The sequence below is a fragment of the Saccostrea cucullata genome, unplaced genomic scaffold (assembly GCF_032062105.1).
Source record: "Saccostrea cucullata isolate Sc308-1 unplaced genomic scaffold, CSIRO_AGI_Scuc_v1 ctg78, whole genome shotgun sequence".
NCBI classification, from domain to species: Eukaryota; Metazoa; Mollusca; class Bivalvia; order Ostreida; family Ostreidae; genus Saccostrea; species Saccostrea cuccullata.
The window spans coordinates 122787-266965 of record NW_026940638.1 but is presented as its reverse complement, the minus strand read 5'-3'; the positions used below and the strand labels follow the sequence as shown (position 1 = coordinate 266965).

The window sequence follows — 144179 nt, the reverse complement described above, 5'->3', positions numbered from 1 at the left end:
GGGAGTCAAATTTCAAGTGATTCAAAAATTCCAATCTCCTAAAACCTTGTATCCATTATTTTTAATTTTAACTTAGAAAATTTCAGCCTTCTAAACCCTTGTATCCATTTCTTATAGTTTTATAACCTGCTGTACCCATGTGTACCCTTTGTACCCACTGTACCCTGAGCATCGGCTCCATTATTTTAAATTTTAACTTAGAAAATTTCAGCCTTCTAAACCCTTGTATCCATTTCTTATAGTGTTGTAATTAACCTGCTGTACCCTTGTGTACCCTTTGTACCCACTGTACCCTGAGCATCGGCTCCATTATTTTAAATTTTAACTTAGAAAATTTCAGCCTTCTAAACCCTTGTATCCATTTCTTATAGTTTTGTAACCTGCTGTACCCATGTGTACCCTTTGTACCCAGTGAGTACCCTGAGCATCTGCTACATTATTTTTAATTTTAACTTAGAAAATTTCAGCCTTCTAAACCCTTGTATCCATTTCTTATAGTGTTGTAACCTGCTGTACCCATGTGTACCCTTTGTACCCACTGTACCCTGAGCATCGGCTCCACTATTTTTAATTTTTACTTAAAAAATTTCAGCCTTCTAAACCCTTGTGTCCATTTCTTATAGTGTTGTAACCTGCTGTACCCATGTGTACCCTTTGTACCCACTGTACCCTGAGCATCGGCTCCATTATTTTTAATTTTAACTTAGAAAATTTCAGCCTTCTAAACCCTTGTGTCCATTTCTTATAGTTTTGTAACCTGCTGTACCCATGTGTACCCTTTGTACCCACTGTACCCTTAGCATCGACTCCATTAATTTTAATTTTAACTTAGAAAAGTTCAGCCTTCTAAACCCTTGTATCAATTTCTTATAGTGTTGTAATTAACCTGCTGTACCCATGTGTACCCTTTGTACCCACTGTACCCTGAGCATCGGCTCCATTATTTTTAATTTTAACTTAGAAAATTTCAGCCTTCTAAACCCTTGTGTCCATTTCTTATAGTTTTGTAACCTGCTGTACCCATGTGTACCCTTTGTACCCACTGTACCCTTAGCATCGACTCCATTAATTTTAATTTTAACTTAGAAAATTTCAGCCTTCTAAACCCTTGTATCAATTTCTTATAGTGTTGTAACCTGCTGTACCCATGTGTACCCTTTGTACCCACTGTACCCTGAGCATCAGCTCCATTATTTTCAAATAATTTAGAAAATTTCAGCCTTCTAAACCCTTGTATCCATTTCTTATAGTGTTGTAACCTGCTGTACCCATGTGTACCCTTTGTACCCACTGGTACCCTGAGCATCGGCTCCATTATTTTTAATTTGACTTATATAGATGTTACAGTCTTCCTACCACTGGGAAGCATCTACTTTCGTTTTCAGTAGGAATAAATAGTGTACCCTTTTTGTAACCTTTTCTTCATACATTTAATAAGGGTGTACCCTAGGGTACAAAAGTATCACCTAAAAACGCAGTACCAATTTCTTGCCATATCTACATTAGGTACAGTAAACCATAGGGGCTTGTCTTCGGGATTGTTAAATGTAAAATAAATTTTAAAAATTTTGAATCTTCTTTAAATACATTTAAAAGTTGTTAAAATAAAGATCCTGACACTTTCAGGCAAGAAAAACCATGTTTAAAAAAGACGTATCACACCTATATACTAAACTCTATAAGGGACGCAAGCTCCCATCTTGGAAAAAATACCCCCGCCCACTTCAGCGCCTATTTCTGGACTCTAAACCATTAATTTATTTTGGTATCATGGCTCTGTCCCCTACAGTGATGATTTTCCTAAATGTTGATGCGATTGTCAGTCGTTTAATCAACAGTCAACGGATACAATTTCTTCGATTTGAGCTCATTTCGCTAAATCGACCCAAAAAGAACGGAAGTTGACATGGTTGCATGGTAACAACGCAAGGGCGATAATCGTTGTATAGCATATAGCGCGCTTTTAAATTATGTAACAAATTACTTATATATTAAATGAGTCTTTCCAATGACAATTTAGCCTGTGAAACTAAACTTCAGCCCGTATTTATCATTTTTCACTGTCTTTTTCTTGTCGGTAAACATTTTTCTCCACGAAGCTGGAAATCCTTGGATGTTACCATTCGCTTTCGATTACCCTCTGAGTTTTCCCTATACAATCATTATCTGCCCTTGCAATTTTGTCAACTTCCGTTCTCTTTGGGTCGATTCAACGAGATGAGCTCAAATCGAAGAAATTGTATCCGTTTACTGTTGATTAAACACGTGTTCACGATGGACAATCGCATCAACATTTAGGAAAATCATCACTGTAGGGGACAGAGCCATTAATAGCTACGTAGGTATTTAAAGCTACCCAAAGTAGCTATTTTTACCTACTTTTTGTATTATCTACATTTTGTGGCCAAAGGACTGAACGGCGCAACATGGTAAATACCATATTTTTTTATACAGTCACACTAATGATGAATACGACAAAATTTTGACCAAATAACGATTACTTCCTGAATGGGCAATTTTACATTACTTTCTATGCAAAATTGATAATATACGAAGTAATCATTTTTTGGCCAAATTTTTGTCAACTCCATCATCAGTGTGACTGTATCAATAAATTCAGTGCTCACCATGTTGCGCCGTTCCTGCGTTTGACCACAAATTGCAAGTGAAGCAGAAAGTAGGTAAAAATAGCTACTTTGGGTAGGTTTAAATACCTACGTAGCTTTTAATAGCTACGTAGGTAGAAATAGTCTTTGGACTGGACCTGAACAGGTCCAAGTATGTTACAATCAGTTCATTTATCAAGGTATTACCTATCGTAGCTTTATTTACCTACCTCGGGGAGCTTTATTAAGCTATTTCAATGGAGTTTTCACTATTTTTGTTTTCATTTATTAAAGACAAAATATCTGAAGTAAATATACAAGGGATGTTTAAAAAAGAAAACCAAAGAAATAGCTTATACATTGCTGTGCACTTATATTAAGCACTTTTATTAAGCAAAAGATGTATTCCTAGTGTTTGAGTAACTAGCTATGAGGCATGGATAAATATTGTTAAAGAGACATTTTATTTGCCTCTGCTGGGGATTGAACTTGGGGGCTCTGGCTTGCCAGTCTAGTGCTCTTCCTACTGAGCTAAAGGGTTAACCTACTAGTCCAAGCTAGTAGGAAGCTGTGTATCTTACAATACTACATTGTCCCCCTAAAGAGAATGAGATTACTTCATCTTTTGAAGTGCCTACAACCGTGGGGCAAAGTCCTAGGGGCAGTCACTCTCACCTGCCAGAGAACACCTGGGTCCCTACATGGGCGCCAAATGTAACAATTTTCATTCACATTTGCAAAATATTAAAAAAAAAATCCACAATTCCTATTTTGTATGTGAATTGTTTCTACCAGTGTTTTTATTTTTATAGTCAACATAAGTCATGGACCAGGATTTGTATGATGAGTTTGGGAATTATATTGGTCCAGAACTAGACAGTGATGATGATGATGAAGAGGATTCTGATGATGAAAGAGAAGAACAAGTCGACAGGGAATATGGAGATGTAAGTGGAGATCCTTGTCATCAATCTGTTACCTCCGAGTTGGAATTATTAAACTTGAAATATTTACATTCTGTGTATTTCTCTTATGAAATTCATTAGAAATCCACCACATTCAAATTTCTGTAACACATGCGAAACCTTGTCACCGCGCGTTAGAATACACAGTAGGAACTATATGCATTTTCTATAATCTAGGAACACCAAAATGTACAATATGTTGACTCAATTTAAGCAAAAATTATCATCCTGTTAAATTAACGTAAAATTACTACAAATGTGCGTTTAAAATTAATTTGTCACTTTTTCCCCTCGCAATGTTTGTTTGCGTTTTTTAACTTTACAACGTCATCTGACGTCACAAACAGCTCTTACGTCTATTAACCACTTCAGTTTTGAAAGGCGCTAAATTCGCATTAAAGATTAACGAAATAAGTAATTATGAAGCAGGAAAATTAGAGAATGTAAATATAAGCATTGAATTCATATTTTTGGCTTTCTTCGGTCCTATAACACACCTGGCCGTGCCGACAAATTTATCATACCATGCTAACGCGCGGTATTCAATTTGTCGGCACGGCCAGGTGTGTTATAGGACCGAAGACAGCCAAAAATATGAATTCAATGCTTAAAAAAAATCCATTTTATTCCCAAAACATGTTTCTTTAATTAATGAATAAACAAAAAACGATGAACAGCAGACATAAAATGCCTATGACAGTTCTCTCCGTAGAAACAAAGTATGTACAGTAAAGTATCTAGAACTTTTCATTTAAAATTAGATATATAGTTAAAAAGTTGTAAATCTGGTCATTGTCAAGATTTTATGGATTAAAATGTTGATGAGTTGGTAATGAATAATTTGACTGATGTTTTCAGGATGATGATGAAATGGAACAAGATGATGATCAGAACGAGATGCAGGTGGTTCTTCACGAGGACAAGAAGTATTACCCCACGGCGGAGGAGGTTTACGGACCAGAAGTCGAGGTCAGTGGTACAAATGTTCAGGGAAATTACTGAGTTATTCACACATTTTACATAATTCAAATAATTCAACGAGTTTTATCATCCTGCAAACAATTTTTTTTGTGTCATACTTAGATTTTACATTTAATCTTTTTTTTATACCAATGTTAGACTTTTATAAAACTTTTTACTGAATGTTTTTACAGACCATCGTTCAAGAGGAAGATACCCAACCTCTGACAGGTAAAAATAAAAAAAATTAGTTTTAAAATGATGACAAAGATTGATTTCTAAGCTACAGTGGTAGCATATCTACATCTCATGCTAACTACTAGTTTCTCCACAGAATGGAATCCACTCTCATTCTTTAAAAATATCTAGTCGTCAGCAAGTATAGGAAATAAAACCATGTCTGATTCTGACTCTTGCATACCTTTGCAGAACCAATCATTGCTCCAGTGAAAAAGAAGAAATTTGCCATGACAGAACAGGATTTACCTGCAACTACCTACAACATGGAGTAAGTTCTCACATTGTGATGACTGTTGTGTTCTAGGCACTTTATTTCATAAGCTCTCAGATAAGTCACAATCACCGTACTGACTGTTGTTATAAAGTGTCCTGGGCATCGTTATTCATGGAATAAATCAGTGTTTTGAAATGTTTAATGTATCTCATTCTACAGATAGATTTTATAGTGTTTTTTAACAGTGTTTTACTGCAAATGTTTTATGCATCTTATTATACCCCACGCATTAGTTGCGTGAGGTATAATGTTTTTGACCCGTCCGTCAGTCAGTCAGTCATAGTGTCAGTCAGTCAGTCAGTCCTTTTTTTTTGTCAGCGCAACTCCTCATAAACCGCTGCACAGAATTTCGTCAAACTTTGCAGGTATTTAGGACACAATGTGTAGATGTGCATATTACCAGGAAATTCCGATTCCATTATTTTTTCCGAGAATTTCCGCACTTTTTAACTTAGGCATTTGGCCATACCTTGAATATAGAGATGAACAGTTTGTCAGCGCAACTTCTCATAAACTGCTGCACAGAATTTCATCAAACTTTGCAGGTATTTAGGACACAATGTGTAGATGTGCATATTACCAGGAAATTCTTGATTCCAATATTTTTTCCAGGAATTTCCGCACTTTTTAACTTAGGCATTTGGCCATACCTTGAATTTAGAGATGAACAGTTTGTCAGCGCAACTCCTCATAAACCGCTGCACAGAATTTCGTCAAACTTTGCAGGTATTTAGGACACAATGTGTAGATGTGCATATTACCAGGAAATTCCGATTCCGTTATTTTTTCTGGGAATTTCCGCACTTTTTAACTTAGGCATTTGGCCATACCTTGAATATACAGATGAACAGTTTGTCAGCGCAACTCCTCATAAACCACTGCACAGAATTTCGTCAGATTTGCAGATATTTAGGACACAATATGTAGATGTGCATATTACCAGAAAATTCCGATTCCTTTATTTTTTCTTAGAATTTCCACACTTTTCAACTTAGATTTTTGGCCATACCTTAAATATAGAGATGAACATTTTGTCAGCGCAACTCCTCATAAGCCGCTGCACAGATTTTCGTCAAACTTTTGAGATATTTAGGGAACAGTGTGTAGATGTGCATAATACGAGGAAATTCCGATTTCTTTATTTTTCTGGGAATTTTGGCACTTTTCAAATTAGATTTTTGGCCATACCTTGAATATACAGATGAACATTTTGTCAGCGCGACCCCTCATAAACCGCTGTACAGAATTTCGTCAGACTTTGCAAATATTTAGGTTACAGTGTGTAGATGTGCATATTACCAGGAAATTCTGATTCCTTTATTTTTCTGGGAATTTTGGCACTTTTCAGATTAGATTTTTGGCCATACCTTGAATATACAGATGAACATTTTGTCAGCGCGACCCCTCATAAACCGCTGCACAGAATTTTGTCAGACTTTGCAGATATTTAGGACACAGTGTGTAGATGTTACCAGGAAATTCCGATTCCTTTATTTTTCTGGGAATTTCGGCACTTTACAACTTAGATTTTTGGGGATATCTTGAATATAGTGGTGAACAGGTTGTGCGCAACTCCTCATAAACCACTGCACAGAATTTCATCAAACTTTGCAGGTATTTAGGACACAATTTGTAGATGTACATATAAGTGGGAAATTCTGATTCCTTTATTTTCTTCTGGGATTTTCAGCACTTTGAGATTTAGGGGAGCTTGGGGTATGTGAGCTTGCTCACCTTTTCTTTCATTCTACTTGTTATTGATGTAATTATTTTGTTTTCAGGTTTTTGGCAGATTTGATGGACACCCCAGAACTGATAAGGAATGTTACACTGTGTGGACATCTTCACCATGGCAAAGTTAGTATGGTCTGGTGATCCACGATTAGCTTAAAATCAGAATTCCTAATCATTACATAGTCACTGTTTAAAGGGAGAGACAGAGAGTAAATATATTAATTTTTTAGTAAATTAGAGTCAAAGTTAGTAAGCCAGTCATTTTTTCCCCAAAATTTTCATCAGATCATCTCTATTGCTGACCACAAAAGAAACTTGCTCACTTTTGTGACATTACACTTTTTTCGTATAGTTAAAACTGACTAATTTGACATGTCCTGGAAAAAAAATTTTTTTGGTCGGCTTTGGCAGGGTATTGAATAAGTGTTAAAAAAAGGAAGTTAACCATATGGGAATGAAAATAGAGGTAGAAATTGAGATTGCACAGATATGGGATTATAGAGTTTTCACTTACTTTTAAATGACTCAAAAAGTAAAAAAAAAATATTATCCTTAAACAGTTTTCTTTATAAGAGTGGTAATATTATTAATTTGTGTATATAAGTACCATTGAGAATTGATCGTATGTAACATACTACTTACAGACCTCGTTTGTGGACTGTCTGATTGAGCAAACACATCCAGAGATCTACAGTAAAGACGACAAAGATGTAAGTATTCTGTAGTCTCCTTAATCTGTTAACATTTCCAGAGAAGACATACTGAAAATGGTTTTTTCTGTAAAAAAAAAAAAATTGTTCAAATGTGAGTTTTCTAACCTTTTTTCATGTTTCAGATACGCTACACAGACACTCTCTTCACAGAGCAAGAGGTAAAAAAAAGTTACAAGACAAAACAGAGGTCTCGCTTAATTTAACTTTCACATGAATTTGGAACTTCTTCAAAATATTAATCAGATATTTTTAATCGCTGATATCATTAAAAAATATTGTTTAATGCGATTATAATACTTTTAGTCTTGATTAGTAGACACATGTATTCATGCTTTACAGAGAGGGGTCAGTATAAAGGCTTCCCCAGTTACTGTAGTCCTCCCTGATTCACGAAATAAATCATTCCTGATGAATCTCTTTGATACTCCTGGTGAGCAAAAATCCTTACATCTTTAAAAGTGTTAAATTTTAATAAGTTAAGTATGTTGTCTTACTTTCCTTTTGCAATTGTTAGAATTGCTTGTAACAAGCAGTGCTCTTAATTTAAATATATTTTTCTTTCTGCAACAGGACATGTGAATTTTTCTGATGAGGTAACAGCAGCATTCCGACTGAGTGATGGCGTGGTTATATTTATTGATGCAGCTGAGGGAGTAAGTTCCTAATTCTTATCCTCATCATGTTCATCAAACACTATAGATAATTACAAACCACACTGAAAAAAAGTTCATGAATGATTTACAAGAGAATGTAAAAGTATCTGCATGGGTGTGTCTTTTTAGGTCATGTGAGTAACCCAGTAACTTCTGCCTCTTTCAAAATTATGAATTGTAAATTTCATGGCCTCTTGTTTAAAACACGAAGCAAATTTATTTGTTTGAAAGTTCTTACACGATACTAAGGTGACCTTTAAGGCCCGTGGGCCTGTTGTTTTCTTATATGATTCTTTTTTTTTCCATGTAGATAATGTTGAACACAGAGCGACTTTTGAAGCATGCTGTGCAAGAGAAACTACCTGTCACAATTTGTCTGAACAAGATTGACCGCCTCATTCTGGAACTAAAGCTCCCACCCACAGATGCATACTACAAATTACGACACACTCTGGAGGAGGTCAACTCACTTATCAGGTGAGATGGGGTGGGGAATGGGACAAAATTTTGAGGGAGAAATTTGGGGGGTGGGTGGGTGTTATAGATTTAGAGGTGAACTCTGAAAGCAGGTGAAATGGTAAAAATTCTTTAATAATTTTGCATGTTATTTTGTTATAAATGTGTTACATTTAATAAGTTTAATTTTAAAATAGGATTATTTCAATGGCAAATCCTGTCTTCTATTTGAATTACCTGTATTAACGGCGTGGTCCGTGTTTGTAGTGTGTACTCTGAGGACGAGACTGGATCCATGGTGTCTCCATTGCTGGGAAATGTGTGCTTTGCCAGCTCATACTATAGGTTCTGTTTTACACTAGGATCCTTTGCCAAGATCTATAGTGATTCCTTTGGTAAGTGGAATAAAATCCATTTATTTCCCATTCTGAGTTTTCCCAATTTTTTTTAATGCACTTTGCATTGAAATATTGTCAATTTGTTTAAGGTGGAATAAATGACAAAGAATTTGCAAGAAGACTTTGGGGTGACATTTACTTCAACAGTAAAACGTAAGTCAAAAATAATGTCCTTAAATTAAATCTTAAATCTTAATCTATTTCAATATAGAAATTTATTAGATACATATTCAGTACATTGGAGCAGCACATGTCCATCCCATTTAATAAATTTCCTGTTGATTTTGCAGAAGAAAATTCACAAAGAAACCTCCCTCCAGTTCATCTCAAAGAAGCTTTGTGGAGTTTGTTCTGGAGCCTTTGTACAAGATTTTTGCACAGGTATTACACTATTACTATCATTGTTTCGTACAATTGTACATTATGTGCATTGAAGCTCTTCTCAAGGTTAATAATCTCTGTTTTTGTTGTAGGTTGTTGGAGATGTAGATGAGTGTCTACCCAGACTCTGTGATGAGCTTGGAATTTCACTTACGAAAGAAGAAAGAAAGTTGAACATCCGACCGCTTCTAAGGCTTGTCTGTAATCGCTTCTTTGGAGATTTTGCAGGATTTGTGGACATGTGTGTGAACTTTATCAAATCCCCTGTGGGCAATGCCCAGGCTAAAATAGAGCATATTTACACAGGGCCCTCGGATAGTGACCTGGTGGATAATATGTGTCAGTGTGACCCAGATGTAAGTCTAGTGACCTATTTGTGAAGAACAAAAATAATGGTCAATTCTCTATCAAAAATTACTACACAGCAAGCATTTCTTTTCTGGAGAACAGATTTTAAAGAACAGATTTTTTTTAAATCTAAGATTGCGTTCTCATTTATTTCTGGTATAAAATGCATATTTGATTCAACAAATTAATTGCAGTCCATTAGCTTTCTGTAACTGAATGCTTAATATCTTGAAAAAGGAAAAAATGCATCTAGCATAATACTTGTATGATGGAAGATAATTTATGACAAATTAGTTGATTTCAGATTTAGAATGCATCTGGAAATAGTTTGAATTGCTGCTAATTCCTGTTGTTCTGAATAGGTAGAAGTTATAATAAAATCATTACAATATGAACATTAATTGCAGGGTCCACTGATGATTCATACAACCAAACTCTACCCTACTCAGGACGCGACCAGTTTTCATGTGTTGGGTCGGATTATCAGTGGAACTCTCCTTGCTAATCAAGAAGTCCGGATCCTTGGAGAAAATTACTCACTACAGGATGAAGAGGATTCCAGATTTGGACAAGTGGGACGACTCTGGGTTTCTGAGGCTAGGTATTATTTCTTGAATAGCATGTGAAATTGACACTGAATTGAATGTAAGTTCTAGCACATAAATACAGTGTTTTCTTGTACATTCTTAATACAAGAACTGTACTAGAATTGTTTAAATTTTCTCTCAAAGTGATTATGAAATTAAACCTTAACTTTCTTTGTTTCAGATACAAAGTGGAGGTCAACCGAGTGCCAGCTGGGAACTGGATTCTCATAGAAGGCATTGACCAACCCATTGTCAAGACATCAACAATAACCGATGTCTCTAATTCTGATGAGGTGATTATCTTAATTTTATTTTTCTTGTAATTCAATCATAAAAAATAATGAAGGAGATCAATAGAAAGATGCCTATTTTGACTGTGAAAAATAGGGGTAGAGATATACCTGTCCTTTTTCTCTCTGTAGGTGTATATATTTCGGCCATTGAAGTTCAATACAAGTTCTGTCATCAAGATTGCGGTGGAACCAGTTAATCCTTCAGAACTTCCCAAAATGTTGGATGGATTACGTAAAGTCAACAAGAGTTACCCTCTCCTTACCACTAAGGTATACATGCAGATATGAATAGGGGATTCCCATATTTGAAAGACTTAATGTTTGATGAAGTATTAAAGACTACTCAGTTTAATTATGACTTTGTTTGTAGGTAGAGGAGTCTGGGGAACACATTATCCTGGGGACAGGTGAGCTGTACCTGGACTGTGTGATGCACGATCTGAGGAAGATGTACTCAGAGATAGGTAAGAAATACATAATACAATAGACATTGTCTTCTAGTTATGATACAGTCAGGTATTAGATTACCATTATTTTCTATACTTTATATGTATTTTGATGTTTGTAATTAATTTAAATAAATGCAATATTCTATACAGGAAGGTGTGTGTAATTTATGCTGGTATGTAATCTTGTGGTTTGTAGATATTAAGGTGGCAGATCCAGTGGTGTCCTTCTGTGAGACCGTGGTTGAAACTTCCTCACTCAAGTGTTTTGCAGAGACACCAAACAAAAGGTAAAGGATTAAGTTAAGATAAATTTCCATGTACCAAACATATTTCTCTCCCTTGAGGATTTTATTCAGGAGGCTTTTACATGATAAACAGAAGTACACTGTACAAAAAACTTACATTTAAGGAACTGCTAGGACATAGGATTTTGTTTTATTATAAACCTTAACTCATGAGATCCACTATAATGAAAATCACTCCGCTTTAAGCCTCAATTCATTGTAAACATATTTACTAAAAACATGTTTTACAATTATTACTACAGAAACAAGCTGACAATGATCGCAGAACCCCTGGAGAAGGGTTTGGCTGAGGACATAGAGAATGAAGTGGTACAGATCACCTGGCCTAGGAAACGACTGGGAGAATTCTTCCAGACAAAGTATGACTGGGATCTGTTAGCTGCCAGATCTATCTGGGCCTTTGGTCCAGACGCTACAGGACCAAACATTCTAGTAGATGACACCCTGCCCTCGGAGGTATAATTTTGTTAGCGACTTTGGGATAAAGTTATCACAGTTTGAATTTTTTCTAACATTTAGTATTGTATTCCTTGACAGACGACCAAAATTTGATTGATTTTGGGAGATTTTAGTCAATCAAGAGTTTATTCTGCTCAAAAGATGCTCAATCAAATTAAAATTATTGATGATAGGAAAATTATTGGTTTTGGAAGAGTAGGACATTGTCGCAAAGGTGGTTTACATATCTGCAATTTTGAGATACTATAATATATCTCAGTTTGAAATGATTCATTTAAACTTTGCAAGAGAAAAATGAAGTACAAGCATAAAAAAAATTGTAACTGTAGTAACACATTAAGCCATGGATCTTGGATATCTCTGCAGGGATGATTTTTTACCTGTTCTTGCATATTTTTGACTCACTCATAATGAAGCATTTTGATCTGATCATTTTTAAAATTATGAAAAGGAAGACATGGTATTTCCTCTTTGAAGAAAGATCCTTTAACTAAGAGAGATAATATTATTTTTGTAGGTTGATAAGAGTTTACTTGGAGCTGTCAAAGACAGCATTGTCCAGGGATTTCAGTGGGCGACGAGAGAGGGACCACTCTGTGATGAACGTAAGTAAAATACGACAGGGAGTGTCGCTACAGGTTTTGTTGTTCACTATAAATAGGATTTATCTTCAAAGTTCATTTGTAAAAAATCCTCAGTATTGGCAGTTTAATAGGTAAATATTCATGAAAGTTCTTTATCTTGGACACAGAGATATGATAAAATCAACATGTGTGTTTCTCTGTTGAAAGATAAACTTTTTTCTTAACACAAGACATTCTGTACGTTTCAGCCATTAGGAATGTGAAGTTTAAGATTCTGGATGCTGTGATCGCTCAAGAGCCGCTACATAGAGGTGGTGGTCAGATCATCCCTACAGCCAGACGAGTGGCTTATTCAGCCTTCCTTATGGTCAGTTTATCTTAATTTTCAGACCCAATCTGTTCCTGTTCATCTATACATTGTTTTATACATAAAGAAATACAAATAACAGTACCTAGAAGTTCTGTAGATTCCTAAATATAAACATGGAATTAATTATCACGTAATTTCCTGAGAAGCACCATAGGTGAATTTAAATTTTTTACTTGCACTTATTTTTATGGTGCTGAAATCTATGTAAAATCTCTTGACCAATCCATTCGCGAATTATTATTCTCACGCTTTGATGTTGAAGAGCCCATTTGCAAGAATAAATACTTGCAAAAAATAAGGAATCTACAGTAGTCATTAAAATTTTAACTGATTAAAGCTGCATGTTTCACGGATAATTTTGTTATTTTAATATGTAACACAGGCTACCCCTCGTATGATGGAGCCTTACAACTTTGTAGAAGTCATGGCTCCTGCCGACTGTGTGTCTGCCGTGTACACAGTCCTAGCCAAAAGAAGGTAAAACATTCAAATTCATAATATATCAATGATTTTGCACATTTTTAGCTCTACTGGTCAGAGACCAGAAGAGCTTATGCGATAGTAATGCGTCCGTCGTCCGTCCGTCTGTCTGTCTGTCTTTCCGTCTGTCTGTCTGTAAACAATTTTTCAAAATGCTACTCCTCCTACAGTTTTAGTCTGATTTCAATATAACTTGGCACACAAGTAGACTACACTAAGATACATAATTCTGTGTATCGGTTTTTGATTTTGATGAACGGTGTTGCCGTAGTTAATTAAAATAGAAATTTCTGTGAAATTCTTTCAAAATGCTACTCCTCCTACAGTTTTGGTCTGATTTCAATATAACTTGGCATACAAGTAGACTACACTAAGATACACAATTCTGTGTATGGGTTTTTGATTTCGATGAACGGTATTGCCGTGGTTACTAAAAATAGAAATTTCTGTGAAATTCTTTCAAAATGCTACTCCTTCTACAGTATTAGTCTGATTTCAATATAACTTGGCACACAAGTAGACTACAATAAGATACATAATTCTGTGTATCGGTTTTTGATTTCGATGAACGGTGTTGCCGTGGTTACTAAAAATAGAAATTTCTGTGAAATTCTTTCAAAATGCTACTCCTTCTACAGTTTTAGTCTGATTTCAATGTAACTTGGCACACAAGTAGACTACAATAAGATACATAATTCTGTGTATCGGTTTTTGATTTTGATGAACGGTGTTGCCGTGGTTACTTAAAATAGAAATTTCTGTGAAATTCTTTCAAAATGCTACTCCTCCTACAGTTTTAGTCTGATTTCAATATAACTTGGCATACAAGTAGACTACACTAAGATACACAATTCTGTATATGGGTTTTTGATTTCGATGAACGGTATTGCCGTGGTTACTAAAAATAGACATTTCTGTGAAATTCTTTCAAAATGCTACTCCTTCTACAGTTTTAGTCTGATTCAATGTAACTTGGCACACAAGTAGACTACAATAAGATACATAATTCTGTGTATCGGTTTTTGATTTCGATGAACGGTGTTGCCGTGGTTACTAAAAATAGACATTTCTGTGAAATTCTTTCAAAATGCTACTCCAAATACAATTTTAGTCTGATTATAATATCAAAGTACTCAGAAGTACAGAGAGTCGGGCTCATTTACAGAGTAGAATTGATTTCTTACATGAATCACGTTTATATTCTGGTGAATTTTTTTTTTTTAAAACTATCAATATAAATGATAAGACATTGACAGTGAGTTTTTCAATCCTAATACCACAGTCCGATTTTGTCAGAATCAGAATTAATCTGGTACTGCAGCTGAATGTAAACAAACATGCAGGCCAGTCTGGTTCCCTCTCCTGCTTTACCTCGTATGTGTAGAAAACTACGGTAACACTAATTATCAAAAATCACTATGTTCTTTGACTTATGAAGTTTTCAAAGTCATTAATACTAATGTTTATTTTATATAAATAAAACTTCGTTTTATTTTTGTTGCTTTATTGAGCGTTTGTATTATCTCAAAAGCGGTTGAGAGTAAGAACTATATTTTTGCACGTAACTTTAAAATTGCGACTATGGGGTCAACATCCTGCCTTGAACAGGATCACATAAGCCGGCAATTGCTCTTTGAGCAATAAGCCCGGCTAATAAATGTGGCATGCAAGTAGACTGCACTAAGAACATAATGAGACTTAGTCAAGGATCATTATTCTATTTATTGCTGTTGAAAAGTTTCAATTTCCAACTGCTTAAGTACTTTTCTCTTCCTTTGCTCTAAGTACAAACCAGTAGAGCTTCAGTCTCGACAGAGACTTCTGGTTTTTACATATAACATTTACATTTTCTGTAAAAAGATGTATTTCTCATCAGATAACACCAGAGTAATCTCGACTCTTTTTCCAGAGGTCACGTTACCCAGGATGCACCTGTTCCAGGCTCCCCGCTGTACACAATCAAGGCCTTTATTCCGGCCATCGACTCGTTTGGATTCGAGACAGATCTGAGAACTCACACTCAGGGTCAGGCCTTCTGTCTGTCTGTGTTTCATCACTGGCAGATCGTCCCTGGAGATCCTCTGGATAAGAGCATTCTGATTCGACCTCTAGAGGCTCAGCCCGCCACACATTTAGCCAGGGAATTCATGATCAAGTCACGAAGAAGAAAGGTATGTCTCATTTGGATTAACTTCAGTGCTATTATTCTAAAGGTCAAGATTTTTTGAGTGCTTATTATCATTTTACAAACAGCGTGACAGTTTGCTTGATGGGGCGTGCTAAAATTTTGTGTGCTGGTTATCATTTTACTCATCGATTGGATCAATGAAATCAATACTGATTTACATATGAAACTCGGAATACAACAATACCCCGATAATACTGGCCAATCACATTGAATGATTGTTTACCTGTATGATATTTGTATTCAGCAACAACACGTGGTCAGTCAAAGCCCGTTTTCTGTCTTCAAAAAGCATGTATTATATTTCGTTTGATTTGACCGGGTGGGTTAAAAATACATATAAGAATTTAAAGAATGGAATTAGTAAGACTACTCTGCTGCTGCTATACTATGTAGCTATCAATATCATCATTATAGGAAGTAAAACTTTTTGTCCGTTCATATGTAATTGTTTATTCAATGCGATTGGTCGGTATTGTTATTGGTATTGCTGGGTTCTGTCTTTCATATGCTAAATATTATGATTCCATTGAAATCGAGCATCCAATCGATGAGTAAAATGATAATCAGCATACAAAATTTTAGCACACCCTATCAAGCAAACTGTCACGCTGTTAGTAAAACGATAATAAAACTATCCTAGGGGTTATTTTACTGGATTGAAATAAAATCAGCAAAAAATAGTGGTGTAATGTATGTTGTTTGTGTTATAATATTTATTGTGATACAGTATGGTACTGGGGCCCGTTTTACAAAAGAACTTACGACTAAGACCAAAAACTTCAGATGATAGTAAAATTTTGCAAAATTGGTATTTCTCATCAAAATTATTTGCCTAAAAACATCTTACCACATTTCTTTTAAAAAGATTAAAATAATTTTGATATAATGTTTATTAAAAAGTTATATGAAGAATGTAAATTTGGTTGTAAGTCGTAAGTCCTGTATTTCAATGCTTATTAAAATCAAATAAAATGTCTGCATTCCACTGATCAGTAGACGTTTTGTCATCTTATCTGCTTAATGAATCTGTAATTCCATCTCAAAATAACTTTCCCTACATGTTTAGACTTAAATGTTAGATTTTATGTGGCAGGATATTAGCTATGAAGTTAAATTTTCACGTTTATGAACCTATTGTAGGGCCTGAGTGAAGATGTCAGCATCAACAAGTTCTTTGATGACCCTATGTTGTTGGAGTTAGCAAAACAAGATGTGATGCAGAGTTACCCAATGTAGACTCAGACTGTGTGTTTTTAACATCATCACAAAGACATTATGTAATATTCATTGTAAACTATCATTTCATGACCATGATTATGAATAATAAATTTTATTTGACAGATATTTTGAATTATTTATTTAAAAGGTTTAGATTCTCAGAGAAAATTCATTGTCTCTGAAACAAATGGCTCCTCTGCTCATTTGATGGATTTTCATGAAATATTTCTGTTCAAAGTTCCTTAAAGGTTTGAAAAATTTCCACACGTACAAAACTCTGCTTAATGCAGTAGAATGCAATACAATTTTCTCAAAGTTCCAAACAAGAAGTCTGTGAGCCAGTGCTCACTAGTTATACCCTGCTCTGATCCACATCATGTTAATATACACAATTCAGTGATGGGCAGATGCATGGATAAATAAGAAGTTGATATCAGATTCATATAAAGAAAAGATAAATCCCACCATATAGCATGCCTCAACAAAGTATCTGTGAAAATTTCAAGCATCTGTAATGAGAAAACAGGGACAAAAATTATGGTTATGTATGGTCCGGACAGACAATAGATGGAAAGGAAGTTGAAATCAGAAGTAAACAAAAATGTATCCCACCATATGTACAAGAAGAGTACTAAAAGAAGATGGGGGGATAAGGCGGGCAGATCACATTTGATATGTAAATTGAGTATTTAAATTTACGTCTCATAATTGAAATTTATGAAATTATGAGAAAAAATTTCTGAGAGAAAATATTTTTTTTTTTTTATTTCATATATAAAAAAATATTAGATGGTATACGTGGGATCCGAACCCCAGCAATAAAATACCGAAGTACCATACTGCTTTTAGTGTCTATAGGATCCTTAATTTATTATTGACAAAATGCTATTCTTCACACAATAATAAGTTATGAATCAATAATGCAGTTCATGACACCTTAATTATACATTTTTCTGTAATGAAAGCTTCAGCCTTTTTCGAACCTCTCAAAATCGATTTTGTGTACAATAAAGCATAGATACAGATGGAGAAAAATAATTTAAGACCACCGAAAATAAATTGGTTTCCAGATCGAACATTTACAAAAGAAACTAATGCAGTGCCTATCTTAGTTTTGGACATGCTTGCTTGTGTGGGTATCTATTGTCACTTTATTTTTTCTTCTGCGTTTTTCAATTTTGACTGACTATTTCCCCCATGGGATTTCTCTTCGTTACACAACATTTAACTAAGTGTGACGGGGAGAAATCTCTTGGGTCCCGAAAATGGTATTTTATAAATTGCTTTTCAAGTATTGAGTATTCTACTCTTTTATAAGTTAATGATTTATAAACGATGTAGGACTTCTAGTTACATGAATAACTAATGTTTGATTCTTAACATAAGTGAGATCGTTTCGGAATTTATTGCAGTAATGTAGTATTCATATTATTAAACAAATTTATGTTTTAAACTAGACATCATGGCATTCTCAATTTTGAAAGAGGCACCATTGCTAATCATAACTATACACTTAGCATGTTTAGTTTGGTTACTTAATACCCAAAGATGTAGAGTAGGGGAACAAAAAAATGCATTTCAACTAATCAGTAATATTCAGCAATAATCAGTAGTGCCGCTACCACACATGAACCCTGACCCTTGGTCCACAAATTTCACAATTTTGGAAAAGGCACCCTTGCTTATCAAAATTGTTTGATTAATACCAAGGAGCAGATTTCAAACAATTAATTCATTTTCAGTATATAAGTAGACCCCCTCTATGGTACCCCTGACCCAGGGGCCATAAAATTCACAATTCAGGAAGAATGGCCCTTGCTCACCATAGCTATATATTAGGTAGTTCATCTGCTAAATACCCAGGAGCAAAGAAGAAAATTTTCAAAGATTTAATGTATTTTCACCATATAATCAAGAGAGCCCCGCCCTAACACCAGAACCCCTGATCCTGGAGCCATTAAATTCACAATTTTGGAAGAGGCATTCTTCCTCATCATAACTATATACTTAGTTAGTTTGTTTAATACCCAGGAGCAGAGAAGAAGATTTTTCAAAGATTTAATGTATTTTCACTATATAATCAATAGATCCCCACCCTACGACCAGAACCCCTGACCCTGGGGCCATAAAATTCACAATTTGGGAAGAGGCATTCTTCCCCATCATAACTATGTACTTACTTGGTTTATTTAATACCCAGGAGCAGAGAGGAAGATTATCAAAGAATTAATGTATTTTCATTATATATAATCAATAGAGCCCCGTCCTAACACCAGAACCCCTGACACTGGGGCCATAAAATTCACAATTTTGGAAGAGGCATTCTTCCGCATCATAACTATGTACTTAGTTAGTTTATTTAATACCTAGGAGTAGAGAAGAAGATTTTTAAAGAGATAATGCATTTCACGATATAATCAATAGAGTCCCGCCCTAGCACTAGAAACCCTGACCCTGGGGCCATGAATTTCACAATTTTGGTAGAGGACTCAAAGGTCATTACATTCATGCTAACAGCTTGCCTGCTTGATGTCCAGGAGTAAAGAAGAAGATTTTTAAAGATTGCATTAATTTTAGTGGTTTTGGCCCCACCCCTCAGGCCCCAGGGGGGCAGGGACCATGAAATTCCCAATTTTTTTTTCCTTTATCCATAGATGCTTTATGCCAAAATTGGTGGAAAATGGTTGAGTGGTTGCAGAGAAGAAGCTAAAAATGTTCAAAAGTTTACAACCGATTGACGACGAACGACGGATGACGACGGACAAAAACAGATAGCAATAGGTCACCTGAGTGACTCAGGTGACCTAAAAAAGTGTTAAATCTTCTTGTCATGTAAAGTTTTTAAAAATATATTCTGATTCTGCTTCATAGAAATGTTAAAACAGGTCGGCCAATAAAGAAGCACAATTAGTGCCCATCGAAATTCCAAGTTTTGAAGGAAGACCTGGTCTCTGAAGACTGCAAACACGGTGTTGATAAGGAACTCCAGCTTCCTTTTAATATCAACTTCAAGATACTTGTAGGTAGAATCAGGGTGATTTTTAACAAAGTGATTTTCGTTGATAACAAGAGACGAACATTTCCGAGTTCCATTTTTATTGAGAAAACAGTAGTCTATGATATAAAAATGTATATTCCTGAATTTGTCGCGAGGAATGCTTGTTTAGTGTACAAAAGCTGTACGTTTCGATGTTACTGACTTTGGGGGAAAATGATTTCAAATAAAAGAAGGGGGGGCTGAAACAATTTCACTTTGTTCAATTAATGCCTATATATTGTCTGTCTTTGCAAAAAAGTGGGGGGAGGGGTCTAAGCATTCCTAGCCCCCCCCCTTTCCGACGTCTATAGATTAAATCACAGTTGTAAATATGTGTTTTTATGCTGTTGAATTTAGAACCGGTTTAGAACCGGTTTCATGATCAAAATCCCACGACCCGGCTCAGTTTTCAACGGATTAGGGTCTAAGTTCAACACCTTCGGTCTCAGAAATGACCCCGGGTCAAAATTCAACGTTACACAATCATTTCATAAACATCATCAAAATTTCAAAAATCCTTAGAAGTTTATGTCATCTGATTGATTTTTTAGATAATGTTTGAGGAGGGTTTTTGGCATTTAAACTGACTTTTAGTTACATGTATGGCAAATGATAAATCTAATTATTTCTAAGGATTCGCCACAAAGGAAAGTCGTGCTTAATGTAGCAGACATTTACAGAACATTATACATGTGGTCCCTCCCACAGTCCTACTGCATAATGAAATTTTAAAAAGTTCAAATACTTAATTCCAAAAAGCTTATTTGGAAATGTATGTCCCCTTCTTAGAGAAAAATAATTTAAGACCATCGAAAATAAATTGGTTTCCAGATCGAACATTTACAAAAGAAACTAATGCTGTGCCTATCTTAGTTTTGGACACGCTTGCTTGTGTGGGTATCTATTGTCACTTTATTTTTTCTTCTGCGTTTTTCAATTTTGACTGACTATTTCCCCCATGGGATTTCTCTTCGTTACCCAGCATTTAACTAAGTGTGACGGGGATCTCTTGGGTCCAAAATGGTATTTTTAATATATTCGATTGCATACTATTAGTGCAAGATATAATTACTGTATTCAAACTCACACAAATTGTTCCGACGAAAATAGTTCCATCATTAATAAGTAGATACAACATAATTGTTCATGATAAGAATAATGTTGTGTATGTCATACTTAAAGGAAACCAAAATTAATGTTAATTTTTCCTCCAAAGATCACTTTCCCCCCTAAATGCAAATAAAAAATGTTAATATTCCTACGCTCGCTCCCTCCTCAGCTTTTTTTATTAACATGTTTGATAACAGAGAATATATAGGTCATTCTTCGGTTGATATTTTTTTCACTGATGAATTGATAATACTAATATCAACAACTGTAGTAAAATCATGTTAATTGTTCGTTAATTATCATATAGTTTCATCTAAGAGAAAAAAATAATCATTCTGTGTGTGTAGTATATTAAATGACGGAATTTTCAATCCCTTAGATTCCTGCACGTGTGTAGACAAACTACACATCGGGAGAGTATCTGTAAAATGTGTAACAAAACGCGAACTGGCCGGGGATTTCTAAACTGACAGTGGTTTAATTTTTATGAATCAAAATTTGTATTAATGTGATCTAATTATTAAAAAAGTTCTGTCTGCCATCGTAACTTCTCTGTTTGCGGGAATCCGTTTGACAACGCACGTGTGTATAGCTGCATGGCTAACTGGTCTTGCGGACATAGGTATGTGTACTGTTTGTTAGCATGGTTAGGAGACTTAATGCTAGGGACTTACGAAATTTACACAAGTTCTATAACTAGACAGTGCAGTTTTAATTAAACACTGTTAAGCATATTAAATCTAAAAGTCGAATATCTTTGGATATGGGGTAACCCATATCTATTCTTGTATAAATTGCTTTTCAAGTATTGAGTATTCTACTCTTTTATAAGTTAATGATTTATAAACGATGTAGGACTTCTAGTTACATGAATAACTAATGTTTATTTTAACATAAGTGAGATATTTAATGGAATAATGCATATTAAAACAAATTTATGTTTTAAACTAGACATCATGGATTTTTTTGAAAGAGGCACCATTGCTACATATTACACTTAGCAATTTGGTTATAATACCCAAAGATGTTGCATTTCAACTAATCAGTTATTCAGCAATAATCAGTAGTGCCGCTACCACACATGAACCCCTGACCATTGGTCCACAAATTTCACAATTTTGGAAAAAGCAAGTTTCAATTAATTCATTTTCAGTATATAAGTAGATTTGGTACACCTGACCCAGGGGCCATAAAATTCACAATTCAGGAAGAATGGCCCTTGCTCACCATAGCTATATATTAGGTAGTTCATCTGCTAAATACCCAGGAGCAGAGAAGAAAATTTTCAAAGATTTAATATTTTCACCATATAATCCAAAAAATTTAAATTCACAATTTTGGAAGAGTTCTTCCTCAATATTATACTTAGTTAGTTTGTTTAATACCCAAAATGAAGATTTTTCAAAGATTTAATGTATTTTCACTATATAATCCCCCCCCCCTACACACACACACAAAAACATTCTAATATATGTACTTACTTGGTTTATTTAATACCCAGGAGCAGAGAGGAAGATTATCAAAAATTAATGTATTTTCATTATATATAATCAATAGAGCTTATATATATTTTGGAAGAGGCATTCTTCAAACATAACTATGTACTTAGTTAATTTAATACCTAGGAGTAGAGAAGAAGATTTTCACAGAGATAATGCATTTCACGATATAATCAATAGAGTCCCGCCCTAGCACTAGAAACCCTGACCCTGGGGCCATGAATTTCACTTTTGCTAGAGGACTCAATGGTCATTACATTCATGCTAACAGCTTGCCTGCTTGATGTCCAGGAGTAAAGAAGAAGATTTTTAAAGATTGCATTAATTTTAGTGGTTTTGGCCCCATAATGAAATTCCCAATTTTTTTTTTCCTTTATCCATAGATGCTTTATGCCAAAATTGGTGGAAAATGGTTGAGTGGTTGCAGAGAAGAAGCTAAAAATGTTCAAAAGTTTACGACCGATTGACGACGAACGATGTACGACGGATGACGACGGACAAAAACAGATAGCAATAGGTCACCTGAGTGACTCAGGTGACCTAAAAAAGTGTTAAATCTTCTTGTCATGTAAAGTTTTTAAAAATATATTCTGATTCTGCTTCATAGAAATGTGAAAACAGGTCGGCCAATAAAGAAGCACAATTAGTGCCCATCGAAATTCCAAGTTTTGAAGGAAGGCCTGGTCTCTGAAGACTGCAAAAATACGGTTTCGATAAGGAACTCCAGCTTCCATTAATATCAACTTCAAGATACTTTAAGGTAGATTCAGGGTGATTTTTAACAAAGTGATTTTCGTTAATGGCTTATAAAAAGATACGAACATTTCCGAGTTCCATTTTTAAGAAAACAGTAGTCTATGATATAAAAATGTATATTCCTGAATTTGTCGCGAGGAATGCTTGTTTAGTGTACAAAAGCTGTACGTTTCGATGTTACTGACTTTGGGGGAAAATGATTTCAAATAAAAGAAGGGGGGCTAAAACAATTTCACTTTGTTCAATTAATGCCTATATATTGTCTGTCTTTGCAAAAAAGTGGGGGGAGGGGTCTAAGCATTCCTAGCCCCCCCCCCTTTCCTGACGTCTATAGATTAAATCACAGTTGTAAAACCCAAGTCATAAATATGTGTTTTTATGCTGTTGAATTTAGAACCGGTTTAGAACCGGTTTCATGATCAAAATCCCACGACCCTGCTCAGTTTTCAACAGATTAGGGTCTAAGTTCAACAGAAATGACCCCGGGTCAAAATTCAACGTTACACAATAATTTCATAAACATCATAAAAATTTCAAAATTTAAAATCCTTAGAAGTAATAGTTTATGTCATCTGATTAATTTTTTAAATAATGTTTGAGGAGAGTTTTTGGCATTTAAACTGACCTTTAGTTGTGACAAATGATAAATCTAATATTCCCAAGGATTTGCTAAAAAGGGAAGTCGTGCTTAATGTAGCAGACATTTACAGAACATTATAGTCCCTTCCACAGTCCTACTGCATAATGAAATTTTAAAAAGTTCAAATACTTAATTCCAAAAAGCTTATTTAGAAATGTATGTCCCCTTCCAGTCGCGTAGCCAGGCGTACGTTTGTACGCACAAACGTCCACATCATTTTCCAAAAAAAAAAAAAGAAAGAAAGAAAGAAAAGAGGAAAGAAAAGAATGAAAGCGGAGAAGAGAGCGAGACAGGCGTAATATTGTATAGCGTACTCATCATCTTTGCAAAATGTTAGTAATTCATTTCCAAAAAAAAAAAAAAAATTTAGAAACAATTTAGAATTTACGATAAAAAAATAAATGAATGGCAACAGAATCAGTATTAAGGGAAATATGATAGTATACACCTCACTAAAAATTTTCCCGGATTTTGGTTTACTATTGAATATACCTGAATTTTTTTTCCAAATGTAATTACATTCTTAAAAAGTTTCTCTACTGTAGATTTCCCTTAAAACAAACGATATTTTTATCTAATGGAATAATGCCAAAAAATTTAATTTCCGTTACTGGAAATTAACTTCCAACCAAAATGCTTAACTTCTGCAACGATACCCCCCCCCCCCCCCCACACACACACAAAAACCTAATATCGGATTCATGCGAGACTTAAAAAATCAAAATTCAGCTTATATATATGAACATCCAAACATCAAAAAATTGGGAAAAACCAAACACCCAATAACCGTAACTCTACCTTAAAACCAATAGTATATTTTACATGTATGTTTTTATAATTGTTGCAAAAAGTTTAAGATATCAGATATGTGAATATTTATGAACATTCATTTTAAAATGTATACAATGTACATAGAAAATGTGCAAGAAATTGAGTTGCAAAGAATTCTTCATTTGTTATTTTCAATCTTTAGAGACGTATTTTTAATATAAATGTAAGCATGACTATCAGTCAATTATACGTGGTCTGTATAAACCAGTCAACCACTCTAACCGTCTACCGTATGTATACGGTAAAGTTTGCCGACAAAAAGCTATATCTAGCGTATAGGTCACAATCAAGGTCATAAGGTCATTGACCATGGTGTCCTTTAAAAGAGCTTTATTAGTGGAGTATGCATACCAAATATGAAGTCTCTATTTTTTATGGTTCAAAAGATAAGGCGAAGATTAAAGTTTGCAGAAAAAAATATTTTTAGCATATAGGTCACAGTCAAGGTCATCACAAGGTCATTGAACTTGGTGTCATTTGAAAGAACTTAATAAGTGGAGTATGCGTACCAAATATGAACTCTCAACCATTCATGGTTCAAAAGTTATGGCGAGGGTTAAAGTTTCAGTTTTTGACTCGATGATAAATTGTATTTGCTGGCAAGGTCATTGTATCGACCATAGAACTTACTATCATATCATAGAGCTTGGTTGTTAGATTACCATTAACTTCTTTTTTCAAGTAAAATATTCAAATATGAAACAGATGTGTCAGACCCTGTGGTATCTTTTATCTCAAGCTCATCAGGATATATCGCATCGACATAAGAATGGAAATTATCATCGTTAATTGACAATACGTCGTCGATTTATCCAAATATCGAGTTGAAAGCTACAGCAAGTGTTTTCTTCTTTTCACGCTTAAGATTTTGACCAATTCTGCTTCATATGAATACAAAACTAGGTCTGCTAATAACGGGGCGTAATTGGTACCCATGGGCATTCCAATAGATTGTTGGAAGACCTGGTCTCCAAAAGCAACATAGATATTGTCAATCAGAAACTCAAGCATTTTTTAATGTCAACTCCAGAGTTCTTATGAGTACAATCAGAATGTTTTTTAACAAAATAATTTTGCAAATGACCAATGACAAGGTATGTAAATTTACGAATTCCATTGAAAAAGCAGCTGTCAGTGGTATCAAAAAGCCTGGACTTTTGAGGAATGGTTGTGCATAACGTTGAAAAGTCATAAGTTTTTAAGCTGTTGATTTTGGTAAAATCTTGTGATTTCAAATTTTCCAAAACTTCCTTGGAATATTTAAGTATCCATATCTGATTTACAGCAATTCTTGAATATGTTGTTGAACAGTACTCTTGAAGTTTCTCTTTCACTAAGTGATACTAATATCTTAGTGAGGAGTAGAACTCAGGCATTGTGAAATCGTTTTTATTCACAAAACACATGAAAACAATCAAAGGAAAATTGTACAAAGTCATTGTCATGGAAAATGATATTCATCAGTGTCTTAGGGACATCCCTAAAGATGAGTATGCTGATGTTTTCTGTTCATGGATACAAAGACATAAGGCGTGAGTATAAGGTAAAAGGCAATGCCTTGAGGGGTTGAAACTATTAAGATTATGTATTACGTACTTTTCTTATTTTTAGATTATTATTTTTCACGACCCTCCTACGCTATGTGTCATCCATTCATCAAATACCCGAGTCCACCAGTGACCGTAGATTTCATACCCACGGGTAGACTCAGGACTAGCGTAGTGAGGGTGAGCTGAAGTCTCTCCAGGTGTTTTATGTTTGAACCTTAAGTTTTAAAGTGAGCTTCTCCTTCTGAATTGATGCCTTGGCTTATTGAAGGTCTCGTTTTTTTCTGGACTGACTTTGGACCTCTTTTTTGTCTGTTTGTAGGTGTCTGATTTGTTGTTCGGAACTTTTGATTTCTGTTTAAAATTAATTTCTTTTAGTTTCTTTTGTTTTAGATTAAAGTTTCTTAATTCCTTGTCTTCATTTAAATCTGTTAAGGTGACGACTGTCTGTTTTTCTGACGTTTGACAAAGTGTATCCTTCTCGCTCTCTGCCTCATCCAGGGTCACGGTGTCTATATCCATAAATACAGCTTTCACTTCTTCAGAAGGATTAGTCTCCAAGCACAAAGACACCAGTCGATACATGTACATCATTATTATCATCGAGTTCTTGAAAAGAAAAAATATAATTGAGTCATCAACAATTCCCAAAGCTCCAACAGCATATGAACGGCACACCAAGAACGGCAACTCTTGCATCATGATTGAGGCTAAAATGCTCCAGATTTCTGTTTTGAGGCATACATTCAGTGTTTTCACTATAACTTGCATGTAGCGTTTGTCCCGGTGAATACTAATGACGAAATTCTCGTCCCTGTATTCCGTAAAGGAGATTGGGAACTGGAAAACACTAATACTCCACACTACTAGGACCACAAACGTAAAACTTCTGTCCTCGACCACAGCTTTATGTGAGAACAACGTGAAAAAGTCCGTCATGTCACAAGCTTTACCAATCAATACCAGCAGCAAGTTGGACAGCTTGTCACGTGACATTTGACCTTTCGGAAGCGTCCATCTTCCGATGATCATGACGAGTAGGAAGCTCTGCTCGATGGCGAAGACGAAGACGTCATTATCCAAGTTTAAGAAGTCGTCATAAAAAGCCTGAAAAAATGTGTATAAAGAATATACTAAAGAGTACATCGAAAAATCATCAAGAATGTCATGACCCCCAACCCACTCCTCTTGCCTAAAAATAAAAGAAAGGAAAAAAGACATGGGACAAATAAGTAATAAAAAACAAAAGAAACCCCATGTAGAATATGGTTTTTGTGTTAAGAAAAATCATGAACCATTTTGTAAACACTTATAGCTATCCTGTACCGACGTAAATCACGTATAGTTTGCAATACCAATCTTCACCGAGAAAACAAAATAAACGTTTACTTTTAATTTTTGAATCTTGCATTACTTTAATTTCGTGAATGTTCCGCTGTCCAATTCCGACGATTGGTAAAATGTGCTATTTAAGGACCCTCTACGCGCTGTACACTGAAGAGTTCTAGATCTACTTTCATGCTACATTTATCCAGTTAAAGCGATATACCCCTTGAGTATAAATTTAAACAATAAAATGCTTTCTTTGTTTGTTATTACTGGAATTAACGGAAGCAGCTGTTGCAGAAAAAATACATACATTTACATACTAATGTAAATTTTTTGTGCACCTCCTATTTTACTTTTTGATACGACACATATTAATTTGTTTCCCGGCCACAGGAATAACAAACAAAGAAATATGGGAGGCATTTTATTGTTTATATTTATATCTGTTTAAATAATCATTTAAAGTAGGATTAAAAAGATTAATTATTGTATTAATCTTGTAAACATTCCGCTTTATACAATTTCAAATGTGCTATTTAAGCAACTGCATTGCACACTGAAGAGTTCTAGATCTGTACAGGCTTTCATGCCTACATAGTTATGCAGTGATTAACAGAAGATATTCAGTGGATATAAATATTATACAGTAAAGCACATAGTGTATAATCTTTTCTATCATTTTTGATATTATATTGGATCAAAGTGATGTCATTGAATGCTTTATTTCTTTGAAGTTAGCAACAGTGATGAGTGTTAATCAATACGTTGTTCTCTTGGGGAAGAATGACAGTTTCCAGTGCTAAACAATATCACCTTTATGCAATTTCCTGTTTTCTCCAAGTCGATCCGTTGAAAAAGAAGTATTTCTCGGAAAGATGCGAATATTTTGTCATAAAAATGTACTTTCAATGTATAGTGGGTCCTCGCTCCATCTTTCAAAAAATGAAGCAAAAACCAATGTATAGTGGGTCTTCGCTCCATCTTTCAAAAAATGGAGCGAAGACCCACTCATATTGAAAAAGTTTGTTAAAGTATGAGAAAATGATCGTTTTTGTTCTTTTTAGTGTGTGTATGCTTTTCATAGGCAAATATTTTCAGTCTTTGTGAGATTTTTGTGAATTGTATAGATTTTACATTCAGTAAACTTTAATATTAGATGAAATATCAAATAAAATTTGGATATAATTGGATTAAATTTTTCACTTCACATCTGTCGCACTATGTAGGCACTTTGTCCGTCTTATTACCCCATCTTATGTTTTCCAGATTAATTACTAGTATTCACAAAAGAAAGTAATATAGCATTTTTGTGTTTTTGATTTGAATATGCTGGTTTATGTTTGTATCTTTTTCTTTATTTTTATTTTCAATTTTGTCTTTCTATTTCAATCATTGTCGTGACCCATGGGGTTTCGCTTCGTTTCATTCCATTTTGCAAAGTGTGACGGAGAAAAATCCCGTGGGTCCCAACGATGGAATTTTGTAATTTGCTTTCAGTATCCCGTTCTATTATTACTTAATGACTTATAAACAATATATATGCAGTGTTTAAGGATTCTAACTACATGATAACCAATGTTCTATTCTTATCGCGATAACAAAGTGATCTATTAAAGAATTCATGAGTAAATGAACAATTTATGTATTTGATTTTTAAAGCTTTCTTTTTAAGAGCTCTCTAGACACTATAAGACTTTTTGTTAATATTAGAGAGCAACCTTTTTGTTTTTTGTTTGTTTGTTTTTTTTTATATATATTTTCCCCATGAAAGAAAACTTTAAAAACCGCAATAGCGATGACGACTGCAAAATATTAATTTAAAACTTTATTTCAAATTCATTTTTTTAACTTATTATACGTATATGTCATTTTATTTTATCTAAGACCAGAAAACCCTTCTTGCATGAAAATATCGCAGAAATTCGAACTCTTTAGTGGGTACAAAGGGTTCTTAAGATTTGATTGTATAAAGAAAATGGAAAGGGTTAGCAGTATGGATTGGACTTTCCCGTCTACTTGTAGCTCTCCAATTTTCGGAACAAATCTCACAATCTTACATACTGTATGATGCCAGTTGATGCCGGCCGATTGTAAAGGGGGGGGGGGGAGGAGGGTTAAGTCTTATGTTTTCAGATAAATGACTTTTAATTTTTGCACAAGTTCATCATCAACTCTTGACAATTGAAGCATACGTTTATTAGTCTTTAGCCAAAAGTAGGTCGCTGTTAATTTATTTTGGTATTTCATTAATTGCTTAACATATTCAAATCATATACATGTACTGTAGACATCATATCTTTCGAAGTTTTAGGTTCAGAATAATCATAAACTTTTTCAGTTGCTGTTTCTTTAGACAAATTATATATATGTTCCCCTCAACTATTCATTTACGATCCACATTTTTCCTTGCCTGTGCATCGTCGATTCCAAGCCACGGCTCGGAGTCCGCATATAAAGTTCTCTCCTACCGGCCAGAATAGGAGAGGATCGTTACATTTTGGCCATGGTTTGCAGCGATGTTGCTTGTGTGGCTTAGCGCATTATTTCTCCTCAAAACACATTTTGATCGTTTGTTACCGACAATTGCTCGATTTCTGGATGAAGACAACAAACAAAAAATACGGATGCAATGTATTTATAAACGGAATGAACCAAGTGACCAAGCAGACATAAAAACTGCCCCACTTAGACGTGATTCCCAATATAATACCTGTGTTCTGACGGTGACCACTGTTGTGGGTGTCATTGTCGTCGCTGTCGTCGTTGTATTCGTCGTATTCGTTGTTGTCGTACTTGTCCCGTTTGCCGAGGTCTTTGTTGTAGTTCTATCGCTGCTGGTTCTGGATCTTCTGTCTGCCCGATCCAGCTCCATAATCCAGATAGGGACGATATCCAGACAAATGAACAGGAGCGTGCCAAGAGAGACCCTGAAAAAAAACAAACTACATGTAACTTTTAGAGGAGAACGTTTGCGTTTATACCATTGCATTTTTTGAAAAAAGGTATTTGTGATCACAGTAATTCCTTTTCTCACATTCTTTGTGGTAGAGATTTAAAAAAAAAAAGAATCAATCGTACTCACGGGGTTACCACTGTTATTTATTTAATGTTATTTTTTTGAGAGAGAGAGATTTGAAGAAGGAAACAACACTGTTTAAATTAAGACTAGGTCATATATTCAGTTTAGTTTGTATGAAACTTTTTGACCCTTCAGAAGAAATTTCAGTTGAGAAGGGGGGGGCTATATTAGTTGGGTACAAGGGCTGCAAATAAGCACAGATTCTCGATTAGGAAAAGAAACAGTCATCAAACGTTATTATTCGATCAGGGGCACAGGCATAAGTATACCCCCTGCCCCGGTTCTCTTTGGTACTTTAGAATCACTGTGCGGCAGCCACCTGCTAGTATCTTTGAATGTATAACTTAGCACAGCCCTGAACTTACCACTTGTGCTCCATGCCTTTTCTGATGTATGCAGCATGGATACCCTCTAGGATCGCAGGTAAAAATCCTAAGGAATAAATCCAAAATTTTGGTTCATTTAGAATCGTAGATACCCTAGATATGGCTAGAAGGCAATGCAAAAGGAACATCAGGCGAACGCCTATAGCCTTAGCCAATAATAAGTGTCTAGCCTGCAACTTAAATCTGCCGAGTCCCATCCTACATCTAAGGGAAATGTTACTAGTAACGAGCGATTGAACCTTCGTATCCTTACACCCTGATGAGATATCGATTTCACTTAAAGTATTATTATACACCTATTTACTGCTATGATTGAACCTTCTTGGGGAACTCGCTGTTAAATATCCTTTCTTTACATCCTGATGAGATATTGATTTCACTTAAAGGTTATTATGTTATAATATTCCATTAATTAAAACAAATATTTTGGACACACTAAAACTTTTCGAGTAAATAATCGTTTCTCCCATGGAATTTTCTGAAAGGGAAATTAAAATCGAATGTGTCGAGCGACCATACCGGTAGTTAGACCGACAATCTGATTCTATTTAGATCGGATTTACAAGGAAACAATATTAATTACATAAAAAATCCACAAATTAATCCTCAATATGTACTCAATATTCATTTAATATTTTTTAACTGCAACCGAGGCAGTGGAAGTATTTTGATTATTGAATATATAAACAAATTTGTATATAACAATGTTTATTAGGATCAGATGAAATTAAGCATTCTATACACCCGCAGTTAACACTATGAAATGATCGGTCCAGAGGTATAGGATCAGATGACTAGGGGGAGTAAGCATAATATTCAGAATATTAATTTAATATAAAAACAAAGACCTAACAATTGGTATGAAATAGATCAGCCAAAATACGACCCGATGATATGTTATATTTACTAACAAAGTCATTATAACGACTATAATAATTAAAATCGAGAAAGTGTCGTCTCGTTGCGACTCATAGAGAGGTAGTTAGATTCCAGCTGAAAATCTATGTGATTTTTTTTGGACACACTCGGACTGTTACTAGCGTGAAAATCCGATATTAATTACGCTAAAAAATTCTCTAAATTCGCTTGTATGAACATGTAATTCTATATAATGAAAGGGTTTTTAATTTCGCAACCGCCACAGTGGATCTTAGCGCCTTTCCCTTGAATGTATTGAATAGGTATATGGTTGATTTTTTTTTTAATTTTCCTGTTAATCACGACTAAGTGTAATTACTTTGAAATTACACTTTCATGAAAAAAGTGGTGTGTTTATGAAAAAAAATGCATTTCGACGAGGGTCAAGGAATAAGATTCAGTTATGTTCAAAAAAAAAAAAAAAAATGAAGACAATAAATGGTCTTTTAAAAATAGTTGTCCTTTTTTTTATTTAAATAAAAACAATTGTCCTATTATTTAATTGACACAATTGCATGGGAAATAGATCACGTTTTAACTTACTATATATATATATATTGTATCTTGTAAATTTGATAACTACATGTACGATTTAAGCTATGTTTTATGATGCAAAACAAAAGATAGTAAACTTCATTTGCATATTAATTCTTGTCTATTTCTAATTTGATAAACAACTAAAACCATATAAGAAGACGTGTAAGGAGGCCTCAAATTATAAATTAGGTTGAACAGAATTGATTAACCTATGTCGTGACAATCCAAGTATTCCTTCACATTTCATTGCTCCTTATGTTACAATTGTTAAGCAAACGCTCGGCTGCCTCTGTAAACACTGCGAAATGTCGGAGTTGACAGAGACCTCCGCCATTTTGTAATTTTTGGTTAATATCTCGAGTTTGGATTTATCAATTTAAAAACAAATTATATATTCAGCCTAAATGAAAAGGTTTCCATTCACCATTTTAGTATAATTCAAAAATATTGAAAAACATTTATTTCGACTTTTTAAAGGTCGCCTGCAGTATCAGGAAGTAGAGACGACGTACAAAAAATTGCATAGTACTTATCATTCTATAATCCCTGAAAGTTTTACTGATATCTTGAACCGTTGATTAACCGTACAAAATGTATATTAAAATCGAAAATTGTTAACTTTGCACCAGACAGGAATTTCCAATATATAAAATAACTTCAGATAACAACATTGTTTCTGCAAATTTCATGAAAATACGTAGTCTTAGAAATCGCGTGCACAAAATAGATGTACGGAAAAATAATATTTACTAACAAAGTCATTATAACGACTATAATATTTACAATAATATTAACAAAAATTGGTACCCAAAGTAGTGTCTCCTAACTGGAAATATAGTTGTGAAATATGAAAGCCCTATCACCATCTGTTCCCAACTTATGCCAGGTTAAAAGTTTTTTCATAAGTACAGAATTCTTCAAAATCAAGGTCAGAATGTCAGGATTATTGTTATCCAATAAGAAGTCTTGCCACAAAAATTACATACATGTATGTGAAGTATGGAAGCCCTTGCCCTAACCGTTCAAACGTTTTGGCCAAGGTTAAAATTTTTTAAAAGTAGGTCAAACTCCAAGGTCAAGGTCAAAGGTCTTAATTTTAAATGAAATGTCTTGTCACAAGAATTGAATAAATAAAGTATGAAATCACTAGCTCTGACCTCTAAAAGATATGGTCAAGGTTTGTTTTTTAAAAGTAGGGCAAACTCCAAGGTCAAGGTCAAAGTTCTTGGTATCCAATGAAAGGTCTTCTTACAAGCATTACATATGTGAAGAATGAAAGCTTTCGCCCTTACCGTCCAAAAGTTATTGTCAAGGTTAAAGTTTTTTTTATAAGTACGAAAATATCCAAGGTCAAGGTTGGTGGTATCCAATGAAAGGTCTTGCCACAAAGAATACATATGTGAAGTATAAATGTCCTGGTATCTACTATTCAAAAGACTGTCTGTTTGTCTGCTAAAACTTTAACCTTGCACATAACTTTTGATTTAGTGAAACCATGACTTTCATATTTCAATGTGTATTCCTTGTGGCAAGCCTTTTTTTGGGGTACCACCAAATTTGACTTTTTGACCTTGATCTTGGAATTTGACCCACTTTTACACAAAAATTTCAAACTTTTACGTTGACCATATCTTTTGAACAGTAGATACCAGGACTTTTATACTTCATATATGTATTCTTTGATGAAAGATCTTTAATTGGGTACCAACAACTTTGACCTTTTGACATTGGAGATTTCCGTACTAATGAAAAACTTGAACCTTGGCCATAACTTTTGAACGCTAAGGGCTTAGGCTTTCATACTTCACATTTGTAATCCTTGTGAGAAGACGCTTCATAAGATACCAAGAACTTTGACCCTTTGACCTTGGATTTTGATTTACTGTTAAAATACAACCTTAATAATAATTTTTGAAGGGTTAGGACTAAAGCTTTCATACTTCGAATACTGTAAATGTATTATATTTAGTGTGTACGATATTTAGCGGAAAATGATTTTTAAACAAGTTAGCGTAGATTTGATTTAGCACATTTCTTGATGTTCTTATTCATGTTTCATTGTTTTAGACATTTAGCGATGTACTTGAATTAGCGGAAGTATCTTTCCGCCAAAAGCGCTAAAAAGAATACACCGCCAAATGTAATACGTTTACAGTATTTTATCTTTGTAATAAGACCTTTCATTTGATAGCAAGAACCTTGACCCTTTGACCTTGGAGTTTGACCCATTTTTACACAAAAAATCCAAAATTTTACTTTGGCCCTAATTTTTAAATGGTACATACTATGAATTTCAAATTTCAATTTTTTGTGGCAAGTCTTTTCATTTGAGACTAACTATTTTGACCTTTTGACATTGACCTTGGAGATTTCTTGGAGAAGGCTGCATTTGAGAAAGCTTAACCTTCTTGCACATGTCAATTCAGTACACAAATAAACATACACGTAAATAGCAATTAAATGTAAACAAAGGTAATGGAAGATAACTAGAATGAGCATGTATTTTCCCATCCATGCCAATACCCTTGACAAGATAGCAGTCAAATGTAATGAATGCAAAGGGTAGACCCCAGTGCTGATATCTGAGATAGAAAAACTAAATATGATGGATACCCATTTAATTGTCAGTTTTTAATGTCATGTTTTACATTCTGATATGCTTATTTCCATACAAAGATGTATCAATATGAAGAATATTATATTACAGGTGTACACACTCAAATACAGTGTATATTAAATTCAAATTTATTTTTAACTTGTAAAGCATATCATTTCATGATGAAAATATTAGAAACTTTGGTAAGCAGTTTTGCTGCAATTTATGTTAAAATAATGAAATAACACTGAAAAATATAAAAGTGAGAACTTTATCTACATAAAATTAAGCAAGACCATCTGCTCATGAAAATTTCATTCTCTAGTAAATAAATCCTATACGATCATGACATCAAAATACAAAGATCTTTGTGAAATTTTTGCTTTCTAAATACTGTAGACGTATTTTTTTCCACGGGGTCATAATTCCGCAGAATCTCAATTTCTGTTTAATCCGCAGGTAGAAAATTACGCAGATTCCTCAGACTGTCACTGTATGCATTACATTTATATTAAGTACGCTTAGACAAATTTCCGCGGTAAATTTGTGACCGCGTACATAGTGTAAATTATTACCACGCGGAAAAAAGTACTTCTACAATAAGATATTGCAAAAATTTGATCTACTTTACTCTAAGAGCTGGTTTGAAGGGTGGAATAATTACAATTTAATTTAATCAACTGGCTACAACTCATTTAATGCACTTTGAAAATGTCATCAACTGATCTAAGATGCATTTCTGATATTTAGACCCCTTCCCCCGATGGATGTGACAGTTCCTGAATTACAAGAAATAGTAAATGGTTCTGTTCTGTGGTTAACAAGGGCCATAACTCTATCTGAAGTAATCGCAGAGAGGTCAGATCTGTTGACTGGCATGCCATCTGTAGAAAAAGAAAAAATAAAGCCATCTTTAAAACACAACCACAAAAAGCAACTACAGAAATTAGATTCATATACATCATCACTTCAATTTTTAAAAACCTTTCTGTTTATTTTGTACAAAAATTATGCTCACAACATCAACATGTAGTTCCTTGATATAAGATCAACAAAGTACAGTTGGTTTACAGAATGCTCATTCTATTCACTTTAAATACAATGTTTGAATACAATATTTCCATATGTGATGAATACTTACTACAACAGATTGTAGCATAAGAAATAGGTCTTCTCCAAGATATTGTACTAAAAACAAAAATAAAATTAAACATGAATCAACTTTACAATACTTGGGATGTATATGTACAAGTTAGTGTTCAAAAAATGACAGAGAGTAGGAATGACAAATGATCATCTATCCACAAATACAAGTGTGAGTAATGTTTTTGGTAAAAGTCTATCATCCCTGTCTTAAGTAATCTCCATAACTAATAATATCAGCAAAATACCTGTTGAATTGTCTTCATTGAAATCCCAAGTGTATTTCTCTAAAGTCTGAGCATGTTCAGGTCTTATCCTTTGAGGTGTTGGCTGCAATATAAACACACTATTATGTACAAATTTCTTTGTTATTCCAATAGTAAATTTAAGTACCTCAGTACATTGTACCAACTGATGTTGCACGTTTAAAAAGTAGAGATGCATAAAAAAAGATTAACATGTTTATTGTCAGTACAAAAAAAATTGTATAGATGTACTCCTGTATTATTTTGCTCATGCATAGCTGTGCTACTGAATATTGCACAACAATGCATGGACAAAAGAATACAGGAGTTTTTCATGTAACTGTTATAACTTTCTTAGTGATTTGTTGTTTAGTGTAACAATTGGTTTATTTTGTACATACCTGGAGCATCATCAACAAGAGGACTCGGGATACTTCACAGTGACACAGGAAATCACAGTACGCCCCTACAGGTCTTCCCGTAATGGAGGAGCCTACAAACAAACATACAATCTTCTGTTTTATAATGCACTCATCTTTTTAAAAAGATTGGACACAAAGGAAATCAGATCATCACTTTTTACTTACCTCCCCTTTCCTGGGCTAAATAAGCCATTTCTGTTAGAACACTCAGTGCCCCATCGTAGTCTTCTAAAAATAAAAACACTAATACTTAAATAATTTGTTCACACATCAATATTAGTTTATGATGATTGATTTTAAAGAGAAAGAAAAACTTACTGATAGCAATTTTACATGAAGTTACTTCACTTAATGACTGTAGGCAATCAAGCGGACTCTACAAAACACCAAATGAGGATACTGTATACAGGGAAATGTTCAACTCCATTTTATTTTGCCCCTTTCTCCATACTCATAGGTGGGGAATTAAAAATAGTGCAAATTCAAAGAACACAGTAGAATTTCTTAAAAAGAACTGTGACTGGGCAAATTTAAATAAGGTCAAGTTGCTTGCAAGCACGAAAGGCTAAAAATAATATGGGCAGTATACAGTACATAAATTTCACACATCATTTGTTTCATGAAATTGAAATTCTCTAAAGTTCTTAAACAACATAACGTAATTGCTGATATTCATTCCATAATACAGAATATATCACAAAATCTGAATGCTTCCTATATTTACCTTCTGTCAAATCCTACTCTGTATCAGATAATTTCTGTTTCTCAAAACACTGGAATTTGATAAGATGTATGATTTGAATTCTTTTTACATGTTATAATAATTACATGAGATTGTAGTTCTGCTGCCCTCTGAAAATGAGCCATATTATCCATTTATTTAGAAACTGGAAATAAAAATAATAATAAAAGGAGATAATTGTTCTCGAACAATTAATATTATGTTTATTTCAATTTCATTTAATATTTATCTCCTTAAAAAAATTCCATAAATAAGAAAACAAAATTGTCTTAAATCAGGATAAATTTAAAAAAATGAAAATAAAAAATTGAAATGACCTTGACCTTGACAAAAATCTTCAAGGTCAAAGGTTCATATATTTACAACCTGCAGTCTATGACTTATACTTTTCAAGTTATAAGGTCTTTAGTAAGAACAAAGACGTTAAAGGGGAATAACGTCATATAAGGGGTCATCAAGTTTCGCACTTATACAATGAAGTTAGATCTAATGTCAACATAGCCATGGTCAAGGACGAGTTATGGTTTCCGAGGAGTAGCGATAACAAGGTTTTTTGCACAAGGGGCAATAACTTTTAAAAGGGTCAATTTATTGACGTTCCTTGACAGATTTAAGAGTGCATTTCACAGATATTCATAGATTGTATATGTTTAAGGATATAAGAGCTATTAAAAGAAATCTATACCTCAAATTAACGGAATGACCTTGACCTTTGACCATGAAATGAATTTGAAGGTAATTTTAAAAACATATGCAGTTTGTTTATGTCTCTACGCCTTCTCGTTTTGAAATTTTTTAGTTTTTTATAAAATTTATAAACTTTGCACTTTTATTGAAGGGGTCAAAGAAAACTTTTGCAATGAATAGATTGAAAAGTCTCCTAAATTAGTTGAAGACGTTAACACAAGGTTCGGAATGCTTCTCTATATTTACGGTTTGTCAAAGTAGCGATAACAAGTTTTCGGTGAAAGGGGCAATAACACATAAGGAGATTTGTTAAAACATGGGGGGTCATTTTTTGAATAACTTTAAATATCCAGTTCATGAACTATAAAGTTACATAAGTCTTACGGTGTCAAAACATAAGGTGAGAAATAGAATAATAAAAAACATAAGCATTTCAAGAGGTCTTTCCACAGAAAGGTGGAAAGACCTAACAAATCATTTAAAAAACAAAAATACTAATAAATACTGAGTACCTTTTGAATACAAATATTGTAATGATGAAACAAGTGTGAAGTACTTGTGTCTTCCAAATTTGAAAATTTTGACTTTCACAGATAACTGATAATGACAAGCTCATAGGTGTATAAAATAAAAACAACCTCTGTATGATATATTTCTTACCTTTAATGCATTTCCCAGCTCTATACACAAGGCAGCTGCCAGTGCTGCACTGTTGTTCTCTATATGAACCTGGAAGTACAGCAAGATATTAAGGTAAATATCTGATATCAGCCCTGTATATGTAAAACTTACCAATAAAGTGATAACGACATCATAACCAAATTAATCTTTTTCATTTTGTCAGTTTTAATGAATATTTATCTCACCCTGATAGCATGACTGTAACAATTAATGGCTGCCGTGAGATGTTCATTAAAACTGGCACATTTCAGCTCCTGATTGGCTATCTCTGCCTCTAGAAAGTTACGAGCCGCCTCCGTCAGGGACTGGGATTCTCCGGCAGCATTAACCATAGTGTGCTCACACCTGTGTACAACAAGAGCCTTTAACATGACATGCTGACTAGGGTCTAATGAACTCTACATCTCATCCTCATACGACAGTTTCCATTAGCTAGATTACAGATGCTTTTGAAAGTTTATAATTTTATTTCAAGAATTGATTGATTAGTCACAAATCCATTGGTTTAAATAGATGCAAAACTTTTAGAATGTTAAGTCTCTCAAGGAGATGCAATTTGATGAGTGATTTTTACTTGCATTAAATTATGTTTTCAGGAGAGTTGAACATAGAATACTATTATTAATGCACCAACTTTGACCAAGGTGCCAATTTTTGTTAATGCTGAAAAAATATCACATTTAAACTATTCTGAATTGCTTAATAAAGCTTTATAGCTTATTCAAGCTATAAAGCTAAATCAATAGATTGTGGCAGACCTATAGAAATAATCTATATACAGTAATGTAGTTATAAATATGTTATATAATACCTGGCTTGCGCAAGAGCACAAAAGGCAGCATATTGTTGGCATTCTTGTTCCTTCAATGACTTGGATAAGACAGCTGGAATTAAAATGATATCCATGATTCTCTCTCTCTCTGCATACATAATTAACATTATTTTGAGATGGGTGTACTTTCCAGGCTTCAGGTAAACAATATTCAGGTCCAGTACAATCACTAGATTTAGCTACGTAGGTAGAATTACCTACGTAGCTTTATTTACCTACCTCAGGTAGCTTTATTTAGCTATTTCAAGGTAAGTTTTCAAAAGTTTTCTTTTTATTAAAAAGAGACAAAAAGTCGCAATTAAATGACTATTGATATTTATACTAGGGAGGCTTTAAAAAACAATCCGAAGCAGAGATAGTTTATACATTGCTGCGTTTGGACAATTTAGAGCAAAACATGTAATTCCATTGTTTGGTTATCTGACCGTGCGGTGAGGTGCAGTGAGGCATGACTGAGTATGATTACTTCACATTGTGCTGAATAATTACCGACCTATTATCGTGTTAACCGGAACTGGACTTCTTTGTCATTTCATTCAAGAAGTAACTGTTCTAACTGTCATACATAGCCCTAAAACTTTCAGAACTTTGATTGCAATTGCGCAGAAAAAGACATTTTTCCAAGAGGGATTTTTTCATGAGTTGTTTTCAGATGAGTTCAAAGTTGAAAATGATCACTGCATCAAAACGATATTTTCTGAACACCCTGAGAAAAATGCTTTTTAATAGAAATAGACCAATTTGGTAGCTAAATAAAGCTACCTCAGGTAGGTAAATAAAGCTGTGTAGGTAAATCAAGCTACGTAGCTAAATCTAGTGATTGTACCAGACCTGATATTGTCAGTGATACCTGATACTTACAGTACTGTTCAATTCCTTCAGCAACATTTGGTCTCTTTAGGAAACGCCTAAAAAGATAATGTTTTTAGCAAAATCTGTAAGATAACTTATGAGATTTAACCAATTTCTGAATTTGGAAATCAAACAGTTCGATTTTCCTCTGTTATGGTTTTCATTTGTCGAAGATATTGTCTTATTTTCTTGATTATATATTAATATGCAAGGCCAAGCATATTTGTTGCATGATTGTACTTACTTTTTTAATTTATTTGACACTAATCTGTATTTGCCGAGTATATCTACATCCTTTTCCATTTTCGGATTTTCTACTGCTGTCAAAAGCGGGTGCGTTGATGCCTAGGTAATTCGCACCAAAGTTTGTCGCTCATGCAAAGCGCACAGCGCCTACACTTAAATGAAATGATCCCGAAAGCTTATTCCATTTTAGGCTAAAGATGTAAATTGTGTTTGATTTGGTGACTTTGGATGACACACACAAAATTGTTTTTGGTTGGTTAGTTGGGGGGGGGGGGATAGATTGTCCAAATTCCAGAATCCTTTTTTAGAATTGGGGTTCTAACTTTTATCTCAAATTTTTGAATATACCTTCTCATTTCAATAAACTTCAACAAAGAGCATGGGAGGGGGGACAAGTCTTTAAATGAACATTTTCAGCAGCGAAATAAATTGCTTAGAAAAGTATGTGTGTGCATGTGTGTAGTGAGGCAGAGGGAATCACACCCTTTGCCCCCTTCGATATTATCTGTTGGATTAAACTAAAATTATTCATCCACAAGACCATAAATATTTCATTTTCAAAGCAAGTCTGCATCTATTTAACCATTGAGTTTATTTCTATATACCACTGATCATAAATGACACTTCGGAGATGTCCATCTTTAACTATAAATGTGCGCAAAACTCGCACAAAAAAGTACATTTTTACTTTCTTCAATGGGAGCATGTGTTTATGTACATTTTCACCAGAAGGGGGTTTCTTTGACTTTTGATAACAATGGACAAGGTCAAAAGGAATCTATGTGCTTACCATTTCTGGTTCATAACTTTGTGTTTAATAATTAGAAAAACATTAGTTGCTTCTACTGACCATCAATTATTATTAGTGTAACAAATGTAAACAAATGTCATTTGGACAATTTATCCCTTTCATATCATTACATGTATCAAGGAGAAATAAGAGCCATATAAATTATAAAATTTATTTTTGCTCTTGGATATAAAAAATGCAGAATATTGTATGATCATTTAATATGAGCAATATCTTAACCAGCAAATGTTATGTCTCTTATTAACATAAAACACAATCATATCAATGCCCTACTCCTAACTGGAAATCTGCTGTTTTTTAAATTCTGACCATGGCACTTCTTTGTTATAAAATTTCATTGTTTTATCAAAAGCACCAGACTTGAGCTGTTCTAGTAGATCCCCAGACCTGGGGTCAATGATGGCATTTAATTCCAGTTCCTCCAAGACAGCTTTCCAATTGGACACATCCACAAAGTTGGCAGAAATAGCGACACTTGATGTCAGATTTTCCACGCGATGAGGACATCTTGCCGGTACAAAAAGAACTTCTCCTGGAATTATAAAATATTTATATTAAGAGCAGGAGACACAAAGAATGAATAAAACTTAAAATCTCTCTTGAGTTAAATTCAAACACTGTATTAAAGTGGCAGTCTAAACTAAAACATTTATAGAGGGCTGAAGTTACAAGAAAAATTTTCCCCATGAACAAGTTAACTTAAAAGTTTTGACAAATAAAAAACTTCAAATTAGATAAGAGATGTGAAATAAAACTATCAATTATATCTGTAATGATTAAATTGGGTTCAAATGATTTTCCTGTGTTGTGCAGACAATGTTAAGACTCACCTGCAGACAGGACACATTCTGAGGGATGTGTCAGACTTAACAATGGCTGCTTTTTCAGATCAGGATTTGTAACGTCTGCCTCAAATACAGGGTCCATACCGTTGGGGTACTGAGGGTAAAGGAGGGCCAGATCAGACTGGGGGTAAAATACCCATCTACAAAAAAAGGTCTACAAATTTATTAACCTTTTTAAACAAATAGTATGATAGCTTGGTCTGTCTGTGATAGTTTCATCAAATAAATAGGTTTGCAATTTTCTCAGCAATATATTAGAGATGAGACAGAACAAACCAGTTAAAAAAATCAAAGTCTGCACAGATTCCAAAATCTTTTAGACAAATTACCCACCAAATTATGCATAATGAAAAAGTCAAACAAACTAAAAAGCAAAATTATTTTGATAAAAAAGGACACTAACATTTCTTCAAAAATCTGCATTAATAATCAACATAATTAACTAGTGAGTATAACATGCAATTTACACTGAGTACTGTAATTACCTCTTGGATCCTTGGAACACTGCCATCCAGAAGTTAGATCCGAAGGCATCGACATGGAGCTCACTACAGAGTCCTGCGGGGGCCACAAAGAGACTGGGCCAGCTGTCCCTGTACAGACTCCCCTCAGAGGTCCTCTGTAAAAAGTCACCTGTCCACCAAACAAGTGGGGTGTAGAAATGTACTCAATATGTGAGGAAACATATTCAGTTTATTGAAAGAAAAATTGTCAGTTATTTATATGAATGTGTTTCTAAGAGCGATATAAAATTGACTAAAGGCTTGATCCAATAGGAATCAATGACATTTGTTTCAAGTCCCTTAGAGAAATTTTCACTCATATTAAGATACCACCACTTGACTGTGGAGGACTGCATATTGAGCCCTGCACTTGAGCACTTGGAGCTTTGAGCAGTGAGGGATCTACTTGGTTCAAACACCAATTGCGACACAAAACTCATTTTATTTGGTCTTCTCTGAAGGACCAGTCTCTTTATCACACAGTGGAATTCAAACCTGTGATGTATGGTTTAATTCCCTACTATGTAACTCTAGAGGAAATGCTCTAACCACTTAACAATGCAGGCAAAACAACCAGTGATGCATTTAGGCAAAAAATGAAGTGCACGCTAAAAAATGGCAGGGGTTCTACAATCCTTGGTGGGTCCAGAGAGAGTCATGGTGGGGCAAGTTATATACTGCTATGACAGGTTTTTTTTGTTATTTTTTTTTTTTAAGGAATACCTAAAAAATGTCATTCCTCCTTAAAAACAATTTTCTTTCTTAAAATGCAAATAGCTATGAGTGTATACTTCTGCTTTTTGGTTGTTTGTTCATTTCCTGTTATATTGTAGATGTCTCGGTTATATGACAATGTAATACACGCAACTGGGATTAGAAAAAAGTAAATAGCCAAAAGTAACTAGATATCATTGAGATGGTGGCCATCTCAAAGGGCCCCGCTTTTAGCAATGAACATGAAAATGTAAGATAGCTGAAAAGGGTTTATATATATATAAAGGGGACAAAAAGTATACTCCCCAAAAAATAATACAATATATAACTATATATATATATATATATATAATATATATATATATATAATATGATAAAATCACATATATCTGTATAATTTGTTTGAGGCTGAGTGGACTTAAGGGAAAGAAATTATGCACTGAACAAAGATTTTGAACAGATAGGCTATTTTTGACCTTGACCTAGACACTTTGTTCACAGCACATCCATTAACCACTGGCACTCTGTGAGTTAAGTATGAGACACATTGGACAAAGGCAAGAGAAGACATGCTCCGGACAAGCATTTTTCATGAAATTCTGCCATGACAGAAAGGCTATTTTTGATCTTGACCCTTGACATAGAAACTTTGTTCAAGGTCAATGCACATTCACTGACCACCAGCAATCTGTGAGTGAAGAATGAGCAACATTGGACTGATAGGAGAGAAAATATGCTCCGATCAAGGATTTTTCATAGAATTCTGCTATGACCTTAACCTTTCACCTAGAAGCATGGTTCAAGGTCACTGCACACCCTTTACCCAAAAGCACTCTTTGGGTGAAGTATGAGCCACATTGAACAAAGGGGAGAGAAGATATGCCCCGAACAAGGATTCTTCATGTAATTCTGCTATGACCTTAACCTTTGACCTAGAAAGATGGTTCAAGGTCACTGCACACCCTTTACCCAAAGGCACTCTGTGGGTGAACTATGGGCCATATTAGGCCTAGGAAAGAGAAAATATGCTCCAGACAAGAATTAAAACAGAAAGGCTATTTTTGACCTTGACCCTTGACCTAGAAACTTTGCTCTAGGTCACTGCACATTAATTGACCTCTGGCACTCTGTGAGTGAAGTATGAGTCACATTGGAAAAAGGGGAAAGAAGATATGCTCGGAACATGGATTTTTCATATAATTCTGCTATGACCTTAACCTTTGACCTAGAAAGATGGTTCAAGGTCACTGCTCACCCTTTACCCAAAGGCACTCTGTGGGTGAAGTATGAGCCAGATTGGGCCAAGGAAAGAGACGATATGCCCCCAAAAGATCTCGGATGGACAGACGGACGGAAGGACAGCTGGACGGACGGACAGACTGATCACTATAGGGCGCCCATCGAGCGGGGCACTTATAATGTAATATGGATAAAATGCATTCCACATTTTTCTTTAAACTTGTAACATATAATGACACTGCATATAAACTACATAAAATGTCCGTTTAAATTAAAAAAAAAAATATGAAAAAACAAGATGTGTTTGTGAAACACTATGCGCCCGGCGTCAACAAAGTTCGAAAAAGCTATTTTTAGTATATAGGTCACAGTCAAGGTCACAAGGTCATTGACCTTGGTGTTGTTTGAAAGAACTTTATTAGAGGAGTATGCATACTAAATATGAAGTCTCTATCTCCTATGGTTCAAAAGTTATGGCAAAAAGTGGAAAAAACTATTTTTAGCATATACCGTAGGTCACAGTCAAGGTCACAAGGTCATTGACCTTGATGTCATTTGAAGGAACTTTATTAGTGGAGTATGCATACTAAATATGAAGTTTCTATCTCTTATGGTTCAAAAGTTATGACAAACAGTTGAAAAAGCTATTTTTAGCATATAGGTCACAGTCAAGGTCACAAGGTCATTGACCTTGATGTCGTTTGAAAGAACTTTATTAGTGGAGTACGCATACCAAATATGAAGTCTCCATCTCTTACGGTTCAAAAGTTTTGGCGAAGGTTAAAGTTGACAACAGACAGACAGACAAACAGACAAACAGACAGGACAAAAACAATATGCGCCCCGAAAAAATTCGGGCGCATAAAAACTTGGATAAAATTTATGACATTTTAATACAGTGTATTAGGGTGTTCCTAAAATGCTTTCATTTTACACTCAAAATATTATTAACATTGAACATGTTCTTGTTGCTAAGCACAATGATCTCTCACCAGCAAAATACCTAGGAATCTTCAGTTTCTCTACAAGACTTGGACAATGGATGGGCAGACTCCAGTCAAACAGGTACCCCTCACACGGCCCGCCCTCTGGTGGACTCTCTATCCTGTCTATATAGTCTGACACAGTTGTCTTCTCTTTGTTCTCAAGACTGGCCCACTCACAAGAATTCTTAACTGAATGTTTCAAAGTAACAGCAATGTCCCCTACAAATACATATAGTGAAATATAGTGCTGTACCACTGCATTTTACTGTAACTGAAGCCAACTCTTTTGTATAATTATGCAAACAATATATACATGTATGTACAAAGAAGAAAAAAGAAAATATTAACCAGCAAATCTTTTGATGAACTGTAGAGTCCAGGGAGTGTCAGTAACATTGATATCTGTGATTATGACAGGTCTGTGTTTTGATGAGTAATCTCCATAAAATCTCTCTGCTGTTAAGTCTAAAGCTGAAACTTTGTCAACCTAAAAATTCAGTTAATAATTAGTAGAAATATCTACTACTTATAAACTACCAGTACTGTAAATTGATCACAAATTACGAATACATGAACCATTTGAATAACTATTACTCAATGAATTTAGTAACCAACACCCTGAAAAATTTCAGTGATTTTTTGATGACATCTTTTAGATGGTAAAGTAATGATAAGTAATTTCTTTGTGTAAAGCCTTTTTCAAACACAGCTTCCCATTTCTGCAATACTGTAAAGGTGGAAACTTTGATGGATTTCTAACAGCCATCAACTTTCCACACATCAGCTTTCACATTCCTGTTAGAGAACAGTGTTAATTACTAGTCCAGTACATCATCAAAGCTTCCACTTGCCACTTTCATAACAAAATTATACTAAAATTTGCTAAGCTTTAAAAACTCTTTCATTTTAACCATTTTACGGTAAATGACAATTTGAGTTACTGTAAAAATACTTTTTTTTCCACGTACTATTAATTTATGCTATGTACATGGTCACAAATTTTTCGCGTAAATTTGTACAATTGAACTTTTTGCAAATATAATGCATATAAGGAGAGTCTTAAGATACCCATGTAATTTTCTACCAGTGCATTGAAAAGAATTAGAGATTCTGCGGAATTATGACCCCTTGGAAAAAAGTATGTCTACAGTACTTGAAATGGCCTTACTTTCAGACAAACTGGAATTGTCAAGTCAGATAACAGGGATGGAAGCCTCATCAAGGCTGACCTTTGCTCCTGTTGAACTCTGACCTGCTTTTTAATCTTCCCAAGAAGCCATTTGTACTCTGCAGCTAAGAAAAAAATCAGAAAATCTTTTATTACTCCATTTTTACAGTTTGTTATTGGTTATTGGTATGTGTATAGGATTGATCAGAAGTGATGTCAATATACTGTAAATCACATTTTATTCGCTTAATTTTCGCATAATTACGCGAGACAATGAGCTCCCGAAAATTTCATTCTCGCGTTTAAAAGTATTCCTTATGATTATATTGAGGAAAAACAACTATTCGTGAAAATTATGTCTTGCTAATAAAGAGTCAATGACTATCTCGCGAAAATAAGGTGTCGCGAAAATTAAGTGATCTACACAGTCTGAATCATATCTAATCATACAGAGCATATTATTAAAAGCAAAATCGGTAATATCGTCTGTATTTAATTTCTTAGTTGCTACGAAGTGGTTTGTTTTATCGGTCGTAGACTACAACAAACACCCAAGCTGTCATACCAATTACCCTGTTACACATACCCAACATGAGCTTGAGATTAATTAAGATTTCCCAGATTTGAAGGTGTTAATTAGGCCTATTAGCCACTGGCGAGAATGTGTGAAGTCACGATGCCAGGTGTGTTCAATGGACCGAAAAATTCACTGCACTTCGAGATAAGCCAGGTAAAAAAGGGCTTGGGACTTTGAATGTACTTCGACATAAGCGGGGTATTCGAGATTACCATGTTCGAGATATCTGGGGTTTTTTGAATCATATATAGAGAAAACGGCCGGGACCGGCGATCGACTTCAACATAAACGGGGTATTTCGAGATATCCCATGTTCGAGATAATGACATTTACCTGTACCTGGTATACATGGTGTACATCACATCACTCCTAATATGGCTCTATCATACCCCAGGTTGAAATAATCTGAACAAAATTTAATCTACACCGCTACCTCAAGATTGTGTTTCTTCATCAGAATTTTTTAATAGAATTTTTCTATATTTTTCTCATGTATAACTTTGATCCCATGTTGTGGCCTTATCTTTCACCCCCCACACCCCTTTCCACTTAATGGAGCTTGATTTAAACAACTGTGAGTCACAATTCAAACAATTTACAATTTTCTTGGCCATTAGTTCTTGAGAGCAGGATTTTTAAAAGATGTCACCTGCATTATCAAAAGAAACAGCTTTCTCAAGGTGTTCTTCAGCAGCACTAAAATTTTGAAGTTTTTCATAAAAAGAACCAAGAGCTGCATGGAGGTTAGAACAAGGGCCAGTGTGTTCCAGGCAGTCTGTCATTCTCTTAACTTCAGTCTTCATGAAGTCTTGGGCTACATCCAGTCTGCAATTCAACAATTTGGAATAAGAATATAACTTAAAATACATATAAGTAGTTGTAATTACATCTCATAGGTGTTTAAAGCAAATTGAAAGTAGGGGCTGAACCAAAATAAAAAAATGATTGGAGACTAAGTCCTAATCTTCAATTGCATATATCATATCTATCTTTGCCAAAAAAAAAAAAATAGTGTGTGTGAGGGGGGGGACTAAACCTCTCTAGCCCCCCAACCCCCAAGTTCCAATGCCTATGTCTCTAGTTTAAAACATTCCATTCAAAATGGTATTTATTATTTTACTTTTATATCAAAGTATTATATCCATTACCTTTTTCTTAATTATTGCTGCTAACAGAGTTTCAGAATGATCCAGTTCTTAGCTTTACCTTAAAAGTATTAGAAAGTTTGGTCTGACCTCATTATTGTTGCTAGACAAGTATTAGAATGGTTGGTCTGACCTAAATATTGCTGCTAGAAGTTGCTATCAGAATGTCTGCTCTGACCTCATTATTGCTGCTAACAGAGTATCAGAATTATTGCTCTTGGGTAAAACATCAGTGTAGGTATTCTTGGTTTCCTGTGACAGTTTCCGCCACCATTTAGCCACCGCAATTTTTACCAAAGGTTCCTCTGACTTGTGTGCTTTCATTAATTTAGGAAATGGAGCAGTTTCTTCATATTTCCTCTTTTTAACTTTTGTAGTATTTGTTGACTTCTTTCCTGAATAAAAAGATGTACATTGCATGTTACAATTTTGAGTCTCTATTTTCATAATTTTACAATAATTACTGAAAACCAAATTTTTGTTTGCATGCGAGAAATATTTGCAAGTTTCATGACCTACTTAAAATCTCGAATGTTATTCACCGCGAACCATTTACTTTGCTCTGTATTTGTATAGGATAATTCCTCTGTCGCAAAAATTAATCATCGTGGATTGATTTAAAAGTGATGAATCGCGAATAAAAGTTGACGCATATAAAAGTTGGTTTACAGTATTAAATATAAATTTTGTTTAAACTATAATTTCTGAAAGCAAATTTAAATTTACGCTACACACTTATAAAGTTAACTAAAAAAATAATTTTTCACAAATATGCTGACAACATTCATTATTTTTCTTTAATAATTTGAGTGAAATTTAAATTACCAAGAACTTCCTGTGTAGTAATTGGCCATTCTGAAATCAATTCCTGCTCCTCTCTCTCACTGTTGTCCATTATTATTCATTATCTTCTACATCACCAGCAGTCACAAGATCTAAACAAAAATTTGTCAACTCCAATGTCATCGAGCAAAATAAGCAAATTGATTCAGATAATTTTAGTCCCAGCTTGAGGAAAAAAGAAGAGCATGGGTGGGAGGACGGAATCTAGAGGGGGCTATCTTTCATTGCAAAGCTTAAAAGCATCTTGAGATATCTTCTAGAAATGACATACACACACACACACACACCCTCCCTCTCACACACACACACAAAGTATGAATTCACAATCATGACATCTGGCCTCAAAATAAATAAGGGTCTTCATTAGACCATAGGAAGTTATAGTATAAAATTTCACTTCAAATCTCAAAAACTCCTCCAGATAGCGGAAACAAAAGTGTTAAAACAGACCGAATTTGCAACCTTAAGCTTTGACTTCAAAATCTATAAGCATTCCTTAGGCCATAGGAAATTGCTGTATAAAATATAATTGCATAACTTCAAAAAATAAACAGAAATGAAAGTGTTACAAACAGACAGAAATACAGATGGATGGATGGACAGACGGAAATTTAATATCCCTCACTTTTTGAAAGCTCAAGACAATAATATCCAGCTAAGCTCTTTATGTAAAGGAGGACACTTCTCTTAAACCACTGAAGGGTCTCCTTGGAACGCTAGAGGACGACATATATGACCTCTCCATAACATCTACCACAGTAGCTGCAGAACTGTAGCTCATTGCTTGAGAAAAATTAAGCATGCATTTCATTGCTATTCTTGATACATTATTTACTTTTCAACATTACAAAACAGCCATTTATGGTAACTGTTTGGAATGTCAATTTTAAAAAAATTCTATTTTGAAGTCCCTGTTGGAGATGATGCATAAAAAAGTATCTTTCATACAACATGCCCTTGCCTAAAAATAGGAGTAAAATAAATGGTAAATTAGCGGTCAAGCAGATACCATTTCTAGAGTGGGGAAAAGCATAAAACAAGAAATAATACCTGAAGTTAGTGAGGAAAAAAAAGCAGAGGCATAATCGAAGGTTTTACAATGCTTGGATCTGTAGCTTTCTGATTAATCTGAATTTTCTCAAGTGGAGAGATGCAGTTCTGTAGCTTCTGTAGTTCTAGTTCTACCACAGCAGAGCATCACAGGAGCTTGTCATCATGGTCATGGCTGTACATAAAGGAGCGTGGCCCGTTCAATAAAAGTAGATCTTGAAAATGCCCTAAAAACTTTAGACAAAAATACAAATCCCTCAATCATCTTATCATTACCTGATTAGCATTTGATTATAACACTTTTCAAAATATCTTTCAGTTTTACTTAAATTGTTTATCGGGAATGCCTAATTGAAGACCTACAGGTAATTGAAGACCTACAGAAGACCTACGGAAGACCTACAAAAATGGGGGATATATACAGCAAAACTGATATGATATTCTGATTAAGCATGTCCTAAATATTTAAAATACACAAAAAGGTTTTATAAAAAGAAGTTTTAAAGTGTATTTTTTAAGCTCGGTAAGGGGAACTATTTCTTCTCTCAGAAGACCTACAGCAAGAACGATAACTCGCGTAAATAACAAATCAGCTGTTTACCAAAACTTATCAAGAAAATGTAATTTTCAGAAAAATGTAATTAAAAAATAATATTAAAGAACGAAAAAAAAATCATTGGAGATACTTTATATACATAAATCAAAGATAAAAAAAAAAAATAAAATGCAATATTCAGTCAGATACAATTCTATTTTGTTTAAAAAAAAAATTGTTATTAAAATCATTAAAATTGTAAACACTGTACATAATTTATAATACCATCGTATGTCAATCATAAAATCATTATAAATACATACACTTGTATATAAGTTATATTTAGTATTTTATATGTGTTTATAAATAGATCAGTATAATATTTAGTTCAGGTTTGAATTGTTGATCATTAATAAAAATTCATTGTGATGGAATGATTTGTGTTCTTGTTATTAATAATACCTAGCAATGTCATTTATAACATCTGGAAATTTTTATAAGATTTGCATTTATATAGAGAATGAAAATTTTAAAATTGCAGTTAAAAGAATTTGAAGTAATTTTTCAAGAATACAGACATAATCACTTTCAAAATCTTATTTCCCCGAGTCAAAGCATCATATTTTTTTAAAAAAAAAATATGCATGCATTTGTGTGATAACATGCATGTTTATTATTTTATTCAATTTTAAAAACTGTGTATTTTCTTTTAATTTAATAATTGAATGATATACCTGGTATCTTCAAGATTGATATAATGTACATGTATATTTTAGCTCAAAATGTATATTAAGAAATAAAACCTTATGTTTCATATTATAGTGCCTATTTCTTGACTTACAGCATGTTATCTGGAAATATACATTTAATTAAGTTATTAAATATTCCTCGTGAATGTCATATAAATGTGTTATATTGAAAAAAGATGACCATTTTGAATATCAAAAAAAATTCAAAACGTAATTCTATTCTGAATAAATGCACAATAATTTTATTTGTTTATTCTTGCTAGCATTTTTAAGATATAAAATAAATATTTTTTTTTATATCTTTGCTCTGTTGACTGCAAATTCACATCCATCAGAGCAAGTGGGGTGTGTTGATAATTGCAATCAAAACACGGATATATCCTCAGGGTGACTGTGTATACAACAAATTAGTGAAGATCGAAGCCCTTAGTACAGAGTAATATTGCTTAGTTGAGAAAAATCCACAGCATACATATCAATAATTTGAACTTGAATATTTAATATTTATCCCATAAAACATATTTAAAAAATTACAATATTTATTAAATATTAACTATAGATTTCAAGAAGAATATTAATTTGATAAATGAAATAATCATGATAATTATTTATATTTTTAACTTCATCAAAATTCATCATCCAGCTGATTTCTTTATCATAATTCATAATTAAAAAACTCAACAAAATCATTTGTAATTTTTTTTATTTTGTCTTATACATATTCTTCCTATAAACTTCACAATATAAATGAGCGTGTTGCTGTTTACAAAACAAGTCATCCAGAGTTATCGTTCTTGCTGTAGGTCGTCTAAGGGAAGAAATAGTTCCCCTTACCGAGCTTAAAAAATACACTTTAAAACTTCTTTTTATAAAACTTTTTTGTGTATTTTACATATTTAGGACATTCTTAATCAGAATATCATATCAGTTTTGCTGTATATATCCCCCATTTTTGTAGGTCTTCCGTAGGTCTTCTGTAGGTCTTCAATTACCTGTAGGTCTTCAATTAGGCAGGCCGTTGTTTATCAGCTATTTACAGTAGGTCACTGGAGTATCCTGGACAAATCAGCTCATTCTTACTTACATGTTTAGTTTACTTTTCATACAAACGATACATTAAGAATGATTAAAGATGCTTAAACAACCGTGATTATTTTCAAAATAGCCTTTTCACGTTACACGTGCACGGTGTTGATTGTTGTTTTTTTTCGGCGGCTTATTGTTTGTCAACTCGCGGCAATTCTGGCGAAAATGAAAGTAAGTGTTTTATTACCTTTACAAAGTTTTAAATATATATATAATATCTGCAAAATAGTAATTTAAAAACATTTTTGATGACAAGCAATTTAAAAAACTGACAGAAAAGCAAGAACATTTTAACAATTATTACGAAACATCCATGTAAGACCTAATTTTGCAGTTCAACTTTGAAGAAGGTAAACTCAAAATATTTAAAGAAATGTCTTTCAGAAAGTCACAAACTATAGAGTTTGTGGAAATATTTGCTATTTTTTGCTAATTACAGAAGAATATTTCTTCTGTTGGAATTGTTTTATCTGTAATATCCGTTTGAGAAAAGAAGTTGAACAGGTGTCAGTTTCGCGGGAAAAAGCATGCTTTTTTAAACCTGCAAATACCACATATTTAGCACCTTTGCAATATTTCTCAATAACATGTGGTGTCTATAACAAAATCACGATTTCTATGCTGTGTATAAGCCCTGACCTGGTTTTTCTCGCATCAGCATCTAGATCAGGCATGAGAAATTATTGCATTTCACCCAAGGATTGAATATGGAAAGGTTTCAGTCTGGACAAACTCTTTGAGGCATGGGGTTATTGTCAAAAAAAACTAAACCATTGGCTCCATCACAAACCACTGCCAAAATGTACGATCCTCACCCATTCTGGACTTGAGAAGAGAATATCCCGTAGTTCATTAAAATATTTACCAATGCAAGTAATAATTAAAGCATATAAAGCGGATAATGAAATTTGATGTGATCTTTCAATACCCAATTGCAGTGTACGAAATATTTCTTGTATACTGCTGATGTAAATTGTTGATTTCAAATGCGATGGAAACAAAACTTGTTATTGACTGAATATGACATCACAATAGAGAGGGGATAAATATTCAAAATTTCGACACTTTTTGTGATCAAGCAGCCACGGGTAGGAGAGAGGTATATGCGGACTCCGGACCGAGTGTGGTTTGAGACAATGGCTCCATCATACAGTGCAGCAAATGTCCAAAAATAAATTATGTAATATAATTATTTTTGTAAAATATTTCAAACATTATAACACTAACTGTACACGAACAAGAGATATTTGTAAAACGATTATGCCCCCTCCCCCAAATAACTGGAATTTTTCTAAGTCAAAAGCTAGGGCATAACTCTGTTTAAAACGACCCAATCGACAATCGTACCCCAAACAAAACTTGGCCTAGATATTTTGATAAATCTGTACACCAAATTTCATTTCAATAAGTGCAACCTCTGCAAAGAAAATGAACGGAAACTGCAAATTATTGGAATTATTCAAGTCCAAGAGGCATAACTCTGTCCAAATTGGTCTGACCGTACCCAAAATAAAACTTGACCTAGATATTCTGATATTTCAAACTCTTTGCACAAGCATCTTTTGTAATCCATGGTTTTTACAGAAAAATCAACATATTTTTTGGTTTAGTGCATGTTACATCTCCAGCATCTTTTTAAGTCTCAAATTCTTATTCTGATAGCTCCATTTCTTAAGTTTGTCAGATGGCACAAAATTCAAAACAAGCTGCATTTATTCGTCTCTTATGTCTGTAGAGATGATTATGAATGGGAAGAAGCAGAGAAAATATATAGGTTGGTTATAGAATATCTCGACTTCTGTAGAAGTAGGGAATGAATGGTAGTTGATTGTCCAATGCTGGGAGGTAGAGAAATATATACCTCCAAATGTGTGCAGAAAATCTTGGGCTGTAAATTGCACAATAATTTCATTATGGGTTGTGAAGTAGCATTTAATACGACCAGAGACTAAAATACAAATCCATTACACTGACTACAGTTTCTGCAGCAAGGCTATAACCTTCAAGTTCATAGATATATCTCTTGGTTATGATCTGAAGTCATGTATTCACCAAAAGCCAAAGTCAGCAATTCAAGGTCAAAGTTGCTACCTTCAGAAATACAAAATGCATAGCAGATATAAAAGATGAAAAAAGTGTTTGATGAAAGTTCAATATTAAAGTTAATCTCCAAGTATTGTATATGAATTAAGATAGAAAGAGGTTACCGGGTAATTAAGTACAGTAAAAGCACTAGTATCAAACATGTTTATAATAAAATTGTTATTTACATTCCACAATATTTATATGTAAAAATGTAAAAAGAATTGAACAGATAAAATAATTTTTTTTGTAAATTTTCATGGTTTGAGGAAAAACTCTTGGTTCATGGGAATTTAATTTTGTGGATGAAAAATTGTTTAGTAGTTATGCATGTAACATTTCATGGTTGACTTGAATCTGTGGATCTCTCCATACCTTGAAAACAATGAAAATTAACCCCCCTCCCCCCCCCCCCCCCCCCCCCCCCCGAAAATTAGTGATTTCACAGTACTTCAGCAGGGGATCCAAGATAACTTCACTATTTCAGTGAATTTGCAATATCTGAGTTCACACTAAATGAGTTTTACTGTATTTCATATCTACACTTTGCTATAGGTTTCTTTTATTGTAATGCATGGTTAACATTGAGTAGTGTGTATTTATCTGTTGGACATAACCACAGGTAATACAGAAGAGTGGTCACTAATAAGTATCTAACACTTAAAGGGCATAACTTGTCACTAGCCTAACAGTAATTACTTATGATTAGGCAGGTAAATGGAGTATTAAAGTTGGTAAAATTTGGCCAGCTCTAATCTCCGAAAAAAAAATGTCGGAAAATCAAATTTTAAAAGAAAATTTATAACAACCCATCTTATTTCAATTTATTAATAAATATAATGAATAATTTAAAGGCAGGTAAAATTCCTAAGGGAATATTAAAGTTGGTAAAATTTGGTCACCTCTAATCTCTGGATAAAAAATATCGGAAAATCAAATTTTGAAAGAAAATTTATAACAACCCATCTTATTTCAATTTATTAATAAATATAATAAATAATTTAAAGTCTTTTTATGCCCCTATAATTGAAGCATATAGACTAATAGATTTTGCCCTACTTGTTCTTCTATCTAGTTGTCCGTTTGTCTGCAAGAATATTTTACAGGTCTATAATCCTTGCAACAAGACTTTACTGCTCATCTGAGCCGATAGTTCATGTGAACTTTTCTGATCACAGTTTGTGTGGTCTATAAACTTTTCACAGCATTGGTCAAACTTGCTAGAAAGCATCTAGGGATGAAAGGGATTCAAATTTGTTCGAATGAAGGGCTACATCCTAATTCAAGGGGAGATAATTATGTGGCGGTCAGCTGGGTTTGATCGCCGGTGGCCAGATAGCTCAGTTAGTAGAGCACTTGACCGGAGTTTCAGGGGCCCGGGTTCGAATCCCGGTCTGGTCCGCTGCATTTTTTCCTCTCCTGTTACATTATTTGACCTGTTGACCTAGCTGCAGAACTGTAGCTCTCTGCATTAGAAAATTCGGACAGATATAGCAGAGAGCTACAGATCCAAGCATTGTAAAAACCTTCGATTTACGCCGATGGTTTTTTGTCGCTCACTTCGGGTAATTTTTCCTGTATTTGAATATTTTATACTTTCCCCAGCTTAAAGAATGGTATTTGATGATTAATCATACATTTAACTTCAATTCCTAATAATTTACCTACCTGTCAACGCTGTCAAATGGCTGTTTGTGTTTACGGACGTCAAAATTGAACTCTTTTAAACCAACATTACAAAACTATTTACAGGACAGTTTGAACCGTTAAAAAGTAAATAAATTATCAGGAGTAAAAGTTAAATATACGATTAATTATAAGATACCATTCTAATAGCCAGAGAAAGCTTTAACTACACAAAATAAATACCTAAAGTAGCGACAAAAAATCTTCTCAAGTAGAGGGCTACAGTTCTGCAGCTACTCTTGACCTTGCAATTTGACCTTCATTTGCAAAATTGTACCAAACTTTAACTTTGGCCATAACATTTGAACAGTTGGTGCTAGAGCTTTCTTATATGATAGGTGTTTTCCATTTGGAAAAAAAAATTGGTACCATTATTTTTTATTTCTTGACCCTGAGCTTGGATTTGACATACATTTTAGACACTTTCACCATGAGCTGCCTTATGGGGGCATGTGTTTCACAACACACATTGTTTTTCTGATTTGTTCAGGTCTACTTAGGCCAAGGATGTTGTAATTTGTTTTTGTGATACTTAAGATGAATTTTGTACTAGATTAATGATAATGATGATTAAACTACCATTACAGTTTTATGATGAATTTTTGCAAAAATACCATCACTCATTTGTTGATATGCATGTACATTGGAAAAAGGTATAGGAAGGCTACTAGGAAATTTGTTATTTAATTAATGATTAAGCCCTCTCTGATTTAACATTTAAAAGAGGAAAAAATAACGAAGTTTGTTGATGATAGTGAATTCAATTTTGATCAATAATACAGATTTTGTCTCAGGACTTGATATATATTTTGTTACTTTTATAGCTGAGTCAGCTGTTGATTGCGTCCCGTAGGAAGTGGGATAATTGGTTGTGTATTGATTTTCACCTGCTGATTACAGGTATTTTTTATCCTTACTGTTGAGGAAGCTGGCAGGTTGAGACGGCCCATCACAGAACCAGGCAGAGGGAGTTCTTAATCCCTAATGACCTGAATAGCCTCCCCTGTCAAAGGTAATGATTTATCTTAATGATTATACTGAAATTAGGACAGTCCAAGTTTTCTATTATATGTTCACTGTAAAAAAAAAATAACAGTAATCGATTTTATTTAAAATACTCTCTCATTATTTTCTGACAATTTGCAATGTTTTACCCAGATTTGAAGGATCTGAAAAAAATGATTAGAAATTAATTTTTAAGAAAAATTGAAACAAAGATCAACCCAAACACCAGGAGATATTATTTATATAGACCCTGGTATTTCCTTGTCTGGGGTATAGTAGTTTTGATCTGTCTGTGTTACAGTGAATAACTTGGAGCCCGAGGACACTGACCTTACCATATCTCCAACATCAGTACATAAAATCAGAGGAAATTACGGACAAACAATCAACAGTCTACAGTCAAAAATTCCAACAGGTAAAGGACTCCACTTATCAGGCATGTTTATCAAGTTTTACAGAATCAAGAATTTTTAGGGGAAAGGGGACATTTTACTTAGAGATTAGGGATTATCACTGAAGCATGCTGAGCATGTGTTGACAAATATTTGCAAACTTTGTCCATTTTATGTTTTAAATATCCAGCCCATGGTGTGTTCAAGACGGCATAACCATTCATATGGCAGTGTATATATGTAACAAGTGAAGCATGTTAAAATACTTCTATTGTGATTTAAATGAATTCTTCTGAATTAGCCGAGTGCCAGCCTTAGAACAGGTAGCCGGTTCCACTAGAAGCTGTCAAAATTCCAAGTATGTCACCATTTCTCTAAAAATTCAAAACGTTTATCTAAAGTCTGCTTGCAAATTCTCCAACTGTTCATCAGGGATAAGAAAAAACTCGGCACAGGTGGACTTACAAGGTGAAGTTTATTGTCAAATTAATTGTGAATAAGGAGGGTGTGTTAGCCCATGGAGAAATGTCATCGATTGGTCTATTGAAGTTATTGCTCTAAACTAAAGGTGTTTTTATAAATAGACTATTGAAACGGGATATCTAGACTTGTGTATTTGATCAACTCCTGTCGGTGTTCATTGTTTTCTTTCGTTTTTCCTTGGATTTATTGGAGTTATTATTCATTGATTGGAATTAAGGGTAAGTAAATTATGATATACTACCCATTGTGTGAATTTAAATCAACATTAAATGACCTGTTTAGTTTCTATGAGGATTGGGAAATTCATTGGGTGGGTCTTAATGCTTTGAACAGTTTTAGGAGGTTATAATGTTTATATAATCTGGAATCATTTACATCGATATTGCTCTATCCTTGTTCTGTAAGGGGAGAAAGGTATAAATAAGTAATGCTAAGTGACAATATTTGTTGGTCTGTCATACTGTGCTATATTTTTTTCTATACAGAAATTTATGGAAGTATTTGAGTCTTTTGGTGACTAGTCAAGGAAAGGTCATACACACATGGAGAATTAAAGACCAAAAAGTTTGATTATGTTGATCAAAGTAAATATATATATAGATTAAAATTGTCGATGCATGCATATTTGAATTTAAAAAGTGCATATAATGAATCCACAAACAGAATTTAAGAATAAGACACTCTGTGATGTTCTGGTCCTGATTTTTCTATTAAACTTGACAGTTAACAATGTGTCTTATGTCATATTTCACTCTGTAAGCTAGGAATGGACCGTGCCACTTGCACTACGTCATGTTCACTTTTTTGGCAACATGATCAAAGTTAACAATAGGTTAAATCCACCATTTGCAAATATTGTGACTCTTTTAGCAGAACTAATTATCTTTGGGATTTTATTTTGGTCATGTTACAAACTCTAATTTTTAAAAATTTCTAGATCGTTATATCTATCTGTTTAATATGCAGGTCCATGTTTTGTTGAACAAGAAAGTTGGATGTTTTTTTTTCCTCTTACTAAGCTTTCTATGTCAACATTCTCAATGTCTTCATTAAAAATCTTCACTGAATCAATGTACAGAATGAATGAAGACCCACTCCTCAGAGAGAGAAACAGATGCAGCAAATTACACATACCATCTAACTGTATAAAACATCTCTCATAGACAAGAATTTTTTTAATCAACTACCATTGATTAGGTTGTAGAAAATGTTTGCGGACCTTAGCTTACTGTTGTTGTTGTTGACATCCAAAGGTTTCACAGAAACACACGACCCCAATGTTCCTCTCTCTGTTACACCAGAGACAGCATTTGAAATGACATTGACATAACACAAGAAGTACTGGTATTGAACCTTCATTTGATTATCAGAAGATCACTTCATACAGGACAAATTTGTTTTTCCTCCATGACATTGAAAGAAACTAACATGGATCAGACACCCTTTGGACTAAGTAAACTGTATAATTAAGCATGGTAATAAAAGTTATGGTCTGGTTTGTTTCATAATTTAATTGTCATGCCTTTGATGTTAAATTTTACATATTCATATTTAAAGTGATTTAAAATTCTGTATGTGTCCTTTTTCTGTGGTTTAGTGTATTAAGTTAGATGTGGATTTAAGGAGACCTGGGGATTAGAAAGTCTGTCATTTCATTTAGAAATCCAAACAAATATGCTTTACCAAGATCGCATGATGAGTGGGTGTGTCTTCATCATGGATTTCGCAAGTTACTGGGTCTTCAGAAAAATCCTGCAAACTTGTTTTGGGACAAAAATGGGTGTTTCTCCTTTAGCCTCTGTAACAGGATATTACTAAGTGAAAAGATGATCAGGGAATCTATTTTACTTTCAGATTTATAGAAATGTGACAACAGGAGAAAGAAAAGTGAAAGAAATGTCAGCTCTTCTGAGAAAACAAGGTGAATAAACCACAGTCTTTAATAATGAATATAATATTAACCTTACTTTTTGTTGGACATTTTCCTATAGGTCTTATAAGATAGATATAAACAGTGAAAGGTTCTACCCTGTAAAGTTCAGTAGATGGTAATGTTTTACTATACAGTCCATTCAACATTAGTTTGATATCTCCAAAGAATTCTGTGAGAACTTTTGTTTTAGTATTGTAAAAAGTCTTGATCACATGCATGGTATACGCTATATTAATACCGAAGGTATGGGTACCAGTACTTGCTAGTTGAAAAACCTTGGTGCATTCAAAGTGTGTGTAAAAGGTATAAAATCTAGTTGACTTTAATTACTGAAGAGAGTGGATAATATGTGTTTTAATTACAGGATATTTTATGACAGAAACATTTATGTCATTAAAAAATAGCATATCTTTTTCTTAAAATCATTAACTTTAAAAATTAACATAACAGGTGCTTGGTGAAGGTTACTGCATAGTTCTTACAACAGGTAGGGAACCTTCAGTACTCATTCCAGGCTAGATTATTTTACCTTGTAAAGATTAAGTAATTCAGGGTTTTGATTTCAGTTTTGGTAACCTGGTAATCACTAAAATATATCTTGAAATTTTCTCAAAACGCTGATTTTAGTAAAACTTGGCAATCAAATAAACTTTATCTTGATACTGTAGATCACTTAATTTTCGCGACACCTTATTTTCGTGAGATAGTCATTGACTTTTTGATAGCGAGACAAAATTTTCACAAATTATGGCCATTGCGCTATATAATCTTAAGGAATTCTATTATACACGATATGTTTTTGATTTCACTGAAAAATATTTCCATGGTGACTTAAATTGCTACAGAAAAGACTTCCAAGCTTTTGGTCTAGACTGAATAAACTGTAATTAATTTCAAAACGCAAAGAAAGTAATTTTGTGAGTTTAAAATTGGAATGTTTCTCACACAGATATAGAAAGTGATTTACAGTACTTACTTAGGAAAATGTTGCCACTGTTTCTTGAATGTATGAAGTTTGGTCTGATTTTAAAAAAAATGTAGTACATATGATGACCTTATTAAGATACATATTTCTGTTCATATGATTTTGATTTCAGTGAACAATATTCCCATGATGACTTGCTACAGAATAATATTAAAAATCAATTCAAAATGCTAACTCTTTTGGGCTTCTCTCCTTTTGGTTTAGACTGAGTAAAACCTTAATTTAATCAAGTGATTTTGAGAAAGTTAAACCTCTAAATGTTACAAATCCAAATGCAGTGTTTATAAGTTCAAATTTTCAGACTATTTTGACCTAGAAGAGCTCAGACCATAGAAAGATATACAAAAATGATCAAATTTTAAAACTAAAATTTTTGAAATTTTTCTTTGCCAAATGATAGTTGACAATCCTTTCAATGTTTATATGATTTTATATTTCTATTTAAACTGAGGAGCCATTACTGCGTATTATGCTGAAGACAATTTATGCATGCATTCCCTATCAATCAGATATAGGAGACAGCAGGATATTTAATCTATAGGACAAGTTTTGTAGGAACAACTGAACATACTTTGTCAACTTTATCATTGAGAAGAAAAAAAATGTGTCAATTATGCTTATACATGTAGTTCTACTAAGCAATCAAAGTATTCAATATACATGCCTACTTGAGGGGTCACCTTAAAGCATGGTTATCATATGTACATTGGGTGTACACTTACCTACGAAGTAAATGTGTGGCAGGTACATGAACACAATGCATTATGTATTAACATGTAAAAGTTTGCATGTAAGTACTGGAAACAAGAACTTTTTGTGCTCCTAAGTTGCAGTGATTCTTTCAAGGATTCCTCTTTTCTTTTTTTTTTGATGTGAAATTTGATTTTATTTTAAAATTTCTTATTATTGTCAATAGTTCATTATAACGACTAGTTACTCTACACTTTCTAGTGACTGTATGGAATCAGTATCTTGTAGTAGATATCATGAGAAATGTTAAAAAAAACAATGGCACTTCATTTTATATTTGCCCAGGGATTAAGAAGTAATTCGCAGAGCTTATTTATAAAGTGAAAACTGTTAAAGCGATGACAGAACGTATTTGACCTGGTAGAGTGCATACCTCTAAGGATCCCATGTTGGCTCATAGAAGGCTGATGTTATATTAACATGTTTGTTTTTATTTATCTAACATGGTGTGGACATACAGTTCTGTAGATCAAATTGATTCTAATTGTTATATACCTAGGCTGTTAAATATTGATAGACGTGAAGAGATTGGCCTCAATCCATTGGTTATTCAACAGTTAAATACAGGGTTAGGCAGACTTAGTGACATAACGAGAACTTCCAGAGCAGCCCACAATCCTGATTTTTTACAACTTTTCTGCTTGGGTAGCCTTTGAGTCTCTCAATGATTTAAATTCTTCTTTTGATTTCTTATAGGAATTTAGGCTGTGGCAAATTATTTTGGAAAAGTTACAAATCATATGTATGCTGGCAGCTTTCAATATTATGAAAAGATGATCCGTTTTTTCTTTACTTCATGAAGTCCTCCTTGAATCGCATTGTCCAATAGACATATATCAAAGAGAAGGGCTCTTAAGGGCCTTATTTGGCCATGATAAATTTTAAAAAATTCAAAGCTGTTCAATTTAAGGCAAAAATGCATCAAGTATCATTTGGAGCACTTTTCACTATATGTCTTTTAAATGTTATGACAATTTTCTTGCTTGTCTCTTTATTGTGAAGTCATAAATTGCAAAATTATACCCATTTATAGATTTTATTTTCAAATTACCTAGTAAGCGTAACCTGCAATCCCAAATATACAAGTATTTTTAATTTATTGTATAAAACATGTTAAATCTATGAATGCCCATATTTTAATACATCACTTTTTTGTAAAAGTCTCTTCTTCATTTTTAGCTCTACTAGTCAGAGACCAGAAGAGCTTATGTGATAGTAATGCGTCCGGCGTCCATCCTTCTGTCTGTCCGTCTGTCTGTAAACAATTTTTCAAAACGCTACTCCTCAGGTACAATTTTAGTCTGATTTCAATATAACTTGGCACACAAGTAGACTACACTAAGATGCATAAAATAGTGCATCAGTTTTTGATTTCAATGAGCGGTGTTGCATGGTTACTAAAAATAGAATTTTCTGTTTCCTTTAAAATGCTACTCCTTCTAAAGTTTTGGTCTGATTTCAATATTACTTGGCACACAAGTAGACTACACTAAGATACATAAAATAGGGCATCGGTTTTTGATTTGGATGAACGATGTTGCCATGGTTACTAAAAGTAGAATTTTCTGTGGAATTCCTTTAAAATGCTACTCCTTCTACAGTTTTGGTCTGATTTCAATATAACTTATCACACAAGTAGACTACACTAAGATACATAATTCTGTGCATTGGTTTTTGATCAGTACAAACCAGTAGAGCTACAATCTCGACAGAGACTTCTGGTTAAAATTAATGTTAGACATATGATGACAGTTTATTAAAATGTCTACATACAGGGACATTTATACAAATAAAGTAAACTCAGCTCTTAAGGATTGTGTCTTCCAAGAAATTTAAGTGTTTCCCTCCTCTCTATGCTGCATTAAGTTGTCTAATTTGCCCTGTCACTTGAAAATCTAATGAAATTTTTCACTTACTGTAAATGTATTGCATTTAGCAGTGTATTCTATTTAGCGATTTAGTGGAGAGCAGAGTCCGTTAATTCAAGTACATCGCTAAATGTCTTGTATGTTAACATTTATAAATAGCACATGCAGACAGCACTAAATCAGATCTACGCTAACTTGTTGAAAATTGAATTTCCGCCAAATATTGTACACGCCAAATGTAATACTTTTACAGTATATTGCTGAATAAAAAGGTGTATGAAAATTGCAAATGCTGAGAAACTTGTTATGTTGATGTTCTATTATGTTCATCTTGATAAAATGTTTTAAATTCAGCAGATATTGTCTCTTGACAGCTATAGACTCTGCAATTAAACCTGTGGGAAACATTAATTACCTGGGTATATTGTCTTGTAATGTACACAGTTCAACAATACCGAGGCGACAATACCAATTATGCAATTCAGTTCTTTAACAAGGGCTGTGTTTGTAAATTTTCTTCTTTGCATTGATGTGAAAAATATCATTATTGTTTGCCAGACATGGCTGGTTTTCTACGAATTGTTGAAGACAATCATTACTAGCAATATTTGTAATGGATTCCTTCCTTCTGAAAGAGGTGCATTGTCCAAAGAATTAAAAGGAATGTGTTCAGATATCAGGTGGAATTGATCGATTTCTTGTCTGTATTTACTTTTATATGCAATCAAATATTGAAGTGTAAAGTGTGGTTTCCTAGGTCTATCAAAATCACTTTATCGATGTGGAGTGTTTGTTAAAGAAACTGTTTACAGTCTGTGCATGCAGTTGTGTTATGGTTGATTGCAATTCTGAATACAGTTAGGATGGACCAATTCCTTTCCAACAAAAATATGTATATGAGAACTGTACCCATACAAGAATGAAGGATAAGACCTCTTTTCAAAGCAGGTGCCAAAATGCATGAAAAGAAAGTAATTGAAGGTTACAAAGTTACTCCACTGAGTTAACTCATGTTGCTGTTTTTCAGAGAACCAATGAGTAGTGAGTAAGAGACACAGACCAACATGGATAGCCCAGAAAACACAGAGGCGGATCATGGGGTGGAGGACATGATCAATCTGAGGTAAGTGTTTCTGTTACGCTGTCAAAGATGAGGAACTAGGACAGTGGATCTAAGATCTGGGGCCCCTTTTACAAAAGAACTTACGGCTAAGACCAAAAAATTCAGTTGATTGTAGAATTTTGCCAAATCAATGATTCTGTTTAAAGTTGCTAACATAAAAACATTTTTCTAAATTCCTTTTCTATAGATTAAAACCATTTTCAATTTTATGTAAATCAGAAACTTACAAGCAGAATGAAATTTTGGTTTTAGTCGTAAGTTCTTTCGTAAAACAGGTCCATGATTATACATACAGGTAGCTCTAAGCCCTACCTAGGACAATGAATGCATCTAATGATGCATACTTATAGAGTGATCTGTGATGTTGCATCTTATCTAATATTAATCCATATAAATGGGGGGAAAGTTTTAAAGCAGGTCCTAATCTCAGGCCCAAACATAGTCAGTTGGCAATCTGCAGTACCTTGGGAGTGCACACTCACATTCTTGCCTTGCCTTGCTCACATCCATGTTTACTTCATGAATGGCAAGGTTTACATTTTTGTTGGAATTTCTATATCCTTCTTAACTGTATTAGAAAAGCTAGGAATCCATTCCAGTATTGTTTCTGACCTCTAAATTTTGAAACAAAGAAGACTAGGGCTGGGTATTGGCCTGAGATTTCGTATTGCGATATATTGCGATATTTTTAACTGTATTGCGATATGTATTGCAATATTTTCAATGTTATAAAAATGGCATTTTCTTTCTACATTTATTATAATTTACATGCAGAATGTACATAACTTTATGATGATGAGTAACCAACACAGAAAAAAAAATCTTGTTGAATTCATTTAAGTTATGCTCTGAAATGTTCCCACAAACAACTTTTGACTTACTGTTTGGTTTAATTACAAACTTTTATAAATCCATTTTTATATTTAATGACAAAATTCCTTACTCTAAGCATATTGCCAATATATCGATATTACAAAATTGTATTGCGAACATTTTTTTGTTTGTATTGCAATATATTGAAATTTATCAAAGTTGTTTATAAATAAAATTCATCAAAGTGTATTCAGTAATCATTGACTGTTTAGTATTATTTATTTCTAAAGCTTGTTTTCTGTATTATTGTCTAGATGTGTGCAGACAAACTTAATAAATGACCGATTTACCAAAAACCTGGATGATTTATATTGATAAATGACTTGAGCATATTTTTACATCATAATTTTTATTTGAACATGCATTTCTGTAATATTGACAAGAACTTGTTCTGTTGTTAAATGTTAAGAAACAAGTGCAAAACCCAAGAGTTGAAAAGAAGGAATTTCTCAGGTTTGTGAGAGCTAGATTTCTTCCGGTTCACTAAACAGATCCTTTTTTATTGCACAAACTTTCTTTGGAATTCCTTTCCTTTCAATTTAAATACCTATGTGGTAGAATTATTCTACAAACTTGTTGTAGATTGCAGACTGTTAATGGCTTAAAGCTGATAGTATGCATGTAAATTACATGGTGGAAAAGAGTTTTCACAGTTGAAATAGTTTTTTTTAAAAATTAATGAGTGTACAAGGTCATATTCAAAATATATGGTATCTTAATTCATTGGTCGGCAATAAATGAATTGAAAGAATGGATTCCTTTAGCAATAAAACTGCTTGTAAATTAATTTATTCCTCTGAACTTGTTTACCCAGAAAGCTGAATAAGTGCCTGTCGTTTATTTTGATTATTGTTTAAACCATCCTCTATTGGTCATGCTTGAGTTTTTAAAACCATTTACTGGTAGATTGAATGAGTTTTAGCAGGAAAAAGAAACCGAATCCTGCTTTCATGATTTAGTTGTCTTTTATGGAAAATCCTGTTCATCTAAAATTAGTGAAAAAAAGATACCTGAAATGATTTAGGCCAAGTTTTGAAATGTTGGTATTATGTGGTATTATGGAGGATGCAATAGAGAGTCTTTGGGGCATGACAGGGCTTTGTTGCCTGGGATCTAAGTCCCGATTTTCATTCATAAGATGTATATACTCGAGATGGAAACATCCGCGGCCCTTGTATAGGATGTATGAGTATCGGCATTGTTAATTGTCCAAATCTGCTTATAGGTGACATCCTTAACTGTTTAGTCATGAATGAAGCAGATCTTTTTTCACATTTTGTGTTGTACTTTGCCTCTGCCAGTTTCCTATGAGAGGAAAAGAGAGATTGTGTTTAAATGTGTGAAATATGAAAGAAAGAGAAATCGGTTTGATTGCTCCTACAAGTTAACAAAGCATTGCATGACATGGGTTCATTATATCACATTAAGAATATCCATATCTGAAATTTTTTACTTTCTGATTTTGTTATGCTAAATAATTTCTGTGTGGCCCTTATTGAAGTCTGCAGTGTATCATTGCAGTCCAGGGCTAGACCTGTTTTTGGGCATTGATCTAATAGCTATATTAAGGGCGGCTTGTCAAAGTTCTGATTAGCCAATACAATGGATTATTGTGCCCCTACTGATAACGCTGTTTTATTAATTTGGTTAAAAATTTCTCCTATCTAAATCAAAGGTCTTTGGTGACTTGGATACTGGGCAGCTATGAGTTGCCTTTTCTTATTCCCATCAGTGGTAGATAGGGGGTTGTCATTGCAGTTCTGTTGTAGATAGGGGTCTGTCATTGCAGCTCTGTGACCGGTACACAGTACACTAGATCTTCTCTAGGATTACATGGTCATTGCTCCAAACACTTCCACAATTGGCAACCATTCAAAGGTTTAAAAACCACTGGGCCTATCTTATAAAAGTTGGATTGTTCCTCTCTAATCTCTGCTAGGACTTTTAGAACTTGTTACATGATGTTTGAAAATAACTTGTCCATTCTGTTTCATCAGATGAAGGGCACATGGGTAGAATTCTCAAAAGAGCCCTTACTTAACAAAATATACACCGCTTCTGAATAATTAAATGACCTAGTCTGAGGTTTAATACTATTGTACAAGCTGAGTTATTGATTTCTCAAGTATACAAAAGTAAAGACATTTCCATTTTCATTCATTTAATCTCATATATTTTGTAAAGTTTAGCCCGATTCAACTGCAAAGTTAAGGAATTCAATGTTTATATAGAAACTAAAATATTTTCTTGTCAGTATATCAATACCTACTCATTCTTGTTTTTAAACTTGACTAAAATATAGAGGAAAGCTCTCAAGTATATCTTGGGAGATTGTTTTTGAAGGCAGAAATGACTTCATCTCCATGATCTTTAGTACTAGGTTTTAAATTTGAAATTTTGTTGATGTACACTTCATATTAAGTCATTTAATGTTTTTAATTTTATGATAAAAAGTGTTAGAAAAGAGATTTAATATGAAAGGATGGGATTTTCGAAAGGAATATTAACTGAAGGATGCACTTTTAAGCCTCAATTGTTGATGTACCGGGTATGTCAAATTCTGATGTCCCAAAGTTGTCTACAATACATAAAACCCCACAAATGTGCAATTGTTCATGAAAAATAAAAGTTGAAACTTGAATACATAGCACTCTTTGACTGTAGACTCACTACAACAATTCTATGAGATACTGAGATTTTAACATTTAATTGTATTTACATGCATATCTTTAAAATTTGTGGGGCAAATTTTCAATGGTTTTTTGAATAAAATATTTGATTGAGGGATTTGAATTTAATCATGTTAAAGAAGTGATGGTAGACAAATGTGTTGGTGTAGTTTTCAAATTTAACATTTTGTGAAGGACATGAAATCATCTCTTCATCAATGAAACAACAACAACAACAATGAAAACTAGTGATTTTACAATACATCACTACCTCACTGAATACAGTGAAGGTTTGCTATTATTTTTGGTGTTGGGATTAGCTGACAAAAACCTTAAATCTTTTGTTTGTAGTGTCCTTGATGAGAGTGTCATTCTGAGAAACTTAAAGATCAGATATGAGAGGGAACTTATCTATGTAAGTTTTTATTCCAATAACTTTGTTCCTATTGTCAATTTTACAAAGATTCTTAATACAATTTTTTTAATATATACATTAAGATTTTATCGGAGTTCTGATATTAAAGACAGAGTTGTGTTCCTTTGTTGTAGACCTTCACCGGTAGTATCCTGGTGTCCGTCAATCCGTACAAAATGTTTAACATCTACGGACTGGACATGGTCAAGAAGTACGAGGGTCAGACGCTGGGAACTCTGCCTCCGTACGTTATAAACACTCAGATCCAGAAAATTAATGGCTTTTGAATTCATTTGAACATTTATTTATACTCTTGAATATAACATTGTATCCGGAATTTTAATACTTTTTTAAAAATGTTTTTCAGACATCTTTTTGCCATCGGAAGTGCTTCTTATGGGAGGATGATGAAAGAATTGGAGAACCAAGTTTTAGTGATCAGGTCAGGATTCACGTTGACAACCACCATGTAAAACAAGATGTTTAGCATCAGCCATTATCTTATTACAAATTTAAAATTTAAACAGGGAGCAAAAAGTGACCCAGAAAAAGGGTGTAGTTAAAAAGGTGACCATTAAACAACACAGTGTACTTAATTTGAAATTCAAAGTGATAATATCTGTGCTAATTCATGCAAAAGTCCTTTTTGTCTTACAACATCTGACAGCGGAGGGCAGTGGGGTTACAATACATTAGAATCCACTGATGAGATAGGTTATTCATTATTTCAGTACGGTTTTAACACCTGTACTTCATTATTTCAATAAAAATAACTTTATTGGGTGTAAACTTACTGATTCTGCATGAGAAATTAATTATTGTTAGTACAAAAGTAACATCATGCAAAAGCATTTGTTTTTTTTAATTCAAATAATGAAGTACATTTTTAGCTTGTCATAAGTGCAATGTCATTAATGTTGGTATTCATAGCATCAAATCTTCAATGCAAAAATTCAAATCAAAACACAGTTTCTTGTTTAGAGTCATGTAGTATTTACACATTCCTCCACCTGAAAATAAAAAAATACTGATAAGTCAAGATTATTTGATGTTGAAGGACGTCAATAGGTGTTGATGGTGATGTTTTTTTTCTGTTTCAGTGGGGAGTCTGGGGCAGGTAAAACAGAGGCCACTAAGTTAACGATGCAGTATCTGGCCGCGGTCAACAAGTCTGGTAACAACCTCATCACCGAGCAAATCCTGGAGGCCAACCCACTACTGGAGTCATTCGGTAACGCCAAAACAATACGCAATGACAACTCCAGTCGATTCGGAAAATACATCGAAGTTTTCTTTAGAGAGTGAGTTTTTTTATAAAACAAAAGAAAGTGATTAAATTAGAATGTTCCATTGCCTACTTATCATTTACCTCCTGGATAGAATGAAAGACAAGCTGGGGTCTTAGTTCATACTTAATAAATTTAATAAATTTTACGTGTGAAGAATTGTACTTGTAGCATGACTCATTTTTATTTTTCCCAAGAACTGAAAAGTAGAAATTTATTTTCAAATCAGGAAGTGCCTTTATAAACTGTACAGTTGACATTGTGAGGTCCAAGCAAGCACTTTCAAACAGGTCAATTGAAGCAAAAACATAAACAGTTTAGTTTTGAACTGTTCAAACCCTGGTTCAGTAGCTCTCTCCATTGGTTACTAGCCCTTATCATAAGTTTGATTTTCTTTCTTTGATGCAATGTCATGAGAAAGATTTCCTGTTGTCTACAATCCAACAAATGTTTTATTTTGGAAAGGATTGAATATCAGATGTTTTTGTGATTGGGAAATTTATTTGTGTTCACCTTTCATCCTTTGAACTATCCCACCCACTATTAAGCTTTGATGCTCATCCAAAATTGAAAGAAAAATATACAAGGTACAAAATCTAAATCTTCCAGACAAGATTGCCATGCTGTAGTGAAGTCATTTGTTAGATCAAATGGTAAAATGGAAAAAAAAAATTGAAAAGGTTTTTTTATGGAGGATATATAGGATAATTTGGGTGTTTGAAGATTTTTTTAACTTAATTGAAGCTCTATTGATATAAGGGCATAAGAAATATTAACATGGTGAAAAAGAAATGAAATTGGCTCAGCTTGATGTCAGCAAAAGTCAAATTATTAAAAATGTTTTGAAATGGTTTGTTAAAAAGAGTATGATTTTTTTGTTACAGTGGATCGATTGTGGGAGCTCGCATGCTGGAATACTTGTTGGAGAAGTCACGCATGGTATCACAGGTAAATATAATATACAAAAAAATACCTGTTACCTTGTCAGGCCACATGAATTATGAGATAAAACTGTACATGTACCAGGGTATATTTCATTGCAGTTCACATTTTGCATTGGGCATTATAAATTAACTGAAACACTGACAGGAACAAAAACTATGAAATACAAAAGCAAGAGCTGGTCATATTAATGCAAGATATACATGTATTATGTAATTTACTTACAAAGCAAGGTAGCTCAGAAATGTGAAAAAAGGAAAAATAAATGTTTTATTTCTCAATTTGGATTGCTTACAAATTGATACATACATTGCAAAGCATTGAAACATGATTGATTGGGGGTAATGCTCAGAAATAGGTAGAGTGTTATTGAATACTTTGTTCTCTAAAACTACCTGCACTGAACGTGTAGAAAAGTGTGGAAAAATATGCTGAGCAGTAGATAAGGTATGACTCCAGGTAGCATGTCTTACCTGAATAGGTATTTGGGGGCTGCACCATCTGAGAAGTGTGTTTTTCTTTTGTCATGCTCCTTCAAGAGAAGGTTTTCTCATGATTGATATCTTTGTCTACAAAATGCAAATTATAAAAGTTCTGTTCATTATAAAGTTCAACCTTACATGTTGTTGGAAAAATTGAAATCTGAATCATTTTAATAGGAGCAAAAAACAATGTTTGACATTTGTTTTGTTCTCCAACCTTAAATAAAGATCAAATAAAGAAATCCTAGCAACAGAAGTTTTTCTCTAGTTTTGGGGGAATGTTATAAATATCTCCTTTATCTTGTTGACCATTGACAGGTGCTCTTTGATATAGTCAAATGTGATAAATGTTTTGTTAATGGTCTAATGATGGACAGAAGATCTTGTAATGATATCTAAACACTTTAGAGGTCTATTGAGATGTTTACGATACATTTTTAAAAGTAGTGATTCATGAGGAAATAGAAGATTGTTCTATCTATATTAACATATGATGTACCTTTTGTGATACCAAGCTGTTTAATGTGTACTCTTGTAGAAATGATTTTTTAAACAGTATAAAACAAATGAACCAAACAAAAAACAAGAAACATAAATAATGACATGATGGTTGGGGTGGGTGGGGGAGTGGGTCAAAAGATGCAGAATGTATGAAATGATTATAGTAATGAGAGCATTGCTTATTTTGTGCAAGTGCCAGAAACATAATTCAAAGCACTGCATTGTAGCAACCTCTAATGATAAAACGCCGCTTAATGATACAAATAGCATTAGGCGTTGCAATTGCAACGCTTAATGCCATAAAGTATTGCATTAATAGCTGACATCATCAACCGCTAATGCTAAATCGCCGCTTAATGACAGAATTATATCATTAAGCGTCACAAATGCAGTGCAACATCGACGCTTAATGAAACAAGCAAATATCGACATATTCGACGCTTAATGATACACACTGGTGTATCATTAAGCGTTGCAGTTGCAACCCTTAATGATATAAAATTTAGAAATCGCTTGTAATATCTAAGAGAAACACACAACCACCTTTCCTGATCAATGAGATATCACTTGTCAAAATATTTATATATGCCCTTGTGCTAAATAAATAGTAATTATTGAAGGTTTACTGTGTTTTCTATCTAGTCAAGGGATATCTAGCCCCGGATGTTTAAGAGATAGCTGAAAGAAAGATATACAAACAAAGAGATAAATAAAATGATATTCAAATCCTTTAAAAGAACCATTTTTTAAACTTAAAATACAGAGGCAAACAAACAATTAAATTCCTTTTAAATTTATACAATGATTTGAATAGTCAGCCTGAAATATATATATGTTTTTGATCTGATACAGCTTAACACATATCACTGTTAACGTTTCAGATATACGTATCGAGATTTTCACTATTGCTTCGTTTCTCTAAATTCCGAAAAAGAGAGACATCAATATTGACAACTTATGTTTAAGGATGTATGACAAAGAATACGAGTACATGTAATACATAGAATAATATATAAAGGTTCATTTATGCTTTAATAGTGAGCCGTGTTACTTGAATACACCCCTGTTGCATGATTATTTTAGAATCAATTTTGAATTCTAGTATTCATCAAATTGCAATATACATATATCGACTGCGGTTGAAGAGACTGTTTTTTTAATTATAAATGACGCATATTTCATTTGTAGTATATTTTTTTTCTTTCGATATATAAGACTAAGTTTACATCTGACTAGTATTAAAATGAAGTAGATTTAAATGAATATAGTTCTTTTTTCGGTACAAGAGAGATCCTCTCTATTAATACTAGTATTCATCAGAAGTATTTCGTTCATTGCGAATTGGTATTGAAAGGTCGCATGAAAGGTCCGACTATGCTTTACTTGCATTGGTAAATACTTTAATGAGCTACAAAATATTCTCGTCTCATGCAACTACGGCCAGATTGGGAGAGGATCGTACATTTTGACAGTGGTTAGCGACGTTCCAAAGTTTTCACTTTAGCAAATCAAAGTTCCAAAGTTTTTACTTTGCGTCTCTAGTTAATTATATAAACTACAGTAAACTATGTAGTTTTCTATAGTATTTTTGTTAGGGACATGTCCGCTATCTAACATCAGTCGTGAGTGAAAAAAATGTCTAAATTTCAGACTTATAAGCTCACCTGAGCCATAGGCCCAAATGAGCTTTTCTGATCAAAATTTGTCCGTTGTCTGTCGCTGTCGTCGTCGTCGTTGTTGTTGTAAACTTTTCACATTTTCACCTTCTTCTCAAGAACCACTGGGCCAATTTCAACCAAACTTGCTACAAAGTATCCTCGGGTAAAGGGATTCCAGTTTGTTCAAATAAAGCGCCATGCCTTTTCCCAAGGGGAGATAATCATGTATTAAAGAAAAAATAATGGCATTTTTAAAAAATCTTCTTCTCAAGAACCACTGGGCCAGGAAAGATGAAACTCATGTGGAATCATCCTCAGGTAGTGTAGATTCAAGTTTGTTCAAATGATGACCCCCAGGGGTATGTCGGGGCCAAAATGGCCGATCAAAGTTTTACATAGGAATATATAGAAAACTCTTTAAACTTCTTCTCAAGAACCACTAGGCCAGGAAAGATTTACTTCATGTGGAATCATCCTCAGGTAGTGTAGATTTAAGTGTACAAATCATGACCCCAGGGGGTAGGGTGGGGGTAAAATGGCTGATCAAAGTTTTACATAAGAATATATAGGAACAATCTTAAAAAATATTCTCAAGAACCACTGGGCCAGGAAAGATGAAACTCACGTGGAATCATCCTCAGGTAGTTTAGATTCAAGTTTGTTCAAATCATTGACGCCGGAGGTAGGGTGGGGCCAAAATGGCCGATCAAAATTTTACAAAGGAATATATATATAAAATCTTCTTCTCAAGAACCATTGAGACAGGAAAGATGAAACTCCTGTCGAATCATCCCAAGGTAGTGTCGATTCAAATTTGTTCAAATCATGACCCCCGGGGGTAGGGTGGGGCCAAATGGCAGATAAAAGTTTTACATAGGAATATATAAGGAAACCTTTTAAAATCTTCTTTCAAGTACTTCAAAGCCATGCTTAGTGATATTTATAGGGAATCATCCTCAGGTAGTGTAGATTCTAGTTTGTTCAAGTCATAATCCCCTGGGGGGGGGAGTTAAAATTCAAGCCCCCTTCCCCACCCCCACCCCCAGTAAACTTTCCATTCTGATCTGATATGTGCTTTTTTCTAGCCAACTGCTCAGGTGAGCGATGTGGCCCCTGGGCCTCTTGTATTAAGCTGAACCAAATAACAGGCGGGTATAAATGGTACTTGTATACCGAAATAGATCATTGCAGTTGAAACAGATTGGAGTCTTTTTAGTTTAGAATAGAATTAACAACTTTTGAATAATATAAGACATTATTGTTTCTAATTATTCCAAACATAAAGTACAATGCTTTGATATGCTTGGACTCTTAGTATTTAAGGCATGGCATTCTTAGTGCTGCATAGATGTTAAATCGATTCCACTTGGTCACTAGCTCATCTGATTCTATACATGAAAGTAGCACAAATACAAGGAAAGAAAGAAACACAGAGGTCTTTCTGTGTGCTGTGTAGTTGGCAAAAATAAGCACGAACTATAGTTTTTATTGCAATGAAATGTAATTAATTTTCATTTTTTTATCGTTATATGAAAAAAACCAATACTTTGATTGGAAATAGTTACTTTAAGACTCTGGGTAGCACATGTAATTTAGATGATAAAAAGAAACGTAAGTTGCATATAAAGCAAGTCTTTGGCAAAATTTTCCAAGTAAAGAGGAGGGCCTCCAAAAATGGAGAATAAAAAATCCCTTATCTTCCCAAAAACATTAAAGAAATATTTAACTTAAGTAGGGTTCTTCTCTGGTTTCAGACTAGATGGAATATTCAAAGAATATTTGTTGATATGTCATATATTTAGATGTAAGAGGTTTAAAAGACCATATTTTTCTTTCCTCATCACAATTATACAACTTGAAAATCCTCTCCATTCTCTAGAAATGGTAAACTGCGTTTGAAAACTAGCAGGGACTATATTTTTGGCTTAATGGTGGCGTATGAAAATATCTTTTTTTCTGCCTCTCAAAATTATTATCGAACATTGAATTTAGTTATAATTTTTACGCAATCAAAGACTAGACGAAATGTTCAAATGTAAGTTAAATTAATTATAAGGGACTAACGTTTCAAAATATATCAAATAAATAAGATTTTCACGCATACTAGAACTATGTTTGCTTTTAAATGCTTCAAATCCAAGTACAGATTTGAGCCAAAAATCCGTAAAAAGTGTTATCTTAGTAAACGATCAAAACTATTAGTTTTTGTATCATTTTGTACCTTTATGTGCCAACTTTACTATTAATATGTAAAAATTGGAAAAATTTGAATACATGTATAGGAAGCATATAAAAATAACTAATAAATCCTAAAAATAGAGGATATTAGGATTAGCATATATCCATTTTATTTAAATTACCCATGTCAATTTGGTAGTATCATCTTATAGGCCCTATATGGTAGTATCTTTTTGTGCAAAAATAAAAAAAATTAATCTTTTGAACTACAAGTAGGGATCGCATTATTGAAAACAGTGATTTTTAGCTCTACTGGTCAGAGACTAGAAGAGCTTATGCGATAGTAATGCGTCCGTCCGTCTAGCTGTCCGTCTCTCTGTAAACAGTTTTTTTTAAATGCTACCCCTCCCACAGTTTTGGTCTGATTTCAATATAACTTGGCACACAAATATACTACACTAAGATACATAGGATATTTTATCGGTTTTTGATTTCGATTAACAGTGTTGCCATGTTTACTAAAAATAGAATTTTCTGTGAAATTTCTTTAAAATACTACTTGTCCTACAATTTTTGTCTGATTTCAATATAACTTGGCACAAGTAGACTACACTAAGATACATAAAATAGTGCATCAGTTTTTCATTTTGATGAACAAGGTTGCCATCATTAGTAAAAATAGAAATTTCTGTGAAATTCCTTTAAAACGCTACTCCTTTTACAGTTTTGGTCTGATGGTAATGGCTTCTTTTCTCATCCTTTGTTATAAGTACAAACCAGTAGAGCTACAGTCTTGACAGATATTTCTGGTTTAATGTTAAGGTCAGACGACACGTTCCTCAAAAATATTTAATTTTTCTTAAGAGATTCTCATTGAAGAATAGGTACTTAAACAAGATTCCTCGCAAAAAATAAGAGTACCTTACCAGCCATTCGGACAAGATACCAAAGGTTCATATTTCTTATATAACCCTTATGGATAATCCTCTGAACGGCCTATCTCACCATTTTTTGGTGTAACTATATTTTAAAACATTTTGAAAACAATGTAGAAATCAGAAGAGAATGCTAAATATGAATATTTTTTATCTTATTCCAAGAGATATAAAACATATTATTGAGAAACGTGTCGTCTGACCTTAATGTCCAGGAAAAAGGTAATGAGCTTGACCTCTAATATTAAACGGTCAAATTTATTCTAACTGATACCATCACAAATATTGTCCTCTTGATTCTGTGAACATTTCATTAATTTTTAAATACAAGGAATGTGAGAAGAATCCTCCCTTAACCAACATGAAATATTTATTAATGTAAATAACCCCTACCCCATCCCATTCCGACGCTTACAAACTTACTTTGTCTCATTACTTCTCCTTAATTTGAAAACTTCCATTAAACTACAGCGTACTTTGATCGGCTTTTTGTTTTATTTTGATGAGAAAGTCGGTGATATTACATTGGACGACAAACTGAAATTTAGAGGGTTTTTTTCACGGCTGGCGTAAAAAAACGAACACATCCTTAAAAAAATACAACAGTAAACTATAGTTTACTTTAGTTAATCATAGTACCGAAGTAAACATTTAGAAACTTAAATTTACTATTCATAGTGAAAACTTTGGAACTTTGATTTGCTATAGTAAAAACTTTGAAACTTTGATTTACTACAGTGAAAACTTTGGAATTTAATTAACTTTGCTTTAGTTAACTATAGTACCGAAGTAAACATTTAGAAACTTAAATTTACTACTCATAGTGAAAACTTTGGAACTTTGATTTGCTATAGTAAAGACTTTGAAACTTTGATGTAATTATGTTTCGATTCCTATTCTTAATATTTCATTACATTTCAAGGTTAAGATTAAGAAAAAGGTTCCAACATTTTTTTAGGAATAGGACCATTTTCTAAAAGAATAATGTACAAGAAATGAATACTAGTACATGCATTAATAGAGAGGGTCTCTCTTGTACCGAAAAAAGAACTATTCATTTAAATCTATTTCATTTTAATATTAGTCAGATGTAAACTTAGTCGTATATATCGAAAGAAAAAAATATATCTCTGTCGAGACTGTAGCTCTACTCGTTTGTACTTACTGATAATAAAGGAAGAAAAAAGTAGCAATTGGGGCTTAAAACTTTATAAAAGCAATAAATAGAATGACGGTCCTTAATTAAGTCTATTTTTGTGGCAAGATTGCAATAAAACTACAACTGAAGTAATAGCTTTCAATAAAATTTTACTAGTTACCATGGCAACATCAATCAACAAACTCAAAAACACGAAACTGATAATAGTGTATGCCAGTATAGTCTACTTGCATGCCAAATTATATCAAAATCTGACTAAAACTGTAGGAGGATTAGCAATTTGAATGAATTTCACAGAAATTTCTATTTTAGTAACCACGGCAACACCGTTGATCGAAATCAAAAACCGATATATTTAAGTATAGTCTATATGTGAGCTAAGTTATTTTGAAATCACACAAAAAAAGTTGTATTAGTAGCATTTTATTATATTATTTCTATCTTTAGTAACTAAGGCAGAAATCAAAAACAGATGCAGAAATTAAGTATCTTAGTGTAGTCTATTTGTATGCCAAGTTATATTGAAATCAGATCAAAACTGCAGGAGGAGTAGCATTTTGAAAAATTGTTTACAGACAGACGGACAGACAGACAGGCAAATATACTACAAAATGAAGTATGCATCATTTAGAATTTTAAAAACATCAGCTTCATCAACTTCATTCGACATGTTTTTCATAATTTGATAATTATATACATGTACTAGATTTCAAAATTGATTCTAAAATAATCATGCCACAGTAAAGTATTCAAGTAAAACTGATAACAAATAAAGGATGAATGAACCTTTTCTCATAATAATATATTATTCAATGTAAATGCATTCATTTGTATTCTTTGTGTTTAATATACTTAAACATAAATTGTCAATATTAATGTCTCTCTTTATCGAAATTTGGAGAAACGAAGCAGATTAAAAATACAATTATAGTGAACATTTTAAATTTATTTCTCGATACGTATATCTGAAACGTTTACAGTGACATGTGTTAAGCTGTATCAAATCTAAAATACAAAGTTTGGAATATTTAAATACATTGTATATATTTTAGGTTGAGTATTAAAATCATTGCATGAAATTAAAAGGAATTTAATTGCTTGTTTGCTTCTGTATTTTCAGTAAAAAAAATGGTTCTTTTAAAAGGATTTAATAGCCATTCTCTGTAACCACTTGAACTTCGTTGCCACGCATGGTCACCGATTTTGATGAAACTTCACCCATGCTTAGTACTTGACACCAGAAACAAATATCAAACAAAATTTCGTTGCTATGTGTCTCGGTTGCTATGGCAACAGCCGGAAAAGTTTGAAAAATCGAGATTTTCAGCCACTTTAAATCTTGACTGTGGCTTAATAAAAACTAGAAAAAGGAAACAAACCATTCTCACAAAAACATGACACCTTGATGTCACTTATACTGTAAAGAAACTGTTTAGAATATATCTTTAAGTAAGTGGTTACCAAGGGTACATTTGGAATACATTTAAAATGCTGAAATATGCTGAAAAACACTCCGTATTCACTAATGATAGGTGTTATATGCTCAAACTCAATCAATGACTCAAGAAAAACAATGAAAATATTTGACCTTAAGTATATAGGTATAACAATATTATTCTATAAATAACTTTTATGGTTGCCATGGTAACACAGTGTAACCATGCAAAACTAGTAACTAAGATTGGGTTAATGCTACTGTCTTGAGGAAAAACATGAAAATTCAAGACTGGCAAATATGCATCCTTAGGACCTTGCAACACCAAAACCATAAGAAAAATTGGGTATAATTATTACTTTGCAGTGTTACCATGGAAAGAAAGTACCAGTGCTTAAAAGTGAATTATTTTTCGCTGCATTAAGAATTAAATTGCCATATAATCAAGGAACAAATTAAAGGACTCAGTTTGAATAGTAGTTATCTGTTAGAACTGAAGTTGAATATCATATATTGATAAAATTTGATGAAGAAAACAACACTGTTGCTATGGTTACCAAGAAGGGAAAATGTTCGATTTTGTGAACTTTATATCAATATTAAACCCTGTGTGCCAACTTCTTGCATCCACTTAGAGATTGGATGATAGTCAAAATTAAAAGTCAGGTAAGCTGTTAATAAATATCAATCATAAAAGTTTTGGGAATCTACATTTAAGGGTACGTATCCAAGGAAAGAAAATATTTTTAAGGTTTTTAAGCATATATTTTCTGCTTATTTCCATAGCAACGCTCTACTTAAAGAATCTAATCTGAATTTTTTCAAATGGGAAAACTAGGAGCACACCTACATCTTTAAAAATTGATCATTAGTTATAAGGAAATGTGCTTTTTTAAAAGATAGGATCAGATTTAAACATACAGAATGTTACTTTGAAGGCTCTCTGTGGTATAAAAACCTTGGCAACCATTGCCAACCAAAATGAAATATCATATTTTGTTCTTGGTATATGTTTCAAGGCTCTTTTTTCTGTTATTTGGTCACATTTCATCCTATAATTGCTTTTTATTTTTACGTGTATGACTTTATAAAATTCAATGAATATTTTTTTTACTTTTGAATACTTTTGTTACCATAGTAACGTATGTAATAGTTGATTTACCAAACATGTTTATCATGCATTTGAGACATCTGACCTTCTAATTTTGGAAACAGTCATCGCCAATAGTTTGCTTTGCCGCAAATGTTAACTATGGGGCTCTAAACATGTTAAAAATTGCCATTTTTCGAACTTTAAGACATGTTGCCATGGTAACTATAGAGCATAGCAACCAATTTTTGCCTGATTTCAGTTTAGGGTATCAATGACTTTTCTTATAGAGAATTTGGAGAAATTCTGAGACTATGCGTGCCACAGCTCCTATATAAAATTTCAAGTCATTACAGAGAATGGCTCTTAAATATCATTTTATTCATCCCTTTGTTTGTATCTCTTTCTTCTAGGTATCTGACTGTCTGTCTCTTAAACAACCGGGGCTTAACGACGTTCCCTTGAATAGATAGAAAACACAGTAAAACTTCAATAATTACCATTTATATAACACAAGGGCATATATAAATATTTTGACAAGTGATATATCATTGTTCAGGAAAGGTGGATGTTTGTTTCTCTTAGATATAACAAGCGATTTCTAAATTTTATATCATTAAGGGTTGCAACTGCAACGCTTAATGATACACTAGTTTGTATCATTAAGCGTCGAATATGTCGATATTTGCTTGTTTCATTAAGCGTCGGTGTTGCACTGCATTTGTGACGCTTAATGATATAATTCTGTCATTAAGCGGCGATTTAGCATTAGCGGTTGATGATGTCAGCTATTAACGCAATAATTTATGGCATTAAGCGTTGCAATTGCAACGCTTAATGCTATTTGTATCATTAAGCGGAGTTTTATCATTAGAGGTTGCTACACTGCATGTCTATTCTTCTGGACTCAAACTAGGAACAATTAAGTGATTGAAAGAATTTACATTTGTAACAACATAAAACTTTCCTTCTGTTTACTGTATATGAGAAATTTTAGCAAGGATTCAATTTTGGCATTTTTAACAAGGTTGTTGAGCTCATTAAATTTCAACATGGCTTACAATTCATTCCACATCAGAAGTTACCCTTATCTCCGTATGTATCACAAAACTGCTAAAATTTAATCTTGCAGAAATTAAATACAGACATTTAAGGAAAAATCACTACATTTGCATCTCCCTTAAAAATCCACTTATATGGTATCTATTCATATTTTTGCATTATAATCTGGCCATTTCTTTAAATTTAGGTACATCACTATCCCTAATTCATTTGATATTCTTGTGAAGTAGATGACTGATTCTAATGGAATGTACAGTAATCAAAGTTCAAGTGTTTATATACAAAGGTGGATTAATTATTCTGACCAAATACACTTGTAATTCTGAATCTTGTGTATATGCATTTTAAACATATCTGACATTCATGGCTCTATGATTTTATGAGGTAAAGAAATTTAAATAGCAATACCGCCCCAAGGCTGATGAAAAGATTAAGATGATCATAGGACGAATAAGATAAAACAATAAGGTTATGTTTACAAGGCCAAAAATTAAACCATAAACAAAATTTTAAGAGTTATAAATCCTTATTTTAAAATCATAAAACTTAAATACTACATCTGTCAACATTTTATGGGTGGGCCCTCGGGGAGGTAAGTTGTCCTGACATAGTTTTTCATTTAATATTCGTAATATCCAGGTAAATTGTGCTTCTTTTTGTGTTTTGGAAAGGATCATCAGAATAATGCTGCAATAAATCACAAGAGTTAGTCATACATTTGTTTAGTATTTCATCTGAAATAATTATTTATCATCTTACTTTTATGATAAGGTTGTCAGCATAACTGTTGTTTTAAACATGTCCACTGAATTAATTAAACAAAAAATAGAATAGAAATGTAAAATTTTTCAGTAACGATAGCATTATAAATCTAATTGGACATATTAATGATTGTCATACATGTATAACAGTCAGATATTGAACATGGATCCAAATGTGTAGATGCACAGTTGCACACATTGTACATCAGAAATGACAACCAGCAAAGTTTTATTGATTCTATCTTTCTATGCATAATCAGTGCATGTTTAAGGAAAAAGAGGTTTGGATGGACCTAAATTTTGTAATTAGCATGAAAATATTATCTGATATCAAATTCCTTTAAAAAAACAAAATTTGGTGAAGGTCATATTTGGTCTCTTGTTTGTCATAAAAATCAGAATGCAGTGAAAAATTTATTCCTCAATTTGATTAAAAATGTTTTAAAAAATTAATTGCATGGTATCAAAGCTAGAATTTCAATTTTTATATGCAGCTACTTAGAGTCAAAAAGATTACAAATTAGAACAAATGTTTCCAGATTTTTTTTGAGTAGATTTGTAATTTAAAAAACAAAAAGTGGAAGTGTGCTTGTCTCTTTGATTCAAACACAGCAGCTTCTTATTTTTAAAAAAATGTGAATTTAGACATTGCTTTATATGCATTCCCTATTTGTCTGCAGCACAAAACACCATAAAATTGCTCAAAAATCATGATGATTAGGAAATTTTAAATCAGATTTTGACCTCATACTTTGGTCTATAAGCATGTTATAGAATTTATGAATCATAAACATGGATAATCACAAAATGTTAAATATATAGCAATACAGAGAATGTATTCAGAAACTTGTATGATTTTCCAATGTGATTCTTTTCCAGGCCCAAGATGAAAGAAATTACCATGTTTTCTATGAGATGCTTGAAGGAATGTCTAAAGAACAGAGGGGCAAATATGGTCTACAAAATGCTGAAAAATATTTTTATCTGAATCAGGTATTTTAATTTTTATGTGCTAGCTTTTCCATACCCAGACATTTTTGTTCTACATACTGTAGAATCACATATTTTTCGTGGTTTGAGTAAAAAATTTGGTTTGTGGGGATTTGAATTCGTGGATGAAGAATTGTTGAGTAGTTTCGTATGTTAACAATTTATATTTCATGGAGGACTTGAATTCGTGGTTCTCTTCATACCTCGAAAACAACGAAAATTAAACCCCCACGAATATTTGTGATTTCACAGTATTGTAAATCAACATTTAGTTTCAGAAACAAAATGAACCACCAGAGAATAAAAGCGTTGTGAAAAATCTCCCACAATTTCTCTTAATTTTGAAATATTCTGCATAAGTTAATTCTCTTGAAACAGAATGTTATTAAAGACAAATTTACATTTACCTGATTTAAAAGATTTATTGATAAAGACTTACTGGATCATATACCAATTAAAGAACAATGCATTTTCTTTAAGGGAGGAAACTGTAAAATATCTGGTAGAGATGACTATGAGAATTTTCGAGCATTGACTGCCGCTTTAGATGTTCTCAACTTCGAGAAAAGTGAACAGGACACCATATTTAAAATACTCTCCTCTGTTCTGCACATTGGAAATATATACTTCAAGAAAATTCATGTAAGTGTTCAAATTTGGATTACATTGCTTGCGTTGGCTATGATTACTTTAGAGAATGTTACACCCCCTTTTATAAACAAGTGCACCATGCATGTAAAGACAAGACTAGTTACAGTGGTTCTCCTTGCAGGACGACGCTAACCACGACACAGTGTTACTGGGTAGTGATGCTGAGATTAAGTGGATATCACATCTCCTACAGCTGTCAGAGGACTGGTTAAAACAGGCACTCACCACCAAAGTCACAGTAAGTAATACATTTCAGAATAAAGGCTGTATGTAGACCTGTATTGAAAATGAAAATTAAACCTAAAATGAAGTGCAGTCCCTGATATTACAAAGAAATATCATTATTTTGTATTTTAGGAAACAAGAGGGGATCGCGTGCTGACACCTTACAATATTGATCAAGCTCTTGATGCAAGGTAAACACAGGAGAGACTATTTAAGGTTTTGTGAAGAAGGCTTTCCAAATTTAATGAAACAGAATCTTGAGTATAGTTTAAACTATTAGGTATACAAAAGCTCATGTTTTGTTGTTGTTGTTACAGGGATGCTATAGCTAAAGCTTTGTACAGTCGCCTCTTCACGTGGCTTGTAGAGAGGATTAACAACATCATTTGTAGAGCAGAGCGCGACAAGAACACATCACTAGCTGTCCTTGATATCTTTGGATTCGAGGTAATATTATTTTGTAAACATTTTGTGTAAATTTTTTTTCAAGGTGAAATTTATTGGAAGCTTCATATTTTTATTGCATAGACATATATCAGAACTTTAATCCACAAGAGGTTCTCTTTGTATTTAGGAAGTTTTGATGGTCATATTATTTTTGATCTTTAGGATTTCCATACCAACACCTTTGAGCAACTGTGTATTAATTATGCCAATGAGACTATGCAGTTCTTCTTTAACCAACACATTTTCCGTCTGGAGCAAAAGGAATATTCTCGGGAGGGCATTGATTGGTCAACGATTGAATTCCGTGACAACCAGCCAGTTATTGACCTCCTAGCCAGTAAACCGACTGGAATTCTTTGTATCCTGGACGATGAATGCAGCTTCCCACAGGTAATAACTGACTATTTATGTACATCTCTTAAGATGAGGTTCTGAGAGAGAAAGCAATTAGTGAGAAAGAAGTTAATATTTTTAATTATTTTTATTTATTATTTCAATTTTCTAAAATTATGAGTAATAAAATCAATGTTAATCTATGCAAAATAATGAATTCTAAGTAAATCCAAATTATTTAATGACAAAAAGCATTTTAAGGGAGATAACTCTTAGTTTGCAAAGTTGCTGAGAGCATACTTTATAGTAAACTGAGTATATAGTTAAATTCAATACATTTTCAGGCCACTGATATGTCTTTCCTGGAAAAGTGTCATTTCCACCATGACAGCAATAAGCTTTATGAAAAGCCTCGGATGTCAGATCCAGTGTTCTACGTACAGCATTACGCTGGCAGAATCAGATATAATGTGAGTATTAAACGGAACAGGATAGATCCCTCTGTTGCTTCTAGAAATCAGCAAGACTTTAAAACCAAAAGTCATAAATTTGTACAATATCTGTTACAGGTGAACCATTTTCTGGAAAAGAACAAGGATACATTAAGAAGTGATGTGGTAGAACTATTATGTGAAAGTAAAAACAGAGTAAGTACAAATTTTCCAAATAGGCTAAAAAAAGGAACATCAGATTCAGCCTCACTGTATATTGTGTAATTAAATAAAATGTTTGGTATAAAGTGATTCCTTGGCTGAATACAACATCTTGAGAGTAAATCTTTCGAGTCAAGTTTAAATTTCTTTGTAGATCATTGCTCAGATGTTCAAAGACATGCGAGATCGTCTAATCACAAAAACCCTCAGCAAATCCACTGGTCGTTATGTCACCCTGAAACCCCGCACCCCCACGATTTCCGCTGGCTTCACAGAATCACTCCTGTCTCTCATTGACAATATGTCCAAGTAAGAAAAAATCTAAAGCTGTATACAGGGTTGTTTTCGCCCATGTTATTTTCACCCGTTTGCACTTGCGAACAATATTTGCCCATTTTAAATTTGGCCAGTCATAGTTTTGTTTAAGAAATTATGCTTTGTTCTTTGAATTAGCCCTGTTTCAAATTTGCCCAATCATGAAGAGGGTGAAAGGGGCGAAAATTTCCATGTATACAGTATTAGTACAAGCTACTCTGCTACTCTGTGAAAAAGAGCATGAGCCACTTTGGGCCTTATTTGGCCCTGAGAATTTCTGAAAAATCAAAACCGCTCAGTTTAGGTTGCAAGTGCAGTATTTATCACTTGGAGTGTTGGTGACAAGGTATTTATTAATCGTGACGTAATTTCACATCTAGTCAATGCATTATGACGTCATAAAATGTGTCATTTTCCTCAGATCCTGTAAATTCCTTTGAAAATGGCCTAAAGTTGAAGCATTTTTTCAATATTTTATATAGAGCACAACCTCTGATCCACAATATGCAAATACATAATGAAAGCTCTGTTTCTGAAGATCAGAAAACAGGTTTCATTTTTTGGATCGTGGGCTGTGCTCATATTTTAATTCTTTGCTGAAGGTCGTCAAATATGCATGTTTTCTGCAAATTTCAAGAACATTGCATTTTCTCAAAGCCTGTTTTCCAATATGTGGATTCTCAAAACGAAATATTATTATAGAAAATGAAAGCACCAAGTGTCTACTTTATTTTGATATATGAAATGGGAAAGAGGGAGATAGTCAATTAATTGATATAAGTACAGGGCCATTTTATGCATAAGATGGCTCTTGCTCTTTATAAACTTGTTATCTTTATGTTTGAAAATTATTGTAAAAGAATTGGTATATGTTTTATAAAGTAACCAAAACTACCTTATAATCCCTGTAACTGCCCCGAGCACTTAGAAAATTGCAAAAAGGGGGCGGTTTTTGGTATTCCCTTTCTAATATTTAATGTCATATTTTAACTTCAAAAAATCTTGAAAAAACAATAAATTCAAAGAACCACTAAAATAATGTCTATCTTTACTTAAAGTGAAGATAATCCACCCAAATTATGCTAAATGGTTCATTTTCCACTGAAATTGGAGAAATTGGGTGATAGAAAGTTTCATTATCACTTTCTTCTAATTTTGATACAATTCTAGATGATTTTAATCACTGTACAGGGGGCCCTTATTTCCTGACAATTAAAAAAAGACCTAGAGGGGCGCTTATAGGGGCAGGGGCGGTTAATAGGGATTATACAGTACCCTTTTTTTTCTATTTCTTCCTAGGTGTAATCCGTTTTTCATCCGTTGCATAAAACCCAACAATCACAAGGCCCCCATGGTGTTCGAAACTCAAGTTGTACTTGATCAGCTGAGGTACACTGGGATGTTGGAAACAATTCGTATACGCAAAATGGGATTCCCTGTTCGCATCAAATTCCCTGTCTTCATTTCAAGGTATGTTTCATTTATCTAGTACAATTTGTACCAAAGTAACAATCATTTATTTAGAGTAGAATTTATTTGAAAATTTTGATGTGTATGTAGTGAAAATTTTAATACATGCTTTTTATTGTGGAAGGAAATTGAAAAATCTCTGTTTTCACACAGATACCATTGCTTATTACATGGACAAGACATAAACTCCAAACTACTGCCAAATAAAGTGTGCCAAATGATCCTCAACACCCAGGGCTCTGTGTACAAGTACCTGTATAGGATAGGTGCTACGAAGGTTAGAGCAAAGTTATCTCCCTTTGGTTCTGTATATATCTTTACTACATGTTTAATATTTACAGCATTGCTAAATAGGCAAGTCTGCTTCCCCTTCATGCGGTCATTTTCTTTAAAGTATGAGAATTTTTTTTTTTTGGTTGTTTATTTTATGTCTATCTAAGTATGATTAGACTTACTTTTCTGTATGCAGGTTTTCCTATTTATATTTAGCCTTTTGTATTGGAACAACTTTTAAAAAAAAAACTCCCCCGAACCAAAAACATTTTACAGTTTGTGAGATGTTATATAAATTCAGAATTTGTAATGGTAAAAATTTTAATTAAGAAATATTCCCCCAAACCTAAACATTTTCATGAGATGTAACATAAATTCAGACTGCTGAATTTTTCCAGTCACCTCCTTTTCTTACTCCTCTTATTCTTGTCTGTTTTCCGTTGTAGAAGGTTGAACTAAAATTTAAACATGTGGAAATTTCAGCATAATGTAAATTACTGCTGCAGGTTTTTAGTCAGATAAATTTGTAGATCCATTCATCTTTTCACGATTCTTGTTATTTCTTCCCCACTTCAGCACTTCTCTGTGTTGTCAATATTAAGTAATTTACATAATTTATATTTGACATCTAAGTCTCAGTAGTGATTGCTAAATCAGATGACTTGTGCTTATGATTTATGTTAATGTCTACTTTTCTAACTTATACTAGATAATTTTGCCATGATTGATGTGTACAGCATACTTTCTGTCAGAGAGAATATGCATATATTACATATATTAGGAAGTGAAATTTATGAAAAAAACTTGCTCATTAATATGGGAAGATTAAATTTTTTCTTTGGCTTTGAAATTCATAGCAAGTGTTGTTAGAATGTCAAGACACCATTTAAATTCAAATTTGTCTCACTGTGAATATCCCTGTTACTGGTAGCATGATAGTCACAAAACTGAAAACATTCCATCCTCTTGTTACCTTGACAACTCGGACAGTGATGATCTGAACTAGGAGAACATGTCTGCATCTTTTTACCTTGGCAACTGGGAAAATAGTGATGATGAATATATCAAAGAACCCTCTGACACTATGTCGGAGAAAGCCTTGGTAGATGGCATGTCTGTGGACAGTGAATATAATGACACCTCCCTAGGGATACAAAACTCCCCTTACACTGTTCCGACAGCTAACTTCCTGGATATGTGGAGGTATTCTTTGTGTGGGGATTATTTGAACACAGGCTTCACAGATATTGAATCTTTTCTACAGGTGTTTATGAAGGAGAGCCTCGAGCAGGTCCTGGATACCGAGGCCAAGAAGATCCAGGACGAGGCCATCGTCAGGATTCAGAAGCTGGCCCGGATGTTCATCGCTCGTAAGAAATTTCTCAAAGCCAAGACTTCCGTACAGAACTTACAGAGGGCAATCCAGAGATATACAGCCAGGTAAATTTAATGAACCATTAAAAAATTTAATTTTCCTAAATAAGCTTTGAACCAAATTTATCAGTGTACAGTATACTGGTTGATGAAGTGAGCGACCATCCCCATATGTACCAGTCAGTGAATTAAAAATTCCATCATTAATATTTGATTTGTAGGACATGCCATTATTTAGAGGCTATTTAAAAATAGTTTCCTATTTAATAAGCTTGAAACCTTTGAGAGAACTAACTAGACAGTATGCTATAAATTTTTTTCTTGATAAATCTAAGTTACGTTTGATTCATTCACTTCATTTGTAATATTTAATGTTTGATATAAACATGTTGTTTATTTCAGTTTTCTAAGTTGCTTTAGTCCTTTAAAGTTTAAAACTTTTGCCATAATATTTTATCAAGTAATCAATGCAAGAAAATATGCCACCTTAATTTTGTTATCTGTTAATGAAAGATAATTTATTGAGCTCTCTAGAGTGTCATGGCAACTTTAATTGAAAAAAGGTTTGTGATATAAAGTCAGTCCAAATACAATGAAGAAAGCTGTGCCATTAACAAAAGTCGGCCTTTACAATCAATTATTAGACAACCTGTTACACTTGTTTACCAGATACCTGTCAGTATTAACCTTAAAGTTTCTGTACCTTCTAATTAATTTTTAGATGCTTAGAATTAAAATGCTTCTGACTTTATAAAATGGTTCCATTCCAAAGCTTGGAATGCATTTCCAGTGCATTTTTATGAGATAGTTATTTTCATTGGAATATAATCTTGACAAGTGGTAGGTTGTATCCATTTGTTGTGATGATTTCTGGTAGCCTGTACCTTTAATTAAGTTTACAAACATTTTATGGAATGTAATCATTTGTAATCAATTATGTGTGTGAATCTGTTATCTTCAATGGACTTGTTGAATGATTAACGAAGCATGACCATTAACTGAGACAGGTGAAGACAATCATTTCGTCACCTTGTGGACATCAATTAGTAATTAAACGCCTACAAATTATACCGTGCAAGTATTCTTGTTGATGGACAAAAATCAGGAACATTTTGGCTTAGATTAATTGGGTCCATTAAAAAATGAAATTTTAATCATTTTTAATCTTGGAGTAAATTGAATGGAACATTCAATGCTGACATACACTGGCATAACATGCTGTATCAGACTACAAGTCTTAAATCTTTGGAGATAAACCAAATAAGGCCTAAAAGTGGAGACGCCCAAGAGAAATCTAGTATGGCTTTGTATTACTGGCAAGAACAAATTAACATTACATTTTATATGTTAATAAATCTTTCAGGTAAATTCCTGTTATTTTTTTTTTTACTTTTCTTCCTTTGAGAGATGGTGTTCCAATTCACACATTTCTGTGTAGTTTGATTTATTCATGTGATGTTTTTAATTTTTTTTTAACAGAAAGAGATTCCTTGTGGTTAGGAATGGAATCATTAAAGCCCAGGCTCAGTTTCGAATGTTCCGGCAGCGCAAGAGATATCTAAAGGTAAGCAACACAAGTTTTCACACCTGACCGACATTTTTGTAGTTATACAGATTTTCCATCAGGTAAACTGGGTCCACCCAGCGCTCTACTCCCTGGGGCTGCTGAACATGTAGCCAGGTGAGAGATAAGGGCCAAGGCTCACTTAATCATGCATTGGCTCGGGGGGACACACCCTAACTATTGTGGTCATTTAGCCATTGTTCTTAAAAACTAACATGATTTACCTGACTTTGATACCTGGAAAATGACAATGCACCTGTGTGACATTCTGAAGCCTCTGGAGGTAGCATGCTGTACTGGGTAAGACACTGATAACATCAGCACAGGTTCTTCATTTATCTACATTAAATTAGAATACAGATTTATACTGTTAAAAAGTCAAAGTTATGAGTAATGCTTCATTTCATGTGTCACTTGACACAAATAATTTAAAAGTTTGCTCATGTAAGCTTCTCCAGAAGGAGATGAAGCATGCAGGGATAAAATAATTATTTTCATTTTTTTTATGGAGGATACTTATTACGTATTTATGGCTGTTCTATTGTTGTGTCGTAACATATACATAAATCAGTCTGTGAATTCAATGTAACATGTCGAGATTGAGTGATCAGTGCACATCAGACTAATCAGGCATAACAAACAGTTGTCCATCAACCATTGGATTCAGTAGGACAACATGTACTCTACTGTGTATACCACCAAGGAATTACCAGACAGCAGCATGTACTGGGCATGCTCGGACGAGTACTCTGATTCCCCCGAGTCCGAGTACACAGAGAACTCAGAAGATGAGTCTTTTTGTAGTGAAGTGTATTTCTATTTTTCACAGACAAGAGAAGAGTTAAAGAGGAAGCTGGAGCAGGAACGTCTGCTGAGGCAGAAACAGGAAGAGGAGGCCAAGATGGAGAGGGAACGAAAGGTGAGCATCTAACTAACTCAGTAGTTAAGTGTAGGGATAGAAGCTGGCCTAGTCATTAGATGTATGAATATCTGGCCCAGGAGCTTAGAATATGGATTAGGAACTGGCTCAGTAGTTAAGTGTATTGATAAAAACTGGCTCAGGAGCAAGGTGTATGGATAGAAGCTGGCTCATGAGCTAGGTAACTATATGGATAGGAGCTGGCTTAGTTATTAGGCATATGGATAGGAGCTTGTGCAGGAGCTAGGTATATGGATAACTAGCTCAGAAGTTAGGTATATGGATAGGAGCTTGCTCATGAGCTAGGCATATGGATAGGAGCTGGCTTAGTTCCTATATAATTGGCTCAGTAGTTAGGTGTATGGATAGCTGACTCAGGACTTAGTTGTGTTGACACATAAGGATAAAGCTGACTGAGTAGTTAGGTTATTGATAGAAAGATAGATATAAATCTGGCTCACTAGTAAGGTTTATTGACAGAGAGGTAAGCATTAAGTGCAATGGCTTTATGTTTTGCCAAAAAAGTAAGAACAAAAGCTAAGAGACTCAGAGATGTTTTTTTCCCTAAAAAATTAAGCATAAAGCAGGGATCGACACTAACTTTAAAAACCATAGTTGTCAGCAGGGCTAGCCATTTCTAATTTGTACTAGCCCTGTTCATGTTTTACTTGTCCAGCAGCCGAAGGCTTTCAAGGAAATTTTGAAAATAGAGATGCAAAATCCTGCATTCTGCCTGTATTTTGGGCAAAAATTATATGTCACTGTATGATTGTACCTAAGACCTTTTTCTATTCGAAAAATTCCATATTTATAATCATATAGGGTATTTCGAATCACCTTTAAAGTTAACATTTTGACTTACAAAAATAATAATTATGATGATAAAACATGTTTGAAAATAAATTTAACAATTATCAGATATATTGTGTGTAAATTATAATTACTTTCTTGCTCTTAGTGAGTAATTGGTAAAATTTACTGTAGCCCTGCAGGGCAAGTTTAAAGACATGTTTGGTAGCCCGACCTCAGTATTCAGTTGTCCCGTGCTAGCATTAGTGTCGAACCCTGTAAAGCTGACTTGGTAGTTCATGATTATCATAACTGTCATCGGACAACAAACTGCCTCAGTTGCTCAATTCATATATGAATCATACAGATATAAAAACTCAGTGCATTGCAGTTGAGTAAACGTTATTGTTTTATGTTGGCTCCAAAGGATGAATTATGTTATACTTATTTTAGAGGGTTGACTAAGTAAAACTATGAGAATAACTATTAAGTAGAGCTATGAAGAACATGGTGTATTCCTTTTACCTCTTAGATAGCTAAAATGGGAATAGCATTTTAAAGCCCCTGTTTAAGGGAAGTGTACTTGTGCACAAAAAGTTGATGGGTTTTGAATGTAATTATTTTATTAGAAGTTTTATTTTTAGAAAGTATCAGTAAAGATCAGTGAAAGTCGCTAGAATTAACCTCTGAATTTACATGTAGGTAAACAGGAGGGAACACTTTGTTGGGTCCTGTTTTATTTACCAGATTCAGGATGATGGATTTTCTTTTCACCTCTCTGTCTCACAGAGCCTGTTGTTTTATATCCGAATCACTTATCTGTCATGTCAGGAATCCAAACCTTCACAGACAAACTGTAATTCACTCCCTCGGTCCAGGGACAAGTTTTACTGGGGACTGTCACTGCGGTGATACTTAAGTCTCCACCTTAAGAGGGAGAAGATCAGAATTATAGTTCTAGTTCATACAGAAGTACGACAAGGCGAAACTGACATTGATATATTAACACATTATTGGACCAGTACAACAGATTATGAATTTTCTTTGCTCTTTTAGCCTATGATATAATTTTATGGATATTGTGAAAGGTGTTCTTTCTTTCTTTCTTCATTTTACTTTCATTTTAACATCTGTAGTGTATCAAATAATTATACCAGCACAGAAATAGGTTACAAGTTTTACTAAGGGCAAAATTACATACACGTTAAAAAAACATAGGTATGTAAGGTATTTGAGGCCTTAAAAAAATTCAGTGGTGAACTATTTCAAGAAGGTAGATTTTGAAAAACACCAATGAAAATCAAGTGAGAAAAAAAGAAAATTGAAAAGTTATTGACAAATGGTCATTTTTCTATTGCAGAAAATGTGAATACACATTTTTTGTAAAGTGCAAGATATGTGGTTTTTCAATTATGTACCCATCTACAGGATTTAATATGACTTACATGTAATAATTGGTAAATGACAGAAAATGAACAAAACATATATATGTATCTAGATTAAGTAGATTAGAGAGAGAGAGCCCTTTTCCTATTGTAATATCAAACCTCATATGTATGATTAATAGTCCATGTTTTTGCACGAGTTTTCTTTTTGGCTAAGAAATAAGTGGACTGTTATTGATATAGGTATAAGAAAGCAGTAATAAAAAGAATGTTATGTTTCTTATGTAGCACATGGTGACCATTTAACCAAAGTTTTCCACAAGATTGTGGTTTTTGATGGTGGTAAAATGTTAAGCAGCTTACCACATTATGCAAAAAATAACCATTAAGAGTCCTAGCTGTGATCTCACTGCACCAAACAATCAGTACATGCACAAGCAGATTTTTAAGCAATAGTAAAAATTTCCTAAATTTCATCATGAAGAAAATTGAAAAGCATTCATGGTACATGTATAACTTAAGGGAACCCTCTGACACTATATCATTTCTTTGTCATCTGTCATTGTTTAGAAGACAGCTGTATTTTGTGGTAATCTGATCCATACAACTCTGCATCCAGCATGTAAATAGATATCAGATCCTACCTTCAAATATGCGGGCCACTTTGTCTCAGCGATACATTTCCCATCAGTAACTTGTCTTTTTAGCGGGGTGAATTATAAGATACAGGTATTTTGCTCGACCCCGCTACGTTTATCTTCAACCTTTGTATATTTGAGTTTGTTTGTTATTCAGTTTTTCGAATTCATTGATGGTGTGTAGTCTTGCTTATAGAACTTCATACTTATTGAGTTTTCATTGAAATTTAAGAACTATATTTATAAAAATGTTGGAGTAAAAAAGTTAAAAGAATTTAATTTTATTGTGTTCTGTTTAAGGCCCGTCAGGAGCGTGAAATTGCCTCCATCACAAACCTGGACATTCCAGGAGAGCTGGCCTTTGTTTACAACAAGCTGGATGGTAAGTATTGCAGTATCACAAGGTATATCCATTAGTGTGCAGTTTATTGATAAGTAACACCTCCGTATTTACGTTTGTACAGATTGGCAGTCCATTAACAATGATCGGCACATCATTACGGTCAGTAAGGACGTCCAGCAAATGGACCAACACTACAAACTGCCAGAGGACATCAACGCTTTCCCATTCAGTAAATTTACGGGGGTCTTCTTCAAGGTATTTGGTGTTTCCATGTAAAGAAACATATTGCATAACTCCTGTTCTCTGCTAATAAGTAGTGTCTGAATTACAAGAAATTCAACAGATTTAAGAATATGACAATTTTGGTTAATGGTAAACCTCTCTAATGCCTTTCTTGAAGTAAAATCTTTAAAATTGTATTGTTTATTAGGATCCAAACTGGGGTTTTACAATGACACCAATAAAGTCTTCTCTCACACAAGGAGTAACAGGAGGAGAACTAAATCAGATTGCTGCGGCTGTATTTAAACTGGTAAGGACCGCTCACCAGATCGGTGTGAAACTGATTTATAATGTAATAAAAGTTGTCTATATGTACATACATAGACATGACTGTGATTAATGCTTTTTCAGATCCTGCGGCTGATGTATGATAGAAATCTTAGAGATCGCCAGGAAAAGGCCATGGTGGATTATATTATTCAAATGGTATTTAATTTATTCCTCCTCAACTTTTCTTCTTGTAAATGTTAAGATCATATCATGCAATGTCAAACAGGGCTTTCTGGTTTATTTTGATGGCATTTGAATTCTATGTAGGGTCTACAACATGAAGGCTTGAGGGATGAAATTTACAGTCAAATTGCAAACCAGTGCTGGAACAACCAGAATCCTGGGGCCCTAGAAAAAGCCTGGAACTTAATGGCTGCCTGTCTTAGTGCCTTCCCGCCCAGCAAAAAATTATGCAAATATCTTATCAAGTAAGAATTATTCCTCTGGGAAACATTGTTTTGTCCTTAAAACAGATAAGCTTAGCCTAGATTGCAGAATAGATTCAGATCATAGTGCAGAAACCAAGAATTTTTTTGTTGTACACAGCAGATTTTGATGTAAGATGGGAATTATTTACAAGAAATTTGGTGTACATGACGTTGGAAGATTTGTTTTCTGAACTTAAAGAAATGTTAGATTATTGATTGATTGTGGAATTGATAATTTTTTCCCTGTCCTAGATTTGTGTCAGACATTGGACTAGAGGGGCACCAGCAGCTGTGTCAACACAAGGCCTTACAGTGTGCTAACGTGGAGCCCCAGTTTTCCCGAGTCTACCCTCCCTGTCTACTTGAGTGGAGGGCCATACAACAGAAAGCTAACATGGCACTTGAGGCTAAGTTCCCTGATGGTAAGCTGATAAACATTAGCAAAAAAGAAAATATGGAGATTTTTAAAAAATACAATATCAATACATAGGTTAGCAAAATTCATGACAAGTAAGTGAAAAACTCTAATTTTTAGGTCACAAAATGATTGGCCATGTGGAATCCTGGACAAATGCTGAACTGTTTGCCAGACACCTGTTGAACATAAGGTGAGAGGGACGGTCAGTTTATTAGAACACATTGACCAACAATAACTGGTCGTAAATTGTTGATTAATTATATATGTTACCTGACGTTTACAGGGGTCTGCAGGAGAACAGCTACGGCTGGACCGTCCAGGTCCAGGAGGAGGTAGATTATTACGAGATTATGGGATACGACTACGTCCTTGACCTTCTGAGTGAGATGGAGGTCCCTCCAGGGTTCCCCTACTGTAAGTCGTATTACCTCGCCACGTCTGACAGGACCAGGGAACCTCCTGCAATGAGGAGAGGCCTCTACAAAAACTCGTAAGTACCAGAGGGAGGGACACAGCAAGGTTTAAATACAAATTCCAAAGAAATTTTTATTTTAGACATTTAGGATTGTTTTGACTGTGATGTACTGAAGCATTTAGGAAATAAGAAATTTTTAATAGATGATAAAATAATTTATGGTCTAGTGATTTGATCTTTTGCCAGGGTAGTAATAGCCTGGAAACAAAAGGTGGGAGCTACTGAGCTAACAAAACATTTTTATCATGCCTTTCAGCCCACATAGCGTGGACGATGAGAGATACCTGAAACTAACGCGGTCCCTACCTCAGCCTCTGGAAGTGAAACACTCCCGCATCGAATCCAGATCATTCACTCCAAGGAAGAACTACATGGAGGAAAATGATGATGGAATCGAATTCTCTATGACAAGTGTTCTCAATCAGCGACCGACAGAGTTAATGATGGATGGACTCTCGGGATCTAAGTTAAACATGAGATATAACAAACGAAAGGCACCCAGTCCACCGACGACGAATGGACATGGTGTTTCCAATGGAATACCTAATGGACATATAACCCCTATTGTAGAGGACATTGAAGTGGTTGGACTGGACCCAAAGTCTAAGTTAAACACCAGATATGTGAATGGAGTACACAGTAATGGAGCTGGTACCCCGAGGTCTGTGACTGATGAAGACCTCAGTCCTCATTCTAAACTGAATACCCGCTATGTGAAATCTGGAGTTATCATAAAGGAACGTGAACGCATCAGAAGACACGGCCCGGGGATTGGAGTGTCCAGGAAACATAATCAGGATCGTTATCTGGAGGGTGTGTCTGCTGCGTCCGACATCTCTGCAGCCACTGGTCAGTCAGACTGGTCACACTGGGTGGAGGATGTATTTAACAACGCCCTCAATGAGCATGTGGACACCCTGAGTGATGCTCATACTCTGGAGAATCGATTGAAGGGAGGGGGTAAAGGTGTTCCAGGCCCCGGGGTCCAGCCAGCCCCGGTTCCTCCTGCTACCCTGCCACTGCTGAATATGGGATTACAGCCCAATGGAATGATCCCCACTTCCCCACCTGTGGTTCCTGTTAATGGTAAGGTGTTGCCTCTTTGTGTATGAAGTTGTGATATTTTTATGTCATTTATGTGTTGAAGGAGCAGGTTTAATGAGTTCATTGACACGGTCTTCAAGTTCATGAGGAGATTGAATTAATGGTCTGTCCATGTTGTAACTGGCAGTTAATAGAAAAGCATTTGTATGAGACATGCATTACCATATTCTGTTGCAGACTGAATGTGTCATGCTTGTAAATTTAAGAGAGGTATCTCCGATATGAAAAATGACATACCCACCTACAAAGACTAATTTTAATTTTGACCAGTTGCAATTAAATTTGATTGTTACTTTTGATCAGATACATGTGATGGTGTTAGAATTCGGCTAATGATCTGTGTTAGTTCTATTCCCTGAAGGTGTTGTAGCAGTGACCTTATATTGTGTATTACTTTGACCTCCATTTGACAGTTGTGTATTCAACACCAACCCTTCCCTTGAAAATTTTTCTAATTATGCTGCAGTCAAATATTGCCCTGTAGATGTATTAGTGTTAGGAAGCAATGTGAGGCCGAGATGTTTTTGGTGTGTAGAATCCCTTTGTTTGATGTAGTATTGGCCCCTGGAGTCATGTAGAGGCCTATTTATCACGTAGAAGTGGAGGCTATTTGGTCAGGCCCAGCCAGTGATGAATGATAGGAGGTCCTGAAACATTGTGTTTGTCAGCTTCAAAGCGCAGGGCGGGCCAGAGTGAGTGTCACCTGTGGAGGTGATCATTCCTGGGTCAACTCTCTGTTCCGTCAGACACAGAACGCCAGCACTCGTTACTATGGGGACTAATCAGGAGGAACAGACCGAGTCTGTAGTGTTTCAGTGTGAGACTCCAGTGAGTCAGGCTCGCGGATTTCATGTCGTAGTGGGGGCAAAAGATGGCAAAGCGGATTATAGTGAGTACTGATTGGAATTTACAGGGCGAATAAGATAAGTACCCGGTAGACACGATTATCTAGTTTCCTTATGTTTTGGCAAGCTTGACAAGGGATTCATAATTTTTTGAAGGATGCTTTATTATAGGTAAATTTTACAGAGTACTTTTTAGCGTGTTTTGTACTGAAATGTATAATAAAAGACCAAGCGTTACCCATTTCGACATATCTTGCAGTTTGCACAGGAAGCATTAAAATTTTCTGATAAATCTGTAAATCTGAGATGCCTATACTGTTGATGATAATGTTTTTATGAGTCACTGATAAGCCGACTGTCTGTTAGGGGTAATATGACAGAAAGTAAAATAACAGATAACAAAGGTGAGGAATGCATCAGACATTACGCATTTAACGGGGAGTGAAGCATCACTTGACGCAAGGTTGTAAATCGTCCCATGATGCATGTTTATCTTCTTACGCTTCCTTTCACATAAAACCTTAATTAATTGTGATGTTTATGTAGTAGCCTATCTTCATTAGAACTTTATTTTATCAAGGACAATTCAGAGGAATGTTTGTTATTGACAATGATTGGTTTTCATGTTTTATGGTATGTTATAGAATTTGTTTTCTTTAATAAGGAAAATTATCAGAATTAAAAATTGAGAGACATGCAAGATAAAGGAATTCGATTGTTTATTGTTTTACTGAATGGTTTTACTGATAAGCTATTGTAATGCACATGATCAGTGAATTTGATTGAATTCAGCCATTATACTTTTAATTCTAAATAAAAAAAAATTTCAGATCCTCTACAACTAGCTGCTCAGCAAATGGCCCAGCAGTCCCAGCAACAGGCCTTGTACAATGCCTATCTCCAACAGATGGTAAATTCACACATCATATAAAGCTTCAAAAAATATATAATTAACTAATTAAAAGTTTATTGACATAAGGCTTTAGTACGACTCGCATGTAACTTTGATAAACATTGAATAGTACAGCAGTATTTTGTTATTTTTCTCAAGGCAAACCTTCAGGCCCAAGCACAAGCACAGGCCCAACTCCAACAGCAACAAAGACAGCAACAGCAAAATCTCCTACAGTCAGCACAGCAACAAATGTTGCAACAGCAGTTCCTACAGATGCAACAGCAGCAGACCCCCCAGAACCTTGTAAGCCCCGCCTCCAGCTTTAATTCTGTGGGTCCATTCCCTGTCGTGACACCCAGGGACCAACAGCAGATCAATGGTGGTATGGTAATGACATCTGCTACACAACCATTTGTGGTTAATGCACAAGGGGGCCAAATCAACAGTCAGGGAGGAATGCATATCCCTGTTTCGGCTATCTCAACAGCAGAGGTCAGCAGTACTGGTGTCCCTAAAAAAGTCTACAAAATGAGGAGTCAGTTTGAGGGACACACTGAGCATAAGACTTTTGGACAGCCAAGTGTCGCTCCCATTGTAAGCACAGCCCCCACCCAGGGCTTGACCATCAACACTGAATCCTCTGAGAGAAAGGAATCTAACGTCAGAATGGTTCCCGCCCCAGCACCCCCTCCTCCTCCTCAGTACCAGGATAACGAGCTGACAAGCCCCCGCATGCAATCTGCACCCCCTCCACCCCCACCCCCTCCTCCCGTCTTGCAAACCACAGAAGATTCTTTTGATCGAGAGAAAGGGATGTTTACTTTCACTGACAAGAAAGGCCGAGCTCGAACTGTCAGAATCGGCAAGGTTGTCTGGCCTCCGCCTTCCCACGAGGAAGAGAAAAGGGCCAGAGAAGTTGGTCGTCTGGAAATTGATGAAAATGTGAAACAGAATCTTCATGAGAGGTTCAGCCCCAAGAAACAGTGGAAAAAACCAGAAGCTCCAAATGAAGAACAAAAGGTCAGTAAGCTTTACTGACAAAAATTATTGCATCATTACAAATTTTAACAGTCATTGCAATTTGTATTTGTAATTATAAGAAATCATTTTAGACCAAGAGTGTGTAAATATAATTACATGAACTTTGAATTTGTAGAGTGATACAGCCTGTCACAGATTTTTGTTTGTTGTAGGAGCGTAAGAATAAGTCTCTGGCGGAGTCAGTCCACCTGGCCACTCTTCAACTGCTGGAGCAGAAACTGGGAGGAAACAAAGAACAGGAGAATGAGAAGAAGGAGATCATCGCCACAAAAATCATTCAAGGTCAGTTACAGGCTTTAACTGGGTAAAAAAAAAAGTATAATAGACACAGGTTCCAAGAAGCATGTTAATGTTGGAGGTGTAATATCTTCTTATAGGAAAGCTTTTCTTGTATTATATGTTTTAGTTCAGGATTTTGGTGTTCGCAGTACAATGAAATATTTGCTAAATGAGGAATGTTGATTGCATGCTATAATCGTTTCCCATTGTAGATATTGGTCCACCACCTGCTCCACCAAAACCACCGGGTACAAATTATTTAACACCTTTTTTTGACATTTTTGCTTCATTTTTCAATGCACTATAAACAACAAATCAACAAATAAGATATCACTGGAAAGTTTTTGTTGTCTTAAAATGAATTGAATTTTAAAAACAAAAATACCAACAAAAAATAAAAATGAAATAAAAATAAAATATAAAATTTAGAAAAAAATGAACAGAAATTAAGAAATAAGCTTAACCTGGTATTTGCAATTTTTCTCTTTGCCATTGTTGATTTTGCCTATAGTAGGTTGTACATTACTTTGTAGAACCAGTTAAACCACCAGAACCTGTAAAACAAAAGGGTACTAGTCTACAATGCTTTTCTACTGCTTATTGTTTCTTTCTGACATTGAATTGAACTTCAGTCATAAATATACTTATATATAATAGAGGCCAAGCGCTGATAAATGAAATTATTAAATGATAAATTAAATGTTTGCAATTTCAAGTTGAAAAAAAAATTCTGAAATGTGTGAAAATTGCTTTAAAATGTTAAATTTTGATGCATGCAAAAGATGCTTTTAAAACAACATTCACAAACTAAAACAGTAATGATTGGTGATTTTAGAACCAGTCATAGAACTGAGACTGCCTCCTCAGCCAATCAAACGTGGTACAGTACACGCACCTCAATACAACTCACAAAATACCAATCAATCCACCTAGTCCTGCACTGTCAACAAATCTTACTTAGTTTTCTACATATTTCTGGGAAAAGAAAATTTGGCTGCCCTTTGCACATATTGCTTTGTAGACATGCATTGATATGAGTATTTAAAAGTAAACAATTTATTTACCGGTAGTTGTAAAGAGTTGATTACACGTAATCGAAATAAGGACATGGTTTAGCCTTTTATTTAAACTTTTTACTTTCTTTACATTGTGTCAGATTGCTTCTTAAATTTTTGAAAATCAAAACAATTACCAAAACTAGAATAAGTTTGTTTTTTTAAAGACATTTTAAATAACAAAATACTGACGATCATTATGTTGGGTGAAGCTGGAGTGGTTATTTGCTGTTTTATGAATTAATATGATTTTTTTTTAATCAGTAGAGGCTCTGCTTTGTTTTGTTGAATTTAAAGCTTTGTTTTCAAATTTTTAAATTCAATGACATAGCATAATTTACAGCAAACAAGTGCAAAATTCATTTTAGTTACACAAAGCATTTTTTTTAGTATAGGATTTGCTCAAGTATTTAAACTAAAAGATTCATTTACTGGATAAATTGAATATTTTAAATTAATCTCAAACAACAAATATTTTATTATAGAACCAGAACCTCCAAAGACAGAGGAGATTGAGGAAGAACAAGGTTCATAGTTATAATAAATAGTGTGTGCTGTGATAGTGATACTAAGGGACATAACTCCTACAGCTACATTAAATAGTGTGCTGTGATTTATATACTAAGGGACATAACTCCTACAGTTACATTAGTGTGCTGTGATTTATATACTAAGGGATGTAACTCCTACAGCTACTGAGCATTACCTTAGGCTACCTATGCTGCACCTTAGCATTCTAGTGTACACCTGCACCTTTTTATAGTAGTCAATCGGTCCACTTGTCAGTTTATGGACAGTTTACTACAGAACCTGGCATATTAATGTCATGTAATGCACTTACAACTATACACAAATTAACACTTCATTATTACATCTATAGATATGTTGGACATTTGATGAAGTAGGCATATATATTTAGATAATTTTTTTTCACAGAATAAGTTTTATAACTTTCATGATGATGTTGTGTTTACAACAACACATATCATTTTCCGTCTGGAATGACTTATTATTATCTTTGACATTTTCATTGTTATTGATTAAAAATACTGTATAGCAATAATTATATCAAGATGGATGATTTTCCTGTAGCTTTTTTTCCTCAATGCTTTATCCTGTCTTTTGCTGAAGCCAGTTTTTAACAGCTTTACAGATCTGATTCATCAAACTTAATGTCAGAAGAGTGTACCATTAATTCAATAACATACAAGATATCGATGATGATTCATTATCATAAATTGACCATACTTATTTTTTTTAAAGATTGTCTCTCTATTTTTGTATGTTTCAAAATATAATTTTGTAAATTGTTATAATTTTAAGTTTTCTGGTTTAAAAATGTTTGTTAGTCCTTAAGTATGCATGACATAGACCTAGATTTTTCTTTATTTTAACTCAACTTTAATTATCTGTAGAGCCCCCACCCTTGCCGAAATCTGCCCCTCCTCCCCTGCCACCCCCCACCCAGACCCTGGAGACTGTCACGGTGAAGAAGAAGGAGCCCCAGTTCCTGATAAACTACACAGAGCTAGAGAAGGTCGTTACACGCCTCTACCCCCAGGGAAAGCAGAAGTACCTAGCCTACCACAATGTACCCTGGACACTCAACCTGAGGAAAGAGGTAACATGCCAACATTTACTGGATCTCTCAGATAACAATCCATTCTATTGTGGCATCATTAGGGCCCCGCAAGGATTTGCGGGTGCCCTATAGTAATCACTCTGTCTGTCCGTCTGTCATTCTTCCGTCCACAAATTTTCTGTTTTTTCCTTATAACTTTTTTTATGGTTGTCCAATTAAGATCAAATTTTGTGTGGTAGTTCAATAGGCAGAAAGACAAATTTTGATGCTAAGTTTGTTTCTCTATGTACCCTGGTTTGGAGCTGGGGTGGTTGGGTATATTCCTTAACTTTATGTAAGAATGCTTTGGCAAAGAGAGATAACTGCTGAAGATGTTTACATTGTAAACTGAATGCTGCTATGAGTCCCTTGGGATTTTATTAGCTTTCCTCCTGAAGAAAATCCAAAGCATTATCTTTATCTGTCACATTGAAATTAATTACCACCTCTGTCTGCAAATGAAGTTTGTTTGGAAGTTCAGTCAATTTGGAATGCTATGAACACTCTAAACTGTGGATTTAGATATAAATGTTTATTCCTTATTTTTGTTAAAATACCCTACACAATGTGTTATGATTTCATTAAATTCTAAAAACAAGAAATAGATTAAAAAAGACGTATCTTTTATTTTTACTTTTTTTTTCTTTAAGTAAATTCAAGAATAATATCAATTTTTAAGGTAGTTGGTTAAAAAAAACATTCTAATATTAATACTGAAAAGTTCTTATTGTAACTTTAGAAGAAAATGATGAGAGAGGTACAATTAATCCCTTGGGATTAATTATCTAGCATGCTGAAGAAAATTTAGTAAGCCTATCTTTATCCGTCATTTTAAGATTAATGAAAACCTTTGTCTGCAACTGCTGTTAATTAATGTTTTGAAGTTAAGGTCAAGCCTTCATGATACATGTACAATTGTATTTGCATTCATTGAAGACTGGCAATTTATATATCACTAATACAAACTTCGTTATTGTTTATATATACATTCAATGTTAGGTTGTTCTGAACTGCCAAATGTAAATATACAAGGATATTAATAACAGGTTTTTGAATATTCAGGAATTATGTTGAAAATTTTAAGAATACAGTTGCTGTTGCTTATTTCTTCATATATTTTTAAATAATTTTTTAAACCCATGGCGGGGCCCTTGCTGACTGGTCAGTTTTCTAGTTGTCAAGGAAATTTCAGTAGAGTTGATGTAACTTGTTTTGGAATTTAACATGAAAGGGGGTCATCATGTCTGTCTCTGGTGTGGTCTTACTGTCTATATCCAGGAATTTTCACTAGCAAGATACATGTAATTGAAATAAATGCTTACTTTTTCCATGTTCTTTCTGCGTTAGTAAGCCCAAAAAGCATACTGTTTATGTAGGAAAAGTGTTGTTAAGGTGATATGGTCTTACCACTAATGAATATCTGTTGTCAAACAAGTGTTGTGGTCAGTGTTTTTTGTTCTGTAGTGACTGCCATCAGGTGATGTGTTTATTGTCCCTATATGTGTGTGGGGATGGCACCAGTAGCTACAGAAGTGGGGGCACCTGTCTCCACAGCCCACAGACTGCCAGGGCCCTGTATCACTGGACACAGATTCTGGACAGCGGCCACTCTCACACTGGATTCCCCTCGCATGTACTGGGCCTCACGCCCTTGTTCTTAATGATTTAAGATGATTGGTTGCTTGTCTGGGAAACAATTATGGCATTTATATAGAAGCTAATGACATGTTATATATGGCCAATACACATTGTTTTGTGATAGAAAAATATTGGAGCTGTGTGGATAGAGTTTATTTAGAAATGTAGAGTTTTCTTGCTGGATGTTTCATTTGGTGATTTGCTTTTGGAAATACTAAGAATTATGATGAACCCAAGTAGACCTTTTATAATGGTGAATCCTAATTCTACAATGAATGAAATGCCACTGTGCATCAATATCAGACAAGAGGTATCAACTGTGATGAATCTTGATCATCATGAAGTTAATTTTCTTTTTCACTTTGGAGTGATAAGAATTTAAGATACTGTGTGTCTCTTATAAATATCTGGGGAAGTTAGTTTATAAATTGATTGTTTAATTTTCAATGAGCAGTTGCCTTGAGGATATAAACAGAATGGATATTTATTGCTATTTACAGATAGATAGGTCCAGGTAAATGGATTAAGCAATTAAAGGTCTCCGTACTTGTAACTGTATTATCTCGATGTTTGATCTTCCAGGTATTCCACCCCAGGGAGCGGCTAGAGAACCCCATGGCCCTCCACCTAGTCTTCTGTCAGGTGGTGCAGGATGTCTACAACGGAGGGTGTGTCCGCATCAACAAGGAGGATAGAATCAAAATGAGGGGCATGCTGGGTAAGTGACCCCCAAGGCATTGTGGGTATTAATGTCATTGACTTATTGTAACGATTTCATATCTTGATAGTTTTCAACACATGAGTAGTTCTTTCACACTTGAATGAATTTCAGGGATTGGGGTCAAAAGCATGTTAATGGTACAAAAAAATTGATGTCCAGATGAAGTTTAAATTGATTGATTGAAGTAAAATCAATTTATAGTAAAATTATGGTTAAACATGTATTAGCACAGGAAATTGAAAACAATTATTCAGGACATTGCTTGGTATCATTATGGACTACATATGGATCAAGGTAATGTGTTCATTCATTATTATCCATAAATTTCCTTTATTGTAGAGAGCTATGGAATCAACAAAGATAACTATTTAGGTGGCAATTTTAAGAATCAAGTGAAAAAGATAATAGTAGACACAGCCAAAGAATGGCCGACTTATTTTGCCAAGTTATTCCCTGTAGCGGTAAGTATGAAGTTACATGTGTAAAATCTACCATACCTGTCTATTCTTTCTAACTACAATGCAATGATTATAATCACAGTAAATATTAGTAATTTAGAATAAATCTTTGTAAGATGTCAAAATTTATATAATTTTAAATGTTCAGTGTGTTTTTTATTTAATTCTTGCATGTACTTCTTTTTCTGACATTTAAAGAAGACAAATCCTTTGACCATAGATTGCCATTTTAGAGTAATTAGAACAATATTTTCTATTCTGCCCATATATATTTTTAAATTAGCTTGATATTTTGACTTTTTAAGTGCAACATTAGTGTTCATTGTTTTCAGGGTCAAGGTCAGTATGGAGGGATTCGTTACGTGGGGGTTAACCATAATGGCATCAACTTCCTGACTCGGGAGCGCTCCCTGGTGGAGGATTATCTGGATGTAATGGAGCATCACAAGTCAGTACCTAGCCTCAGTATACATAGTTCACCTATACCATATTGTCATACTGTGCAGTTTACATGAACTAACTTGCCTTCAGTAAGACTGTCTGTTTGTTTTACAGTTTTGAGGACATTATTGATGCAGTGCTGCCAACAAGGGACACCATTCAGATAAATCTGAAGAACAAATCTGTGGTTCTCTTCACCAACAGGGTACGTGTCAGGTTTAACCTCACCACCAAATCTTAGATGTATATACTATGTAACTCAGAAGATATTAGCAGAAATGAAAATTAAATGTATGATTTCATTACAGGCCTCACAGCTCAAAGAGATGATTGATCTGTATCTTCAAGAAGCAGACAAGGTAGTATCATCTACTGCATGTTTTAAAACACTTGGAAGAATTATTTTATATTAAGCATGTTTTATATCATGATTATGTATTTCAGGGCAACAAGTATGTGATAGCTGTAAAGGATTACATCACCAGAGAGTCCACACTCTTGAGCTTTGCAAGGAATGAGGTCATCAAACTGCTAGATCCAGAAATGGCATTAGAAGAGGGTAAGGAAGAAAATTTCTACTCTACAGATATCTGTAAGGTAAAGATGTATGTTTCTGAAAACCATATGTTAAAACTTTACTTCCATATCGACAGGTTGGCTGTATGGATCCTTGAATGGAATGCTGGGATATTTCCCTGCTGAGTATGTGCGACCTTTGGCTAGACATGAGGTCGAGAGGTCAGGGGGCATGAAAGCTCAGTTAACAGAACACACAATACAGAGGATGATCAGACCTCCAAGCAGGGTCGGTATCTATATATAAAACATCAGCTTCATACTTGTGTGAAATCTTACAACTCTAGACTCAGATTAACATCTGTATAATTATGTACATGTATAACATTTCCTTTTTCCACTATAAAGGATATAGATGTAGCTTTTAAAGATGTTTTTTTTTTCTAACCTACATGTGTATGCTAAGTTTGTGGATGTCTTCCAGGATGGCTATGCTGACAACAGGAGTGAGACGAGTCAAGGCACCGCCATTCAAGACGGCAAGTTCTCCATGATGGAGTTTGCCTTACTGCACTTCAGAGAATCTCTACAGAAGTAAGTGATCGAAGTGTTCTTGCTAGAAGACAGTTACATATATTTATTTATTTAGTGTGAAACTATTTCTAAGATAAGACAACAATGCATACAAGATGTGTAGGCATGCTATAAAGTACTGCTTCTTTCACTAAGGCCTCAGAATCTGAGCCTGACAAACCTTGATGCTGGGTAAGTAATAGTGTGTGTGCCTTGTTTGGAGATTTACTGACTTTTTTTACATTGTTTATTGATATGTGTTACAGTAACAGGAGAGAGTTAGTGAAGTATAAACCAGGTAAACAAAGCAAACAGTACCATTAGCATGACGGCATGTTACCCTGTTATGTTGTATATTACACAGTTCTATGTATTAGGTTGTTACAAAACAGTTCAGGGAGAAATGTTGCTTGGATTTTCTTGTTTACTCAAATGGGGAACTTGATGCATTATTTACATTTGCAGCTTTATTTGTACTCAAGCAATATTTCTTGAAGGCATGCTTTTGCATTTTATTACTAACATCTTATTTTAGTTCATCATTTCCACATTGTGAATGGACATGCTTTATATGAACCTCCAGTACTGTGTGGACATTATATTTTATATTCCCCAAGTGTTTATTCTAACTGTCTATTGTTGTTTTTACTCTGCACCATTTTACGTTATATCCTCCATATTCAGGTTCGTGATGATGCGGAAGGATGATGGTTCTATACGAGGCACGATTAAAATGATAGAAAGCCTCAAGCTTCGTAGCATGGATCCTGATAAAAACAGGAGAGGGGAAGGTCTGGTGATGCTTGGCTTTAAATAACACTAACACAATCTGATACACAAAAACTCAGTGTGAATTGAAGTAAAATTGATTTATTGCATTTGCACACTCAAGTCAATTGTACCTGTATGTCATAAAGCACATCTTTTGAAGTTTTGGATAACATGTTTGTGGACATTTAATAAGGAGTGTAATTTTAATGTGAAAAAGATAGCATATAGGGAGAACTTATTCTAAATTCAAATGGAAAAACATTTTTTTCTGTGTACCCTTGTAATTTGTGTTGTTTTCCCGGACTGCATGACAAAAGAATTTTCTAGCATCATAGTTCTGTGTTAAGCATTAACAATGATTTAACAAATTGTAACCTAATTCACTTTTTCTCCAAAATTATTGAAAATTATGTGTCAATGTAAAAAAAGTATATTGGAATAAAAATTGTGCTATTTTGATAAAAATGTTAGGAAGTTATTAATCACCTACATTATCTATGATATTGTACATGCATGTATACTTGTATATGCATTTTAACTACTAATATTAACTTTAAATCTGATATTTGTGTACTAGATATAAGTAAACCTAGTATTTCATCAATTGAAATTTATCCGAAGGTTTCATTCTAAATTTTCTTTTACTGGAATTGTCTTTTAAGAATTGAAAAGATAAATTTTATGAAATTTGAACAGGTAATGCAGAATGGACATGGAGAGAACAGGCAGAACTGGTCAAGTGGACACGGGTGAGTACAAATCGGGGGGAAAACAGGAATATCATGATAAAAGTCTTATTTCTATAGACAAGGGGGAATCAAAGCAGTGAACTCCAAACAGCAGTATCATAATGAAATTCTTCACTGAATAGGAACATGATGTTATGAATCCATCTGTATTTTCTTATTATTTGGAGTGGATGACATACTTTCTTGTAATTTAAAAAGAAATAGAAATAACAGTTTAAAGACAGTTGTTTTGGCTTGTAAATTTAATAAAATGTTATTTCTTTTCAGTCCCCGATTCAAGCCTCTTTACTGAAACTACAGCAACCAGAGCTGAACAAGTTAGCTTTGGAATGTTTCTTATGTAAGTTTCAGCAGAACTTGGTAAATTTAACCTGATTTCATCTGTTGAAAATAAGTTGTTTGCTTTATAGAAAAAAGTTTGTATAATTTTTATACAGGAGGTCATGTAAATATAATCTTATGTTACAGGCATAATGAAATTTATGGGAGATTATCCAATGGGATCAAGCCAGACTGAAGTAGACTGTGCTCTCAAAATTCTAAAGGTAAGCAAAGTTTTCTTTTAGAAAAGAAACAAAATATCGGTATACTGTATGTGTTTACAGATGTGAAATTTTCCACTAATTTCTGGCATTTTTGATAGACTTGCCACAAATACCCAGAATTAAGGGATGAGGTCTACTGTCAGCTTTGTAAACAAACAACTAGCAACAGAAGCATGAAGCCGTAAGTAAAAGCCAGATTTTACACACTGCCTTTTCTATGAGCAGACCATATGTTGATGCTTAACAGTCAGTTTATTAATTGCATGCTTTTACTACAGGTAATTGAATATTATTTTTTTAAATTGTAGGAAGAGTTGCATCATGGGCTGGCGATTGTTTGCCATTGTTGCCTGTTACTGTGATTGTACTGAGTCGTTGAGGCCGTACCTTTTTAAATACTTAGAGAACACAGCCTCAGACCCTATGAGGACCTATAGTGGGGCCGCCTCTATTTGTCTACAAAATCTCCGAAAAACATTCAAATATGGAGGACGCAAAAATGTTCCCCTCCAAGAGGAAATCCGAGCTTTAGCTGTACGCTTTCATTTTTTTTGAAATTCTTATTTGCTTAGATATCAAAAAGAATTTTAATTGCCATTTTTCTTTTATTAAAGCTTCAACAGTTTTCACAAATTATTATATATTTTGTAGAATGGCAGGATTTCTAAGAGATTTGGATTCATCTTTAGTGGTTGTGAAAAAGAAGGAATGGTTCAAATCAAACCTTGCACGGTAATCTGATTTCCTGCCTATTTTTGAATACCTATAAGTCGAATTTTTAGCGAGGATTTAATTTTGGCATTATTAGCGAACGTGCCAAGATCGCTAAAATTAAATATCGCTAAAAATAAATTGTGTTTTATTTGTAATAGCTTCTATAATGTGGCATTTTAAAATCGCTAAAATAACATCTCGTTAAAAATAAATTACCAGTTTTTAAGGACAAATCGCTAAATTTGCGTCTCGCTAAAATTTCCACCTATACGGTATATTTTATGAATTTTCTCTCAAAATGACATTTAATGGTGGATTTTAAAGGAGCATTTCAAATAAAAGTTCTGTTTTGTATTTTTGTTAGGTTGTTAGAGATGCTGTAGAGGAGATTTGTTTGAGGCTGAATATCAGCGATAGTGTGGAAATAGAGGAATATACACTATTTTTAAGAACAAGTAAGTGGTTGTCAATTCAGGGCTTTTTTATTAATTGGCTGTGAGATCAACTTCTGAGTTACTGTAGTTTAAAAAGTAAATTTTATAAATTACCCTGGTAAATTGATTATTAAAATAGATTTCTATTAAAATAAAAATGTGGAAACTTATTTTTTGATTGGATTTTCAGAGGAAGATATGATGGGTCCCCCAGTGTTCAGTCGACTGAAGCCCGAGGAATACGTTCTGGACGTGACCGCAGACTTACAGCGGAACAACCTGAGTTACGATCTTGTCTTCCAGAGGACTGTTTGGTATTACCCTCTCCGGCCCACCGACAACATTCTGTACAATGAACTCATGTTCTTCCAGAGTCTTCCCGATTACATTGAGGGCCTCGTCGTGGTCCTCAAGGAGGGACGATTAAGTCATCGTGACGAGGTACATGTACATAGATACCCAGAGCTGATGTGGCTTTGGCAGAATCTTAGACTTTCTGGTACATTTGATAGAGGGCCATAGTTAGACCTTGCAAAATGAAGTGTTAAGATAGTTCAACTTTGATATTTTGCTCTGCGAATAACATTTACAGTATATAAAATTCATTATCTAGGTCAGGAATTTTCTAGGAGCATAAAATAAGTTGCTCTAAGCTTTAATGTTTCAATAACTGAAGACTATACATTGATAGGTAAAAATTTATAGAATGTTACAGTGAATACATGTAATTTTTGTAGGAGGACATTGGTGTTTTAGGAGCTTTACTACACAGAGGTTATGACAGAGTTGGCATGCCTACAATGTAAGTGGAGTAATACAGCAAATAAATGTACTAATCAACAAGTAATAGAAATACTATGGAGGGTACCTTACATTACATTTAATTACAGGAAAGATTTGCCGTACCTAATTCCTGAGACGGTACGTAGAATGCCAGACTACCACCAGCAGCAGTGGCTTAACAGAATCCACGCTAACATGCAGGATGTCATGCGGAGAAGTCCACTAGAGTGTAAAGCCAGATTTGTAGGCAAGTGCAATTGAACATCTTTTAAACCTAAATTACAATGCATGTAAAAAACACTCATTGGTTAGAATACATTGGTTCTGTAAAGCATACTTCTGGATCATAAAGTTATTAAAGAGTTGTTATTTTTACAGACATTCTTTCACGCTGGCCATTGTTTGGATCCACCTTTTTCAGTATAAGGGTAAGTTCTGAGTTTTCGTACCTTTGCTTATTTTAGAAATTTCCTTACTTCCTCCGTTGCTGTTAGAAGAAAGAGAGTACACACATTTTAATGTTAAAACAAATAATAAACTAAAAGTAAAATATTAAATGTGAACTTTTGCTTTTGACAGAATCCCCCGACGCAGCCAGTCATCAAAGGAGAGTGCATTCTGGCTGTAAACAAACGTGGCATCCACTTCCTCAGTCTGGAAACACATGTAAGTAACAGTAAAACACGGTTATAATCAAATGAATCAATTCACACACCGAACTGATTTTCAGTGTCCAAGGTTGTAAAACGTAATCTTAACAGATGTAATAAATTTTATAATGAACAAATTTTGTATGTTTCAGGCACTTTGCTATAAGCATATTTTACTGTAGTTGGAGATCATTCTTCAGTATCATCCAGTCTGTTTCAGAATTCATATTTACATTTAAAAATGTTGATGGAGTCCCATTCTATTGTAGGAAACATTCCTGGACTATTCATTCAGTGAAGTGTTGTCAACAAGACGTTATCGCAGTGACAGTGGGGATAACTTTCTCGACATGAAATTGGGCAATTTAATGGTGCAAAAAATTGTCAGAATTGAAACAAATCAGGTAAGAAATAAAAATTTGAGTATAACTCAAAGTAAGGAAAGCTATTTTTTTTAATTGCTGTTGTCAATCTAACAGGTAACCTTCTAATTGAACTATATATTTTTTCCTGCAGGGATCTGATATTTCCAATTTGATTGGTCAATACATGCAAGTAATAAATCGACACAAAAAGCGGCCAAATGAGAAGATGAGCCTTCAGCGTTACCACTGACGGTGATTGGTTGATATCATTGAAACTTTCACCCCAATGTACAGAACTGTGTTTAGACAAAACCACTTATTGTATTCTGTGATATATTTAATATGTGCTTCGTATATAGAGTGCAAACACGGGTCTACAGTTACCCTGTGTGTATAAACATATACTACTTGTGTATGTGTGTGTGTGTGACGTTATGTTCTACCCTTTGTGTTTATGTCTGTAATTATGCTTAAGCTGATAAGGGACTCATTATAGACAAAAATTTAGCTGTGTCTTGAACAAGAAATCTCGTGTTAAATTTAGGTTTATATGTGTATATTCAGAGCACTGTATATCCAGTCAGTAGATCACCAAGTGTCAGAAACTGCAATGGAAATGAATCAAAATATGTAAATAGCAATTTAGAGATTCTATTCAGAAATTATTGCATGTAATTACGGGTTTTTCCCTCTCTGGATGTTGGATTAGAAGATTCTGTTTCATTTATTATTTTGTTTTCCTGAGTATATCGTCTCTCAGTATATGTTGTTAGGCATGCATTTGTAAATATTGTTTATTCCTGTTTGTACAGATGTTATAAAGATTTATCATGTTGAAATTTATTTTGTCCAATTATTGACAATTTTGTGAAGAACTGATCAGATTGAATCTGTATTCAATTGAAGCAAAAGTGCTAATTTCAGACATTCCACTTTATGTTACTAACAGTAATCGTAATTATACAGATACTGGTGGCTGTTTGTTTATATAGAACTATCCAGTGTGTGACTATTTGAAGTTTAATAGGTGGCATAATATAAGCATGTACAGTTAATATACATTGTCTATATACATATATGTAGCTTCATTCCTTTCCTGCACAAGGCTCTGAAAGATTATTTTTGGTCTTTCTGGGTTATCTCAACAACTATATCTTGCTTTTGGTATCTGCAATCGATGTCAGCCATTTTTTCTACCTGTGAAATGCCGAGTTTACTATAACTACTTAAATGGTCACATGGATGATGAACAATAGTTAATTGGAGAACCCTTTATTTATTTTTGCACCACCCAGGTAGTTTCTGCTAGTATGATTCAGTGTTCATTACAAGACGAAATCAAAATCTGCCAGATCTGAATATTACGTTTTACATGTAACTCTGTATGTAGTCTTGATGTATGTGCAATCACATGTATTCTCTATATATAAAAAATTCATATATCATTTTATATACAATTTACATATCAAAAATATTCCTGTAACAAATTTCCGACATATATATTTTTTTTATATTTTCATGATGAGTAATAAACTATGAAATATTAAATGGTTCTTTTTTTCAATTTTTCATTATTACAGTGCATGTAGTTCTATCTACCTTGAGTCCAGAAATTGGTGGAGTTATAGACTTTTGAGATGATTGCATATTTAAGGGGGGACCTATGTTTTTTTACGTCAGAGCAGCGTTATTTGACGTCACAATAGCGACATCTTTTATACCTGTTGACTTTTGCAACTGTGATATAGGCCTAACATTGTTAATAGTCAATAACGTTCACAGTTTACAAAAAGAAAATTTATACATTATTAATAACAGTTTTATTTAATTTATAGATTTGAGTTTTTACTTGAATTCTCTTCCTTTGGTTAATAATTCATAGCAATTTCAGTTGTGAAAATATACCTTGATAATATGCTGATATACGTACGTCGTGCCAAATTGGTGGAAAATGACGGTCGCGTTCTAAAGAGTTCTAAGAGTTGTTGCTGTTCATACAGAAAAGTGAATGTTATGACATTAATACTGAATGAAATTTAATTTTGAGACGATCCCCGAAATCATTTTCTTTGATGGATGGCTTTTCTGCTTGGAACAATGAACTAAAATTACCAGTATAACTAGTAAGGAATTGTCAAAGAGAGGAAAAGATGAGGGATACAAAAAATGGCAAATTACAGGATATGAATCGTAATTTAGAGATTAAGAATGCACAAAAGGAAATCTGTAGGGACTGGAGCTTGATCATATATTTACATGTATTTCATTTCCCTATATATCCCATTTTTAAAACTTTGAAATGCAACACTAATACAGGTATAACTATAACAAACTTGTAATAATACCTGAGGATGATTCCACAAGTCTTTCATCTTTCCTGGACCAGTGGTTCTAGGTTTGAATTTATAGCATATATAAGTAAAAAGTACTTAAGCAGCTGCCCCGGATGATTTGAACAAGCTTGAATAGAATAATGATCGTTGATAAAGTCTCTTTATGTTCTTAGTGAAGATTTTTAAAGATTTTGTGCCATATATTATACTAAAACTTGAAATCAGGCCAAAACTGTAGGAGGGTAGCATTTTGAAGACAATTTTACAGACTTTTCCATTTTTAGTAACCACGGCAACACCGTTCTGGTCAAAAAGATTTTTAAAATTTTTACACATATATTCCTATGTAAAACTTGGGTGCCATTCTACCCTATGTGCCAAGTTATATTGAAATCAGAATCTAAAACTGTAGGAGGAGTAGTGTTTTCTTTCCTGGCCATTGGTTCTGGAGAAGATATTTTTAAAGATTTTTCTATATATTTAGTAACCATGGCAACACCGTTCATCGGGGGTCAAAAACCTTGATACACAGAATTATGTATCTTTCCAGGTATTCTACTTGTGTGCCAAGTTTTAATGAAATTTCAATATTCCAAATGTAAAACTTGGGTAGGCCATTTTGGCCCCAGTAGCATTTTGAAAGAATTTCACAGAAATTTCCATTTTTAGTTTCATCTTTCCGGAACCAGTGGTTCTGGAGAAGAAGATTTTTAAAGATTTTTCACAGATATTCCTATGTAAAACTTAGTGTATTCTACTTGTTTGCCAAGCTTGAATACACTACCTGAAATCAGACCAAAACTGTAGGACCAGTGGTTCTTGAAAGAATTTTTAGAAATTTTTACACATTTTTATGTAACCACGGCAACACCGTTCATCGGGGGTCATGATCAAAAACCGATACACAGAATTTTCATGTATCTTAGTGTAGTCTACTTGTGTGCCATTTTATAAAATTGCCATTAATTTTTAACAAAACTGTAGGAAAAGGGCATGGTTTTGAACAGAATTTCACAGAAATTTGTATTTTTAGTAACCAAAATGTGAAAAGTTTACGGCAACAACGACAACGACAACGACAACAACGACAACGACACACAGAATTTTGATGTCACTTGAACCTTAGTGGTAGTCTACTTGTGTGCCAAATTACAGGATATGAATCGTAATTTAGAGATTAAAAATGCAAAAAGGAAATCTGTAGGGACTGGAGCTTGATCATATATTTACATGTATTTCATTTATACCCAGTTTTAAATGTTGAAATGCAACACTAATACAGGTATAACTATAAGCACTCTTGTAATAATATGAAAAAATCAACAAAAAGGTATTCAATCTGATTTTATTTTATCTTTTAGTAAAGGTAATACAATGCTTTTCCATGATTCATGCCACCTCATCGTCTGAAATCTTTGTAAATTATTTCTCATCTGTAATAACTTGGGTTTTTCGCCTTTATAATCTATCATTAAAGTCTAAAAAGAGAAAATATGACATTTTAAATAAAATTGGTATATTTCTTATAATGAGCACATCTATGGAGTGGCGAGTGTTTAAGGGAAGTGTCTGCGATGTTCTTAATCTGTATTTTGTCAGAAATGTTAACGTTGATTGTGTCAAATGATAAAATTTGCTACAAAAAAAATACTCATTACCTTAAGTTGCTGACAAAGTTCTTCAGAGTCTTCAAAGATCAATCCATTCTGTCCATGTTCTACTAATTCTGATATACTGAAAGAAATATTTTGATGATTGCTAATGAAAAAAGAATTGACAAACATGCCTACAACCATAAGGTCATACAATCACAAGGTCATTGTTTATGTAGTCTAAGCAGAAGTTCACAAGAAAATGGCCCATTTACCAGTTAAATTTGAGAGCACAGACTGGAAGACCACATCCAAACATATCCACGACCTTCATAGGAAGGTCAAGGCCACTGGAGGAAGCATGAAGACAAATTCCAAGGTCTGCAGCTCCTGTCAGGGTAGATAATTCATACTGAAACACTGATACTGATATAAATGAGCTACATGTATGTGAAGCTTAAACTTTGTTTATTGTTATTTACCTCCGTTTTAAATGCAGGTCCCTGTTTATTCACTTAGTGAACTACCATAGTTTTATTTCACTATAGTCTTTTTTCTACAGTCTATTTTACTATAAAATAAAGTCTGTAATATGTGTCTAAAAAAATACATTAATGTTTCATGATATGATTTGAGTATACTGAAAACAAAAGGTAAAAAAAAAGAAGAAAAAATATTAAAAGTATTTACCTAAAAGTTTAGGGTAGTCTTCTGCCTCTAACCAAGGTAAACAAAACTTAACTCTACTCCATTTATGATTTGCTATTTTGTTTCTGTAAAATTCTTTTTGTGGTCCTTTTCCTGTTAAAAAAAATCACACAAATTAGTTATGAAGTGGAAATATGTTTAGTAAGGAAAGAATCTACAAGACAATCACATGTTAAATTCAACTTGCCATGTTGTATCTGTACAATACAAGTGTATGTTTGTTATCATGATTTGTTTTGGTATGAACAATTTTAATAATGTCTAAAATCTATCACTGACTAATGTAAAATGCAAAATTGGTTCAATTTTTAAAATTCTGCAAGTTAGTATTCACTACTGTGTAGAACTCTGTGTAGAAATAAGGGTAAATATGTGACCAGTTCAAAAGAGTGTAGGTATCCAATAAAGGAGACAACAGATGTTGTAAAAACCAATCTCAAACAATAGATGTTTGTGAAACACTCCCCCTGACATGCGAAGAAAATGACTGGAAACTGCAAATAATTGGAATTTCAAAGTGTTCAAGCGGCATAACTCTGTCAAAAATTGCTTGATCCTACGCAATATATAACTGGTCTAGATATTTTTATAATTAATATGTATACCAAATTTCAATTCAGTATGTGCAACCTCCATCTGCAAAGAAAATAAATGGAAACAGCAAAAAATTGGAATTTTTCCAAGTTCAAGGGGCATAATGTTCTCTGTTGCAATTTGCTTGATAGTACCCAAAACATAACTTGACCTGAATATTCATATAATAAATCTATATACTAAATTTCATTTCTGTGTGTGGAACCTCTGCAAAGAAAATGATTGGAAACTGCAAATAATTGGAATTTTTCCCAGGTTCAAGGGGCATAACTCTGTCAAAAATTGCTTGACCACATCCATAACAGAACCTGACCTAGATATTCTTTGGTTAAATCTGTAAACCAAATTTCATTTCAGTATGTTCAACCTCTGCAAAGAAAATAAACTGAAAATGTTGGTGGGCCCACAGACATAACTGCAGAAAAGAAATATGTCCTCCCTTTTTCAAAAGGGGGCATAAAAATCAGCGAAAAGTAGTCACGGAAAAGCAAACACATTGTGAAATGAAATTGTGAAAAAGTAGGATGATCCTCTTTTAATTATGAAGTGAATAGGATATACATATGTAATGAAATTAACTTTCTTTGTTGGTATTCCTTTCTAGTATGTTCTTTTATAAACATGAGAGATGGTCTGACAAATAGAGGGACCTGCTGGTTACTATATGGCACCTGTTTCCTGGGTCTTAACATATCCTTACCTGTTATCACACATATTAACTGTGGAAGGGAACTCTCTTTTTTCCAGGCTTCATCATACTCTACAAATACAAATGAAGGTGACAATTTTGCCTTTAATAATAACTTTAATGTTCACATAGCATTTTTCTTTGTCGTAAAAATAAATACAGTAAAACATGCTCATAGCACAGTGCAGGGACAAAGAATTTTGTAACCTTTCTCAGATGAAAACCTTTTTTAACTTCAGAGAAGAAAATCATTTTGCTTTTGATGTGAATCCATTATAGGCATGTTTTCTGTAACCATGTTTTATAAGTTTTATTGTAAGTCTTTTTTAAGAAATTCATTTTTTGTGTAAATACATTTCTGGTAGTAGTAAAATAAACATGCCTGATAAAGCTGATAAAAGGATTCCAAAGTCTTCATCCTCTGTAAAAAACAAAAAAAATATATTTACCACAGGTTAAATTGGTAAACTGGGAGATCAAACAAGATTCGAAATTACCTGTACTTGTGATTCACTCATTGAAGTCAAAATTAGTTCGAGCAGATACTGGAAGTTGGTATATTCTGGTAAAATATTTTAATTGATTTTTTTTAACCAGACTATTATTTCCCTCTTTTTTCCCCTACGGTTTATGTACCTGTCCAGCTTGTGCTGCTCATTATCAGAGCTGGTCTGTCAGTCAACCATTCAACTCTACCATCCTGTGATTGTGTTGTAAATGCTGTGCTGTTTGCTAGATCCCTGTAATTAATGTACCGGTGGTATAGCATGACTTGCTTTGTTAATACCCTTGACATATGCATTGTAACCCCAACAATTTATGAAATAATGTAGATTATCCAATAACACCCCCACACATACAAACACACATACACTATGCTGACCTGTTGGTAAAAACTTCATACTGCTGTGCAAGTTTTGTAAACAGCTTGTGAGCTTCTGGTAATGGAGTTTGTTGAAACATGTCTGCTGGTCTGTCATACAAGGTCTCAGCTCTGAAGATGTTAAGACAATTCCTGACTTTTTGTAACCAAAATAATTCAGTCATTTAAATAATGCAATCTCATGTTGCAAAGCCTTTTAAAAGATGGTGCTGTATTAATACATTCAAAAATTATAAAATTATGCACCCTTATCAATGATAAAAGTTTATTTGCATATTACAAAGATAAACATGAAAATAATTTGTATCAATTATTTTAATAGGGGTTTTAGTACATTTACCTGATTTTCCAGTTTTCTTTTAAATCCTTCTTCATTGCTTTTGTTACACAGATATTTATATCTGACATCCTTCCAAATACATGTTCATACCTGTATTTGTGATTGATTAAAAATATATATGTGAATTTTTTTGTCTTTAAATTCATATACCGTCTAATGCATATCACTTTTGAAACTTTACAGCGTTACAAGCAATAAGTACTGTGTAACACTTGTATAAGGAATTGACAAAAGTAGAAAAAAAAGATCATCAGATACTTAATATTGTCTTAGAAGCTAAAAATAAATGCGTAAATAACTCTTGCTTATACAAGCATATTATCTTAAGGTCTCATCATAATGCATATACTTTTATCTGTATACATGTACATGTGTAGGCACAAACCATTTGGAGAATCTGACCAGTAGATGGTCATTTCCCAAAGAAAGGCTAAGGATGGTATAACCATAATTGTGCCAATCAACAAACAGTTTACTTCCTCTCAGTAAACATACTACCCAACACACGGCCATCGTAGGAATGGAAGGAGGATTCTGTAAAGAAATTAGAATTGTCATTCATATTTAATGTCATTTATTTTTTTATTCAATCTGAAATAATAGAACACCAATTAAGACACTAAAAAATTACCCATAAATACATAAATCCTTGAGAAAATTACCTGCAAAAAGAGAAATCCAGACTTTGGCAAGAGTAAGAGCTTTAAGCCAAGGGTGCAGCTTTGAAACAAAACTTTAATAACATAACCAAGCACACGGGGTAGCTCTGTAATGATAAAAAAGTAATTAACAGTTACTGGACGAATTATAAACTCTAACATGCAACTCTACCATAAGGAGTATTTGATATAATGAAAGGATATACAGTTGCCAATATTTTTTTCAGTATCAATATAGATATTGTATTTTTTCTTTATCTTTTTTTTAAATATTATTTTTTATAATTATGTAATTTTATATCATCACTATATTTTTCACCTTTTCTATTTGCAAATTAATATTATGGATGGAATTCATTTAAATACTAACAAGACCAAATTCTAGCAACCAAACCTACTCTTTAAACCCCCTGGCACTTCCATAAGTTCATAAACTGTAATTCTCTCTGATTTTTTTATGACAGAATGTGGTGTTGATCCTGTAAAAAATAAACAGATTGAAAAATGAATAAAATTGGTCAAACGATCGATTAATCTCCAAAACGCTTTTAAATCATTGTTTTAAAAACATAGAGTCTTTTACAAACCTCCATAGCCAACAATATCCACGGAGAACCCCTCAGCCGCAAATGATGATGCATGATACTGCATACGTGGACTACGTCCAATGTCTCCAAGAACAACAATACACACGGAATTCTTACCTCGTATCATATAATTAAAGACGAGATAAAGAAATACAAATATTATGGGGCACCAGAGCAATACAAACCCAACAATAATCATAGTCTGGCTCTTTTTACACTCTTTCTTGTAAATTGATGAAATTGTGCATGCCCCTTCTATCCTGTAAAAATTTGAGGTGAAGGTCACAGAGCAAATTAATTAATTAAATGCTTTTGAGTTATTTATGCTTGTTCATGTACTCTATATTCTTAGTAATTTAGTTAATCTAAATTACTTTTGCACTCTTGATAATACATTTCTTTATATTTATTTGAACCTATTTAATTATTTGATATAAGCGACTAATGTAAACATCATGGAAAAACCAAGGACGGGTGGCAGTGTTGAAACAACCCTGTGTATCGTGTGAGGCACTGACAATCGATATGGCTGGGAGAAGAGGGGTTGCTGCCCTGGCACAGAAGAAGTTACTTGTTCTCGTTGACCTAGACGGTGTCATGGCTGATTTTGAGGGACACTTTCTTACAAAATGGAAACAGAAATATCCTGATGAACCATTTGTTGCTTTGGAAGATAGGAGAACATTTTACCTGGCTGATCAGTATGAATCTCTAAAAGAAGGACTGAAGGTATATAATGCAACTCACAGATTTTTGTCAAATCAAATCCATGAATAATTCTGTTGTATAATTAATTATATTCCAGCTTGAGCTGTCAGGCCACAAAAGAGGTATAAACATGATGTAGTAATCTTGCTTATTTAGGCCTATATATGCACAAATAACATGCTTCTTTGTGCCCATCATATTTGACTGTATGCATACTTGACACAGCAGATGGCAAAATATTGCAGAAATTGACCAAACTGTGCATTTTTGAATTATGTGTTTGCAAACAATATTCATGTTAGTTTTTTTGCTACTATTCCGTATTTAAAAAAAAAATTGTTAATATAATTATCTTGCTTAATCCTACTTTCACTTACTCCTATGAAAAATGCTTTAAAAATACATTACATATTACTTAATTCATTAAAGTCATTGTACAGTGAGGGCTTTGAGAGATACATTCATGCATGATTTTAAAGGCAGAAAAAGCTATGATATGGATCAACAAAATTTGACATGAGCTTTATAGTTAGTGATACAAATAAGTCTTTGCATTTGATTTTGTTACATGTAAATTGGATGAGACTTAATTGATCGAGTTTTAAAAAATACAGTATATACCACTCATGAAAGTATTTGAATATATGCTCTGTATATGTTATTTAGATAAGTAAACCCAAAATATTAATGTTCATTATATTTTACAGTAGATAATAATGATTTACTGTCCCTGTATCTATCAGCAAATTTAGACTTGAGAGAAAAACCTTAATTTTAGCATTATTACCCCAAATCTATCAAACAGTTTATCAATGACACATTTCACAGACGGTAACTTGAATATTGCTTAAAAATTTTGTTTGCAGCCAATGGTTAAATCTGTTTATGAGTCTAAAGGATTCTTCCGAGATTTACCTCCAATAGCTGGTGCTTGCAGTGCAGTCAAAGAAATGAATGAGATGGATGGGTAGGAGAATGAGTTTGCCATAAAATTATTGCCTTAGTCTAATGTAGCACTTATAACCAGCCTGAACATATTAACTCTATAAAAATACCGATAGTATGATTATCAAATGTATTAACATTATTGTCTTGAGTTTAACAGGATAAAATGTTTGTGTTTTACTATTTACTATGATATAGATATATACATGTGCCGTTAACTTTGTTGCAGAGTAGAGGTGTTCATATGTTCAAGTCCACTATTCTTCTACAAACACAGTGCTAAGGAAAAGGTAAGTTTTTTGTTTAGCCCCAAATTTGCATCTACCATAGGATTAGAGCTGCATTTTCCAGATGAATGACGAGGTCACATTTTATAGGGTCTATTCCCAACAAGCTTGCATGGATGATAATCTTGTGATGAAGCTGCCAGATTACTTCTGATCTTAAATCTGACCTTAATTTTTCTTGATGATGGACCAGATTAAAGTTTGTAAGCCCTTCATCATAACAGTTGTACTTGCATGGACAATGCTTCTAGGTTCACCTAATCACCTCTACTTGACTTGATTTAGATGCTGAATCTGGCTAATACTTTTTTGGTTATTAAACAATAAACATGAAAGAATTTGGAGAAGGTCCATTCTTTACTTCAAGTAAAACCAGACCAAACTTGTAAAAATTTTGCTTCAAAGGAAATTTTGTTAAGTTAGGATGAAAGTGGCACTTGCAAGCTACATGTACTTTGAGTAGTTATATCTGCAGCAGAACCACTCTTTTCAAAAGTTTAATATTTGTTAAATTATACCAGTGATACTTTATGTATTACATGTGGAGGAAGGAAACACAGATATGTAAAATGTAATATAACAAGGGCACCACAAAGTGGAGTATCTCCTAGAAATGAGAGACATCAAACATTATGCAAATGATGTCACTTCCATTTGACACACAACACATCCACAAACAAAAACATACAAGTTGCATCACTATATCTGAACTTCATTGTGAGAAAAATAATAAAGAGTGTCCTACAGTATGCATTAAAATGAATCAATTAGTCTAGCAAATTTTGAGATCCAAGAAAAATTATTATTGTATCCATTTACAATGATTTATTTGCAGTTCATGTGGGTTGAGCATTATCTAGGGAAGAACTGGATAAATAAAATTATACTGACCAGAGACAAAACTATGGTCAGTGGACACTTACTGATAGATGATAATGTGAAAATCAAAGGTATGTGATTAAGTGACATTAGTATATGTTTTCCAATGAAACCCCCATATGAAATATGAACTACATCAGGTAAAGCATTTTCTTCCTTTTCCAGGTGCTATTGATCCTCCGTCATGGGAACATATAGTTTTCACAGCTTACTACAATACAGACATGAACCTGAGGGGAAAGAGGCGACTGTACAACTGGACAGATGGATCGTGGAAAGATCTCATCCTAGAGTTCAAAAGAAAACTTTGACGGCGTCTTCTATTAGGAACTCAATAGTTATGCAACAAGCAATTCTCTTTATCTATGCAGGGATTTTAATTCATTTTAAAAATAGTATTCGTTATATGTGATATTATTTAACCTTTAATTGTATTTGTTTTGGTAAATATTTTGTTACCAAAAACTTTTGTTGTCTTTTTTATGAGAGATAATTTTCAAGATTCTCAAATTCAGAGAAATACATTTTAGTTCATCATATGAAAATCTAGCCATTGTTATTATGTCTGGACGTTGATATACTGTCTGGACAACAGATATTACAATTCATTTTAAAAATAATTTGAAAAGATATGCATGGACGTATTTTTTTTTTGTTTCTTATGAATAAAGGGGAATAACTCCTGCATTCTTTAAAAAATTAATGAAACATATCATTATATTGCCATATAAATAAATAAAGTTCTGTTTGTTTTTAATTAACATTCTCTATATATACTAGTTGTTAATAAGGTATTCAATAAAAATATATCTGCACAAATTCAAACGAAGAATATTTAGTTGCATACATATATTAGTTACAGTAATGGCCTCTGGTTGTGATGACACAGAATATGGTTTCAAAAGGCAGGAAAACTTCATTTGTATTAAGAAATCCAGACATGCTACAAACCATGTCATTTATATTTAAGATATAAATTCCCACATCCTTGGTAACCCACAGGTGATTCACATCGATTCTATCAGCACATCATCGATCACCCAGGTGTTTCACATCAATTCTATCACCTATTGAGGGGGCTTGTGGACTCGAAACCATGGTTTGTGATGAAGAAATTCTTGGTGATATACCCCAATAGTCTGGAGATTTTGTTGGCAAATAAAAACCTTAAGTCCACAGAGAAAGGTTTTTGTATTCAAAACCATATATTTCCTACCAAGAAGCATCACAATCAAAAAAGACCTATGTCCTTTACTTAGTAAGAGCAGTCAAATTTAAAGGAAATCAATTTAAAGTTACTGATACTTGGTAATTTGTTGATGAGGTTTGTGATTTATTGGAGAATAATGACTTTAGCATTTCTTTGATCTGTGCAATAACCACAGTAGTAGAAATGTTCTTTAATATTCAACCAGATAAACAAGTTAATCTGATATCGGGTTTTATTTATGAAAGCTTCAATATTCTATACCAATTTATAAATACATTAACAATAAAAAAAATAATAACATTAACAAAGTAGTTAATAAATATAAATGCAAATAACAAATGTTGGTCCTCTATATAAATTAAAATCTGAATATCAGATACAAAACATAAAGAGTAAAGCTCACATGAATGCCAATAAAGAGAATGAAACAGTATTTTAAAAAGTTTTAAATCTGACTAGTGATGCCCTTAATTATACAGGCTGCCTGTAAGCTCTAACATTTGAAACTAGAGGCCCATATCACTCACCTGAGCACATGGGCTAGTTAAAAGACACAAATCGGCTCAGTATTGAAAAGTATACTTGTTAGGGGAGGGGGATTTGAATTTTCTATTACTTGAGAATGTCACTATATAAATTAAGCATACATGTGATTTTGCCTTACTTGAAAAGATTTTTCCAAGGACCCCCCCCCCCCCCCCCCCCGACATCATTTGAATAAATTTAAAACTTCACTACTAGTACTTGCAGATGCTTACATGTCAATTTGACTAAACAAAACTTTTCTGTTCTGGAGGAGATTTTTTTCCTATATATACTTATGCAAAACTTTGATCCCTCATTGTGGACTCGCCCTATCCCAAAGGGTCATGATTTGAACAAACTTGAATCTACACTACCTAAGGATGCTTCCACATGAGTTTCAGCTTTCCTGGCTTAATAGTTCTTGATAAGATTTTTCCTGTATATTCCTAAGTAAAACTTTGACAGGCCATTGTGGCCTTGTCCAACCCCGGGGGTCATGATTTGAACAAACTTGAATCTAAACTACCCAAGGATGCTTCCACTTGAGTTTCATTTTTCCTGGCCCAGTGGATCTTGAGAAATAGATTTTTAAATGATACCATTAATTCTTCATTAATTCATAATTGTTTCCCCTTGGAAGAGGGCTTGACCCTTCATTTGAACAAACTTATATTATATTCCCTTTACCCAAGGATACTTTGTGGCAAGTTTGGTTGAATTTGGTCCTGTGGTTCTTGAGAAGAAGACGAAAATGTAAAAAGTTTATGACAATGACGCCAACAATAACGGCAACAGACAACGGACAAATTTTGATCAGAAAAGCTCACTTGAGCCGTGAGCTAATAAAATGAAATGCAGCCTATTTCACAACAATGACACAGTACATGAATATAGTTAAAAAGATGCATTAAAACTTTTTCTCTAAAAATAAGCAAATAGTCTACAATTTATGATTAATTTTGGCATATTTTCCACTGAATCATTTGATCAAGATATCATATAAGTCATGAAACATTTGTGTGTTAATATTGCAAGTTACTGTCTATGATATTTAAACACTTCAGGCACTTCAGGATCTCTAATAGAATGGTATTATATGGTCATATCATATTATATGGTTTTACTAAGTGAACTTTAACATAAAGTTTGCTATAGGTTATTTCCTGTTAGCAACCTTTTACAGTTTGCACTCAAAATGAGATTCCCCCTTATACGGAGATTCCATTTTCTGTTTACTGACAATATATCCCACAATGACAAACATAAGTATTTGTATATTACAACCATATTTCTAATTAAACATTGCAGTCAGAGTGAACACAAATGCTATTTCACCATTTTTTGTTACAAAACAAAGAGGAAAATTTTCATTGCAACGAGATCCATGCAAACATTGTAAGTCATTTTTTTTTCACAAAAATATCTTGTATAAAGGTAACTATTACTATAAAAAAAAATGACAACTTGTTACTGTCCTATAATGCAATCTCAAGTTAAAATAAGCTTTTACAAGAAATAATGAACACAAGTCATATTATATTTACATTGCTGACAGAAGCAAATGTATCAATATCATCACAATTAGATGGGAATAAAAAGTAAAGGTTGTATTAAGGCATATTCAAGTTATCATGTTTATGCTAACTTGCATGTAGCTGTATGAAAAAAATGGTACCATACAATATGATCAAAATGCATGTAAAGTGACATAAGTTCATAAAACATACAAAAGATGTAAAATTTAATATAAAAAATGGCCCATGTAACCAAAAATTACTAGATTCTGTATCTATCTTTTATAAATGACTGTACTTCCCCTTGCTTTTACTATGACAATGATACTAGTATTATGACACTAGTATACTGGTATTGCTATTAATTTGACAATGATTCCACTGCTATAGCTATGACAATGCTACTGCTGCTTTATGACAGTATACCATGGCTGTCCATTGAGTATCAACAATCACTGTCTTTCCTCAGCAGTTCCTCCTTTTCCTTGTTAATTCGCTTCAGGAGAAACTTAGTGTCCATCTTCTCCTGAAAGATAAACATCAATTTTTAAAACAAGATGCCAAAGGACCTTACGTATGATACAACTACATGAAAGATTCAACAATTCATTCGTTCTCTAAGCCTAAAACACAGTAAATGTATTAACATAGTATAACAAGCAAATATAAAGTACTTTTGTCTCTGTTTTCTTTATTTATTATTTACAAGTCTACCCGAGTATCATAAACTACTTTTTGTATTAAACGTAAAAAAATTCTTTTATTATTCTTTCACTTTTTCTGTCATTAACCTATCAAATACATTATTTACTGTGATTAATGATAATGGGTGCCTAACAAAGGGAAATAACTTCTTTTAGCCGAGTAAAAATTTCCATCCGGTCATATTATTAAACAAGCCCTTCCCTGACTCAGTAACTTCTGGTTCAGTGACCATGGATTTCATAATAGAAGCATTTTTGCTCAACGTAAGCATGTATTTAGTTTGTCTGCTATGTAAGAAGGAGCAGAAGAGATTTAATGCATTTTCAGTATATGATAAATAAGTCTATTCCTATTAACTACCACTGAACCTGGGGGCCATGAATTTCACAATTTAGGAGAAGACAACTATGCTCATCATACTTATGTAGTACTTTAGTCTGCTAGTTAGTTAGAAGCAGAAGAGATACATGTAAATTCATTTTCACTTTATGATATATAGACCCCTGACATGTAACTTCTAAACATCTTACCATTTTCAGGTCTTCTATTGCTATCTCCTTTTTAGTAGCGTATCCACTTCCAATCACCCAGTAATAATACATCAGTAACCTAAATAATATATATAAATTAATTTTAAAAATACGATGTTTAGATAAAAACTATTCTCAGTGTATTCTAAATCTTCAACCTTGATGAATCAACTGAATTTGGTTGAATATTGTGAAACTTTAGCAGAAAATTTTCAAAAGCTCTGCCAAGATTACCATATAAGCAGAAATTTTAGTGAGGATTCAATTTTGGCATTTTAAGGACATGCACAACATACCTCACCTACTGATAATTTTTCAAGATATTCTAAATTTAAACTTGAAATACCATTACATGTTCTTAGACAAAAAATCAGTATGCGTTACCAGGGGTTTTGAAAAGATATCAAATTGTGAAAATTTTTGCATTATTCAAAGAAAAATGTACAAAAATTACAAATCATAAATTCCAGATTTTTTTTCATCAAAAATTTTTTTAGAAGGGATGTACAAATCCATATAAACATTAAAGTATTGCACACTGGTCCTTCATAGAGTGGAACTCTTCAACTCCAGGGAAGAACCCAATAAAGTTCAAACTACAGCAAAACTCATTTAGTACGAACACGGATATTGCGAATTTACGGATATAGCGAAGTCATCTTGGATCCCCAAATATATAAATTTAGTGACTATCTTATACAGTTATACCGAATAACAGATATAGTGAAGTAATTTCACAGGTACCAGTGACTTCGTTATAACCGAGTTTTACTGTACATTGTGTATGACCTTAAATGCCAAATGGGGGTGTTGAGACGACTAAAATTAAATATCACTCACAATTTATCCACATCAGAGGTTACACTTATCTAATTAAATTTACTACTAGATAAAATTAATTTGTTTTAGGACAAGTCCAAAAATTTGTGTCTTGCTAAAAATTCCACTGATAGTAATACCCAGTACATGTACAAATCAGTGTGAATTTATTGCCATGAATGTCTCACTCACAGCAACAGAACAAGGAGAGGAACCACGAAGATACCAGTCCCAATGAAGAAGAACACAGTCTGGGGTACTTTGGCCCAGGAGTACACATTATTAACTAAGCTGTGATACATCTTATAAGAGTCATCACCATACATCCGAAAAGGGCCACAACTCTGGCTTGGCTGAATTCTGAAATGAATAATGCAAGAAGCTAGAATTTACTATTACAGTGGAGCCTCATTTATCCGGACTCTTTGGTTCCCAGTCAATTTGTCCGGATACGTGAAGCGTTTGGATACCTGAATCACCAGTTAAACAAGACAATACTACATTTACAAATTCCGTTCCGATGAAAAATCGTCCGAATACTGAAGCATCCGGATATCTGGGGTCCGGATATCTGAAGGTCCACTGTATATGTTTTGGAGGTATGAACTGACCCACAATTTCATGCTCTCCATGAATTCAGACTTCTTTGACCACGCAAAGAATCCATTCAAACAGATAATTTAACCCTTGACAATGTTACTATATGTTTTACAGAATGAAAACTTTTAACCTACTTCCCAATCACATATCCTACAGGAATAACAGCACACATGAAAGACAGCAACAACACCTTCATAAACAGTGACGTGGACTTTGAGGTTTTGTATGGCCGGGACTCAGGGCGGCAGTTCTTAAAAAGGTCAAACTACAAACAAAATGTAAAACTTCTTACAAGTTATCAATTAATTACATAAATAAAATAATAACTTGATTTTCTCATTCATATACAGTAAAATACATTTATAGCTAACATGTTTACTTTACACTTTTTAGCTGATACCGGGTATTTAAAAAATGCCTTACCTTTTTAACAAAAAATACAATGATATTATGTAGTAAAGTAAAGGCTGGAATCAATGGACAGAATAGTAGACCGAACCTGAAATAAAACAAAACCTGTATAAAACATTGTACTGAAAGCATGTAGACATACCATGTACATGTACATTACAAAACAATCTAATTTTTACAGCATATTTTCAGAAATATGTAAAGAGCTATTATTATATTAGCATCTATAAATCACCTAGACCGGACTAACATAAAAGTATTAAAATAAGGAAGAGGTGCAACTGCAGCCTGAAAACCATTTATGACAATGACATGATTACTGTGATTACACCAACTGTATTCGTATATAACACCTCAATACTGTTATCTTCATTGCATTGAAATGAGTGGAAACTAAACCTCAGAATTTATTTAAGTAATAACTGTTGAATTTTTTCATTGCATGATGTGATCAATCAAGTGGCTTGCGTTTTATGCATAAAATTGTCACGCAAGCCAATCGATTGATGATTGTCATGGAATAAAAAAATCTGACATATACTCCTTATATTTACATGCTCTTGATTCCATCAATCCACATGCTCTAAGTCCCGTTTCTGTCTCTATTTGTTCCACCCTGCACCTGATTTTTTTAAAACACCCCTATCGATGAACCAGTTCATTTAGAAATAAAGTAAATTAACTATTTGTAAAGACATTGGAAATGTAAATATTCCGTTATAAACTACATCTTGTTAAATCTTAATCATATATGTGATTTTTTTTCAACAATAAAGGTCCTCTGACCTTATCCAAATAAGCTTCTCTTAATGGTCACATCAAGATACACCAGAATATCACAGGGAAAAACTATACCATGTTTGAAATTGATCCACTTGAGGGTCTACAACATTTTAACATGGTTAATGTTATCTACAATGGTACATCTAGACAAACAAAGAACTACCACAGCATTACCCCCATTTTTTCTGCTACAGTTTTGTTTATACTCACCAACACAGATTCTGTGCATAAATAATATCAACAACACTCTTTGGTAAATCGAACTCTTGGGGACCAATAAACTTCACAATCTTAGAGCGATCCCTGTATTTTGTATTAACATATCTGAAATAAATTTCAATGGATATCATTTATCAATTTATTTCTTCTACGAAAATAAAAAGACAACTATAAATATTAAAATTTTTAAAAAAAAGAGGGTTTTCATTTTGTACAAAAGTATATTCCCTTTATAAACTATCACTTTTGTATCAATGTTCAACAGAGGCAGAGATAGTGACAAGTTCTGACAGTTTCAATAAATCCTGCAGAATTTGCAATGTTGTAAAATTTGATATTTTTTTTACAGATATTTTCTGAGCTTACCTCCTGGGGCTGTGCCAGAGTAAAACCACCAGTATAACAATAACTATATCTATCAGCAAGAGTTTGTAAACCTGCTGTCCAACATAGGTCTCCCAACACTGAAAATAAATCAAAGACTAGAAATACCCTGGCAAGTCCATAGGGCATAAATACATCAGTAATGCAACTTGAAAAGAAATAAACCTCGCTTCTTTGTTTAAGATTAAGGTACAGGGGAATATTGAGGTCAAGGTTAGAGGGAAGGTTAGGACCGAACATTATGGCATAGTTGAATAGCGCTCGCCAATCTGTAGTGTATGAAGGTTGATGAAAGTATAATAGACAGACAAAGGGAAGGATGGAAAGATAGAAAGATGAAAGGATGCAATATGTACAAGACAAACATTATAAGAGGGTTGCACATAGTTCATGGACAACATTGATAATTACTGACAAACATTGACAAAATATATGAAACTACTGTATACAGGGAAATTTTCGCCCCCGTTTTATTTTCGCCCCTTTCACCCTATCCTCTTTTGGGCGAATTTAAAATGGGGCAAATTCAAAGACGACAGTATTATTTCTTAAACAAAACTATAAGTGGGCGAATTTAAAACGGGACAAAATTGTTTTCAAGTGTGAAAGGACGAAAATAACACGGGGCGAAAATAACCCCATATACAGTATTATTTTCAATAAGTTCATGTTTCATTTCATAAATATGCAAGTTTTCAACAAAATCAAAGCACAAATAGTTAAATTTTTATCAGATACAAAAAGACAAACACTCATACCCGGAGTACTAAAACAAAAATTCTTGACGTTACCCGACCTCAAAAGCTAAATATGTGCACATGTAACTTTTCTCAACATTGTCACCATTTAACTCAATACATTTCTTATGTCATTTTAACCAGTCATAAAAATGTGCACAAAATGTTCAGGTTTCATTCGTAAAATAATATCTAACAATGCCTGTCTCATATCCTGCAATCATCCAACCTCTGTCCATGTAAAGACGATTTTATTTACAGAAATACGGCAAAGACATGATCACGTAACGAAATTCATTTTTTACAGCACTGCAATCTCGGAATGATGGTTTTCCTTCATGCATGTCATCCAGTAAACGTCCAAAAATATTATATGCCACTTAAATACTAGTGAACGACTTCTTTTACTATGTTTTTCCGATTGTTTACAGAATGTATGGTCTTTGTAGGTGTTTTTCAGACGTCTACGCAGAATCTTATCACTGTTCACTGCTCCACATATCCCGAAAATGTCTCTTTTTTGAACAATTCCGACCCTGTCTTAAAATGTTTTAACTTTGATTGCTCAGCCATTTTGAAACTTTGAACGTTCAAATTTGCAGATTTGACGTGATAAATTTTTTTCAACCTCATAATGTAAAATTCTTCCAGATTTCCCCAGAATTTTATAAAAAACAAATGAAATTTATAAAGTGATAAATACCGGTAATTTTTTAAATTAAAATTTTGCACTGCTCCGAGTCTCCATACCAAGTCTTATTATGCAGCCATAATTGTAATTAAACATTTGAAATTCAATGAAATTTCAAATTTTTCAATTCACATTTAGTAAAAGATTAGAAATATGCCAATAATAAATATCAATGACACAACTTTCATTAAATTTTTAGCTTGTCCACGAACTTTACGGACAACCCTAGTAGTTTGTCTAAATTTCTATTCCACAGAGCTATAGTACTGCAGCTAAAATACCAACAGATGAAAAATTTTATTTTGGGAGGTGGGGGGTTATGCACCTACCCTGACTGAGTTTGGGTCATCATCCTCTGTCCATTGAATGTTTCCACAAATTTTCTGTTTATCATCTTCCAACAACAACTTATGGTACAGCATAACCATCAATGCTACTGGAGAGGCTAACCGAAGAAGGATACTCCTGAAATAATATTAATATTAGGAGTATGTAAGTAGTTGGTCTCACCATATTGTGATTATCTGATTAGCAATTCAATTGCCATCCCTAGTATTGACACAAATTTTTATCCTGATGCCATTTAATTTATGTGTATATTACTTTACTGCCTTCTGTACTTACTCCTGAGAAAACAGTGTAAACTGCTTTTTAAGTCATTTATTCAGGTAAACCATGCTTTTCATATGAGCAGATACCACTAAGTTTTTCTCTTGTACATGTATATTTCTTGTATGAAAAATTGTTTACCTAAAGAGTGTAATTTTAATTTGAAATTCATGTGTGTACTCTTCAAATATCACAAGCTTCTGAAAGACTCGAGGCACAACCAAGTTCAGCAAATTAATTGTTAGATGAGGAACAAACTGGAAGAACAGGTTAGAAGCTGCACTTGAACCTTCTCCATCACTTTCCTAAAAGGAAATGTAAAATTTGTATACATCTGATTCTTTTGGAAACAATCATTTGTTAAAAAAAATGTGTCTCATCAGTAAATCAGCTTAAATTCTGCTCTATAATGCTCAGTGCTAAGCTACACATTTTGTTTTACTGCTTGATGGTACAATTACTAGATGTTCCCCTGCATTAGTAGGAAGATGAAAAACAAATACATGTACCTACATTTACAAAAAAAAATCCCCAGAGGTATAAAACTGTGAGTGCAACACTTAAGAGAAGTGTTTTGCTTCAAATCTAAAATCAGCAGGAAGTAATTTCTTGCCACTTAAGATTATCTCATAAACTGTAACACACAGTGTGTAGAATCTTAATATATTTTACATCTATCATCTTAGATGTGGTGAGTCCAATCAGAGCCAGGGATCCACACAGGAGAATGACCACCAGGATATTGATAACGATCCTCATCCCCCACACCTCTAACCAGTCCACCAATGTACGGAGACCAAGCCGCTTTGTACGCTCCTGGTCTGCTAGGTCAGCCTATATAAAACAAAGAATAGCTATCAAACAATATATATACATCAAAGAACTTAATTTATTTTTTAAATTAGAGAAAAAAAATTGATGGCCCTAACTCAATTTCTTTAAAATCATTTCTTTTTGTGTACTATTTGTTGTTGATTATTACCAGTCACTGTTAGTAAGTTATAACACGTACCACTAATGCGACTCCAATGACGTTCCTTTTATGACTGGCTGCCTTGACCTCTTTAATGCAGTAGTCCCAGCCACCAAACACTTTATTGGTAAACTGTGCCACGGACTTCTCTACACCATGGGAGGCTTTCATGTTTTTGGCAGAACTGAAATTTGAATCCATAATCTCTTATTATACTCAAAGCATCAAATCCAAAACATCTTTTGGTCTGTTTGCCTGTCAAATAAATGATGTAGGGTCATAATTCTAGAACCGTCTCACTGAAATGGTTGAAACTTAGGTTAATTATTAATTACTCAAGACTTAAGTTAAATAATGTAAAAATATTCATGCTGACTAAAGGGTAAGCTTCAATCCTTAAAGATATTGAAATGAAAGAAAAAGTGAGCAAGCTCACATACCCCACGCTCCCCCAAAAGTCAAAGTGCTGAAATTTCCCGAAAAAATAAAGGAATAAAAATTTCCTGGTAATATGCACATCTACACATTGTGTCCTAAATATCTGCAAAATTTGACAAAACTTGTTGCAGCTGTATGAGGAGTTGTGCTGACAAAATATTCATCTCTATATTAAAGATATGGCCATAAAATCTAAGTTTAAAAGTGCGGAAATTCCCGCAAAAAATACAGGAATAGGAATTTCCTGGTAATATGCACATCTACACATTGTTTCCTAAATATCTGCTTAGTTTGACGAAATTGTGTGCAGCGGTTTAAGAGGAGTTGCACTGACAAACTGTTCATCTCTATATTCAAGATATAGCCAAAAATCTAAGTTGAAAAGTGCGGAAATTCCCGCAAAAAATACAGGAATCAGAATTTCCTGGCAATATGCACATCTACACATTGTGTCCTAAATACCTGCAAAGTTTGACGAAATTGTGTGCAGCGGTTTAAAAGGAGTTGTGCTGACAAACATCTCTATATTCAAGATATGGCCAAAAATCTAAGTTTTAAAGTGTGGAATTCACGGAAAAAATAAAGGAATCAGAATTTCCTGGTTATATGCACATCTACACATTATATTCTAAATATCTGCAAAGTTTGACGAAAATCTGTGCAGCAGTTTATGAGGAGTTGTGCTGACAAAAAAACAGGCCTGGGGGCCATAAATCTAAGACGAGCTCACTGTTGATCTCAGTCTCACTTTTCCGCTATATATTCCTTTGGAAAAAAATGAGATTGAGATCAAAAGTGAGTTCGTATAAATTCTATGCCCCCCAGGCCAGGACTGACTGACTGACGAGTCAAAAACATTATACCTCATGCAACTTGTTGCGTGGGGTATAATTAGTTTTTTAGGTCTGAATTATATAAAAAAGAAAATTATACATTTATACATTGATGCTCATGACCTTATAGTGTGTAAAACATTGACAAGGTCATATCTTAAAGGTCAAGGACAGCAGTTTTAACTTAAAAATCTTTCAAGGTAAAGGTCTTGTTTTTCAGGTCATACAGTATTGGTCAGTGTTAAGTGATGGCAGTGCTGGTGATGGTGGTGGAGGGGGGGGGGGAGGGGGTCATATAGCATTTGATGATAAGAGTCTTACTTTTTGATGATTAGGATAAAACTGAGGAGAAGGCTGAAGAAGACGCTGCAGAGGTAGGCTACTCCTACATTATACACCACCTCCTGACCATTGTCTGTACGGGTCCTGTTTTTATAAGCTCCATAGAACATGATCGATCTCTCCATAAAACCCTGGAGAAAACAAGCAATTATATGAATTAAGTCACAACAATTTTTCCTTGCACACATTACTTATGAGTATTTTTCAACACACTCTACCACAAAAAAGAAGCAGTTTAAACAAGATTTGAATGTGCTAGAGAAATGAAGGAAATATATGCATTCAGTGACAAAATCATTCCCTAAATTTTTTAACTTAATTAATATATTTTGACACTGCTGTTATTTTTGTGCATTAGAAAAGCACAGCTATGATCATGATGGAATGGACGTTTCATACTTAGAATAAACATTGTTAATGCTTACCGTGCCTTGTATGAGATCCAGAAATAAAGTAGCCTTTGAATGTGTAGGCCCATGTATTTTGTCTATATGTTTAATGTACTGCTGGGTACAGTTCACTGTCCGCATTATCATTGTATACTCCTCACTTGTGACATTAAGTTCTGGAGAAGTAATGTTCCTCACATAAAGATCAAAACTTGAGGAATTGAGGGCAGCATAAGGAATCACTAAGATTGTGAACATGATGACCATGATGTAAAAATTCAGGAACATCAGCCATTTCACAAAGCGAAAGTAGGTCATGATGGCCATTCCATACCGACCTGTAGTAAAAACATACTGCTTATGTACACGTTCTTACTTTAATGGTATATGCTAGCATATTTTTAAAGAGCATTCAATGCTGATGACAAAATATGAATATATCTGTCTGAAGTTTTTTTTTAAATTTCTGGTTATAAAACCATAATTATATGAGAGATAAGATCTTGATACTTTACCCTCGATTTGTCTGAGAGTTCCGTGGAACAAGGTCACGGATTGACGAATGTCCTTGAACATCATCCTCCATTTGTGCCATTTCTAGAAAACAAAAAAAGTACCGGTATGTGTATATACTAAATTGTATGTTTTTTAAAGTATCTGTCAAATGAATTCAATAAAACAGATTTCAAAACATTTTACATATATATTGTTGTAATCAAATTAGGTAAGGCATTTCAAAAATAAATAGAAATTAAAGTATTTCAGATTATTAATTTTGAAACAATGAAAGTCCACTTCAGTAAAACTTCAAGATACTAGACAATTTTATATAGAAAAAAAAAAACATAGAAAGCCCGTTACAGAACATGCATAAAAAATAATCATAAAAACAACTGTGTCAACATCTTTTTCAACGACATAGTATGTGGTATCAAATAACTTGTTAAGGTAGGGTGCATGCATTAGATGATAACACTTGATTTAAACAGGAAAAACTCACTTCTTGATGTTTATTTGCACTGCCTTAACTAATAAAAAGTTATTCATGTATGTTGTAATTCATATGGACAGTAATTACTGACTGATAAATTATTACACGAACTTGTCAGAAAACATTAAGCCATAAATTATAAATAGCCAGTAGGTATACTTATTACTTGACTTATGATTCACAATTAAATGTTTCTTCCAGCTGGCTTATTTTATTTTTATGCTTGTATAAAACCCTCTTGATGTCATATCTGAATTTTGACAATAAAATCTATGATCTGCTGATTATATTTCCTTATTTGCAGTATTAAATGTAAAGCTATACCCACCCTTGCTTGTATTTCTATTCTCTCCAAGGTTGACACTCTACAAAAAAGTAAACAATCTGTGAAATCAGTAACCTTAGCACGCTATGTCACTCAAAAAACACAATTCTCTGACACCGTATCTCCAAAATTATCAGTAGCTTTGTGGGTGATTTAAACTTTTTACATCTCACAAAAGTTATTGTTTCATAGTGTGAAATAAAAATGCCATCAGGCTACCTCAGTTTTCTCACCATTTTTTGGCCAATGATTCTCATAAAAATTTTCTTGAATTTGAGTGCTTTAAATCAACAACCTTTATTTTTTAAGTTAGATAAAATACATGGTTTTGGCTCATTGTATATCAGATTTTGGATTGTTTGACTGTTAGACCATAAGACCATTAATTCTCTACAGACTACTTACTTGACTGCCCTAGCCACATTTCTAAAGGACACTCTATTTCTGTTTTTCAGGTCCTCGTATCTCTCCCAGAAGGGCCGGGGTCTGACGTATCGGCCCTCGCTGATCCTGTGTAGGTCCCTCCGCCGGTCCTTGATGGACCTGGATGACGTGAACCTCCTGATCCGGACACTGGGCAGTTTACTCCGGATATCACCCTGTAGATCCTGCTCCAGATCATGGTTGTTCAGTAGCAGGGTCACGACTTTAGATCTATGGTTCTTCTGGAGCCGTGGATTCTTCCTCAACCTCACAATGACTCCTGTGTCTGTCTGGCACCGTCCCCGAAATCCTAAACGACGATTCATCTCAGATAATCAGAAGCTTCCATTATACAGACACAAATGTCAATATAAAAAACACATCATGAATAATTCTAGGTATAAATTTGGTGTTGACCCATGTGTGTGTATAACCTTGCTATAAAATGTGAACTATCTATTACTGTAACAGTTAATCATACTCAAGTGTTTCTAATGATCACTTTATAATATGTCACTGATTTCACACATGAATCACTACAACAAAAAATACACACTCCTTCTGATGTAGGGTCTACAGTGCACGCACACCACTGTCATGTAATCGTAACAAAATAATCCCCGGAATGAAGAACTTAGAGGAAAGTTCACTCTGGTCAAGGACCACAAATTATTTTGTCATGGAAAGTTGATCTCTTTGTAGGAATGACAATGTATCAAATGTCCCGAGGTTATGTTGTTTACAGAGGAGAAATTAGTAGCAATTTCTTCAGTCAATCAGTGTTCTTCCCAACTTAGTTATTTACAATGGGGATTCATCAAAAAGGCAAGTGTCAAATGCATGTACTTGTTATATAAAAAGGATTTGAATCAATAAAATACCGGTATCCTCTTAAAAACAGGAAAAAATTAACCATAAAACTTTTGTATTGAAATCTTTAAAAATTGTTTACTAGCTATTTCGAGTTTTTGCATATAGTCTACCTACAGAAAGTTGAATATACTGGTATTGTTAAAGTGTTGAACTTCATTACTGACTTTATGATGTATTCATACAAATGAAAACAAACTGTATGGAACTGCATTTATGAAACATATACTGGGGATTATGCATAGTAATTTTTAAGATAAATAATAATTTAAAAAAAAATAGTTTTGATGCAGACTGTGGTTGTGTAAAATACACATGTACATGTTTAAAGCAGTATAATTTTCCCAATTATATATATCACTTCCTTTTTATTCTTGTACGATTCAAAACTATGTATCCCAATAAAAAGCTCTTTTTAAAAAATTTTCCTATGCTCAAGACTATAAATATTATATACATCCTTGAGAGAAATAAACCTATAAATTCTTTTGATCTAGATCACATTTCTTTAGATGCACCAATGACCAAAATGAATAAAAAAGGAAGAAAAGATTAATAGGTATAGACAGGGTATAAATCTGATGTCACAAATTTCCTACTGCAGTCTTCTTTCATATAAGCTAGCTCATTCACAATACGTTAACAGGTTACATATGACCCTTTCTTGTGAAATTAAAGGGATTTTTTTTCCAATTCTTTTTTTTTTATTCCTATAGATTTTACCTTGACTTAATTACCTTTATAAATGGTTCTGAAATTGGACTGCAGACTACAATTTGATTTATGATTGCACTTGGAAAAAAATCAGCAATATTCAATAGCATGCCTAATTCTGGGAAAAAAACTATGTGTTATTTTTCATTTATTTTTTTATCGTTATGCTAAATTGTTTCCAGTAAGTAATTTTTACTTATTTTATTTTTTAGCAAAATGATGTTGTATGCTTTAAAAGCCCCCCCCCCTCTCTCCTTTATTGAAAAAAAAATGTGGAGGTTAAATTGTGCGTACAAGTGTTTGGCTGGATACAGGCCTACTTATAACAATGTTAAATTGTACGTATAATTTATTCTTACTCAACAGATTTTGTTTTAAGGAATTTTTTTCTGCTTTTAAGGAGCATTTATATAGTAACAAAACCAGTGAACAATTAAAGAACATTTCTAAATCAGTTTGTGGAAAATTAACTTCTTATAGTAATGTAATTAATGTCAATGAATATAAATTACAAAAGTATCTACAATTACCAAGAAATCTGGAAGAACAATCCTAACAATACAGGTACTGAGAATTAGTTCTCATTTACTATATACTGAAATAGGGAGATAATCAAGGCCGGCTATTCCTAGAGAAAACAATGAGTATGTCACTGTTGTAATTTTTTTTTTATTGAAAATGAAGAAAATTTTGTACTTTATTTTCTTATTTAATTTGTTGTTTATTCATGACTACTATGCCAATGTATGATGGTGGTGTCAAAAACTTTTTGAATTATTTTTGCATCATTTGTCAATAAATTGCTTGCAAATTTCAACATTTACTTTACTTTTTGAGGACAATGATCAAACACTTTCTTTATTATGCCTCATATAAACTGAGAGAATTATCACAACATGATGTCACTAAAAGTTTTGCATCTGACAAAGAAATTATGAAAGGAATGTACTATATGCATCAATACATTCTATCTTCATAGCAGAGGAAACCTAATCCCCCTGGTTAGATGGATTTAAAATGTAACCTGGTATGACACTCACTCAAGACATTTATCCTATTGAAAAAAAACGGTTTGCAAGATCCTGTTACTTTTGTATATAGGCTTTCAATGGCATAGGAATCTCAAAGAAATACCACATTGTTCCCTTTCTAATATTGAATCATACTGTCCTACATAAGAATGCTGACATCATAATTCTGTAACTTATAAGGGATGTAGCCAGGGTACTTTTGATGTGGACGCCCAATTAGACAAGGGGTTTGAGGTGAAGCCCTCGGAAGCTAGTGAATTTTTGATGATTTTGATGTGCATAATCGCCTCTCCTGATCGCATTTTTCTTACACTCTATAAGTTTGTTACACAGCCATACTTTAGGTATGTTCTGTTTTTGTACAAAATGCATACAAACACTCAAAACTGAGAAAGGATCTGTTGTATGACGAACCCACTACAAACAATTTTAGACTTTTGAAGAGACAAAATATATATATGGAAAAATAGTCGGTTAGAATGCACTTAGAAAAAAAATCAGCAATATTCCATAGCATACCTAATTCTGGGCAAACCTATCTGTTATTTTTCATTTATTCCTTTATCGTTATGCTAAATTGTTTCCAGTAAGTAATTTTTACTTATTTTATTTTATTTTTTTGCAAAATGATGCTTTTTTTTAAAGCATACATGGAAATTATGCCCCCCCCTCTCCTTTATTGAAAAAAAAATGTGGAGGTTAAATTGTGCGTACAAGTGTTTGGCTGGATACAGGCCTACTTATAACAATGTTAAATTGTACCTATAATTTATTCTTACTCAACAGATTTTGTTTTAAGGAATTTTTTTCTGCTTTTAAAAGAAGGTACCAGGAACAATATTTTGTTTGCAACTCAATCAAATGGTGGAGTACCATTTGACAGTTGACAAGCTGACGGAAACTGTTCTTTGAAAAATGTGTAGAAAATGTAGAATTTTTTGGACCTGAAATCTAACTAGAAGCTGAATGACAGAACAGCTGTACTCAAATATATATAGAACACACTCAATTAACAAAATATTTTTAAAAACTTTATAGATGACATAAGGCTGACAGAGACCATGGATCCAATATTTCTGAACAGAATAGTATTACTTGACTATATAAGAAACATTCATCTTATCCAAAATAACATAATCTATTCTTGCAATACCAAAGAAAAAAAAATTATATAATATCACTGTCTGGATACACATGACAATCAGGAACTAAATGTATGCTGACAGACTAATTTAAGTGCTCCTTCCTTATCTCCCGTCAACATTCAGTTTAGGATTAGCTTCTGTATGCTTATAATCTAACACCCAAGTTTATAATTTTTTTTTCAATAATTTTAAAAACAATTAACTTACACAGCCTCACCTTTTTTAATCGAGACTTTTGTACAGTATAAAATTAAGTCCCTGTTTTGATAACAGATAACTCTTGAATAGACATATCTATAGACCTACCTAGCTTTTGACACTTGGTCCCAAATCAAACAATGATGGATCTGGACAACAGGAGTAGACTTTAGTTTATAATTAGCTCACATCTAAATCAAATAGTTTTCAACATGACATACACTGATGATACACACCTAAAACTCATTTTGGCCAAAAATCAAAGTGCTTCATAGCGTACAATTCAACTGAATACTGAAATGGTTAGATAAACTATAGAGATTGATGACCTGAAGTCTACTTTAACAATTAACAGAGCATTAATGTAATAATAAGGTCTAACACATTTTTATGCCTCTCGGCTGTTCTTGGTGGAGGTTTGTTATATCAGAAAAACGTTAGGAGAGCAAATGAAAACTGCCTAATTAACTGATTATCCTATAAATTACTATACATAATGATTTTTAATTATCTGACTACTCATTTTTTCCACATAACCCCCTCCCCTCGTCACCCAAATAGGAATCGCCCTAATATAACCTGACAGATTTTCAGACGAAAAGTAAACACACATTAGACACAGTGGTGGATCCAAACGTTTACCTCCAAATTGTCAAAGCACCAACAATGCACATGAATGGAAATTCATACCTTCTAACTGCGTTATATCGTCCAGTAATGGACTTTCACTTTCTTGACCTGCAACAGATTCAGGGACCTCAATGTTTTCGATGTCTTCTTCACCGTCTTCTTCTTTGGAAGCCATTACTCTAAGTGCCAAAACCTCTCCGTACTCGAAGACAATCCGGAAACAAGTGAGTCACAACATGCATCATCACTTCCACATACCTATGTGGTCAAAATATACAATTTCACGATAATTAAACAACATATAAGACTCCGTTCGCCGATGCACACATAATCACGTTCAAATTTGGATGAATGCCACTGAAAAAAAAAATATTTCAAGTTGTACCTGTATTTCTTTATTGATTCACCAAACATGTTGGCATACAACCATGTTACATATATAATATACAAAAGACAAATAATAAAATACATACAATACATACATGCAAGTGTATGGATCAGTGAAGTCAACTATGAAGTGTATTACAACTTGAAGATTAAACATAATCATTATGTAAGCAGTATAGTATGGAATGCCATATACGACAGCCAACTGCTTACTGCCAACTGCTGACTGCTTACTGCCAACTGTCAGCTGCTTACTGCCAACTGCCACACATATTTGAATAAATTTTATATTTGTATTGATATTTATCTGAATTTTTACAAAAAAGGGAA

General features: G+C 33.7%; 8 protein-coding genes across 20 annotated transcripts in view; 3 read left to right on the top strand and 5 right to left on the bottom strand.

Moving 5' to 3' along the window:
- The window catches only part of LOC134255887 (116 kDa U5 small nuclear ribonucleoprotein component-like), a 27183-nt gene extending 10396 nt beyond the window's left edge, over positions 1 to 16787 (top strand). The window contains exons 2-26 of the mRNA XM_062738476.1: positions 3419 to 3553; positions 4430 to 4540; positions 4726 to 4762; positions 4961 to 5039; positions 6827 to 6902; positions 7424 to 7489; positions 7615 to 7650; positions 7832 to 7922; positions 8063 to 8145; positions 8456 to 8622; positions 8869 to 8996; positions 9089 to 9152; positions 9290 to 9380; positions 9473 to 9736; positions 10136 to 10329; positions 10497 to 10608; positions 10738 to 10878; positions 10979 to 11072; positions 11254 to 11344; positions 11605 to 11818; positions 12339 to 12426; positions 12654 to 12772; positions 13158 to 13252; positions 15165 to 15426; positions 16584 to 16787. Coding sequence (XP_062594460.1) covers positions 3431 to 3553; positions 4430 to 4540; positions 4726 to 4762; positions 4961 to 5039; positions 6827 to 6902; positions 7424 to 7489; positions 7615 to 7650; positions 7832 to 7922; positions 8063 to 8145; positions 8456 to 8622; positions 8869 to 8996; positions 9089 to 9152; positions 9290 to 9380; positions 9473 to 9736; positions 10136 to 10329; positions 10497 to 10608; positions 10738 to 10878; positions 10979 to 11072; positions 11254 to 11344; positions 11605 to 11818; positions 12339 to 12426; positions 12654 to 12772; positions 13158 to 13252; positions 15165 to 15426; positions 16584 to 16679 — 2922 coding nt within the window. The 5' untranslated portion in view covers positions 3419 to 3430 and the 3' untranslated portion in view covers positions 16680 to 16787. The remainder of the gene's footprint in view (positions 1 to 3418; positions 3554 to 4429; positions 4541 to 4725; positions 4763 to 4960; positions 5040 to 6826; positions 6903 to 7423; positions 7490 to 7614; positions 7651 to 7831; positions 7923 to 8062; positions 8146 to 8455; positions 8623 to 8868; positions 8997 to 9088; positions 9153 to 9289; positions 9381 to 9472; positions 9737 to 10135; positions 10330 to 10496; positions 10609 to 10737; positions 10879 to 10978; positions 11073 to 11253; positions 11345 to 11604; positions 11819 to 12338; positions 12427 to 12653; positions 12773 to 13157; positions 13253 to 15164; positions 15427 to 16583) is intronic.
- Positions 16788 to 25698: 8911 nt separating this feature from the next.
- LOC134255827 (transmembrane protein 26-like) lies at positions 25699 to 31097 on the bottom strand. The gene is made up of 3 exons (XM_062738376.1): positions 30855 to 31097; positions 30121 to 30337; positions 25699 to 27188 (listed from the first exon to the last, which is right to left on the bottom strand). The coding sequence occupies exons 1-3, from the start codon at positions 31070 to 31072 to the stop codon at positions 26307 to 26309; spliced, it is 1317 nt and encodes a 438-aa protein (XP_062594360.1). The 5' UTR covers positions 31073 to 31097; the 3' UTR covers positions 25699 to 26306.
- Positions 31098 to 34933: 3836 nt separating this feature from the next.
- Positions 34934 to 40909, bottom strand: LOC134255834 (40-kDa huntingtin-associated protein-like). The gene is given in 12 exon segments (XM_062738383.1): positions 34934 to 35810; positions 36068 to 36114; positions 36318 to 36399; positions 36716 to 36807; positions 36902 to 36964; positions 37055 to 37112; positions 37565 to 37623; positions 38804 to 38894; positions 39032 to 39191; positions 39658 to 39730; positions 40540 to 40586; positions 40775 to 40909. Coding segments are annotated over 12 exon segments (969 nt in total). The 5' UTR covers positions 40834 to 40909; the 3' UTR covers positions 34934 to 35672.
- Positions 40910 to 41767: 858 nt separating this feature from the next.
- On the bottom strand, positions 41768 to 53132 carry LOC134255888 (bifunctional arginine demethylase and lysyl-hydroxylase JMJD6-like). 2 transcript variants are annotated; one of them, XM_062738477.1, is made up of 10 exons: positions 53026 to 53132; positions 49590 to 49699; positions 48943 to 49159; positions 48269 to 48444; positions 47043 to 47167; positions 46223 to 46361; positions 45881 to 46093; positions 42918 to 43065; positions 42418 to 42572; positions 41768 to 42119 (listed from the first exon to the last, which is right to left on the bottom strand). In XM_062738477.1, exons 2-10 carry the CDS (start codon positions 49657 to 49659, stop codon positions 41863 to 41865), a joined length of 1500 nt encoding a protein of 499 aa, XP_062594461.1. In that variant the 5' UTR covers positions 49660 to 49699; positions 53026 to 53132; the 3' UTR covers positions 41768 to 41862. The 2 variants fall into 2 exon arrangements, with proteins under 2 accessions (XP_062594461.1, XP_062594462.1); XM_062738478.1 differs by lacking the exon at positions 53026 to 53132 and adding an exon at positions 50658 to 50825.
- Positions 53133 to 53358: 226 nt separating this feature from the next.
- Positions 53359 to 114694, top strand: LOC134255844 (unconventional myosin-XV-like). Of its 12 annotated transcripts, XM_062738394.1 has the most exons (65): positions 53360 to 53377; positions 57696 to 57807; positions 58102 to 58893; positions 60530 to 60596; positions 65239 to 65334; positions 69228 to 69291; positions 69426 to 69535; positions 69659 to 69733; positions 70392 to 70592; positions 71462 to 71525; positions 83660 to 83773; positions 84251 to 84412; positions 84543 to 84659; positions 84779 to 84837; positions 84964 to 85093; positions 85256 to 85483; positions 85771 to 85896; positions 85996 to 86073; positions 86234 to 86388; positions 87694 to 87864; positions 88018 to 88141; positions 89402 to 89577; positions 90991 to 91075; positions 91905 to 91994; positions 95107 to 95188; positions 95271 to 95404; positions 95580 to 95681; positions 95783 to 95857; positions 95969 to 96129; positions 96382 to 96551; positions 96665 to 96737; positions 96831 to 97037; positions 97279 to 98108; positions 99802 to 99881; positions 100023 to 100886; positions 101060 to 101189; positions 101399 to 101434; positions 101720 to 101755; positions 102022 to 102066; positions 102727 to 102768; positions 103657 to 103862; positions 106083 to 106218; positions 106561 to 106682; positions 107012 to 107127; positions 107235 to 107325; positions 107429 to 107479; positions 107565 to 107679; positions 107774 to 107925; positions 108121 to 108230; positions 108366 to 108401; positions 108894 to 109000; positions 109677 to 109729; positions 109997 to 110069; positions 110198 to 110274; positions 110373 to 110455; positions 110583 to 110808; positions 110926 to 111006; positions 111353 to 111443; positions 111613 to 111863; positions 112160 to 112224; positions 112313 to 112452; positions 112584 to 112633; positions 112785 to 112871; positions 113125 to 113259; positions 113372 to 114694. In XM_062738394.1, the coding sequence occupies exons 5-65, from the start codon at positions 65276 to 65278 to the stop codon at positions 113468 to 113470; spliced, it is 8208 nt and encodes a 2735-aa protein (XP_062594378.1). In that variant the 5' UTR covers positions 53360 to 53377; positions 57696 to 57807; positions 58102 to 58893; positions 60530 to 60596; positions 65239 to 65275; the 3' UTR covers positions 113471 to 114694. The 12 variants fall into 12 exon arrangements, with proteins under 12 accessions (XP_062594389.1, XP_062594378.1, XP_062594382.1 ...); XM_062738398.1 differs by lacking the exon at positions 102022 to 102066; XM_062738397.1 differs by lacking the exon at positions 102727 to 102768.
- Positions 114695 to 116884: 2190 nt separating this feature from the next.
- On the bottom strand, positions 116885 to 121886 carry LOC134255818 (chitobiosyldiphosphodolichol beta-mannosyltransferase-like). Its single transcript, XM_062738361.1, has 13 exons — positions 121605 to 121886; positions 121416 to 121496; positions 121021 to 121124; positions 120744 to 120892; positions 120359 to 120448; positions 120019 to 120129; positions 119772 to 119875; positions 119518 to 119556; positions 119148 to 119207; positions 117836 to 117946; positions 117421 to 117535; positions 117212 to 117287; positions 116885 to 117031 (listed from the first exon to the last, which is right to left on the bottom strand). The coding sequence occupies exons 1-13, from the start codon at positions 121801 to 121803 to the stop codon at positions 116888 to 116890; spliced, it is 1383 nt and encodes a 460-aa protein (XP_062594345.1). The 5' UTR covers positions 121804 to 121886; the 3' UTR covers positions 116885 to 116887.
- A 109-nt stretch (positions 121887 to 121995) lies between these two features.
- LOC134255819 (5'(3')-deoxyribonucleotidase, mitochondrial-like) lies at positions 121996 to 125145 on the top strand. Its single transcript, XM_062738362.1, has 5 exons — positions 121996 to 122333; positions 123179 to 123279; positions 123487 to 123547; positions 124380 to 124494; positions 124589 to 125145. The coding sequence occupies exons 1-5, from the start codon at positions 122130 to 122132 to the stop codon at positions 124732 to 124734; spliced, it is 627 nt and encodes a 208-aa protein (XP_062594346.1). The 5' UTR covers positions 121996 to 122129; the 3' UTR covers positions 124735 to 125145.
- Positions 125146 to 126347: 1202 nt separating this feature from the next.
- Positions 126348 to 143743, bottom strand: LOC134255896 (transmembrane channel-like protein 7). The gene is made up of 17 exons (XM_062738489.1): positions 143523 to 143743; positions 138857 to 139184; positions 138455 to 138491; positions 137651 to 137732; positions 137172 to 137473; positions 136726 to 136877; positions 135173 to 135317; positions 134833 to 134994; positions 134302 to 134465; positions 133881 to 134016; positions 132106 to 132203; positions 131731 to 131844; positions 130750 to 130825; positions 130461 to 130591; positions 129919 to 130086; positions 128908 to 128986; positions 126348 to 128198 (listed from the first exon to the last, which is right to left on the bottom strand). The coding sequence occupies exons 1-17, from the start codon at positions 143635 to 143637 to the stop codon at positions 128118 to 128120; spliced, it is 2370 nt and encodes a 789-aa protein (XP_062594473.1). The 5' UTR covers positions 143638 to 143743; the 3' UTR covers positions 126348 to 128117.
- Between the last annotated feature and the right edge of the window lie 436 nt (positions 143744 to 144179).

What these genes read in the sequence shown, in the direction of transcription:
- LOC134255827 (XM_062738376.1), bottom strand. Translation starts at nt 31,072, where the DNA reads ATGGGACTCGGCAGATTTAAGTTGCAGGCTAGACACTTATTATTGGCT. An exon ending in AAAGGCATGGAGCACAAGTG is followed by an intron (nt 30,338 to 30,854) that starts GTAAGTTCAGGG and finishes GTTTTTTTTCAG; the next exon opens with GGTCTCTCTTGGCACGCTCC. An exon ending in TGGTCACCGTCAGAACACAG is followed by an intron (nt 27,189 to 30,120) that starts GTATTATATTGG and finishes ACATTTTTTCAG; the next exon opens with GCTTTTTATGACGACTTCTT.
- LOC134255888 (XM_062738477.1), bottom strand. Translation starts at nt 49,659, where the DNA reads ATGGACAACAGTGAGAGAGAGGAGCAGGAATTGATTTCAGAATGGCCA. An exon ending in CTGTTAGCAGCAATAATGAG is followed by an intron (nt 48,445 to 48,942) that starts GTCAGAGCAGAC and finishes GTTGAATTGCAG; the next exon opens with ACTGGATGTAGCCCAAGACT. An exon ending in GTTCATCAAAAGATTTGCTG is followed by an intron (nt 46,094 to 46,222) that starts GTTAATATTTTC and finishes ATGTATTTGTAG; the next exon opens with GGGACATTGCTGTTACTTTG.
- LOC134255844 (XM_062738394.1), top strand. Translation starts at nt 65,276, where the DNA reads ATGGATAGCCCAGAAAACACAGAGGCGGATCATGGGGTGGAGGACATG. An exon ending in TGTTTACAACAAGCTGGATG is followed by an intron (nt 95,189 to 95,270) that starts GTAAGTATTGCA and finishes ACGTTTGTACAG; the next exon opens with ATTGGCAGTCCATTAACAAT. An exon ending in TTATGCAAATATCTTATCAA is followed by an intron (nt 96,130 to 96,381) that starts GTAAGAATTATT and finishes TCCCTGTCCTAG; the next exon opens with ATTTGTGTCAGACATTGGAC.
- LOC134255818 (XM_062738361.1), bottom strand. Translation starts at nt 121,803, where the DNA reads ATGATTATTGTTGGGTTTGTATTGCTCTGGTGCCCCATAATATTTGTA. An exon ending in CTGGATTTCTCTTTTTGCAG is followed by an intron (nt 120,893 to 121,020) that starts GTAATTTTCTCA and finishes ATTTCTTTACAG; the next exon opens with AATCCTCCTTCCATTCCTAC. An exon ending in AAAGAAAACTGGAAAATCAG is followed by an intron (nt 120,130 to 120,358) that starts GTAAATGTACTA and finishes TAACATCTTCAG; the next exon opens with AGCTGAGACCTTGTATGACA.
- LOC134255819 (XM_062738362.1), top strand. Translation starts at nt 122,130, where the DNA reads ATGGCTGGGAGAAGAGGGGTTGCTGCCCTGGCACAGAAGAAGTTACTT. An exon ending in GAAATGAATGAGATGGATGG is followed by an intron (nt 123,280 to 123,486) that starts GTAGGAGAATGA and finishes ACTTTGTTGCAG; the next exon opens with AGTAGAGGTGTTCATATGTT. An exon ending in TGATAATGTGAAAATCAAAG is followed by an intron (nt 124,495 to 124,588) that starts GTATGTGATTAA and finishes TTCCTTTTCCAG; the next exon opens with GTGCTATTGATCCTCCGTCA.
- LOC134255896 (XM_062738489.1), bottom strand. Translation starts at nt 143,637, where the DNA reads ATGGCTTCCAAAGAAGAAGACGGTGAAGAAGACATCGAAAACATTGAG. An exon ending in TGGATCTCATACAAGGCACG is followed by an intron (nt 136,878 to 137,171) that starts GTAAGCATTAAC and finishes TGTTTTCTCCAG; the next exon opens with GGTTTTATGGAGAGATCGAT. An exon ending in CCACATCTAAGATGATAGAT is followed by an intron (nt 134,466 to 134,832) that starts GTAAAATATATT and finishes ATTTCCTTTTAG; the next exon opens with GAAAGTGATGGAGAAGGTTC.